Source organism: Lactuca sativa, chromosome 2 (assembly GCF_002870075.4).
Source record: "Lactuca sativa cultivar Salinas chromosome 2, Lsat_Salinas_v11, whole genome shotgun sequence".
NCBI classification, from domain to species: domain Eukaryota; kingdom Viridiplantae; phylum Streptophyta; class Magnoliopsida; order Asterales; family Asteraceae; genus Lactuca; species Lactuca sativa.
Window position 1 is genome coordinate 223,852,767 of NC_056624.2, and position 144,179 is coordinate 223,996,945.

The 144,179-nt window shown below is 34.6% G+C and overlaps 9 protein-coding genes, 2 long non-coding RNA genes, 1 other non-coding gene and 1 pseudogene across 14 annotated transcripts in view; 5 read left to right on the plus strand and 8 right to left on the minus strand.

Annotated features, from left to right (window-relative positions):
* Positions 1–15,553: 15,553 nt before the first annotated feature.
* On the minus strand, positions 15,554–16,507 carry LOC122196802 (uncharacterized). The gene is made up of 2 exons (XR_006188876.2): positions 15,889–16,507; positions 15,554–15,765 (listed from the first exon to the last, which is right to left on the minus strand). It is a non-coding gene; the product is annotated as an uncharacterized LOC122196802 (long non-coding RNA).
* Positions 16,508–22,920: 6,413 nt separating this feature from the next.
* Positions 22,921–25,224, plus strand: LOC111883766 (putative pentatricopeptide repeat-containing protein At1g12700, mitochondrial; annotated as a pseudogene).
* A 1,577-nt stretch (positions 25,225–26,801) lies between these two features.
* On the minus strand, positions 26,802–28,874 carry LOC111883757 (transcription elongation factor TFIIS). The gene is made up of 2 exons (XM_023880079.3): positions 28,657–28,874; positions 26,802–27,920 (listed from the first exon to the last, which is right to left on the minus strand). The coding sequence occupies exons 1-2, from the start codon at positions 28,822–28,824 to the stop codon at positions 27,009–27,011; spliced, it is 1,080 nt and encodes a 359-aa protein (XP_023735847.1). The 5' UTR covers positions 28,825–28,874; the 3' UTR covers positions 26,802–27,008.
* A 1,378-nt stretch (positions 28,875–30,252) lies between these two features.
* LOC111883739 (uncharacterized) lies at positions 30,253–37,453 on the minus strand. 2 transcript variants are annotated; one of them, XM_023880067.3, is made up of 16 exons: positions 37,219–37,453; positions 35,777–36,653; positions 35,434–35,702; positions 34,872–35,355; positions 34,321–34,783; positions 33,850–34,248; positions 33,325–33,774; positions 33,055–33,221; positions 32,766–32,982; positions 32,482–32,682; positions 32,295–32,411; positions 31,778–32,192; positions 31,487–31,680; positions 31,251–31,402; positions 30,878–31,154; positions 30,253–30,790 (listed from the first exon to the last, which is right to left on the minus strand). In XM_023880067.3, exons 2-16 carry the CDS (start codon positions 36,541–36,543, stop codon positions 30,503–30,505), a joined length of 4,860 nt encoding a protein of 1,619 aa, XP_023735835.1. In that variant the 5' UTR covers positions 36,544–36,653; positions 37,219–37,453; the 3' UTR covers positions 30,253–30,502. The 2 variants fall into 2 exon arrangements, with proteins under 2 accessions (XP_023735835.1, XP_023735838.1); XM_023880070.3 differs by having other exon boundaries at positions 35,777–36,667.
* Positions 37,454–38,618: 1,165 nt separating this feature from the next.
* On the minus strand, positions 38,619–38,969 carry LOC128132485 (uncharacterized). The gene has a single exon (XM_052769081.1). It carries the CDS (start codon positions 38,967–38,969, stop codon positions 38,619–38,621), a length of 351 nt encoding a protein of 116 aa, XP_052625041.1.
* A 9,379-nt stretch (positions 38,970–48,348) lies between these two features.
* Positions 48,349–50,313, plus strand: LOC111883720 (uncharacterized). Of its 2 annotated transcripts, none has more exons than XM_023880044.3 (5): positions 48,349–48,504; positions 49,369–49,542; positions 49,603–49,678; positions 49,813–49,939; positions 50,021–50,313. In XM_023880044.3, the coding sequence occupies exons 2-5, from the start codon at positions 49,423–49,425 to the stop codon at positions 50,205–50,207; spliced, it is 510 nt and encodes a 169-aa protein (XP_023735812.2). In that variant the 5' UTR covers positions 48,349–48,504; positions 49,369–49,422; the 3' UTR covers positions 50,208–50,313. The 2 variants fall into 2 exon arrangements, with proteins under 2 accessions (XP_023735812.2, XP_023735820.2); XM_023880052.3 differs by having other exon boundaries at positions 49,372–49,542.
* A 781-nt stretch (positions 50,314–51,094) lies between these two features.
* On the plus strand, positions 51,095–54,683 carry LOC111883712 (uncharacterized aarF domain-containing protein kinase At5g05200, chloroplastic). The gene is made up of 11 exons (XM_023880040.2): positions 51,095–51,309; positions 52,086–52,215; positions 52,363–52,505; positions 52,619–52,732; positions 52,839–53,027; positions 53,119–53,274; positions 53,355–53,620; positions 53,703–53,800; positions 53,890–54,068; positions 54,153–54,269; positions 54,391–54,683. The coding sequence occupies exons 1-11, from the start codon at positions 51,238–51,240 to the stop codon at positions 54,565–54,567; spliced, it is 1,641 nt and encodes a 546-aa protein (XP_023735808.1). The 5' UTR covers positions 51,095–51,237; the 3' UTR covers positions 54,568–54,683.
* A 4,083-nt stretch (positions 54,684–58,766) lies between these two features.
* Positions 58,767–60,393, minus strand: LOC128132249 (uncharacterized). The gene is made up of 2 exons (XR_008230467.1): positions 59,565–60,393; positions 58,767–59,094 (listed from the first exon to the last, which is right to left on the minus strand). It is a non-coding gene; the product is annotated as an uncharacterized LOC128132249 (long non-coding RNA).
* A 2,179-nt stretch (positions 60,394–62,572) lies between these two features.
* On the minus strand, positions 62,573–66,294 carry LOC111883702 (protein ENHANCED DISEASE RESISTANCE 4). The gene is made up of 3 exons (XM_023880029.3): positions 66,036–66,294; positions 64,930–65,081; positions 62,573–64,827 (listed from the first exon to the last, which is right to left on the minus strand). The coding sequence occupies exons 2-3, from the start codon at positions 65,036–65,038 to the stop codon at positions 62,723–62,725; spliced, it is 2,214 nt and encodes a 737-aa protein (XP_023735797.1). The 5' UTR covers positions 65,039–65,081; positions 66,036–66,294; the 3' UTR covers positions 62,573–62,722.
* A 4,492-nt stretch (positions 66,295–70,786) lies between these two features.
* Positions 70,787–71,534, plus strand: LOC128132486 (L10-interacting MYB domain-containing protein-like). Its single transcript, XM_052769082.1, has 2 exons — positions 70,787–71,083; positions 71,157–71,534. The coding sequence occupies exons 1-2, from the start codon at positions 70,787–70,789 to the stop codon at positions 71,532–71,534; spliced, it is 675 nt and encodes a 224-aa protein (XP_052625042.1).
* Positions 71,535–135,136: 63,602 nt separating this feature from the next.
* On the minus strand, positions 135,137–138,160 carry LOC111883684 (protein NETWORKED 4B). Its single transcript, XM_023880008.3, has 3 exons — positions 137,978–138,160; positions 136,960–137,068; positions 135,137–136,848 (listed from the first exon to the last, which is right to left on the minus strand). Exons 2-3 carry the CDS (start codon positions 137,048–137,050, stop codon positions 135,401–135,403), a joined length of 1,539 nt encoding a protein of 512 aa, XP_023735776.1. The 5' UTR covers positions 137,051–137,068; positions 137,978–138,160; the 3' UTR covers positions 135,137–135,400.
* Positions 138,161–139,506: 1,346 nt separating this feature from the next.
* On the plus strand, positions 139,507–139,580 carry TRNAI-AAU (transfer RNA isoleucine (anticodon AAU)). The gene has a single exon. It is a non-coding gene; the product is annotated as a tRNA-Ile (tRNA).
* Positions 139,581–142,833: 3,253 nt separating this feature from the next.
* Positions 142,834–144,179, minus strand: part of LOC111883692 (protein NETWORKED 4B) — a 2,463-nt gene continuing 1,117 nt past the window's right edge. The window contains exon 4 of the mRNA XM_023880019.3: positions 142,834–144,179. This exon is cut by the window's right edge and continues 261 nt beyond it. Within this exon, the coding sequence (XP_023735787.2) occupies positions 143,029–144,179 (1,151 nt within the window). The 3' untranslated portion in view covers positions 142,834–143,028.

Consider the following 144,179-nt stretch of genomic DNA (forward strand, 5'->3'; position numbering starts at 1 on the left):
TTTCAAAACCATGGTCGGGTCAATCCAGATACCAACCCTACCAATGCAACATGTCAAAATCAAAATTTTCCTAAATCTAAAGCCATACTTGAAAACTAAACAACACTACCCCAACATCCAAAACTTCCAATAATCGAGGACGTCTGCCAAAATCGAGCCTGCTATGAACAATAAAACCATTACCAACAATTGATGGTACCCATACCCAGAAACAAAATATACAACATATATAATTTGATGATAAGTTGATGGATCCATTGAACTTCAACTGATACAAATCGAAACTTTTGTAGAATCTCTGCTATTGAAGATGTACGAAATGACCAACGATCAAGAATGCATTGACAATGGATCCAATGATTCAATACACTACTAAACCAAAACCCATGCATAATTAAACACTCCAAACTCTTAAGTTGATTTACCAATCAATAATTGTGCAACCAAGACTATAGATATCAATCTATACAACAAGGCGACGAATCTCTTAACAACCAATACTCAACCTGAGCGACCCAAATGCCTCTTGATCTATCCATTTTCATTCTTGAAAGGAACCATTGGCCTCGATGAGCTCCTTGTCCAATAGCTTCCCACCGCGAAGAGAACTCATGTATTCTTGAGCATGTACATCTTCCAGCAACTTCCTCGGCATCCCTCATATTGACCAAATCTTGAAACAAAGTATTGCAAACCATAAATCCCTATGACACATTATTTTTAAACCATATAATCTAACATATCGACGATCCTCTAAGAAGAATACCTAGTTCTCCCCTACTTAGGGTTCAAACTACCACCATCTGACATTGCCACAAAACAATATTAAAATTGGCTCAACTAGATACATACCATCCCTGACACTTGGAATGTATAACACAACGCAAGATGATCTACTAGATGAAGACCAAGCAAAATCAAAGATATTCCGAATCTCATATGGAGACCTCAGAAACCTCCCAATCATAACCGCTTCTAACATATAGAATCCCTTGTAGATGCAAAAGCAATTATTATGACAATCTATTCATAGCTCTGATTATTTATCTAGAAACAAATGGACTACCACACACCTCGCCTATGAATCCCAAGTATACAATTCATCGCAATCATTAATCATAAATATATGAAGCAACATTCTCTTAGTCACGATACATCAGCGACAACAAAGTTGTCATTCCCAATTCACCTCCCTTAATCACCTCAAAAAATCAACTAGCACCTGACCTATCTACATTCAAAGAAATCAGCTAGACAGTCTTTGGCAAAGTGGTTCGCATGACCACATTTATGACACAAGATTTTAGGTTTGTCTGATTTTGTACTCTGAGAGGGTTCGGAAGTAGAACTTGTTTTAAGAAGGTTTGGTTTGTATGCAGGAGGATTCTCGGATGGTTTAAGTTCTGGGGTTGAAAATGTTTTAGGATTGTTCTGGTGAGGAGCATGGAAATGGATTGAAAGTAGTGTGGACTCCTGTTGAAGGATTGAAAGGACTTTTGTACTTCATTGAAAGTAGTGCGGACTCCTGTTGGAAACGGAGTTCAGAGTCCATAGCTTCGGAATCATCAATGGGATAGGTTTGTGTTGATAGGGAAGGTGTGGATGTTTGAACAAACGGAACAATGGGTTTGAAGGGATCTGAAGTGGATGAGTTCGAAATGTTTGATTCAAAAGAACTGAAAAGAGCAAGAGGACCTCCACAGAGTTCCCTTATTGTTTGAGCAACATTGGACTCATGGCCTTGAAGTTCATCAAAAAGTTGATAAAGCTTTAGTTTTTTTAAGGAGCCATTACTTTGGAGATAGGATTTTACATTTCCCCATCCTTTGCCCAAACTGTTTATGAACTTGAGCTTGTACTCTAAAGCATTTTGAACAATTCCATGAGCAGTCATGTTGTTGACAATGATTCGGTAACGGTTTGAGGCTGAGGCTACAGATTTACCTGGAGTGGTGGTGAAGGTATCAAACTCATTGACAACCGAGGTAAGTCGTTTGTCCTTCATATTTTCGGAACCTTCAATCAAGTCCTGAAGAGTTTCCTAAATCTCTTTGGCTGATTGCACAGTTTGATATGCTCAAAAAGTGATGGAGGAACACCAAACACCATTTCTGAGAAGGAAACTTGATCAGCATGTAGCTTTTCGATATCATCTGCGGTTAGAGGAGTTGGACGAGCTTCATCTTCTCGCATGAGCTATGCAGCTACATCTCTTACAATTGTTCTTATAGGAACATGAGGGCCTTCTTTGACGGATCTCCAGATTTATTCACCCTTATCTTTGGCTAGTAAAAACCTTTCCATTATAACTTTCTAATGATCATATTGGCACGTGTAGGGCCACCTACGCTACTTGCGATTTGCATTGAAATCATTTGCTGAGGATTAGAAGCAGCCATTAAAGTCAAGATATCTTCAAACTAAAGTGGTACATAGAAGAACTTTTATCCTTATCACAAAAATGGTTGAAATACCAAGGTAAATTCAAGCCAACTATAATCTGATCTTATGGATTCAAAGGACAACCACTAAAGCTCTGATACCAATTGTGAGAACAAGATCGATGCGCAGGGACAAGGTTTGAAAACTCAAACCTTGAGTGAATGTTTGAGATCAATGTTTGCTTGCTAATCGAAGTTCAAGTCAAGACTGGAAAGACCAGTCAAGTCTTAGATAATAAGTTCAAAAAATGATCAAGGCATTAATTTAAGAATAGGAATAAAAGATCAAGGTAAAGTTAATAAATGAAGAACAAGAAGAATATTTAAAATATGATAGAGTCAAAGCCAAAAGTGAGTGAAAAGATCCGTACTAAACTTGTATTGAATGCTCCTTTATATAGGAGAGAATGCTACAGTGAATTAACTAAGTAACTTACATAGGACCGGACAATAGAACTATTTCTGACATTCTGATTGTCTAATATAACAAAAGATTGAATCCTATGAAATGTTACATCAATACAAGGATAATAAATGACAAAAGAAAAAATATCATTCTTCCATATCAACATGCATTCCGGACGTTAAGATCACTCCGGAATGCGTTCCTCTTCCTCTTCAAAATACTCTACAGCTCCGGATAGGTTCCGGAGCAATCTTTCCTTCGGAACCAACACCCTTCGAAATATGTACTTAGTATTGATAGTGGTTCACTTTCAGGTTCCAACAATGGACTGGTTCAGCCCCAATGGGGTAGTGATTGATTGCAGGCATCAGTTGGTATGCATTAGAACCCCAAGTGTAGGAGAGTTAGTAGTTCAGGGGTAGAGTGCTCAATGTGGGTCAATACTATTTTCATCAGCTAGGGTCAGACGCTATCTTCAGCAAGGTTGTTCCAGATATGTTGCCTATGTTATGGATACTTGGGATAAGGGTAAGGCGACTGTGGATGATGTGTCGGTTGTTCGAGAATACCAGGATGTGTTTCCAAAGGACTTTCCTAGAGTGCCTCCAGAGAGACAGGTGAAGTTTAGGATTGACATGGTTCCTGGTGTGGCTCCGATAGCCAAATCACCATATCGGTTAGTTCCTAAAGAGATGTAGGAGTTGTCTACAATGCTTCAGCCGTGTTCATGGACCTCACAAATGTGAGTTTGTGGTGATGCCCTTTGTGCTTACCAATGCTCCATCCGTGTTCATGGATCTCATGAACCACGTATGCAGGCCGATGTTAGATCGGTCTGTGATTGTATTCATTGATGGCATCCTAGTCTATTACAAGACCCAGGAGCTGCATGAGGAGCACTTGAGGGAGGTATTGGAGACTTTAAGGAGAGAGAGAGAGAGAGAGAGAGAGAGAGAGAGACTTTATGTGAAGTTCTTCAAGTGTGAGTTCATGTTGCGCGAGGTGCGGTTTCTGGGGCACCTTATCAACCAAAGTGGTATTTTGGTCGATCCGGCCAAGGTCAAGGCAGTGATGGGATAGGAGGTTCCGAAATCTCCATCTGAGAATCAGAGTTTCCTTAGGTTGGCATGTTACTATTAGAGGTTTATTAAGGATTTCTCCAAGATAGTTGTTCCTCTGACTTGCTTAATGAAGAAGACATTCACTTTTCCTTGGAGGCCTAAGCAGCAGGCAACTTTTGATACCCTTAGACAGAGATTGTGTGAGGCGCCAATTTTTACCCTCCATAGGGTGTCGAGGATTTCGTGGTTTATTGTGATGTGACGATACGAGTTTGGGTACAGTTCTGATGCAAAGGGATCGCGTGATTGCTTACACTTCGAGGTAACTGAAGGCTCATGAGGCAAAGTATCTGACGCATGATTTAGAGCTAGGGGCAGTGGTTTTCGCCCTCAGGATTTGGTGACATTACCTCTTTGGGGTCCGTTGTACTATTTACATGGATCACAAGAGCTTGATGTATTTGATGGATCAGCCGAATCTGAACATGAGGTAGCACCGCTGGTTGGGTGTTGTGAAAGATTATGATTGTGAGATACTTTACCATTTGGGGAAGTCCAATATGGTGGCCGAAGCTCTTAGCCGCAAGGCGGTCATGGCGCCGATCAAGGATATTTGTTTGAGGATGCCAGTGATTACTCTACTCTTAGAGCAGATTCGAGAGGCTCAAGTTGAGGCTATGAACGAAGAGCACCGAAAGAGTGAGTGCATAGTGGTTCACCTCGATTCCTTCAATTCTAATAGTTGGGGTTTATTGACTCACCATCGGAGAGTGTGGGTTCCTTATTGGGGTGGTGCGCATTAGGTTCTGATAGAGGAGGCGCACAAATCGCGATTCTCCATTCATCCCGGGGCAACGAAGATGTATAGATATCTCTGTCCTAATTACTGATGGCCCAACATGAAGTGAGATTTACCTTGGTATGTGGAGAGGTTCTTGACTTGCAGGAAAGTTAAGGCCAAGCATCAGTGGCCTCATGGCAAGATGTAGCCTTTAGACATTCCTGTTTGGAAGTTGGAGGAGATCATCATTGATTTCATTGCGAAGTTTCCTCAGACTGCGTGCGGAGTGGATTCAATTTGGGTCATCGTGGATTGATTGACTAAGAGGGTGCATTTTATTCTGATTCAGGAGAGTATCTCTGAAGAAATGTTGGCCGACATATACATCATGGAGGTTTTGGCACAGTAGTTTTTGTGGTTTCATACAGGGATGTCTGGTTTAATTCCAGATTTTAGAAGAGGATTCATGAGGAGTTGGATACTCGCTTGCATTTCAGTACGGCCTTCCACCTGCAGACTGACGGTTAGAGAGAGTTGACTATCCAAACCTTGGAGGATATGATTCGGGCGTGTGTATTGGATTTTGGTGGGATTTAGGATACATATCTCCCTTTGATTGAGGTTTCATATAACAACAGTTATCACGCCAACATTGATCGACCTCCATTTGAGATGCTTTATGGGAGGAAATGCAGGAACCTGATATATTGGGGTGAGGTCGGTTAGCGAGTCATGGGGAGTACCGAAGTGGCACTCAAGACTACTGAGTTGATTCAATAAGTTTGGAGTAGACTCAAGACAGCTCAGAGTCGGCAGAAGAGCTATGCCGACAAGCATCGATTAGACCGAGAGTTCGAGGTTTGGGATATGGCTCTCTTGAAGGTGTCGCCTTGGAAATGTGTCATCTGATTCAGGAAGAGGGGCAAGTTGGGCGCAATGTAGATCAGACCTTTCAGGGTTTTGGCCCAGGTGGGCCAAGTTGCTTATTGCTTGGATCTTCCCGAGGAGCTTAGTCAGATCCATAGCACGTTCCACGTCTCTCAGTTACGAAAATGTTTAGTGGATCATTTTATGGTGGTTCCATTGGAGGATATTCAGGTGGATGATCGCCTGAATTATATAAAGATACCAATGGCGATTCTTGACAAAAAGACGAAAACCTTGAGAAACAAGGTCATTGAGTTGGTGAAAGTTCAGTAGCAGCACCACGAGGGGTCAGAATAGACATGGAAGCCAGAGGATAATATGAGGGAGCATTACCCAGAGTTATTTGGGGCAGCAGACTTCGAGGAAGAAGTGTGATTCAATTTGGGGAGAATTGTACCATTCAAGATTTGGTATGTTTCCCTTTTAACCCCTTAATGCAAAATTTCTATTATTTTGGTCCTAGCTAGTATGCCGAGAGTACTCTATGAGTATGCTCAGCATACTAGCTCATCTCCGGATCGCGGGTTCACCCTTGTACGCGGGGTGTACGTGAGCATACGCATGGCATACGTAATGCAGGGGCAAACCCTAATTTTTAGGGTTTGTGCCCTATTTAAGCAACTTATAACACCCTTAGGCCCTCTATTGATTAGTCCTATACCCTAAGATCGAAATCCTAGCCTCCCATAGTGTGTTCTTGAGCTTTGGAAGTAATTTTGTGTTGTTTTGTGTGCATTGAAGAAGGTGGTGTTTGGTGACCAAACTTTGGTTAGACTTAAGGTTGTAAATCCAGAATCTTCATAAAGTTTGCTAGCTCCAAAAGGTATAAAGTTCTTATCTTGGAACCTCTTTGAGTTAGATTGAGATTAGGGCTTGTTTTGAGCTTATTATGGTCTTTTGGGTTCTTTTTGGGAGTTTGAGTCACTCCATGAGATAGGATCTCGGATCTTAACCCCTATGACGTTCCTTGTGTAAAAAGGTGCCATCTTGATGAATCATATTGGTCCATGCATGAGTTAGAGTCCTTATTATGGGTCTTAATGGACAAAATCAGGTTTTGGGTCCCATTAGGACATGCAAGGTGATAAAGTTGCCAACCTTATATAATAATACCTTGAAATGAGGTAAATATAAGGTTTGGACGTTTGGAGCTTAAGTGGTTAAGACAAAATTGGACAAATAGGGCTCTGTCTGGTACACCGAGCGTAATCCTCGGTACGCTGCGCGTACTAGGTTAATTGTCCGTTTTCGACTCAACACTAGGAGTATGCTGAGCATACTCGGTGGAGCGGATTTTCTTACTTTGGGCCTTTTGGACTGGGATTAATTTGGGATTTTAGGGTTTGGGCCTTGTTGGGCCATTGGACTTCTTACCTTGGGCAATGGGTGGACTATGGGCCTTATTGGGATCGAGTCCATGATGATTTTGGGCCCAATTAGAAAGTTGGGCCATAATTGGCCTTGGGATGCCATTTAAGAATTTGGGCCTTTTGAGTAAATGGGTTGGGCCTTGGTTTTGGGCCAATTAAGAAAAGGATAAAATGGTCTTTTACTCTGGATGTTGGACAAGTAATTTAGATTCTTGATTTTGGGTCAAGTTCCAATTGTTTATTGGATATTATTGATGATGATCACGTGGGGATTTTTTGGATCAGCAGACCAAGATTTTATCTGAGAGATTCAACAGTTTGAGGTGAGTTTCCTCACTATTTTTAGCGGGTCGAAGGCACCAATACCTACCCATGGTTTATTATTATTAGGATGCTAGTTGTCTGTGTGACTCTACATGTATGTTTTATGATACGTTTACCGTGAGGGGCCTGATGATTATATTGTATACTATTTATCTTTGTGATCTTTTCATGTCTTTATACGTTTGTATGTATACCGAGCAGAGCCTAATGCCAAGCGGAGCCTGATGACTGACATATCTATTTCGAGCGGGGAACGATGCCGGGTGGGGCCTGATGATAGGCGATGCCTATTATATGTCTGATATGTATGGTATGTGACATTTTGGAGAACTCACTAAGCTTTGTGTTTACGGTTTTTAGTTTATGTTTAAGGTACTTCTGGTTCAAAGGGGAAGAGCATGAGACGATTGCAATGCACACACCACATTGTTCTGCATTTTATATTACTCTAGTGTACTTGGATGTTTATTGATACACTCTAATTCACTATGGTTTATATGATGTTGTTTTGGATAATGGTTTTATTCATTTAAAAATCAAAATTTTTATTCCTAATTTTTGGGACGTTACATATTGCATTGATTATTTGAAAAGGGTAAAAGTGTAACTCCTTAATTGAATAATTAATATTAATTTAAAAAGGGGAATATAGTAGCGAGGCGAAGGGTAGCAACCTAGTCATAGGAGTATACCCAATCTAGATTACTTGGGGGACCCGAGGGTTGAACGACACCTATAGGAAAAGAGCTTAAGCCAAAGCAGCTTGGCATCATTACCATATCGTGGTAATCATTCAATAGGAATTTTTAATTAGCTTTTGTTCATTTTTACGCTTTTATTTTTAATTTTGTTTCAGTAGCAGATGACCCGCAGATCAAACACACCATTGACACCACCACGTGAAGATCCAGAGTCAACTTTTCATAAAAAGAAGGAAAAAAAATGTACGAGGATCAAGCAACATTCTGAAAAACAAGAGCATATTCGAGAATTTTGAGAAGACTCCTAACAAAAAGGGAGCTAGTTACGAGCCCGAATAAAAAATAGACAAAAGTAGTGAACCCGAAAGCGAGCCAAAAGCATCATGACAAACATTGCTGACATGACGATGGAGGCATACAAGAAAAGAATATGAGAGGACACCAGTCCAGGACTTGTGCAACCCATAATTCCCGCTACTGCTACCTTCGAGCTTAAGGGACATATCCTTTCCGCACTAAAGGATATTCCATATTCCGAAAAAGACCATGAAGATGCATACAAGCACCTCGATTAAGTCAATGACATAACTTACTATTTCAATATTCCTAATGTACCTCAAGATACTGGATTCTTAAGAATGCTTCCCGTTACTATTAAAGGAGCAACAAAAGATTGATTGAAATCACTTTCACCAGGTTCAATCACAACTTTGGCACAAACGCATGAAGAATTCCTCCAACAATTTTTCCCACCATCTAAAGTTTCTAACCTTAAGAAGGCTTTGCTCAAACTTTGAGCAACAAGTAAGGGAGTCATTATACGAGGCTTGGGAGCGATACAAAGGGTTAATAATAAATTGTCCTCAAAATGATCTAAACGAGCAACAATAGGTCACGATCTTCTATGATAGGGTGAACTTCACGACAAGGCAACTCCTTGATTCTCAAGGACCTTTAACAAAGAAAAATCCTGTTGAAATTAAAGAACTAATTGAAAAATTAGCATTCATGGGAATATCACAACCCTCGTAATGATGGATCTAGGGGATCGAAAATGGTGCTTCAGAAGATATGGCGACGGTATTGGTGATGTTAAGTAGCATGGATAGAAGAATGACCAAGATGGACCAATCCATACACGTGATACATGTGGGTTGTGAAAATTGTAATGGTCCTCACTTGACGAAAGATTGCCATCTAGACAAAAATGGGAATAGGAAAGCTCAAGTGTTCTACCCAAGTGGAGACCGCTACAATGAAGATTGGAGGAAGTCGAAGAAGGAATGGTTGCCTTATGATGAGTATAAAAAAGAAAAAAGAAGAGAAGTATAGGAAAACAGGTCAGGGATTTTATCAAACGGAGCAACCACAACCCAAAAAAAAAAAGTAGACTTGAGTCAATGTTTCATAGATTTATGGAGGCTTCTGGAAAACATCATGATGTAGTTAATGATACCATGAGATATCATCAAGCATCCATTAAAAATATTGAAACCGCAACCACATGTCATGGCCATCACTACTGAAGAAGACATTATTTCTGAGTTCTTAGAGGCCTTGGAAGATGAGATAAAGCGGCCTGAATCACAGCCAAAGCGCATGAAAGTCAAAGAAAATAATGTTGCTGAATTACCGACCTCACGACGTGAGGATTCAATCCTCAAGACGTGGGCTCAGTCTGGGCAGAAAAAGTTTTTTGGAGCTTAAGTTTATCAACCTCCTTTACTATTTTCTTCTCGGGCCAAAGTTCACTCGTTGGAGCAAGAGCATATAAAATTTATGAAGCAAGTAAAGGGTATTTCTATCAATACTCCTTTTATTGAATCCTTGGAAAAATTCCCAAATATGCCAAATTTCTTTAAGACTTACTTAACACTCGCCAACAATTGGAAAAGATCTCCAACATAGTACTTAGTGAGCAAAGTTCCATGATTATTATGGAGGGGATACCAAGGAAGTTGGGAGATCCTGGATGCCTTACACTTCATGTGAATTCAGAAACAACATGAAGACATATAGTTTAGCCAATTCTAGAGTGAGTATAAATTGAATGCCATATTCATTTTATCAAAAATGCAACCTTCCAGAATTGAAGGCTACTAGAATGACGATTCATATGACCAACCATTCAGTGACTCATCCTCGAGGCATAGTTGATGAAATTTTGGTAAAAATTGGAATATTTATTTTCTCATTAGATTTTGTGGTGTTAGATATGAAGGAGGATAACGATGTACCAATCATCCTTGGACACCCTTTACTCAATACCGCATGAGCCTTGGTGGATATTCATGAGTCAAAGCTTACCTTACGAGTGAGAGATGATGAAATGACGTTTAGAGAGGAAGACAGATTGTGCTCAAAACGAAGTATTCTGTATGGATGAAGAAAACGAGCTTGAGGAGTTGGAGAAATTTATGGAAGAAGAAATTCAAATAATAGAACAAGTCAAGTGTACTAAGCCTAGAGCTTCAATTCCAATGGTTTTTGAGGTATTTGCTTTATAAAACTCCAAAGTCTCTAGTTGGCAAGGAAATTAAAGAAAGTTTGGTGTTAAGTGATGAAGATGAAGAAATTACACAAATAGTGAGCAACCAACTTTAGATAAGGAGGATGTCAAAACTAAGGAGCTACAAAAAGAAAAAGGGGAAACTGTAGTTGTTATGAAGAATAAAGGGGTGAAGCAAAAACACAAGGAAGGCGATTCTAAAACAAAAAAGGAGAATTCTTAGAAAGCATATCAAAGAAGGGTGAAAGCATACAAGAAAATATGGAGGGAATAGAAGGTGCTAATGGTGATCGTATCTCCAAACAATACACCATAGGAGAACACGGAGTCCGGCTCATGACTCCATCAAAAGATGCGCTTCTCCAGAGGCAAATCGGGCTCGGTTCGCGTTTTTCTTTTCGTTTTTTTTTAGTTTTTTCATTTTTATTAAGTTTTAGGATAAGTCATCATCGAAGTCATCTTAATTTTTAGTAATAAAAGTGTGGGGTTCAATTTTAAGAGTAGTAGAATTTTTTCTTTAATAAAAATGTAGTTTTTGGTCAAAAACCTCGACACCAAGACGTGAGATTAGGCCCACAATGTGGTAAAATAATTTTGCCTAATGATTTTTCAACCATTTTAAAACTCACAACGTGAGGTTTAACCCTCATGAGGTGAGGTCTAAAATCACCACCGGGGGGGGGGGGGGGGGGTTCAACATATCTGGAACGTTTTCTAGGCCTTCGGCCTGGCTGGTATGCCCCAGTGGTCTTCAGTCTATCCAGGACGCCCTGGGTCTGTTGGCCTTCAGCACAAAGCAGGACTGCATCAACCCAACCACACATAACATGTTGACATATACATTACACATAAACATATAACCAGGCAATAGATAAACATGCAAATCTTACAGATCACTAAGCATAACATCATCCTATCTACCAAGATACAGATCTAATAGATCACAACAATACTCAATCAAGCAATAATTAGGATAACAATCCAAAAGGGTCGGCATTGGTGCCTTCAACCCAACAAGTATAGTGAGGAACACTCACCTCTCAAGTAGTACAGAACCGATAAGGTCTGACTCTGAATCTTAACTCTCGACTCAAATACCTACAACCACCATCTGACCAGTTCCATCACCCAAAATACCCTTAAAAGTCAAACTTTGTCAACCATGGTCAAAGTCAAAGTCAACGGTCAAGGTCAACAGTCCATGTTGACCCAATACGTCATGTGCACTAATAAACACGTCGTGTTTCTATAACAATTAGATGGTCAAGAAAACCCCAGTCAACACGTCGTGTTGGCTTGCAAACACGCCTTATTTGCCTGAGCTTAATACATTCAGTTGTTCCTACGATTCCAGGGACTCCAAGACTCAGATCTAAACTCAAATGTTATCAAAAAGGATAAAGTTTCCAACTTTATCCTTTGTTCTACTCCAAGAGTTCAAAAACCCATCCTCAAAGCTTGAAGATTCAAGGGCTTAACTCATAAGCACAAAATCCTTGAGATCTGAAATCCAGCCTTTCCAGAAGAGATTCTAGCATCAAAATCAACCCAAAGGTTGGTGCTTTATAGACATGCATGTCCAATGCATGACTTGAACCCAAAATGGGTCAAAAGGGGGAAATATGACCTAAACTCCATGCATGGCATCAAAACTTGGCTGATGACCAGATCCAACCCACTACAAGGTCATCTTGACCTGGAGATTCATAAAGTTGCAAACTTTATGAGATCCATCCATTGCAACATCCAATAATAAGGAGAAAAGGGACAAAACTCAAGATCTAGCTACATAGAGGAATAAAAATCAGATCTTGGACACTTACAAAGGTCCAGAAGAGTGCCAAACTAAAGTTGACTCTAATCAGAACTAGTTTAATACCTGTCCGGTGGACGGTTGACCGGTTTAATAAAAAATAATTATTATTTTACTAATATTTAACTTTGTTCAATATCATCATTATATAATTTGTTATAATGCACTGACAATACAATGATAAATCTACCAAATAAATAACATATGGATGAAAAATGCATTAAAAGACAATTAAATAAAAAGAATAGCAATCGATTAACACATAATTAAATAAAATTAAGTTAAAAATAGAAAAAGTAAAATCTATTATTTAATTACTTTAAAGTCAATTATGTATATCATCATTGGTAGGCTCGTCACACAAGCGTGGAAGCCAACGACGCTCCTTTGGTGTTATTAAGGATCCGATACACAATTTATCAGAAGAATCAGCTTCAATATCATCAAAAGACGCCTAATTGTAAAAATACCAACACAACAATAAGAATCATGAGAAGTAAACTTTTTGTAACAGAATAGCTAACAATAACAATTGAAGAAAAAATATTTCCATATCGTAAGAAAAATAGAAAATTTTAAAAATATGATGTAACTTACTTAAATCTCTTCACCATCTTGTAAAGTAGAGATATAGATAGGCGTGTTACAAATATGATCTTCAATATTATCATTACCAAGCTAATTGTAAATAACGATCACATTAATAAGAAACATACCAAAAAAACATAATCTAACTTTATATAAGTTATATAAATTAACACATCCATTCTCACTTTCGTCTTCTTTTGCTTCTGCATCACTGACATCATATATACATTTTTGAAGACCATCATTTTCTTTAGTATCACAAGCATCCTATGTATATTAAGACAAATCAAGTTTAATACATATAAACTATAGCTTTTACAAAACTTACCACAATATGAAATAATAATTACCATTGTTGAGATTGTTGATGGTATCAAATCAATACATGGTCCCCATAACGCTTGGTCTGAGAGCTCGCATTCATACTTACGGTTGATGAGGGTTATTAACATTTTTTCTGACAACTTAAACAAAAATAGCGACCATCACGCATAGTAACCTTCTTACGACATGTTCCACATTGGACAAATATCTAATCATTAAACATATCTATATCGACGATGGTTCCCTCGATAGTATATTGTGTTCCCTTTACATAGAAAAAAAACAAAGTTGTTCTATATCATAGTTATATCATTTGTTCCCATGCATTGTAGAATGAAAAATATACCCAAATAAATAGCATATGAATGAAAATAAAGCATAAAAAGACCATAAAATAAAAACCATAACAATCGAGTAACATACAATGAAATGAAATTAAGTTAAAAATGAAAAGTGAAATCTAATGATTAATTACTTTAAAGTCAAGTAGGAATATCATTATTGGTAGACTAATTACACAATCGTAGAAGTCGACGCTTCTTTGGTGTTATTGAGGATGTGATACACGATTCTGTTGAAAAATCAATTTCTATATTATGGATTTTAAACAAATATTCATATTCATCTTCGACTATATAATCACCTTCATCATTTTTTAGAAAAACTGTACTATTATCAATCGTGGGAGTAATCTTAAAGGCGTTAGCAACCGCATGATTTATATGTTTGTTTTTGAATTTGTTGTTCTTTTTATGATTCAAATCGAAAACGCCATTGTATGTAAATTTCATTATGAATTTGCTTTTCTTATTATGATTCAAGTAAAACTTTGACATGCGGGAGGGATGTGCAAACCTGATCAAGAAGGAAAACAAATATGCATATGTATTCATACATATTTAAACCCAATATATCACCTGATTTCTGTGGTTACTCAAAAAATTTGATAAAATGTAGTAAATATGACTAAAATTTGTTACAAACTTTTCAAAGAGAAGACCAAACTACCCACCCTCTAGACACCCTAAAATAAAAAAAAATAACATAATAGCAATATACTTACATTAATTTTGCAATAATAGCAAGGTACTTGCTAACTTTTACAAAAAAAATTCAAAAATAAGTAAATCCCACTGTTGTTTTTGTTTTTCTGTCATAGGGACCAATTATGTAATTATTTTTCCGCCACATGGACCAATTATGTAATCTTTTTCTACCATTAGACCAAATATGTAATCTTTTTCTACCATTAGACCAAATATGTAACCTTTTTATGCATAAGGACCAATTTTGTAATATATTTCCTGCACATGAACCATTTATGTAATGTTATCGTGATGATGTAAAATAAAATTAAAAACATCAAAATAGAAAGTTTAAGATTCAAATAAGAATAATCGTCATTAATGAATGAATAAGACATTGGAAAATATGTGCTTGTTTTTTAGCCTCTTACTTGATTTTGACGAACAATGAGCTTCATCTCTCAACTATAAATCTTATATCAGGAAAAAAATAGAAAGTTAGTAATTGTATAATGACATTATTATCTTTAAAAAAAACAATTATCTGATAATATCTTATCATCTTCATCAAAGTTATTATGTTTTTAAAAATGATACATATAAATATTACAAAAGATTAACAAATATGATATTCCTTAAATGTAATATTATTAAGAATTATGTGATGTTATTCCCTATAAAAGTGGGCCTTGGTTTCAATACCATATTGGCTTCTGCTAACATTCTACAACTATGTAACCAACAGAATACAAATACAAACACATAAAAGAAGCTCAAGTAATTGTTTGATTTAATTAATGATTTCTCTCTTTGTTTAATATACCACATCATGTGATTTTTTTTTTGTGAATTCTTAATATTGCCGATTTACAAGAGCACAAAGTCCATAGATAATTCCTAGAATTCTTATATGTATTTTTTTTCAGATTTCAGAAAAAGATTCCAATTTTTGCTACAAACTAGTAAAAATATGCAAAAGTCAATTTTAGGTGTGACACAAATTCTGAGATTTTCTTTTTGTGTGTGTTTGTAGGCAACTTAGAAATAATTCTCTTAATCATCTAAAAAGTATCACTGTGAAATGCTTTTTATTCTTGTTGATTTCATATAATACCCCTTTTTAGAAAGGAAAATATGATATTAAGTGACAATAGGTTTATTATCCCGAAATTCTTGAAAACATTCAAGACTGGTCTCAGACGTATAGAGGGCCCTTCAAAGTTATAGTTGCAAAACTCCAGTCAAAAAAGTACATATTTTGGACGTATAGAGGGTCATTCAAAGAAACTAAAGAAGAAAGTGTGTTTCCTTTGACAATATAATACATTATTACAAAATTGAAACCAAAGAAAATACTTGGATCATCATTCGAAACATTTATATACATAGGCAAATTACAGAGGGAAATTGCCGCTGATCAACCATAGCCACAATTCCGCTTGGAAACCCTCTCATGCTTTGATACGAATTCGGCCTAAAAGACCTAAGCCCTAATCTGAAAAAAAAAATTTGATGATTTCCTTTTATGAATCTTCACTCGATTTCAAATGGATCGTAAAGAGGCTATTGTGAAAGATGAAGCAATAGAAAAAATTAATGAACCGATTAACAAAATTACCATGGAATAGCGAATTCAAAGTAGCGACCTCTTATATAGGCAGAGCAGTTACCACAACTACATGATGTTTAGGGATTATGGAGAAGTGGGGATTAAAGACGTAATGGGAGGAGGTTGAAGTCATAACCGAATCACTCTTTGAAGGAGACTGATTAACCGATTGAATGCTTGTTGAAGGAGACAACCAGCGATAGTTGAGATCGTGGGGTGACGACGAACTGCCATGGATCGCCAATAAAACGGAAGGTGAGCAGTTGAAGAAGAAGGGGGTTAGCCAAACGTGGGGAAGAAGAAGCGGAGGAAGCAAAGAAACTGTAAAAAAACTGTAAATATGGATTTTATGCGGCTTTATCAAAAGTTGAAGAGATCCAAGGGCTCAAAATGAGGGAGCGGTTATTTGTGACTCTTGCTTAGTAATAATAATAATTGAACAAAAATATAAGCTAGACAAAATGTTAAGTTCGTTGGGTTTTCTTAAACAGATAAAACATAATTAAGATTTTTTGAACAGTTTAAAATCTTCGTTGGACTTATAAGTTATTAAGAAATGCTAGACCATAATACTTGGTCACACAGCGTTCTACCCTCTCGATGTTCCTATTGGTCTATTGACATTTATCCAAACTATTAATTTATTCCATACAAAAAAAACCGTATAATTTAATTTTATGAACAACCTAAAACCACGTCCAAGTCAAAACAAATGTCGCTTTCTTTTTTCATTAAAAATGGTCATTGGGTATTAATTGGTCCTACAAACAAACTTATCTTTGACTGGATGGTTTTTTTGTTCCTGGAATTTGGACTAGTTGATGATTTAATCACCATCACAAATTCACAATCGTTACATTGTTGTTTGAAATTATTATAACTCACAAAATTTCTAGAACCAATAAAATTTTGATTATATCGTTATATTTTAAGTGATATTTTCACATAAATTGATGCATCCATTTAAAATATATGTTTTACTAATATGATAGCTGTAAAGTTAGTGTACTTCATTTGAATGGATCAAATTATTAAATAGAAAAATATCAAATTATCTTAACGTCATATAATTAAAATTTCAAGTTCGATAAATGATACATGCTTGTATTATTATTATTATTATTATTATTATTATTATTATTATTATTATTATTATTATCTTTTTGTTTGATGATATACTAAACAATATACCTTTCAATCAACATCTATCCTTCTTTAAGTTTGGTAACCTCGATTTATATATATATATATATATATATATATATATATATATATATATATATATATATATATATATATATATATATATATATATAAAATTAAGTATATAATTTTTTTAAAGTGTATCATATTTTGTTCCTTGGGTGCAATTAATTTTTTCAAACTTAATTAAATAGTTTTTTTTTTACATTTATTTGTTCCATGTTTAATAAATAAATATATTTTGTTGATGATTTTAGTGTTATCAATATATTTTGGTGTAATTATTATTAATATTAAAATAGACTGGGTTCTATTTACTCACCGAGACTGGAGGTGCGGGATGCACACTTGGAGTGATAAACACCTTGGGTACGAGGTTCCAAGGGGCAGCGTCCCTTGCGGGGGTCCAATGGGCAGAGCCCCTAACGGTGGTTTCGCTTCTATTATGTCTTATAACCACCCATCTAACGAACAATTTTCGCGCCAAAAATAGATGTAACCACCATTTAACCTCTTTTCCTTCCTGTATAAGAACAGATAAAATGTTCCAGAAAAGGGGTTGGATTTTCTCATACACGAATTTGATCATCAGATTCTCTCTATATCTTAAGAACACAAAATAACAAGGTTCTTTTTGTGTTTCAGATTTAGAAGTGATATGACTTCTAAATTGTCAATCTTGGATTATCTCAAATCTGATTTCATGATACACAGGCTAAGGGCAAAATCATGAATTTTGAAAAGTGATTGAAATCACGATACAAGTATTACCTATATATATATATATATATATATATATATATATATAGAGAGAGAGAGAGAGAGAGATGTAAGTTCAATTGAGAAAAAAATAAAAGGTTGAGAATAGGGGAATCATTCTCAACCAATTATTTTTATATATGTAAAACACATTTAGATTAAGTCATTAAGGATATGTTGTTCTTCATCAACACCATCTGTTATTCATTCATCTGGATCGTTCATCCGTTCTTCATCAACATCATATGTTCTTCATCAACATCATTTGTTCTTCATCAAAAAAACATCAACGTCACATGTTCTTCATAAAAAACATCAACACTTTATAAAAACATCAATTCTTCATCAAAAATCTTTGTTTATTCATCAAAATGTTGTGATTCATCATCAAAAACATTTATTAATACTATTAAGTATAAGTCGTGATTCAATCTTGTCCAGTTTCGTTGATGTAAAGCAAAATCGTTAAACATAATCGATATTTATTGATGTCACATCATTTAGCGATCACCTGTCATCGAAACTTCATCAATCGAAACTTCACCAATATCAAACAACAGATAGCAATCGAAAGTGCATCAACATAACCATATATTTGAAGAATTTTTTAAAAATCGCTTTTCAGGCTTGAAAAACTTTGTTTTTCATACATTTTTTCCCAATTTTTGATCTAAACCTACTGTTTATTGATCGATTTTGATAGGATTTGATTTGTGTTGTAATTATTGGCTTCAATTGTTAATTTTTTTTACCATAATTATGTAAGTTAGTTTATTTGCACGTCAACTCTTCGATGAAATGCATAACTTAAATATATCACGTAATATTCACAAGTGAATATGTCTTTACACGAGAATCAATGTATGTCTTTTAAAAACACAGAGCAACTATGTAATTCATACGTGAATAACATATAAAAATTATATTTACATGCGAATACATGTAATATTCATAAATGATAACGTATTTTTCGGAAAATAAAAATACGTCGTTTTGAGGTCCTAAGCAAGTTTGTAATTCATATGTGAATAACATATAAGAATTATTTCCACATGTGAACATATGTAATATTCACAAATGAATATATGTAATAATCAAATGTGAATACATATGTATTATTCACAAATGAATAAAACTGTCAATAAAACTAAGAACCATAAAATATATAAAATTAAAGATAAAAAAGTATTTGATAAGAATATATATGAGTAGAATTTACTCCAGAACCTTTGAGCCTCATATTTGGTCCTTTTTAGGTCATTAAGTCATAAAAATCGAATCTTGATGAGTATAGTCCTTACATGCATGAGTTGATGGTATTTTGATGAAGTTTGAGACTTAGGGCTTTGGTTTGGACCCCATTAAGCCATGCAAAGTCATAAAGTTAGGAACTTTATGACTTAAGACATCCCTTAGAGGTTAGATCTGTGTTTTGGACGTTTTAGTCTTAAGCATTAAGTCCTAAAAGTGGGAATTGGTCACCTAGGGAGTATGTTAGGCATACGTATGCATACGCTCAATGTAATGCATGGATTTCCCCGATTCCTCGTTGTGATGGGTTGTACGTTTGCTTCATCAAGCAGTACGTGGGGCGTACTTGTGAGATACCCTTATTGGGCCTTTTGGGTCTTAGGTCTTTTGGGTCAGATATGGGAAGGGTAAAATGGTCTTTTACCTATTGGAATGATAGAGTATGAATTGGACCTTGGATTATGGAAAATTACCTTAATTATTGATTTGATTAGGGATAATTTGGATGTGTTCAGTGTGAGGAGCCCGGTAGCAGCAACGCATACGATTTGGTTATCTCTAGATTGAGGTGAGTCTCCTCACTGTATCCGTGGGTCAAAAGCACCAATATCGGCCCACTATGATATGATATGCGCTTGTTGTCTTCGTGACTCTCGTTGTAAGCATGTATGCATGTTTGTTATATGTATGTGGTGTGAAATAGGCCTGAGGGTGAAATAGACCCATACGGTTGAAAAATATCGATGAGTTGAAATACACTCGGTGGTGAAATAGACCCGTACGGTTGAAAAATACCAATTGAGTTGAAATAGACTCAGGGGTGAAATAGACCCGGTACAGCTTTCATATGACATATATGTATGATATGTGGTATTTTGGGGAACACACTAAGTTATGTGCTTATAGTTTTATGGTTATGGTTTCAGGTACTTACAGTTCGAAAGGGAATGATCTGGCTTGATCGCAACGCATCCACCTATGTTTCCGCACTTTATGATTTTGGAATTGTACTCTGATAACTATTTTCACTTTGATATACTTTTGAATGGTTGATAAGAAAAAATGATTTTTATGGGTTTAATTAAAAATGAAATTTTTACCTTATGATTTTTGGGACGTTACAGCAGTCTCCCCTCCACCACCCCCAATGGCAACTCTAGCCTCCGACAAACTGACAATTTTTAAGTAGGGAAGCATATATTTTGTGCTCTAGACTTGCGAAAGGTAGTTTGTTACGATGCTTTTAAAAAAATTAAAAAAATAAAAAATAAAATAGTCAATCTCAAACAACCTACACACTCTTTCTCTTCTCTTATCTTGTTAAGCTGTCGGTGACCCATCATCGGTGCACACCCTTACCACCCACTATGGGGCGATGTTCAGCTCATGTTAAGAGCTTGGCGAGTGGGCTTGGTGCACCCACTCCGTGTAGTCTTACATGTAGTGGTGTTGATTATGACGGCATGTGCGGAATATGAAAAATCTAGTGAATCATCATGTAAAATCAAGAACACAATGAGTAAATAAATCTTTGTAAGCTCTTATTAGATCTAGAAAGATTATACAAATGGGTTTGTATACAATTTCTCTCTCTAGTCTAACACTCCAAAATGAACCAAATATGTGAAAGAATTGAGACCCAAATGCGAAATCAATTTTTATACACTCAAATGCGAAGTGAAGTTAGAAACTCAGATGCGAACACAAATTGATTTCACCCATATGCGAACTCAATGAAGATCTAGATGCGAACTCCACTGATTTCAAATGCGATCCCAAAAAAAATTCATATGTGAACCCATATGCGAACTCAATGTTGATTCACCCATATGCGAATTCATTTGAGATCATTAACCACAAATCAATATTCAATCAACTATCAAACCATGACCATCTGTAAACTGAGTTCGACCACTTGGCTAGTTGACAACCAAAATCAAAACTCCAAACATCGATTTCGCAATCGGTTCTTCAACTCAAGCTTTCAAAAACTCCCAAATCGATTTCCAATAAATCAAACTCAAAATCGAATTCGCAGTCTATACCAATCGACACAAGCTGAAATCGACCCTTCTTATATTGACTCCAAAATCGAGTTTTCTAAATCAGTTCTTCAATCTCGATCATTCCAACTTGTCATCCAAAAGCGAATCCCAAAATCAAACAAATCTCAAACAATCGAAACCATCGATTCATTGCAAATCATCGACTATCCAGACCATCAATTCAGATTTCTCCTTCAAGCCTTTACTTCGCATAATCGATTCCTAATCGATCCTCAATAGTGAACCAAATCATCTTGTTCTTTCGAAAATCTAGTAGCCCCAATCAAACTTGATGCTTCGAACATTTCACAACAAAACAATCGTTACTTCAACTGTATTCAATTCGACTTTGTGACATCAACACATCAAGGAATCGACTTCAATCCAAATGTCTAACATCAAGCAATTCATCACCAAAATCTTCAAACATTGACTCCAAATTCGTCATCAAGCCATTGACCTTGTCGATTCATCCCGATTGGTGTTCAACTATTCGATCCTTGACTCAATGCCTTCATACCAAACTTCTTCAAGAACACTGATATTGACTTTACAAAGTCAACTCAAATAGAATTTGAAATTCATCAGCCTTCGATTTTAATCTACTCTCCAGATAAGTATGAACTCTAAATCACCAGTCGATCCACTTAATCGAAGTGATATTCAATTCTCAGTGAAAGAAAAATGAAACCTCAGGAACTCGATCTAGCCAAGAACTGTACAACACTTTTATGCGTATTGTACATAACAAAGAATATCAAAATTGGGCTTGAAATTCCATCGGATGAACAGTAAAATAAATAAGTGTTTGGGCTCAATATGTTTGAATGAACAGTAATGAATCGAGATTTTTTTTTGGCTCAAAGTTATGAATCATATATCGATCATTGATTGGGCTTCAACAAATCATGAACATTAATATTGAGACTTTGGATCACGGAAGATGACCAGTAAATTTTATTTTGTTTTTTGTTTGAATTTGATCTTAACAAGAATAATTGGATCAACAATGAGGTTGAAACGGATTAGATCCAATGAGGCAAATCGATCAAAAATGAAAAACGTAAATCACAAATCGAAATCATGGATGTTTTGGAATCCATTTGAGAATTTGAGATACCTTTTTGACGAATCGAGATCCATTTTCAACGAACGAATCAAATTTGGAAGATCTTGGTTCTTTTGTCGAAATGAGAAAATCTCCAAATCGAACATTGTACCACTCACCATGCGAGATGTACAACTCGTTCTTCGTGTTCTCCGTGTTCTTCAATGATCCAAGAACATCTTCAAAAGAACCACCAACACATTTGGGTTTTGACTTCAAATTCAATGCAACCTTTGGAGATTGTTGCTTTGGAACCCAAATTTGCTTCACGGATTTTGGCTTCACAACATATGACGATTTTTGTGAGTAAACTTGCTTATTCTTCCGATTCATCTTCTTCTTCTTTTTCTTTCTCATCTTTTTGCATCTTGAAGACTTGATCTCATGAACAAACCCACTTTCCACAGCTTGAACTTTGTGAGTTTGAATCAAATCTTTTGGAGTTTGATACTTGTGATTTTCTTGGATCATCGGCTTCCGATAAGGAATCATTCCTTCAAACGAATCACAAGAACACAAAATATCATCGGTTTGAACTCTAATCATTCAATCACAATTGTTTTCATATTCTCGATAACAATTCCCTTCATTACAGAAATAGAATAAAAATGTGGATTTATTTTAATGGAAAAAAGCATTATTATTTCTTTTCACAAAAAGTATCAAACTCTTTTCTTATCATTTTCCGATAAAACACATGTAGTAAACTAGTAAAAGCATTTTAAAATTTATTTAAAGAAGTTTGATACACACTTTGCTGCTGAACAATTTATTTGTATTTGTTTCCTAAACCATAAGGACTCGGTGATGTCAAAATGATCTACACAAACAAATGGGTTCTTCGTTATCTTACTAAAGGTGACGGCTTTTTTCTATCCTCTTCTTCCTCATACCTCTCGATTCTTCCTCATCGTTCTCCGCATGATGGCGATACTGGATCAAGATACCTTTCGCATCAAAAGATTTTGTTTCTAAGAAATAATTCCACAGTTGCCCAAATCACTAAGCTCAACGACGCCCTCCATCTGTTTGATCAAATGCTTCACAGGCAACCTCGACCATCAATCTTCGAATTTACCAAGCTGATCACTGTTATTGCCAAGATGGAGCATTACTCAACTGCGCTTTCTCTTTTCAAGCAAATAAATTTAATGGGTATTCCGAGTGATCTATTTGCAATCAACATCTCTATCAACTGCCATTGCCACCTTAACCAAGTGAAGTATGGTTTTGCTTTACTAGCCACCATCGTAAAGCAAGGGCATCCACCCAATGTGACCACGTACAGCACTCTCATAAACGGGTTAGTTTTAACTGATCATGTTTTTGAAGCTGTTGAATTATTCAAGAAACTGCTCAGAGAGAAGCTTTGTGAACCTAATCAAGTTATGTATGGAACTGTTATCAACGGGCTTTGTAAAGTAGGCCACTGTAGCAGGGCTCTTGACTTGCTCAGGTTCATGGAAGCAAGCTCATGTAAACCCTACGTGGCACAATACAACACAATCATCGATAGCCTCTGCAAAGACAACATGATTGATGATGCACTCCAACTGCTTGCCAAAATGACTGAAAAAGGCATCCTCCCAAATATTTACACCTACACCTCCTTGATTCATAGTCTATGCAACTTTGGACGTGAGAACGAGGCTGCAAGAATGTTGAGAGATATGGAGGAACAAGGAATCTTTCCTGGGGTGCATATATTTACAATCTTGGTAAATACCTTTTGCAAGAACGGATCTATAAAAGATGCTGAAAATGTCGTGCAATCCATGGTTCAAAGAGGCGTGGATCCGAATGTAGTCACTTATAGTGCACTAATTGATGGATATTGTTTACGTGGTGAAGTAGAGGAAGCTCATAAAGTTCTTGATCGAATGGTGGAAAGAGATCTTGTACCTAATATTGTCACTTATGGAAGCTTGATAAACGGGTATTGCAAAAAGAAACAAATCAATGAGGCCATGAAACTTTTTCAAGAAATCCAAAACAAGGGTTTGATTCCTAATGTTGTTACTTACAATAGTATTCTACAAGGTTTGTTTCATACGGGTAATTGTAAAATGGGTAGGGAATTCTTTAATGAGATGCAAATGAAGGGCAAGACTCCTGATTTATGCACTTACAGAATCTTGTTCCATGGAATGTGCAAAAACTTTGAGTGTTCTGATGCATTGGATCTTTTTCGTTCTATGGGAAGATCAAGGTGTGAATTGATGAAAGATGTTGCTTTGTATAATATTTTGATTGATGGTTGTAGTAAATGTGGGAAATTGGATTTGGCGATGGATTTGTTTGATGAAATTTCTTTGAAAGGATTGAAGCCAAATGTTTGGAGTTATACGATCATGATACGTGTACATTGCCAAAAAGGGTTATTTGTTGAAGCGAAAGAAATGCTTATGAAAATGGAAGAGAATGGTTGTTTGCCAAATAGTGTAACGTATAATGTTATAGTTCAAGAGTTTTTGAAGCAAAATGAATGTAGAGAAACTGAGGTTCTTTTGGAGGAAATGGTTAACAAAGGTTTCTCCCCTGATGCTACTACTTTTTCCATGTTACTAAGCTTAATCCCGAAGGTGGGCCAAGGCTTGCTTCTATTCTGAAGCTCAAAGGCATTAAAAGGAGAGATGATAGAATGGCATTCTCTTGAACTTGATTTGCTAAATCACTAAATTTCAACTTAGTTTAGGGTTCTTGTTGTAATGTTTAATAGTTAGCATGTGCAAAGATTGTGTTATATGCTTTAGAATGATTTGGGTATGTGTCGTTACTCTGTTTTAATTACAGATTTATGTCAAAGACATGTTAGGATATTGATAGAGTTAACTATCTAGGGACGTTCAGTAGTTTACATATTATTCTAAATCTTAGAAGTAGGAATAGCTAGTGGTATTGGTTTTGTAAATAACGATAGAGACATATAATATGGTTCAAGCATTCCGAATCCATGAGTGTGTTGATGGTAATTGACCCTTCTATCTAACTCAATACGTCATGTACTCTAAATTCAGAGGTTATTGATTTTAAGGTGGCATATTATTATATTTAATCAATAAACGTCTTAAAGGTTGCTGGAGCTTATTGTCAATACAAATAATCATTGATGATTACATGTTACCACCTAAGTTTATAAAATAAAGATAAAGTAAAAATATCGATTATATATTATTCAAAGTTTCAATTATCGTTTAAGAAATTAAATTTAAAATCTTGTTTTTGAATTTATGACAATGGAAAATTTTGGTGAAGGGTGAGGAAACGGAAACGGAAACGGAAACGATCATTGTGTAGGACGTTGACAAAACGAGAGAACGGTTTTTGTAATTATCGACGGAGTTTATATTCGTCGTTATGGAAGTTTACATGGAATTTACTTCCCCGTTTCTTCCTTGTAATGGCGGCCGGTTTATCTGTACCTGGCTTTATCTATCACCTAACCACCTAACTCCTCCTCAAAAACGTGTCTAAAATCCCACATTGCCACGTATCCATACAATCCACGTGGCACTTGAACTGAAAGCCTTACTGGCCTATTATATAAACCCTCCCTTCAATAGCTTCAAGCATTACTTAACTACTCAGATGGAGGCTTGTGTTTGTATCTCCAGCCTGCATGCACCTCAACCCCCACAGCTACAAATCTCAAACTTATTTTCTCAACCAGGAAAACACCACCGGAGGTTGAACCTCCGGCAAGGTTTCCGGCGACAGAAGGGGCGTTTGGAGAGTGGTGGAGGAGATTGGAAGATGAGGCCAGCGAGCAAACGAAAGGAGGAGATGAGTGACGACAAATGGGATAGGGCTGTGGAGGAAAGCAAAGAAGATGACGATGTAAATGAAGAGGTTGAGTTAATGGAGATGGAAGCGATCATGGGGGAAGATGATGGAAAAGAACCAATGGATTATAAAAGAAGAGCAGGAATTTTCTACAAGAGCTCACAAATGTTTCAAGCAATCAAGGATAAACAACATCATCATTGTGCCTAAAAATGTAATGCATGGATCACCAAACTTTTATATATATATATATATATATATATATATATATATATATATATATATATATATATATATATATATATATATATATATATATATATATATATATATATCATTACATAATTGTATTTGTATGTCACTTCCTATCTGGAAACAGTGTTTTAAAACTTGAAATAAAATCTAGCGCATACCATGGCTCCGATTACTTAATAAAGAAATAGTATTGAATTTTTTATTTAGTAATGTTTTTTTTTTTTGATAGATGCAAGTCATGCAACCCTTCCACCGAGTAACTTCATCTATACACATCCACGTACACAGCATCATTATTAACCCCATGTTCTTTATCGAACCTCAAGGACTTTTATCGAACACCTTGCGTGCGTAATTGACAACTCCACTTAAGGCCCTACACTTCTTTGTAAGTCACAAAAAGAACTTACACATATGAAACAGTAAAAAAAAACATGTATAAACACAACAAACTGAAGAAGAGTTCGACTTAAAACAACATATTACAAGAACAGAAAACAGTAAGGGAAACCAAGAAAGAAAATAAAGTTTGTTTATGGAGGGAGGTACAAGGATACAAAGTACAAACTAAATGTCTGTATGGTAAAAACTAACACAACGGCCTCATATAACATAAAAGGCACGGTCGAACACCTACTACATCTTACAATAATCAAGAAAAAAAAAATCTTTCTAAAAAGAAAAAACTGAAACATTAAATCTTACCTGACAAATGGCTGATTCCATTAACAGAACTTCCAGTGATTATCGCAGTTTACACAGGTGACAAAAGTGGTCATGGGTTCATCAGCACTCCGAGTCTGCAACTGGTAATAAGTGCACTTCCGTTTCCCACATCTCCCACATCTGAACTGATCCGTAGTGGCTTTTGGTGGGGCCCCACGTTCACACTCCATTAAAGCTTTCTCTTTTATTTTCACATTCTCCATTTGTCTTTCAGTGCTCGCCATCTCTTCAGGTGTCAATTCAAGAATCCTTTCTGGTTTCACATGCCCAAGCAACACTTTCCTTCTGAAATCAGGGTTTTTAGGATCTTTAATATTGAACATGATCGATCTGTATTTGAACTTTTGTGCCCCATTTGATCTCCCCCATTTTTCAAACATTGCAGACTCCACTGACACAGCGACTCTGTGAGGATCTGAAGCTTCCACTTCATCTCTTAATTCATCTTCAACTTCACCAGAAACTTTGCATAATGCCTCTGAAAGAAGCTCACGGATTTTGTCTCTTACAGGATCCTTGCAGTAAACAAGGGAAGTTAGTTTTGGTGGGGCCATGACATTATTTGGTTTTGGTCGTTTGTTTTCTTCTTTGGTGACACTGACAGTGTGTTCTTGCTTTTCAACCTTGAGAATGTTGACTTTTTTGTCTTGTGTGCTGCTATGAACATGTTTCTCAATCTTGATACTTTCAGTCTTTGAGACGTTCTCGATCTTGATGGAGTTTGATTTCTGGATTTTCTTGTTGGAAGCCTCTGCTCCATTTTCAGATTTTATGATGTCTGAACTTCCGTTCTTCTTGTTCTTTAATGTTTCTTCAACGATTATGTTTTTCCATATCTCAACCATTTCAGCAGCTAACGACTGAATCTTCTTTCTGGGGTGTTTTGTTAGTTGGCGAAGCCGCTTCCCCACCTGAAATTAAAATATATATATATATTTACAAAAAAAAAAAAGTCTTCAGATTTTGTAAATTGAATTTGTTTAAATGCAATTTGTTTCATTACTACTGCATATGTTGAAAGCTTGAGACTTTGAATGTGAACTTCCCATATCAGCATAGCAATTTAAGAATACAGAAAAAAGCTGTATACCAGCAAGAACTCAGAATTCACAACAGTGTGCTTCCCTAATCAACATAAGCAAAGGAAGGTAGCTAATTTTCAAATTAGGTTACTAGAATTAACAATAACACAGTCTTCTATCTTCTTCCATAAAAGATAAATTAAAAACCTCCAAAACCAGTTTTCTTACGGTGCTTAAGCTTCTGAAGTTTGGGCTTCAGAGTGAAACCTAATTAACACGCCATATACTTTCTCCTGACTTGATTTTTTTTACTCGGTGTCTCGAAAATTGTACTTCTTCTCTTTGTTGCAGTTGAATATCTGCCTTATCTTTTCGTTGAATTAGAAATCCATAGCTTCTCAAGTGTTTTATGTTTTGAAAGTGTCAACAATTTTAAGAATGCCAATGGTCGGAAGTATGAAAAAGGATTCGAAATGTCAAAAACCTAGGTTTTCAAAAGCGAAATCCTAATTCGCCCCAAAAATTAGAAAACAACCACACATATTCACATTCATGATATACAATCTCGATTAACAGCACAAAACCAAAACAAATTTACTGTACTTGATGAGAAAACATAATTTACCTGCGTGGAAACGAGAACTTGATAGTTAACAGGGAATTTTTTAAGGGCTTTCAAGGCGTCTATACAACGATCTTCCTCCGGAGAAGAATCTGCACCAGCGCCGTCAACAGCCGCAGCGTCTGCCGCTTTCTTGGCCGCCTCGAATAGCTCTTTCAGCTCCGCCTCCATCGTCAAGAGATCGCTTCAAAATCAAAACAACAGAAGAGAAAAAGAGAGCAACAGAACCGTCCGTTTAAGAGTTTTGATGAAGCGGAAAAGGATACGGAGGAAATCTTGACCGTTCTTCTGCTCCTGGGAAAATTTAATCGTGCGGTACATGAGTAAGCGTTGAAGATTTTGTCCGGGTTTTGACGGCTTAACAGTAATTAGATTTTAGAGTAATTATTTTTTTAGAGAAAAAAAAATTAATTAAAATATTAATCAATTTCCAAAATTTAAACAAAAAGTTAAGTTTTTTCCTTCAAAACTAATTAATTTTACAGGTACAACTTAAGAAATAGTTGTCGGACATGAAAGAAATCCAAAACCACATGTTTTGGAATAGGATTGAATATGTAAATTGGCATGTTTTATCAATGAATTCGTATGCTTGACCGTTAGAAATGTCTAAAATATTTTTGAAAAAAAATTAACTCGTGAAATTATTGTTCACTTTTCATATTTTAAAAAAAAAATAATACTTCTATTTATGTTTTTTGTTAGGAATCCTTGTAGAAATTTTCACATCAAAATAGAAGTTTACGTTGATAAAACGAAGTTCTAAGTGAGGTTTGACCTGCGCAAATGTCCAAAACAATGAGGCATTGGGAAGGGAAAAAAAACATTAGTTAGACCTGCAAAATTATTGTTCTGCAAAATTTTCATATTTTCTATCAAAAATAATTTTATGCTAAAAACATTTTTTCGAAGTTTTTTTAAAGTAAGAATCTTCTAAGATCATTTTCACACCAAACTATTCAAAACAATTTAGAAATAGCATTAAACTAAATAAATGTTAAAAGGTAACACTTTTTTTACCAAAAAAAAATACCATTGAAACAGAAAAAACCTACTATTCCCAGTTACAATGGTCTTTTTAAAAACAAATATGAAAGTTTGTCACCTTCTGACAACATTTATTCAGTTTAATGGTATTTTAAACTATTAGTTTGTTACCCATTTATTTCATTATCCCCTAATAAAATTATAAAACATCTAAGTACACACCCGTGATAGTGGTGAAACAGAGGAGCGGATAAGCATATAGTAGCAATAACAGAACCACATTTACCAAAAGAGGCAGCTAACTTTGAACTTGAGCTTGAGCTTTGAAGACTATTAACTAATTATGAAATCCCCACAACATGAATGGGTGTAAAATAGCCCAATCACCAAACAGGAAACATTAGACATGGGGTTGAATCAAGAACAACAATGAAAATGAACTTACATATGTATTGCATAAAAATATGTTAAGTTGTGTCAGGTTATCATAGTTGAAATCAACGTATTACAACATATGATGGACAAATTTGGTAATAAGAAACAGTTTGAAGTACAATGTTGTAATTAGGAAAAAGAAAATGCAATATTATAATAAGGAAAAACTAGAAACCATATCACTAATACTATTTCTTGCATTTGCTCCTAAAAACAAACAAAATATGATGAATACATAAAGCAACCAACATGTCAGTTTTCCTGTTAAGTTGTTTTTATATTAAATAAATTAGAGAAAAAAATCTGAAAATGAAACTAAACTAAAACTCAATATGGAGTGTAGAGAGTTCATTTCAAACTATAGTAACTATCTAAGCTAATAAGTGATATTTACTGAGAGAGATAACTAGAGTATAGACCCGGCCACCTATGATGGGCCCCGCCCCGCTTCATCAACTTGTTTGGTCTGGTCCATGAGCCTCCTCTCGGCGGCTATAGCAGCGGCGACACCTGGCGGCAGATGCATTAAATCTGAATCTTTGTTGTCTTGGTTTTTCTGTTGTTGGATTGTTGATGGAGAAACTTTGAAAAGAGACTCAACATCTTTGAGTGTGAAAACAGGCTGATCTTGGTTCCTTTTGTTTCCGCTTATAAACGAACCACCATCTCTGCTTTTATTCAGTTTATATAAGCTTTCTTCCACTGTGTCCTTCACCTGTCATACAATATCATTTTATTAATCAGGACAGAACACAAAACAGATTGTACTGGGACTGGTTAAAAGGTGTGCATGCGTGCGTACTATGAAACGATGAACGAGTGTCTTTTTGGTCTGTCCGATGCGGTGGACCCTGCTGATGGCTTGTGCTTCTGCTGCGGGGTTGAGTAGCGGCTCTACAAGAATAACATGTTGTGCTTCCAAAAGATTAAGCCCATTCGCCCCATGCTGAATCAATAGCAGCATTACTTGAATGGAATTTCTTTCTCTCTGCTTCATTTTCATTTTCATTTTCTTATTCACACCATCTTTCACATCAACTTTCTCTCCTTTAAATTCACTGATAGCAACTTGTGATTTCCTGAAAAAGTCATTTCCCGCAGATAAAATCAGCACTCACAGGTATGGTATGGTATGGTATGGCATGGAGGTTGTACTGCGTATAAAATAAATGTACCTTCCTCCTTTCATTCTGATAAAACTAATATCATTAGCTGTAAAAGCATGTTCCAGTACATCAAGAACATCATTCCAACTTGAGAAAACAAGAATTTTGTCTGTTGGATTTGTGGAACCGATACACAGTATTCTCCTTGTGACTGCTAGAATCTACAAAAAAAAAAATAAGAATAAATAAATCATCAACAGTAACCTAAAAGCATTAAATAAAATGTATAATATACTACTATATACCTTGGTGCTATATGAACCGTTGACAGTCACAGAAGCTTCTGAGGTTTTAAAAGCAGTAACAGAAACATCAGGTGGTTTTTGCTCATCATCAACAAAAGCAACGTTCCCATATTCTGTGGGTTGTCTACATGTTGGACACATCATCCATTTCTTATCAGCCTGACTCATCCCCCTCTCACTCATTCCAATAAAACCTGCACATTTATCATTTAACAACATACTATTACTTTAATGCACAACACCCTTCCAACATGAAAAAGAATCAATCAACAAATTAAACACTATACTTACATTTACAACATGTAAGATGCCCACACTGAAAAACCATCTTCTGAGTGGTGATCTTATCTTGACAAACAGGACACATGTCATCGCCTAATCCCTCTTTCACCAAATTAGTATTAGAATTCATCATAACTTCATGAGATGGATCATCAACAGTTTGTTTTGACTGTACCAAACCCTTCAAATACCGAAGTTGCCCTTTCACACGCAATAACGAGGATAAAGCAACAAACTTTTCACTTGAATTTTCAACGTTTGCTGTTTCTAGCTCTTCCAGACTCAAAGCATCAATGGATTTATCATCCTCATTTTCTCTAAGGCGTAATCGTGATGTTGCCATTGATATCTCATCATGAGCATTAAGCACTTGAGCTTGAGCAAGTGCCAAGGATCTTGCATGACCATACTCCTTACGCATTCCCTTAAAATAGTAAATACAAAAAAGTACAAAATGTTGGGTAAATAAAGGTAGTCAGCCTTTTGTTATAAAGACAAACAAAAAATGGAATCCCTTATCCATTACCTCAAGAAGAGATAGATGCTTTCTGGCTGCTGACATGGCTTCTTTACCTAATTGAGCCTTCGAATAGCTCTTTATAACACCAAGAACAACTTCCAGCTCTGAAGGAGATTTAGAAACCTGTTCATACGAAAAAATAATACGTAATATGATTGATGATGTGCATGCATGTAGATATATGTATACTCACCATAACTTTCTCCCCAACATCCCTTTTCTTCCCTTCATCTTCATTACTTGATGGTGGTGGAGCTTTGTCAGGCTGTGACAAAGTCCAATAGAACCGATTTAAAGCCGACACTTTTTTCCTTAAATCAACCGCCTCGTCAGCAGATGAAATCACCCCTCCACCATGTCCTTTGTTAAATCGAAACAGCCTCGCCTCATATGCCTGCAATAAGCAAAAAGAGATCAAGTTGCCTTCTACTTCAATCAACAAAATGTACGTACAACTTTGAAAATAAGATTAAAAACCTGAAATAACTCATCTAGTTCACAGTGTACACATATGAGCCCCTCTCCATTGACCTGGCATTTTGGACAATATCTCACACGTTCTACATCCTCTATACTTGGATTCTCCATGCTCTGGTCAACTTCCAACAGTCTATCCAGCAAAGTCCTTCTAGAATCTTCCAATTTTTCCAGACCACTCTGGATATGATACTTGAGAGCAGTTATGCTCTGAAACCTGAATTATAAAATAAAATATTAAGGTCTATTAAATTAAACACGCAGAAAATGAACATAAACTATTACAAACCGGGATGCGAGTCTTGATGTTCTAGAAGTGTTAAGAGTCTCAGAGACAGCATCTCCTATCTTTCTGATGAAATCAGTTGAAGAATCTTTATTTTGCTCGATATATTGCAAGGCTTCAGCCCACCAAGCAGTATGTTGGTGTCTTCTATCTTTAAGTCCATTACTAACCTTGAAAAAGGTTTAAGAAGAAACACATGGCAGATTTATGAATGATTCAGACATTCTAAATGAACCCTTTTTTTTAAATAAAAAGTAAGGTTGGAGAAATTACCAAGTCATATGATTTCCTGAATTCCAGCTGAGCCATGGACAATCTTGAATTGAAAACAGACAAAAACTTTTGCTTTAAATTGTTGCATGTGATCTGCAAAGATTGGTAACTGGTACAACTGGATAGAGAAAATGGTCTATCCTCATCACATGTCTTGCACATGTTACCTTCACAACTTCCAGGATTCTGTTCACCTGAATTAAACTTTTGTATAGAGTTGGTGGTTAAAGGGAGTATCTCAGCAAGATTATAATGTATGTGAATGTTCAACAGAGGGTCAACTCTGAAATCTTCTGAATGCTCTTCTGCTAATTCAAGTGCTTCTTTATATAATGATATAGCTTGAGGAAAATCTTGTTTAATAATAGCAATCCCTGCAAGTCCATTCAATGCAACAACCAACTTCCTCAGGGCTTCCTCCCCTTCTACTTTAGTCTTACCTACAAGAACCTAGGGGAATGTAAAGCTGATTAGAAGATAAATAACACAATGAGAATTAAAAGAATTATAAAAAGAAAAACCAACCATTAGTATCTCCTCCATTGTCATGGGAGACTGCTGCAGTGAACGTACGCCTGAACTTCCCACTTGAGGATGACAACATGCTTGCCTTAGCTTCAAGAGGGAGTTCAAAAGTTTTGCAGCCTCCACATGTGTAAGGAAAGAATCCGATGAATCATTTCCTGAAGCTTCTTCTTCAGGAATACTACTTTTGAAACTTTGGATGACTTCCCTAGCATATGTGAGACAGGTCTCGTGTTGCCTCTGATAAAAGTGTTCTTCAATTGGTGTGAGGGATAGCCAAGTGAGACATTCTTCTTGTGGAGGAAGGTGCAACTCTTCAGCAACATGTGATTTTGAGGATCTCCACATTATTTGTTTAAAGAGATTGTGAGTATATTCTACAGCCCCTGCATCTCCCATCTGTGAATGTAAAAACAAGAACATGATTGCAAATCCCCCATATTAGGTAAATAACTGTAAGTTAGTTATTACCTCATAAGGATTCCTAATAACATCAACCCACCACTTGAAAACATCATAAGGAGTTGCTTTAAGAAACCTTAAGAGCCCAAATAAGTCATCCAGCTTTCTTTGTATTGGGGTTCCTGTAACACACCAACGATGCATACAAGGTAAGCGCATTGCCATTTCTGTTGCAGCAGCAGCATTACTCTCCACCATTTGAGCCTCATCCAAACAAATCCTCCACCAGAATATTCGAGTCAGAAAAGTTGGAATCACAGGGTACTTCTTCTGGTATCTCAAAAGTCGCCTATCCCCTATATTCCTTTCAGAATCATGAGATAAGTCTTGTTTCAGCACATCATATGTTGTTAACACAATGTCAGCATTAATCAGTTCATCAATTTTCGTAACAGATGTGGTATTATTATAAAGTGAACTTGGTTTTACTCCTTCATACACAACAACTTTTAGTGAACCTGGACTTGTATGACTGCAAAAAGAAATAAACAAACCATTTAGCATGCATATATACAATAAAGCTGAATGATCAATAAATGGCAATAGTAGTTGTAGTTTACCGAGTTATTTCAGCATGCCACTGTGGCAATATTGGAGCTGGACATACTACAAGAGTTGCACCAGTAGGAACAGGGGAACCGGTTGCTTGACTCAGTTCTAAGCAAAATGGACAAATGTGGGCCCCATCACAGATAACGACTTTGGAGCCTTTATAACTTTTGCGTTTTCTTGAATCACCGTTCAGACTTTCTGAATCTTTTATTGGTTCTGAATTTGTTTCTTTATATTGATAGCCTACACAATCTGCATGTTGCCAAGCATCACAGACATCACATTGTACCCATAAACCTTTATACTTTGAGCTTTCACTTACAGCCCCACATACACATTCAACACGTTCTTTCTTCATTCTTTTGATGTTAGATTTCTGCTCTCCAGCAACTTGTATTGTCTTGTTTCTTATATCATCAGCATCTATGTCCGATTTTCTATGTGCAAATATACAAGCAAGCAGCTCAATGGTTTTTCCTAGACCCATTTCATCTGTTGTTGTGTTGTCATAGAAACATATCAGTAAAAACATCAACAAAAAAAAATATATGAAAGATTAGAAAGACTAACCTGCAAGAATACCACCAACAACATAAGATGAACAGTTCTCAAGATTCATTGAAACACTTCCGTTAAATGAATTGTAATATATTTTAAAGCAGGAATCAACTAAATCCACAGGGACACATAGGGGTGAAACAGATTGACTTTGTTGACTTTCTCTCAGATGTCTGAAAGTTCCTTTCTCTCGTTCAACCATCCAGAAAGCTGCACGCCTTTGATATGGTCTAAGCTCAGGGAGCAAGTCAGGCAAGTCATCCATTAGCATCGGGTTATCCCTGCAATTTTATTATTAAAATAAATAAACATATAAACCATAATCATCTACAGTATCAACACTATGCACACTCACTTTGAGGGTTTTATTGCTTCATAAAAACCAGATACATCAAACCTGGATCCTTTCGTATTTTCATTTAGTTGTAGGCCAATCTCCATGTCTTCAGGTACCTTATATCCATATCTAGCCTCTGAGGTAGTTACTTCAGGGCGTAGCCAAGCCATGACATTCATCATACTCTTCTTCCATATCTGCCTTGTAGTCCCAAAAAATGACTCAGAACCCTCAAATGTACACTTTTGTATCTCTACTCTTAATCTAATAGATGACAAATTCCCTGAAAAAGTCAACCCTGTAGTAGGCCTCAAAGTCAAAAACTTCATACTAACCAAGTGAACAAGCCCTGAAACACCTTCACTAGGCCCATCAAAATTTCCTGTTACCATCACATGTGCTTCCATGTCCACTCGCTTCTCAATGAATTCCAGATAGATATCAGAAGTAGATAAGACAGGGATATGCAATGGTTTTATTACACCGTTCAACCGAAACCTAAAGTTATACTTTTCTTCATTGATAAAATTTTGATCCTCGTATTTTCTATCATAACACTCTTCACTTACATTCAAATTTGTCAGAATCACTTCTGAGATGTCATAATGCTCTTTCGACACCCAGTTATCTCTATCGACTTCAATGTAAAACGGATTGTTGTTACCAGAATGCTCGGTTTTTAAAGCAGGGGATGTGTCTGGATTGCAAAAATCCTCTTTAGAAACACCATTGTTGCCAACAGTAGCCTGTGCCCTACGAGGCTGTGTTTGCTTTCTTCTACCCATCACACCAGACACATTACTTGCAAACTGGCATTTGATTGAGGAGAAAGTTATGGATTTCTCATGGAAGAAAGGTAGACGCTTTCTCTAGGGTTCATCTCCCAACTTTGAATCTGAATTAAATAAACTACAAACGTAAGTAAGTAACAAGTTTGATATCCAAATACTCTGAATAGGTTCCCATTCAGCACAAAAGAAATAGATAAAACTCACAACAACTTAATTAAAGCCAGCAGGTGAAGCTTTGTACTACATTATGAAGCTCATAATAACTTCATATTCAATTTTTTACAACCTAGCCCGTATGATGGTTCAATTCAAAAAGAAATAGCTACATTGAGTTTTCTTGTCAAACTCAAAGAAGGTACTATACTGCTATAGGAATACAAAACTTAAATAAATTTGGTACTAACCATGAAATTCAATATAATTGGTATGCTTCGCTGAATAATACAAATTAACGAACTTTAAAGTGGAACACTAACAAGTCTGACATCCAAATGTAAAATAGAACTTAATATCCCTGTAGCATTTTGATTAAACTTGTCACGGAAAGTTCAAGCAACTTCGTGATCAACTTCTAACAGCTTAACTCCTACTGTCCTACATGACTTGTCAACATCTATTCAAATTAGTGAGAAAGAAAAAAGATACGTAGAATATGTTTTGAATCCAAACCTGGAGAGTTGGCACAAAATTGAGGAATCAATAAAGCTCTCAAAGGACACTTCTGATAAGATGGAAGAATTTGCTCCGTCAATTCTATAGGTTTACGTGGGCGGTGCAACCGCGACGGAGAGCCACTACGAACGAAGACGGGTGAACTGAGAACTGATACCGGGTTACCCGATTATGTGCTGATCGTTTTCTCTTGGAAATTATGTATTCAATTGGATCCTGTGTTTTTGAAAGGTCAATCTAGTCTCCGTTTAACAAAATCAAAGAACATTATAATAGATTAGTAATAAATATTTTTTTTTTATGTAAAGCTTTAAAATAATTTTAAAATAAGAAAGTAAGAATATTCATTACAATTTCATATAATATTTTTAATATTTAATATTTTATATATATAAATGATTTTAATTTTAAAAAATGAAACAAACTAAATATTTATTTTAAAAATATCACAAAATGACAAGTGTCAAAACTCATTAGAGATTGACACGTAGCAAATTATTTTTATTTATTAAGAAAGATTTTTTTTAGAAATAAGGAAATTTCATTTCCAATGGTAAATATTATCATCTTATTATTTCATTAATACTGATGATCTCTAATTAAAGTGTCTTTTTAATTGTTAAACTTTTTATGGATTTTTTTATTAATTTAATTATTTTATTCTTATCTATCTAAAATGTTATATAAAACTCACTTGTTTAACTAATGATTTTTAAAACTTTGTTCCTAAATTAATAGTAAACTTGTATGATTTTTGTTAACTTTATCTTTCATTTTTAGTCGTTTTGATATTTTTGGTCATTTCAATCAAATTTTTTATGTTTTTTAGGAATCTTTTAATATTCAAAGTTTGGCCACAAAACTTTAAGAAATTGATAAATTTGATCATTTTTCTAAAAACTTGTTAATTCCAACCCTTTTAATTATTTAACCGTTTTGACACTTTTAGTCCTTACAGTCAAAATTTTTACATTTTATCATAAAAAACGGCCCGAGACGAAGCCCAGGTTTTTCCGCTAGTTAAATATAAACATACATAATTTTTTTGTAATAAAATCATTAAATTTTGAATTTATTTTCAAAATATTATTATTATTAGAGGAAAAAAGACAACTAATGATAATATCATTTAATATTTTCTAAGATTTAATAAAAAAATAACAGATTTACCAAAATAGTCATGATTATTAGGCTGCAAAAATTTATAAATCGGATTATGAAACAACCCCAATGATTTTCACATTTTTTTTTTGAATCGGCGGGGAATTTTATTAAAGTCACAGCCTAACGAGGCAAAGGCAGGGCAAAAACATAAACAACACAGCTACAAAAATGTCAAAAGGATTACAAACCCAAACATATCAATTACAATTATTAAACTTCCCCATATGTTTAACCTAATCAAACACCAAAGCAAGAATATTATCCACCACCTTAGGAGCATTAGCACAAGTAGATCTAAACACATTTTCGTTCCTCGCTTTCCAAATACACCATAGGAATCCATAAACAATCACCAGAAAAATTCTCTTTTTCTTTGGGCAATGACCCCAATTAGCCGCAAACTCCACTAACAACGAGACGTTATTGAACGATCGAAAGGGAATACCGCACCAATGGCACAACCATTTCCAAATATCTTCGGCAAAAGAGCAACCCGTGAATAAATGATCAGTGTCATCAACCCCTGAGGAACATAGATGACAGGAGTTAGTCCCGACACGAACACCTCTTTTAGACAACGCCATCACCGTCGGAATCCGATCAATGCAAGCCCTCCAAACGAAGCAAATGACTTTTAAGGGGGGGAATGTGAAACCAGACAGTGGGATTCACCATAGGCGAGGTTATCTTGGAATCAATAAGACATCGAAGCTCACGCACATGAAACACCCCATCTCCGGAAAGCAAAGAAATCCACCGGTCCAAACCATGAGACATGACCACATTAGATATAAGCCTGCTAAGGGAATTTATATCCGCCAGTTCCTGATCACTTGAAGGATTCCTCTTCCAAGCCCATTTGAACTCATTTGGGAGAATACGCTCCGAAACGAAACATGACTTTTTCTTGTCAAGGATCGAAAGGCTAGGAAATCGAGAGTCAAATGAGCCACCCCCTCCCAATCTTCAAGCCAAAATAACGTATTAGATCCAGCCATAATCTTAACTCCAAAAACAGAATTAAAATTAATCCCTTCACTCTCCAGGATGTTCACCACCTGCGATATCTCCGACCATACGCCAGTGAGGGACTTCTTAGCAAGGTGATGAATCGGTTTCCTGCTCAAGTTATGAATACCACAGACCACCTGTCTCCATAGTGCATTCGGTTGATTCTTGAATCTCCAAAGCCATTTGGTAAGAAACGATAGATTCAAGGATCGAAGAGACCCAATACTAAGTCCACCTTTTTCTTTTGGCCCAAGAGCGCAACTCCAAGACACCCAACAAATCTTATGTTTGTTGTCGCTGCCTCCCCAAAGAAATTGACGCCTAATTTTTTCCAACTTTTCAATAATAGAGATAGGGGCTTTGAAAATAGAGAAAAAAATATAAAGGAAGGCTACCAAGAACGGATTTAACCAAAGAAAGTCGACCGCCAAATGAAAGGATCTTAGCTTTCCATGAGTTAAGCCGATTTTGCACCCGATCAATAACCGGATACCAATTTCGTTTTAATTTCATATTCGCTCCTACTGTGACACCCAAAAAACTGAAAGGGAAGGAAGCCGCATCACAACTTAAAATCCGAGCACAAGAGATAATTTCCCCATTCGTAACTCCTATACCATAAACTTTGGACTTATGAAAGTTGACCTTTAGCCCCGAAGCCGCATGAAAACATCTCAAGATTCTAGCAATATTGCAAAAATTCGTACTAGACCAATCGCCCACAAAAATCGCGTCGTCTGCATAAAATAAATGAGAAATAGAAGGACCATCTTTGGGGATTTTAATGCCACAAAACAACGATTTCTGGCAAGCCGACTTCACCGCCACGTTGAGACCCTCCATTGCAATTATAAACAAGAAAGGCGACAGAGGATCACCTTGCCTAACGCCTTTGGATAACGGAAACTCCTTTGTAGCAGACCCGTTAAGGAGAACGGAAGCCCTTGCGGAGGAAAGACATCCCTTGACCCACTTCAGCCATATCGATCTGAACCCCATTTGCACCATAACGGACTCCAAATACCCCCAATTGATAGAATCAAAAGCCTTGTCGAAGTCAACCTTAAGAAGAAAAGTCTTGTGTTTGACTTTTTTCGCCCATGTACAGATCTCGTTTATGATCATCGGCCCATCTAAAATATTTCGTCCCTCGATGAAAGCAGTTTGAACCTTGTCAACCACCTTACCAATCACTTTTTTTTTTATTCTGGAAGCGAGAATTTTAGCCACAATTTTATATAAGCTGTCGATGAGGCTGATGGGGCGGAAATCAACGAGGGAGAGAGGATCCTTCACTTTAGGAAGGAGGGAAATGAAAGAGGAGTTACAGCCACGAGAAAAGCAACCGAAAGACTCGAAATGTTTCACGAAGCGCATGATGTCGTCTTGCATGAGAGACCAAAACCGTTTAAAAAATTTTAACGTGAATCCGTCAGGTCCGGGCGCCTTCTCGCTCCCACAATTCCAAATAGCATCCTTGACTTCCGTGAGATCGATAGGCGCATCAAGCGCACACCTATCTTCCTCAGAAAGCATATTGAAATTCCCGTTGATTAGTGCAGGGCGATCACGACAAGTTTCTTTGAACTTATTACTAAAGAAGTCCATCGTATCTCGCTTAATAGAATCAATGTCAGTCATCCAAATTCCATTGACCATTAGCCCATGAATGTTTTTCCTCCTGTTTTTGTTTTTAAGAGACGCGTGGAAAAAGGAACTATTCTCGTCTCCCTCTCGCACCCACTTTATCTTAGCTTTCTGCATTAAATCAATCTTAGCCATCTTTTCCAACTCCAAAATGCGCTGCTTGCATGATCTTCTTTCCTTCAATTCAAATTCATTTAAGCATCTAGATTCCGCTTGAAGCTCAAGATCATTAACCTTGTATTTAAGTTCACGTAACACCTTATTTTCTTTTTCGAACTCCACCCTCCTCCAACCACGAATGGCCTCTTTAACCCATTTCAATTTGTTAGCTAAGTATCTATCAGGCACGCCTTCACCCGAGAAACTATTCCACGCCTAAACAACAACATTGTCGAAACCATCTCTAAAACACCATGAATTAAAGAACCTAAAAGGTGGAGGGCCGAAGCATAAAAGCGAGGTGTGAAGAATGATCGGGGAATGATCAGAAAATTCCCTAGGAAAGGCGGTAACAGCAGCAGAGGGAAAGGCAGCCAAGAAGTTAGGGCAAACGAGGAATCTGTCTAGCTTGCTGAGCTTGCACCCATCTTCACAAAAATAAGTAAACCTCCTTCCTCCCATGTTTAAATCAATAAGACCTACTTTAGATATGAACCCGTTAAAAGCTCTAGCAATGTTGGGGCAAAAGACCGAGTTAAGTCGTTCATCAGGTCTTCGGACAGCATTAAAATCACCGAAATTAACCCAATTACCGGGTCTCGAAGCCATCAAATTAAGAATATTATCCCACAACACAATCTTATCATCAGGGGCTTGAGGGGCATAAATATTAACAAAAATTGTTTCACCGACCACTCCTCTCCAATATCCAACAACAGCCATAAAGAACATGGATTTAATGATATCAATTTCTTGGAAAAATTCTTTATCCCATAAGCAAAGTAGACCACCCGATTTGCCGACAGATTTAGCAAAATCGAAGCCAAAATCTTCCTTTTTCCACCAATTGCACATGCCAGAAGGAAGAGACTCCAATCTCGTCTCTTGAATTCCACAAAAAGTAATCCTATTTTCTTTCCTTAGTCTAGAGAGTCATTCAATTTTATGAGAATCGCTCATCCCTCTGATATTTAAAGACAAAATATTCATGGTTTACCAATTTTAACTCCTCCACCTCCATTGAGAGCTTCAAGAACAGCCCCGTTCCCGATCTCAGCTTGAAAACCCACTTGCCTACCGATTTCAATGGTACGACCTAACTCAGCGGACGAAGCAGACGAACTGTGAGATGGAGAATTCTCCGAACGGCCTTACATAAAGGAACCTTGAGAATTTGAAGCATTTTTATTCAAATCAAATAACGGAATGTCCTGAGGTACGGATCGAGAGAGAGATTCAACGCAAGAACTTCCTTTTCCCTTCTTCTTCGTGCGCCTTCTTTTTACTGCTGAATCACCAGGCTCGAATTCAGGACTACTATTAAGCCTATTACTGACAGACACCCCTGCTGGCCCACAAGGAGTTGGCCCAATAAGAGTTGGGCAGCCCAATCGAGCAAAAGCATGATTACCGTTAGCGTCTGCTGCAATAGAATCATCTCCCACATTAATTATTTTATCTGCTTCCAAGATTCTAGGGGACCTTTCACCTTCCCCAAAAAATAATTGCGGCTCTTGAATTTCTTTTCTCTCCCCGCCGACTACCGGCGTCGCATCCATTGCCGGAATATCACCCTGATCGGCGAGAACATCTCCCCCGATTTCTCCTTCTTCAAACTCCTCGTTCACATATGTGTCAGAAATTCCATCATCATCTTCATCATCTTCTGACACTTGCGGAGACTCTAGTTGAAACGGCTTGAAAGGAGTCCAGTCATCATCGACTTCAAACACTCCAACTGAAAGTTTTGAACCGCAAAACATGACACCGACTTCATCATTGATCCTTTTCCGGGAAGCAGTGAGAATACACAATTTACTCGCCGACGTGTCGCTGCTGTTCCAAAAATCACAATTATTAACAAGGACCTTACCATACGTGCCTGCAATGCTAGAGAAATTAGACTCATCCCATGCTAACATAGGAACACCGGTAATCTTAATCCAAGCGATCCTTTCAAAACGTGTGAGCTTCCAGCAAAATAAATCAACCCTGGTGAACCATTTCATCCAAATGCTCTTATTAGCCTTGAAAATCTCCGCAGCTCTATCCGATTTAAATTTGATAACAACCTGCATACCCCCATTATATTTACAATCCACCACATCATAACCTTCCAAAGCAAACAGCGACGGAAAGTTGCAAAGAGTATCAAAATCCTTGGCCTCCCCAAGCAAAGTGCTTTTGTCTGTCCACTCACTTATTTCTTTAATGCTGGAAAGAGTAATATCCATTGGATGGAGAGAAGGCTGGCGTACCGATTTCCCCATTAGAACATCGGAGAAGGACCTAGAATCCATAGATTTCCAAGGAGCAGGCTTAAAGGAGGAGACATTTGGATTCTTATCGGTAACCTTAGGAGTTGAACGAGGGTGCTTGGCAAGGTTTGCCACCAGCGTCCTGCCCCTACAAACCACCTTGTTTAATCCACGTTCAATGGAGCCTGCATCTTGCACCTTGGCATAACGAATAAACGCAAAGAAAGAGCCGGAAGCATCCCTTCTCCCGGCAATAAAGATGTCGGCAAGTAAACCCAACTTTGAACAAGTTCCCCACAGATCTTTTTTGATTGCATCACCTGGAAGATTTTTCACGTAAAAGGATGTTACAGAAGAATCGACAGAAGGAGCAAAAACAGTCGTCTTCCGCTGCCTCCTGACCTCTTGCCAGCCCCCGTTATTCTTCATTGTAATTATGGTGTTAGTTCTCCTTATAACAAAATCTCATCCTCCTCTCTCATTTCAAATTTTTTTAGGATTAAATTATAATTCTTCAATGATTTTCACATTTGAATAGACCATTTCATAACATACTCAATGTTGACTTTTTTTCTTGCCAAAAAAGTATCAAACTCATTAACTTTAGGAAAAAAAATATAAGTTTAAATATATTCCTAAAATTCATGGTTAAAATTAATGAGTATATTGTTAGAAAAAAATAACCAAATGAGTTCACAAACCTTTTTAACAACTAATATAACTTTTTTGTGATACAAATGAAAATATGACTATGCTAGATTTATAATACGAGTACTAGCTTAATTAACCATTTTGAAGTCTTATCAATGACATCATTTAGCTATCTAAGTTTTAATGTGTCTTAATTTTATTTCCATTTCCCCTTTCGACATGCTACTCCATATTTACCTGTTTATATAAAGGATTGGACTAAGTTCCTAATCATCATCATTTTGTCATTTAAATCGAATCGTGATAATTAAGTCATTAAAAAAGAAAAAAATATACCAACTTTTTTAACACTTATCGTAAAATATTAATAATTTCTTTTACTTATTTACAAAATAGTTATAATTTTTTTTACTTATTTACAAAATAGTTATACACTTTCATATATTTTCATAATTGTTTTAAAACATATTTCTAAATGTTTTAAACTTTATTTACAATTGTTTTTAATTTGTTTAGACTTTCACAAAAACGTTTTTTGTACTTTATTACAAGCCTTTTTAAATTTCTGTTAAAACATTTTTATAACCTTTGTTTTTAATACTTTTGAAAGTTGTTTATATTATTAACAAAAAGCTATATGAACTTGTTCTATAGTTTTTGAATACGTTTTAAACTTGATTTATAACCTTTTAAAACTCTTTTATATTTTCATATATAGATTTCATATAGATTTTTTAAACAAAAGTATTTCTAAATATTTTATACTTTTTTCTATACTTTTTTACACTTCACACAACTTTTTTTGCAAGTTTGGCATAAACCATTTTTAAACTTCTTTTCAGCTTTTTAGAAATGTTTCATAATTTTTTTATAACATTTTAAAGAACTTTTAAAACATGTTTATACTTTCTATAAATGTTATAAAATACTTTCGAAACTTTTTTATATTTTTCTTATTCTTTCTAAAAGGTTGTAAAAAATCTAGACAAATGTTTGTAAAAAATATTTAGAAAGAGTTGTGTGGAAGCTGTAAAAAAAGTTGCATGAAAGTATATAAAAAAAAGTTCTAACTTAACTTGGTTTTAATTAAAATTCTTAAGGTTGATAGTAGAAAAAAATTGAAATTAGTTTAATTAGAGTTCTTAAGATTGATACTTGATAGTGTTGAACAAAGGCTAACATTTTTACTAAGACTTTAAATGGAAAACAAACATAAATCGTTGAGTGAACATTTGTATTTGATTGATCATTTTCAATGTTAGGATTGTGGGAGGGTATTAAAAGTTGTAAATAATTTTTACCAACTTTGGTCGATCCTAATTTGAAATACTCTTAATGAGAGAAGCTTTATTCTAACTTGATTTGGTTGCATGAAGAGGCTGATTAAGTGGCTTAAAGCTAAATGGAAAAGTTGGAGTAAAATTGTTAAAGGAAAGTTAAAGATGTGACTTGCTTAAAAGATGAAGGATTAAAGTGCAAATGATAAAAATGATAAAGTTGAAGATGTAATCGGAAACTTGAAGGCGTATATATACCGGTTTCTTCTTCATTCATCCCATCATCTGTATTCTTAGCTTCCGCCTCATTCCATATTAGGGTTCATGTAAATCGTTTTCTAACTATGTTTTTTATAATCAAACGACAAAGATTATATTCCCAGTGAAAATCTCTTGTTCATTTTATTGTTACCTTTATCCTCCTTAATAAATGAAGATCTTTTTGTCATAGGTCAATCTTCCATAAGTTTTGACACTTGTCATGTTGTTGTATTTTTTAAATAAATATTATCCATTTGTCAATTTTTGGTTTGTTTCAATTTTTAAAATTAAAATCATATACTTATATATATAAAGTATTAAATATCATATATATATATATATATATACATATATATATATATATATATATATATATATATATATATATATATATATATATATAATTGCAGTAAATACATTTCTTCATTTTTTATTTTAAAGTTACATTAAAAAATATTTTTTATTTACACTTTAATGTTTAATCTTTTTTTAAATTAACCCGTGTAATACACGGGTTTCACGCCTAGTTTATATTATCAAGATATGATTAAGTTTCGGTAGTACGTTAGATTATTAGTGTTTCTATAAATTTAAATTTAGATTAATAAATGATAATATTCATTAAATTTTAATAGTCAATTAAGTCAACACTTATATATAATACCAAAAGACAAAATTACATAAATGGTCCTCACGGTTGATAAAATCGACCAATTATGGTCCTTATGACGAATTCTTTACACAGATGGTCCATGTGGTTTCAAAATCTTGCAAAGACGGTCCTTTTGACTAACGGCATTAACTTTTTCAGTTAAGTCCTATGTGAAATGACATATTTGTCCTTCATGCATAAGGACGCTTTATGTAATATGTTTCTACCACAGGGACCATTTATGTAATTTTCTCTATTATTTATTATTTTTTATTTATTTTAATTATATATTTAAGGATTTAGATTTGTTTAAATTTATTGTTTAATATATATATATATATATATATATATATATATATATATATATACATGCTAACATTTTTTAACTTTTTGCTCAAATTATTTTTTCTAATCTTTTTGACATTTTCTTCAAATAAATTTATTAATGTTTTTTATGTTGACGTTTTATTCGAATATTATTTATTTATTTATTTATTTTTTGACGTTATGTTTGAATACATTTTTCAACATATAGTATGTTTATATTTGTTAAAAGATTTCACGACTATTGTAATTATAATTCGTAACTTAATTCACTTTTAATTATGTTTTCATTTTTTTTCTTTTATCAGGTTATATAATTATTATTTTTTAATTCAAATATTTAACTATATAAGGTTATATAATTATTATTTTTGTAAGATAATTTATTAACATTTTTTATAAAAAAAAGTGTAAAATGTTTGTTAAACGTGAATATGATTAATATAGATTAGGTAGACATAGGCTACGCTGAGACCGCCTCAAAATGTTGCCAAGAACGTCTAGGTCATTTCACATTGGATTTAAATGTAATTATTTCGAGGTTTTTTTTTTTTTTTTTTTTTTTTTTTTTGTTTTTAGCAGTGTTATAAAAAATCACAATTAGGTCCCGATTAATCTCAGTTTAATCCCTAAGTGCTACCTGACCGATTAGAGGCCCTTGCGTTGTGATTTTTTACAACACTGCTAAAAACAAAAAAAAAAATTCACTCAAAACAATTACATTTAAATCCAATGTGAAATGACTTGGTCGTTCTCGGCAACGTTGTGAGGCGGTCGCAGCTTAACCTATATCTACCTAATCTATATTAATCATATTCACGTTTAACAAACATTTTACACTTTTTTGTAAAAAAATGTTAATAAATTAGTTTACAAAAATAATAATTATACAACCTTATATAGTTAAATATTTGAATTAAAAAATAATAATTATATAACCTGATAAAAGAAAAAAAATGAAAACATAATTAAAAGTGAATTAAGTTACGAATTATAATTACAATAGCCGTGAAATCCTTTAACAAATATAAACATACTATATGTTGAAAAATGTATTCGAACATAATGTCAAAAAAATAGATAAATAATACTCGAATAAAACGTCAACATAAAAAACATTAATAAATTTACTTGAAGAAAATGTCAAAAAGATTAGAAAAAATAATTTGAGCAAAACGTTAAAAAATGTTAGCATGTATATATATATATATATATATATATATATATATATATATTAAACAATAAATTTAAACAAATCTAAATCCTTAAATATATAATTAAAATAAATAAAAAAATAATAAATAATAGAGAAAATTACATAAATGGTCCCTGTGGTAGAAACATATTACATAAAGCGTCCTTATGCATGAAGGGCAAATATGTCAATTTACATAGGACTCAACTGAAAAAGTTAACGCCGTTAGTCAAAAGGACTGTCTTTGCAAGATTTTGAAACCACATGGACCATCTGTGTAAAGAATTCGTCATAAGGACCATAATTGGTCGATTTTGTCAACCATGAGGACCATTTATGTAATTTTGTCATACCAAAATAAGGTCGTTTTATGAGTAACTTTTATAATCAAGATAAAAAAAAATACATTATTACAATTTAGTGAAATAAAATTTTAAAAATAAAATAAAACAAATAGATGATATTGTATCAACCCTAAAAACGTCCAAAAAGGAGAAAATAAAATAATGTGACTCATCGAGAAAAAAAGGAAAAAGAAACCCGGATAAATTACCCAACCCATCTTCGAACCCTACCAACAACTGCGACTGTTTCTTGTTGCACTGCGTTTTCACTACATACCTCGATTCACGGCTTATTGTTGCTGCTTGTTGGTCAAATTTGTCACCAAAATTCCAAATTAAGGTACGGAATTGTTTCTTGCTATGCATTTAAGTTTGATTCTTGCTGTTATGAAATCGATTTTTTGTTGGATTTCCCCTGTTCTTGCTGTACAAAATCCAGCAACGTATGTTCCCTTTGCTTATCTCGGCAACCGAGTTTGGAACCCAAAATTGGATCAGTTAGTAGCTTCTCATGGTATTGTGTAGTTGCAGCATAGTTTGATCCTTATCATATTTTGCTGATTGAGTTCATTTGCCTGCTTTCCGTACCTCAAAGTTTCGACGTGGTACTTAATTACTTACTGAGGGCTGAGACCCTTGACACATGCAATAGATAAGAACATCAGAACATGTCTTTGAAGTGGCCTGAATTCGTTTGACTCAAACTGCTTCCTCTTCTAGCTCGCTGTGCACTTTCTTTCAATTCTCCTGCATCTCCTAAAGTCTAAACTTGTATGTTTTTAATTAAACCTTTTTGTAGTTATCACCTTCACTCTTTTGCTTGTTTGCTTGTTGGTATCTGGTAGTTAAGACTCAAGTTGCTTGAATTCCCATCCATTTTGTTTGTATTGGCTTTAATATCCTTTCTATGAAGCTTATGTTGGTGATCTGCTCTAATATCTTGAAGCAAACTCTTTGATATGGATGCTGTATTTTATCTGACATAACTAACAGATAAAATACAAAGAAAACTGAATATATCGAAAAAATAGAAATTTGAAAGTGAAAACTGGGACTAGTATCTTATTCATATGCTTTGGCTGAACCTTGAATCTTTAAAGTGTACATATATATGTAATTGGATGGATCTAATCTGTTAATTTGTGTGATTGTAGGTGTAATGTAATGTGTTCATTTAATCGTTTTAATGTGTTGATTTTTCTAGTAGATTTTACACACAGAGCTCCATAATCATCTGCAAGTGTGATTAAAGTGAAAAATGGCTGCAAAAGGTGGAAGGAAGAATCTGAAGAGGGCTGTTAATGATGAGACCTTAAGTCTTCAACCAGGACAAAACATTATGCAAGTTGTTTCACTTCGAGGCTCCAATCTAATTGAGGTTATTCATCACTTGTTCTTGGTTAAATTAAATGCATGACTGATTGATTTAAGTATACAGATAATTGATGCCAAAGGAGACAAAGCTTTGGCGATTTTTCCAGCTAAATTTCAGAAAAGCATGTGGATAAAACGAGGTGTGACTTAATCTTTCTAAGTTTAGCATTGTACTTTGAAAAATCTACCCAATCATAGCAGTGAAAGTATAGTGCTATTTGTTGCATTTAACCCCCATAGAAATGGTCAATTTGATGATGAATAAATGTTGCAGGTAGTTTTGTGGTGGTTGATGATAGTGGAAGAGAAGAGGCTGTTGAGTCTGGAAGAAAAGTGGCTTGTGTTGTTCTTCAAGTCCTTTTTCATGAACAAGTTAGAGTGTTACAAAAGTCTCCAGAATGGTTAGTTTGTTTATTACTCCTAACTTATGACTTATGATGAGAATTAATTATCAATAAAAATTCTTCATTTGAATTATGCAGGCCAGAAATATTTAAAACAGTGATAGTGGACACCTCTAATGGAAAGTCTGAGAAAAGCACACAGGAAAATGAGGAGTTGGAGTCTAGTGAAGATGATGGGATGCCCCCATTGGAAGCCAACACAAACAGAAGACCTGCAGAATTGCGCTCAGATACAGAGTCTGATTCTGAGATAGAAGATTCTTAAGCTGTGTAATTATTATGCTACTATCATGTTTGTTGTTTTCTTCTTTATTGATTATTACAGTTTTGATCTCTTTTCTTAACTACCAAAATAGAATGATTTTGAGGAACGCTTCTCTTTGCATGCTGTTTTCTTCGTTTTGCAGCATGGTGTTGGGTTATGGGAGGGTCACCAAAGTTAAACATAGCATTTTACAGTTTTAACACTACAAATTCTTCTATTTATAATGAACATTTTGCATAACCTAAAGTATAGTTCAACTTACGGAATAGATTAAAGGTGGAAGCACTTTGACCTTTTATGGTTAATTTTGATTTAATTAAGAAAAAAGATGACAAGCATCCTACACATAAAAAAATCTACGTGTCATCACTTCAACACCAGGAATATGCCAAAAAAAAAACCCTACTATTTGGATTCAGTTGACAAGTTGTTAACAGTTTATGGGTTGCTACAAAAAAGAAAAGTTGGTTTAATCCTGAATGATCAAAGATTATTAGAATTCATCAGTTACGGAGATAATATCACATTGTTCAGAATTTTGCAAGATTAATTGCTCGTGCAACATGGCATTTCACGAGCATCTTTGATCGATGTTATGTTGTTAGTTGATTTATGTTCTCAACAAACACGCATGAATTCAATGCTTTATTTGATTCATCAAATTTGAGCATCCAAATCAAATTTAAATATCTGGTTGGATCATAGACATCTGGTTAATGAATGGGTGAGACATTTGAAGTTTTGAACCATTTATGTAGCGAGGACTCGAACCGGTTTATTTAGAAAAATAAATAAAAAATGTTAGTTTCAGTTTTACACCTAAGCCAGTAAGATTATGCCACGCGGTCAAATGGTTTTCGCAAGCTGCTTACCAAAATATTTGCCCCATTTCCATTTCGAGACATGGATCATATTTCAGTTAAGGCGAGGTGACGTAGCAATCACTTTGCAAGGGAGAGGTTATTGGCAATTGGAATTCACACAATCGCCTACTGGAAATTGATAAACCATATCGAGGGCTACAGAATCCATGGCGTCTGTTTCTGTGTTCAGAGGCTTTCTCCATGGCCGTACCGTTCCTCTTTTCCCGCACCAGTCCCAGGTTTTAAGCGTATATTAAGTTGATTGTATTCGCAATTGTGTGATTAAATAGTTGAGTTGAGTGGTGTGTTTGGGGTAGCTTAACTCTAATTAGAATTTCTTTCCACCGCTTTTCAAACCGATTCCATTACATGCGCAACTTGGGGCAACTGAGCTTTAGTTTTCACTCGGTCGAGTTCCTCACTTCATTAGAAATTATTTTCACGAATTTTCACATCGATTTGTGCTCAATTCCTAATTACAATCATTGCAAGCATATCGTGTTCCGAAAAATATTGGAAACCATAACCTTTTGACGAATTGAATCTCCATCAATCATATTACACACTCTTACTAATTGATTGCTCAGCTATACCTACTCTAAACTTAATAAAGATCTATTCGCTTAACTGAGAGTAAAACATGCTCTTTTCACCAATAGGATCCTACTGATTTAACAGTTAGGTTTTGTTTGTGACAGCCTATGCCTTTTTAATGCATTTGTGAGGCAAAGATATAACAAGTTTTAAAGATGTTCAGATGTGATTTACGTAGTTATATATTTGCTTGTTTTAACCATGTCATAGGTATTTACTACTGAGAAGAAATTAATATGTTTTTTTTTGTCTTTTGGATCAGTTTGAATATCTAAACTTACTTGCATGCAGTGGGAAGTTTAGGTTGATCTTATGAGAAAGAATAAAATGACATTTGAAGATTGAAATTAAGTGTGTGTGTGTGTGAATGCAACACTTCTCTAGTTTGTAGATTAATAATATATTTGCCTTTCACTCCCAGTTACCTGTTACAAGCATATTGATTGGCTCAAAGAAGCTTGAGTATCGATCTAATGGGTTGAGACTCTATGCAAGATATTCAGAGTCACAATCAGCACGAACACAAGATCTTTTTACTTCTCGACTTCAAGGTATTTCAGTTTTGGTTCTTCTTATATCTTACACAAATACACTTCTAGCTTCTTAATTAGTGCTAGCAACTTCCATCATTTTATATGATGCTATACTGAAATAATCAGCAAAGTAAAAGTAAAAAATTCACCTTTTTCCCCTTGCAGAAAGTATGGAGAAGTTGCCAAAACTTGTGGAGGATATTGTCCAGACATCTATCAATACAGGTCCTCGTGGAGCTGTAAGACTAGCCCAAGGTATTCAAGCAGTCATAGGTGTTGGCAGTGAGTGGGTAGCAGAATTATCACAGGCATATACACTTTTCAACTTCTCATTTTCACTGTAAATCATATATAATAATATAACTGTTCTATATTTGTAAACCCTGTTCTCTAATGACATGGTGGAATGATTTAATTGCAGTCAAGAAATTCACCTAGTGGAATACCATCACAACTTCAACTTGGATTGCTATCACCTCTTTACCTTCGCAAGTTGTTTGAACGCTTAGGGGCTACCTATATCAAATTAGGTCAGGTATGTGTCTTTTTGTTAATTCTCATGTATATAAAGAGAAATGAGTCATTGTTGATAAGCTTTTTTGGTGAATGAATCCTCATGTATATATTTTTGTAATTTGTAGTTCATAGCATCAGCTCCCACATTGTTTCCGGAAGAATACGTGCAAGAATTCCAGTATTGTTTTGATAGAGCTCCAGTTGTTCCTTTTGAAGAGATTAAGAGCATTCTACGTGAAGAACTAGCAGTGCCTATAGACAGTATCTATGACTACATTGATCCTACACCACTTGCCTCAGCCTCAATAGCACAGGTTTGATGATATCATTTTCTTTGAAAATAAAAGCTGCACTATTGTTTATGTAACATTTTGAAAAAAAAAAACAACAACAACAATCTTTTAGGTACATGCAGCAAGGCTTAAAGGGTCACAAGCGGATGTAGTAATAAAAGTGTTGAAACCTGGAATTGAAGATGTATTAGTTGCAGACCTCAACTTCATTTATGTTGTTGCTCGCATTGTAGAGTTCTTGAATCCTGATTTCAGCCGTGCATCACTGGTATATGATCTGTAAAATTTACAAATTTTGTTTTTATAGGATTTATTTATTTATTGTAATGTTTGCATTTTGTAAAGTAGGTTGCTATCGTGAATGACATAAGAGCATCGATGCTTGAAGAAGTTGACTTCAAGAAAGAGGCAGCAAATATAGAGTCCTTCAGAAGCTACCTAGAATCAATGGGGCTTACTAGGCAGGCCACAGCTCCTAGAGTGTATCCAGAATGCAGTACAAAACGAGTTCTAACAATGGAGAGACTTTATGGGGTCCCACTCACTGATTTGGACTCCATAAGTTCTCTTGTTTCAAGTCCTGAAACCAGTCTTATAACTGCCCTTAACGTATGGTCTGTCTGAGTTCAGTTACCCTACTTGATGTCGTTTGAAATGCAGATGATCATATTTTTTACAATGATAAGTTCTGTGCAGGTTTGGTAGTTTGTTGGGATGTGAAAGTTTCCATGCAGATGTACATGCGGGTAACTTATGGTTATTACGTGATGGTCGTATTGGTTTTCTTGATTTTGGTAGGTACTCGTTGTTAAAAGACCAAAACACCCCCAAGCCATATACATGTACTAATGATAGGCAAAATGTATGGGTGGGTGGGTTGCAGGAATTGTGGGACGAATATCACCAAAAACATGGGGTGCAATGGAAGTGTTTTTGGGTTCAATTGCAACTGAAGAATATGAATCAATGGCATCTGCCTTGATTGAAATGGGTGCTACAAACACGGATGTGGACTCTAGGGCATTTGCTACAGATTTGAAGAAGATCTTTTCTTCGATACAGGTACGTTTTTAACCCTGGTTAAATCATATCAAACTAGCTTTTGACAATTTAATAAAATTAAGGGACAACTATTTTAAAATTCAGGATTTGGATACAGAAATTGTAGTTGCAACAGCAACCCGAACAAACACAAATGCAACTGCTATATCGGCCAACTTAGTTGTTGATGAGAGGCAGATGAATGCACTGTTTCTTGATGTGGTAAGCATAAATAAATAACTTTTTGTTTGTGGGTTATAATATATATATATATATATATATATATATATATATATATATATATATATATATATTGATGTGAATTGTGAATATATCTATATAGGTACGGGTTAGTGAGTCATACGGGTTAAGATTCCCTCGGGAGTTTGCACTTTTAATGAAACAGCTTCTGTATTTTGATCGCTACACTCGGTTATTAGCTCCCAACATGAACATGCTTCAGGATCAAAGGATCTCAATTGCCTCAAATCAAACAACAACCAATCGCAACATCTACTAAATGTTACTTGTTCCTTCTATTTCTGTATATATAGCAATAGTACTCAATTACATACATACATATACATTGAGCAGCATTAAGTAATGAAATATAAATGTAACCTTACCTTGGGTAAATCTAGATCCCGAACCAATATAGCAAACCTCAGTGTGTATCAACTTATAAATTCTTGTGATTTTTTAGTAAATACCCGATACATTTTTTGGGTCTTGTGACCGAAGATCCCATGCACAAAGACCAAGGGACTCTTTGCATGGCTAGCCTAAAACCATCATTGCCCGACTTCAAACCCTAAGGCCACATTTGTCATGTTGACAGGAAATTACATAGCATGTACTGTGATTCACGCTGGATTGAGACTTGAGACTGTGATTAATGTTAATGGTACAAAAGTTTAAAAAAAAGTTGTCATGTCCAAAAACGTGGAAGAAGTTGGGAGGTAATTGCGCTCACCATCATCGAAATATCATTAGAAAGTTTGTGTAATCTCATATAGTCTAATTATGTTCCATGTAACAAACACAACCTAAAGGCAATCAAATTCTTTCTCATTTAACAAACTCAAATTGGTGTATAAATACAAAAAGTGAAAAAGGCAAACCAGCGGTTCTCCAATGTTCATTGCATTTAGGTGTATAAAAAGCGTCGGAAGATACTGAGACGGTTTAAGTTCATTATGTACCGGTTTGGTTAAGGTTCTTAATCGTTTCTTTGGTATGATGGTATGAAATTACCAAAGAATGGAATGGACAAGTAATAGAATGAAGAGGGTCATGGAACGAGTAATTACATTTTGTTGTCATGTTTAGTTGATTCGAAAGAATGAATCGAGTCATTCAAACATACTTGTTATCAATAAATATAAGGGTTTTTGGCACTGTACCACAACATAGTTTGGTGAATTTATACATTTAGTCACTCGAGTATTTTTTTTTTGTGCTTAATTGGTTCTTAACGTTAGACAACACAAACTAATTAAGGGGTTAGGGAAATTGTATTCGGTTTACGGGTGACATGCTGACGTGGCTTGGCATACGTGGGTGGAGTTTTTGGCACTGTAGCACAACAAAGTTTGACGAATTTACATATTTAGTCACTCAAGTAATTCCTATATCAGGTCATATAATGGTGTAATTGATAGGTAAAATTCACCTTTAATGGTCTATTAAGCACAAAAAAACTTGAGTGACTAAATGTATAAAATGGTCAAACTTTGTTGTGTTACAATGTCAAAAACCCTAAATATAAAACTATATAAAATAAAAATGATAAATAAAAAAATTATTTTATAATAATAAACTTCAACTAAATAAAGATACATTGTTAAATAAACTAATATACAAGCATGATTCATTGTGGTCAAAATAATTGTTATAAGTTTTTTTAAATACAAAAAAAACAAAATATTTATGATCTAAGAAAATTACAAAATAAAAAGAACTAATACCATAAAATCTTAAAATATAATTATAATAAAAAATATTTATTTATTAAAAATAAAAAACTATTTAGCTAAAGTTTTAAAAAGATTAATATTATTAAAGATTATATGAATAAAAGTCTTTTATGACTATAATACATATAATTTCATTCCTTGAAGTGAAAAAAAAATCCATATGAAATGAAAAAACTCACATCAATTCATGAGTAGGAATCATATTTCTAAGACTACATGAGGAAAGTTTAATCCATTAATTGGTGTCATTAAAACATGAATTTTTTGTCATTCCGGTGTTATATAATAGAAAAAAAAAAAATTCGTCCTAACCCACCAGCCCAATAAATGGGCTCATTTTAGTTTAAAAAATATATATTTAAAGAATGTTTTGGGTATGCAAAATAACAACCAAGTTTGATTTTGGTTTTAAGAATTACTAAATTTTACCGAAAACTCCTTTTTAATAAAATATTAACCCAAGAACTAAAATCAAAAGCTATCTTTTAGAAAATATATAAATCATGAACAGAATAGCCAACTTTTGCTTTTAGATTTTTAGGTTTAAGAGCTCAAGTTGAGTTTGTTGAGTTTTGTGTACACCTGGTTTAGCCTATTAGATCCTTCGTTTTATTAGACCAGATGATATACTTACCACTTACCATTCATATTTTGTTTGGCATGTCAGTTTTCCATTCATATATATTTCACTTACCAAAAATCAAGAAATTATCACTTTTTACTATCTTTTATTTTTATTCTAAAAAATATATATATTATACAAGTATTATACTTGTTTTATAAGGAATTAAAAACAATGAATTTTAATATATATTTTTATAATTTTTTAGTATTTATATAATTTAATAAATATTAAAAAAACTGAAAAAAAAAACTCTTTTAAGTTGTTGTCCAATCAGGAGAGGAGAGAGAACACAGGGAGGATACCCCTCACCCTTAAACCACATAGCCTAAACTGCACCCAAAGTGTGGTGTTCCTGGGTGCGGTTTCCGTTTCCATTCACTCTTTCTGCACCCACTCCGTTCGGCCTTAGATGTGACATTGTGGCAAAACTAACACTGAGCGTATTCGGCACGGAACGTTTGAAAGCGTTTGAGAGCTTCTAGCTTCTAACGTTTGACAAAACGCTCCATTTTGAACAAAAAACATTGTTTGACAATACAAGCTTCTATCGTTTGGTTTAAACAAAATGCTACAAATTCAAATGCTACTTCACATAACATTTAACAAAATGATATAAACTACAAATATCTGTTACCCACTAGTTTTGCCGAACATGCTCATAATACTCTAACCCAAAACAAATTAAACAAGTTTGTGTAAGAAACCTAAACCTGTTTAATTCGATAAGTTAAGAAGATACAATACGAAAATCAAAATGGTCAAAGTTAGGATTGATAATTTCAACTGGAAAATATTACATATTATTCGTTAGATAAATTGGCTAGACACAAAAATAAAATAAAATATACAATAAAAAACTTAAGTTTAATTCTTTTGTAATATATAAACCTTACACAACCATAAAATAAAATATACAATAAAAATTTTAAGTTTAACTAGATAAGAAACTAGATAAGAAGCCCCGCTTCGCGGAGGTTGGATTCGACGCTAATATTAAAGAAAACCGATGGAAGACATTATGTAGTAAAGTAGAAGCAAACTGAGATATATTCTCTTTTTAAAACACATATGTTGGGTACAAAACTACTTAAACCAAATTTAGTCAAAGGCAACACCAATCCAACTGCTTCCGCTCGAATAAGCTCTTGCGGCTTTGAGATCCCTTAAGTGATGATTTTGTAAAAATTTACAAATAGAAAAATTATAAATGGGTTTCAAATACTTATTATTTTTTAGGACTGACCAAAATGCCCTTTGCTAAAAATAATACATAATGATAACAAAGTTTTGATTAAATTGTATATACTTAACCTCTCCCACAAGATCATCTTCAGAACGATCCGAGAAATTAAAAATGAAGGTTATGCCCCTGAAATGTTTTGAATAAAAATCATTGGCATCAATAAGCAATTTTATGAATTAAATATTGATACCAAATATAATGGTAACTAAACTGAAATCAGGCAAAATGGCAAGCAGTTTTGTTAATTCAAGTTGAAAGTTGGATAAATAAGATAACAAACTTTCAAATTGATAAACAGAAAAAAAAAAACAGCAGATTTGAGAAATTAAAATGACAGTTATGCCCCTTTAATGTGTTGAATAAAAATCATTGGCATCAATAAGCAATTTTCTGAATTAAAACTGATAGTTGGATAAATAAGATAACAAACTTTCAAATTGATAAACAGAAAAAAAAAAAAAACCAGCAGATTTGAGAAATTAAAATGACGGTTATGCCCCTTTAATGTGTTGAATAAAAATCATTGGCATCAATGAAGTTACAGGTTAGAATTTCCGCTAAAAATACATAACATTCAATCAGATTAACAATGCTTGAATAAATCCGAATTGAAAGAGAAGCACAATTACACCATAAATAGTTTTATAGCAATGCACTATAAACATGCAAAAGAGGTGAGAAAATTTAAGCATACCTAATTGCAGAATGTAAGCCAACTTCGCTGTGATTTTTCTTGTGCTCCTGCTGCTCTTCATTATATGTGAGTGAAAGGATGAAGGGAATTGTGAAGTAATCAAAATATTTAACGAAGCTATATATATATATATATATATATATATATATATATATATATATATATATATATATAACCTTAATATCAACAATTTAACTGTTAACATATAAAAGGTTCATAGATTTTCTTATGACATTATTTCAGCTTTGTTTTTGCGTTCAAAGCGTAGGATTCCAGTCACATTGTGGATTTATGCATGAAGATTTCTCCACAAATTGTATTCAAGGGTAATTTGGTGATTTGCCCCTGCCTTGGATACCATACAGTAACAGGTTATGTACATCCTGGTACAATTATAAACATTAAATGATCCAAGACTAAGCAGCAACCTGCAAATAAGCTATAAATTCTGATGAAGTAACTGATTTTCCATCATGTGCTTTAGATGAAACCCATTCGAATGCTTTCTCCTGCAACGTCAAAAAAATCTTTGGTTTTATTTCATAGACCTTAAATTTCATGATTCTGTAACAAATCTTGATGTTATTTAGCAAAAGAAAAGTGGGATTTAGAATTTCAAGTGTTCAAGATAAAGATCTACTGTGACACAAAAGGATCAAGAAAGAAATGAACCAACTTGAAAGAAATTATGCTAAAATTGTAAAGACTTTGATAACATGGGAGCCTGGAAATTTAGCAAGTTTGATTCAAATAGTCATAAACATGAACTAAATTTTCAAGCAGCTGATGGGTATTCTGCAATCGATGTACTCTGGAAAAATTCATCTAATGAAAAGTAGCATATCAAAATAAAAATATGCGAGACGAATTATCCCCAACTTAGACAAATAACCATATCAGATCCCACGAATTTGAAGTAAACAATAGGTAATTGCATCAATCTAAGTAAAAAACAACAGGAGTTGAAATTAGGGTTTACCGATTCTCACAAGTGAATGTCTTCGACCATACCCAATACCACCCCTAGCACTCGATATCAAGCACCGGTGACCACCTCCATAAATGTCCAATATTCAGCCCTGTTCACGTACGCAAAGGCCAAGAAACCCCACCACCATAGCCGATACCCTCAAAGTAAAAGAAAAATTACCTTCAAGTCGTTCCGAATCAGCCACGAAGAAAGAGTTATATTCGGCGACCGGTAGGGAGAGGAGAGGATGGGATAAAAGCCCTAAGTTCAGATAACAGATAAAGATGGAAGCAAAACCAGGCACGATGAACAACACGTGGACAGAGAATAGAATATTTTCCACAAACGTCGACGCCGGTCGTGCGTACGACACCGCCGTTTTCAACCTCCGTGGCTCATCGACACGTCTTAATATCCCTGATTCAATCGGAGACGACGGTGATCTACAGGACCTCTCCTCCGATTCGATTAGAAAGAAGGCCACAGAGGCCGGAGGTACGGTCGAAGACGTATGTGTAGGTGGTGGAGAAGACATCTGATAAGAGAGGCGGTGGGGGAAGCATGAGGAACAAAAATGAAAGCGGTGGAAGGAACTGGTGGTGTAATAAAGAACGAAGCAAGCCGTTTGGGATGGTGGGCGGTGACCATGGCTGAGGCAGTAACAACGAAGAACCAAAAAGAAGTGGACAACGAACCAAAAGAAAGAGAGAAGAAGAACACGTGGACAATAAACGAAGGGAAAAAAGACACGTAGATGCAAGTAGCATTCTACATTAACAAAAAGGCTTACTAGATAAAATACACGAATGAGAAACAAACAGAATTACAGGAGGCTAGGGGTGAGCATTTGGACCGGCCCGGACCGAACCGGACCGGACCGGCTCTTGGACCGGACCGGTTATGGAGAATTTTGTGGACCATGGACCGAACCGGATGAGTCGTGTCCATGTCCGGGTCCAGGTCCGGGTTTTTTGGTTTTTGGACCCGTTTAGACAGATACAACTTTAATTGCATAGCGTATAATAAGTAATCTACATTGATCTATAATATTATAACTTGTAAAATTAATATGTTTCCGTTTCATGCCTAACTAATCTACATTGATGTATAATATTATAACTTGCAATTTGCAAAAATTAATTTTCCAAATAAAAGCAACTAACATATAAATCAAGTTCACCAACAAAAGTTAAACAATTTTAAGACAAACATACAAAAGTATTACCGTAAGAACAAAAATCATAGTTTAAACTTTAAAATCAATCAAACTAACAAATTTCATAACTCATAATCTAATCTTCCATTGGCCTCTTCCCCATATCATTGTCATCCATATGTAACATATTTAAAGCTTGTGCAATCTCTACATAAACACAAATGAAAATGTTGTTAGTATTTAATAAAAAAGTAATAATTGTATAAAAAAAGAATAAAGATTGTAATTTTTTTACCCAAAGCTATATCATCATCGTTCAAGATGTCACCAACGTTGTCAACTATCGGATTTGTAAACTTTATCACCCAATCATGGGTGCATAACAAAGCTTCAACTATCAATGTCGATAAACTAGTTTGATACTCACTTACAACTCTATCACAGGTGCTAAATGCGGACTCGAAATTATAGTATAAAATAATACTAAAAAGCTGAAATATTTCAGCTTTGATAGCTCTACTTTGAAGGATTGTAACTCAATGAATATAATACCAAAATAAACAAAATTATAGTCTAAATTCATCTACAAATTGTAAACTAAATGTTGGAAAAAACCGTAGGTCAATCCGACTTAAAACGAATGAGTTATGGGTGTTTAAAAAACGTCACAGATTATAAAATCTTGCTAAAAAGCTGAATTTTTTCAACTTTGATAGCTCTACTTTAAAGGATTGTAGCTCAGTGAATATAATACCAAAATAAACAAAATTATAGTCTAAACTCATCTACAAACTGTAAACTAAATGTTGGAAAAAATCGGAGGTCAATCCGACTTAAAACGAATGAGTTATGGGTGTTTAAAAAACGTCACAACTTACAAAATGTTGCTGAAAAGCTGAATTTTTTCAGCTTTGATAGCTCTACTTTGAAGGATTGTAACACGGTGAATATAATACCAAAATAAACAAAATTATAGTCTAAATTCATCTACAAACTGTAAACTAAATGTTGGAAAAAACCGCAGGTCAATCCGACTTAAAATGAATGAGTTATGTGCGTTTAAAAAATGTCACAAAAATCTTAATCATGTCCAACCGGTTCTAAACCCGGTAAAAATCGGACCGGACCGTCAAGAAATCTTAGAACCGAGAACCAGCCCGGGGGTCCAAAAAAACGGTCCGGTCCGGTCCGGTCCACCGGTCCAAATGCTCACCCCTACAGGAGGTTAAACAACAATTTCATAAGGAACGAATGAAATAGATAACATAAAAATTGGAAGGGCCATATATGCAGATACAGGAGGCAGAATACTGTAGCTAAGGAGCAATAATTTTAATATATATATATATATATATATATATATATATATATATATATATATATATATATATATATATATATATATATATAGTATAATATAATTATTTTGTAATCTCATCCTCCCAGATACATGACTTCTCTCTCATACTCTCTAGTCCCGCCCACGATCATTCTCTTTCTCATGCCTTCACTTCTCTTCTTCCAAACTCCTACTTTTCCACTTTGTTTACTATGAATTTCTCTCTTCCACCTCTTTTAAGTTTTTCATTTTTTCCCCTTTTCTCTCTTCCACCTCTTTTAAGTTTTTCATTTTTTCCCCTTTTCATATTCTCAACTCCTCCTTTTACAATTTGTCAAATGATTTAACGTGACATGATACAACACATGACATAATACAACATAATGTATAAGGTACAAACCCTAACATGCTAACGAAGATAAACATGCAGGGTTCAGATCGTGTGAGCTCGACACGTTTAGTGTTTTTAACTCGACACAACAACTTTGTGAGGTCTAGTTTTGCTTTGCTTGTTCAGCTTCGGAAACAAAAATATACCCAATCTTATAAAATAAATAATAATCAAACAATACTGACAAAAAAATACCAACAAAACCATATAACACAAATATATATGCAAAAGCTGTACACTATAAATTTATAACCGACTCCTTTCAAAACTTCCCTCTTGAATCAACCTCGTATCACCTTGCTCGGAGAAGCATAACCCATGAGCCAATGCAGTGGGGAACCATTGTTCCCGGGCTCAACCTCCTCGATTTCTGATATCACCTTTCTCCGGCCTGAAGCCCTTGAAGAAGAAGAAGGTCCGGATGGGCCCGCCTTTCTTCTCTCCTCAAAAAACTCCCGAGAACCATTTCTATCCGTTTCCGTAGAATAACTCTTCTGAAACGATATATCCGAACACGAAACCGGGCCCGGGCCCAGTCCCGCTCTCACATCACCATAGTCTTCCACCTCACTGCTCGGAGGAGCAGCCATCATTTCTTCAGGATAATATCTATGGACATGAGTCCCATCAGAAACCGTGAAGTTGAGCACATTCTCACAAGCACCACACCTCAAACTATGGCATCTTTTCTTGAAAACAAGAAAGCTTTGAGGCAGCTGTAGAACCTCTGAGCACCGGTAACAAGCAATCCATGGTGACCCACCGGAAATCGGCCGGACGTATCGTTTTTTTGGAGACTTTTTGTACGTCGGTTTTGGTTTTGGGACGTCAATTCTGTGGCGGTGGATGTCATCGGGTTCCGGTGTAGTAAAATCAGACTCTGAACTGTAGCACGTGCTGGGCACGTAATGAGGCCCATTACAGCAAACATGTTGATGTTGATGTTGATGTGGCCTAGGAATTTGTTGTGCTGAGAAATGACGGTGCTCTTGTGGTTGTGGATAACAATGGTGGCACGTGCCGGATCCGGACCCACCATCTCTTCTTCTATTTACTTCGCCGGAAAACGCGTATCTTCTGGGATGATTCAAACCATGATCGTAGTAGTACGAAGAAGGTAGCTGTGCAGATTGCGAGACGTTTGTTCTTTCGAGTTGATCTTGTAGTTCTCGCACCATTTTCAACAGCTCTAGTCTCTCCATTTTCGGGTTTCCAGTAATGGCATTCACATTCACAGGTGGACGATGTCTTGAAGGGATGGCATTTCCGTAAAATGGTTGAGATTGCATCGACCGGTGCTCGTCTTTACCTCGTCGGGATCTAACTGAAGGGTGGAACTCACGGCGATGGTGCTTTTGATGATACTCGTTTACTGAATCAACATGTTTCTTTGTTGGAATTTGATTATCGGTCCCATCAAAAGAAGATACGCTTCCCTCGTACTCGTAGCTTGTCCCACCAAATCTTTCATTTTCGAAAGTTTCTTCTGAGCTTATGCGATTGAATAATCTCCGGCGATGACACAAATCTGCACTTCCGTCTTCCGATGGTATATCGTCTTCATCCATATACACCACTTTCTTCTGTCTTGTATCGAGCAATTTTTCTGCAATCAAGCTCTTGAAACTCGACTTCGACCCCCGATTAGAATCCCTATCGATCTTCCTATCAGCAATTGGTTTTCGTGATGGCTTTTGGATCTCGTTAACCTCCGAAAATGAACATTTTTCGGGACTCTTAGTCAGTTCCCTGCTGCTATCTTCGAATTCTACCTCATTTTCACAGTTTTCCGAGACCCTGTTATTAATCAGTTGTCCATCTTTATCTATTCCGTCATGAACTACAGCTTCCGGCGATCTTGATCTTGACCGACTCTTAATTTCATCAAAGTCATGATCGTGTACCTGATCTTGATTTTTTCTGTTGTGAGCTGTGGCTTCGGGTGATGACTCGGGATCCCCATGACCGGAGAGCTCGGTAGAGCTACGAGGATCATTACGATCACTGTTTGGATCTGGTTCGTGGATTGAACTAACAAGAGATTGTTGATTTGAGCTGCTGCAGGCTTCATCATCATTCGAAACTTGCTTCATTTTCTGTTTGCCAGAGGAATAATCTTTGACACCATTCGATGCTACTGCATCAACCGTATAATTTTCTGCTTTTTTAGCTGTTGCATCTTGATTATCTTGACCCAGAAGCTCACTCGAAATATGAACATCATTATGATCACTGGTTTTTCGATTTGGTTCATTGATAGAATGGTTTGTACTGCTGCTGGGTTTTTGATCATCGGAAACCTGCTCCATTTTCAGTTTACCGGAGGAAGATTCCTCTTCCAGCTTTCGTGGTGCTGTATCCACAGTATCATTTTTCCGCTTCTTTGCTGCATGATAACATCATATTTTAAACAAAAAAAAAACAAAGAAAACATTCGAAAGCAAATTAAAGAAACTAAAAAAAATACAAGTTTAGATATCCTACGAACCTTGAAGAACTGCACCACAGCCTCCACATTGATAGACAGGAACATCCGGCGACTCCGGCAGAAGTTTCCGGCATTTTGGGCAACGGACCAACCGGAGTGGAGTGTTCATCTTGCTGCTCGTATTTATTAAATGCCTGTGATTCTTAGAAACCCTGAAATTATTTGAACAAAAAATTTATGAATATGAATCGAAAAACTGATATTAAATGGTTTGACTTTATATCATAAATATATTTTAGGCGAAAAAACTAAGAAAATCTATCAAATAAATGCGAATCCTTGTAAATCAAAGGACCATGGAGAATTGGAGATAAATAAAGAATTACCAATTAATAATCATGTTTTTATACGAAATTATAGCTAGTTCGATAATTATGAACTAGAGTCTGGTTTGAACAAGACAAATATGGCGTAGAAATTGCAAGAAGTACAAAAAGTCAAACATCGAACTTAATTTGCTATATAAAACACACTGGAAAACTTTTTTTTTTTTTTTTTTTTTAATATAGAAATGAGAAATTGAAAATATCATTAACACTTAAAACCTGAGATTACTAAAACAACTGGGTATGCTTAAAAAAGAAAGAAAGAAAGTGGAATCGAAGACTTTCATTGACCCCCAAAAAAGGTGAAATTTCTTAAAAAAAAATTATGGAACTCAATCATAAGAATAAGAACCCATTTCTGGAAATTAGGATCGGATATTCTTTACCGTTTTTGCCAAAAGATACAAAGCCCTATAAATCAAGAACTCCCTATTATTAGTAATATTGAAAAGCAAAAAACATGATCTTTATGATCTTTTGCGTGGGTTTGGGGGAAAAATTGGCAGAAAAAACCGAGCAGAGAACAAAAATATTGAAACATGGAATCAAATCAAAAACTGGTTATCATTAAATTAGTACAGAAAACACAAAGGAGTTGATTTTTGTACTTGTTTTACGCATAGAACATTGCAAGAAATTGGTGTTTCCTGATACAAAAATAAAAAATTGAGGGATTCTTGATTGGTCAAAGATCTGAGCTTTGAAATACAGGATCAAATCAAGAACCCACACAAGGAAATCGAAATTCTGATTGAATTTGATATTGGAGAGGATAAGAACCTGAGAGATTGTTGATAAATGCTGTTGTTACATGAATTCCATGTGAAATCTGTATAGATCTGCCTAGAAAGTGAAATAATTTGGTGGGTAATGAAGAAAGAAGAAAAAGGAAAAACTCTTGTAATTAAAGCTCCTGAGAAGTCTTGCGTTGGACTTATGAATTTTATGTGTCTCCGTCTTTCTCTCTCTAGACTCAGAATGATGAGAGTGGTAGAGAGAGAGAGAGAGAGAGAGAGAGAGAGAGAGAGAGAGAGAGAGAGAGAGAGAATGAGAAATAGAAGATGAAGTCGGCGGTGAGATCATTTAAAGCCATTTATCCCATCACCAACTATTGTTTTAGATTGTATATTAATTAGTTAAATAGTTTTAATAAAAATGACCTAAATAGACGAGATATATATGAAAATATAAGAGACATTAACATATATAAAGATTTATAAAACCGCATTAGAAGATAAACTAACACTAAAATGTGTGAAATAGTAGTTGATTTTTTAATAATATAAACTAACACTAAAGGTTACGAATACAACTAAACTAATAGAGATTTATTAAAAAAATGTTTTATTTTTGTAAAACAATGTAAAAGGTGTTACATCTTTTTAAAAACAATATAAAAGTTGTTACATCTCTAGGTGGTTAAGAAAGAATTACATATTTACTCCTTATTTTTATTTATTATACTCACGTTCTCAATTGTTTGGTTTTGTTTTGCTTTTGATCCTGAATATTTTAAAAAAATTATTTTGTTCTTTTAAAATTTGTAGTAAATATTAGATATTTAATAATAAACAGCATAGTGATATTTAAGACATATTAACTTGCATTACTCGTAATTGATGCAAAATAACATACATTGGTAACGGTAACATATATCATCGATAATTGACACAAAATAAATCCAATAAAAAAACTCTTGAAAATATGATACTCCTTCCATCCCAAATTAATAGTCTATTTTTGACTTTTGAAGTTTTTTTTCTTCGATTTTGGCCTTAAATATTTTTATTTGTGTTATATATTACTTAATAAAACTTATAACAATGAAAAAACATTTAAAATACAATCTGTTCATATATTTTTCATCAAGTATTATCTATCAAACATAAAAATATTTAAGATTAAAGTTTAAGAAAAAAAACTTTAAAAATAAAAAATAAACTATCAATTTAGGACGGAAGTAATATATATTAGTGAAAAAAAAAACCCTATAGATTTCATCCATCCATTACTCCAGCTACAAACAAATAAGTATTTGATTTCTAGCCAATCTCATCAAATCCAAGAAAAAAACTTTCTAAAGTATTTAAAAAAAACAAAGAACAATCATTATCATCAACAACAACTGTTATTGACTAACTCCAAATATTGTCACCATATTTGTTATCAACCATCATCTTAGACCATCTCCGATCCATCTTCATTTTTTTCTCTTATAAATGGAGTAAATAGTGTTTCATCTCCAACTCTACTCCATTTTATCCAAAAAATATATTTCTAGAATATTCCATTTTTATAACTTATATATATATTGTCAAATACACCACTCTACTAATTAAACTCTATATTTATGATTAATTAATATAAATTAGTATATAACATGATATTATAAATATTAATATTGCATTTAAATTATAATTAGTAGATAAAATAAACTAGAAATGTATAAAATAAAAATGAGAGGGACTAAAATTAACAACCAAACTTCACCGTCATGTAAAAAAACCTACATAAAAAATGGAGAGAGAGAGAGAGAGAGAGAGAGAGAGGAACACTAACTCAACATCAAAGGCTCTGAAGAAGTGTATCTATATCTGGAACAAAAGTTTTGGATTTCCAAGATCGATTACTGCATACCGAAAACAAGATTGATAGCTGAAAATCAGAGATCAAAAACGATATCGATGGCTAAAACCAAAGATCGGGAAACACGACTTTTTGTCGAAACTTTTCGTGAGAGAAGGCAACGATTCCAATGGAGGGACTTGGTTGAGTGATGTGGTTTAATGCGACGATTTAGGAAAAGGAATAGGTGGAGGGAAGTGATGCATGAAGAGGGGAGACTGAAAAAAGTTTTGAACCTCACGATGGCGGTCTGACAACGTCTGGTGGTTTCGACAGGGGTCGCGGTGGTGTTACATATTAAAGTTGTAATGTGACGAGAAAATATAAAGAGATACATATCTAAGGTTTTTAGAAATGATAGCAAGTGTAGGGTGGTGGAAGGTTTATATTATTTGTCTAATACAAATTATAAACAAATTACAAACGTTAAATATGTATGGTATGGTCTTTTCATATATGTAATGGTCGGAAAATATGTAAAAATCATTCTTAGAAGGATTGTATAAGTGTAAAAATAATTATGAATTAAACATGTAATTCTAAAAAAATTCTAATGACGATTTCAATAATTATCTAAATAATATTCTCGATTAATTCTATTTTACATTTTATCAACATTTCTTGAAGATTGTGATTTTTCTTTTGAAATGTTTAAAAATATCATATATTTATGTTGTATTATTTAGGCTACCGTGAATATAAAAAGAGTCAACGGGTTGACGTTGATTCCATGTGGCTGTGGTCACACAAAACCAATAAAGACATGCCACGTGACTTGCTAATATCCACATATAACACGAACCTTTGTTGTGGACCTCGCGTAAACTGCCCTGGGCGGCGTAAAAATCGTTCCATTGTTTTTTGTTTTCACATTTTTCACAATTCATAGACATCCTTATAACATATAAAATCCATGTCTGGTAATATTTGTTTCATCAATCACATTGAATGATATTTTGAGATATGTGTGAATTGAACACATGAAAGGGATAGTTTGATCAATTACACCGTAAAGGCGTAAATGACGATATGCGTCAATACGATAGTGTTTTTTCACCGTGTCTAGTAATAAAAATATCAATATTTAATCACGACCATGTATATCCTAAATTCCTGACACGTTTTATTTATTTTGTATAGCGTAGGAACACTTTTTGTAAATTTATATGTTATACCGTGGAATAATAGAGCTTAAATTCTAACAAAGATTTTTCGCTATCCAACATGATATCAAGTGTCTATGATGTTCACGTCATCACGGTCTATAATTTTTTTCTTTGTCGCATCTTTTTCTAGTCATGATCACCTACCATCGACGGCAAACAATTGTGTTCATCTTTGACGACTCTCCATCAATGCGGTAGGTAATCGTACTCCCGTGCTTCCAAATATGTTATGGTCACTGTTATGATTCCACATCGGCTGAAAGTACTATATGTTGGTGGCTTATAAGTCTAAGTGTCCCCTCCTCCTACAAGCTGGCTTTTGGGAGTGAGTTTTACACTTGGGCTTATGGCATGATACGGGCCTAGTATGAGATGGGTTCGTATCAATTGGTATCAGAGCCGTCCCCATCTTTCGGGGTGCCAACACTTGGAGTGGTGGCTTGGACCTGAAAAGAGGGGTGTCAACCGTGACCAACAATGACTCGGAGTGGTGGCTTGGACCAAAAGGGGGGGCCAACCGTGACCAACGAGGACGTTGGCTCTTCAAAGTGTGGGGTATTGTTATGATCCCACATCGGCTGAAAGTACTATATGTTGGTGGCTTATAAGTCTTATAAGTCTAAGGGGCCGTTTGTTATCATCTTACTGGGACCGAGTCAGCGATTTGGGCTGACTCGGTCAAACGAAATACGTTTGGGGAAATAGCTTTCTCAATCAGACATATCTGACTCATAAGGATCTCGCTCAGACCATAAGACATAGCTGACTCGAAAAATTACCTCCATGCCCTCTCGTTTCTTTCTCCTTATCGTGACCTAATACAGAGACAGCAAGGAATTAGGCCGCCATCGAGTCTCTCCGATCGAGCTCCGACGGGATCGAGTCTCTCCATCATCGCTGTCCCTCCCTAGTCCGACTACCGGCCGGCCAACGACCTTCCCTCCGATCGAGCTCCGACGGGATCGACGTCAAAACAGGTTCTATGTTTTCCTGTGAAAATTATTTTTCCTTCTCCTTTGTATATGATTTGTGAAATAAGAAATCACAAATTGGTTTTCAAATCAAAATTTATTCTTGGTCTAATGTTATGAAATCAGAAATTCATCTTGTAATGTTATGAAATTTGAAATTATGTGTTTAAATGCTATGAAATTAGAATCATTCTTTGCTCTAATTTATGAAATCTGAAAATTGGTTATGTAAGCTGTGAAATCATGCATGTATTGGCAATATTGTGATTGTTTCTTTTTGTTATTAGGCTGTGAAATCTTAAAGACATGATGACAATGTTGGTTTGGAAAAAAATCTGAAATTTTTTCTTGTGTATAGGCTGTGAAATCATGTGTCTATTGGCAATGCTGTGATTTTTTTTATAAGCTATGAAGTCTTGTAAACATGTTGTGATTTTTCTTGTGTGTATAGGCTGTGAAATCTTTTAAACATCATGTGTGAAATGGCAATGCGGTGATTTTTTTTTTGTTTATAAGTTGTGAAATCATGCTGTGAAATCTTTTTTTGTTTATAAGCTGTGATTTTTTTTTTTTTTTTTTATGATGGCAATGTTGGTTTAGAACAAAATCTGAAATCTTTTCTTATGTATAAGCTGTGAAATCATGTGTATATTGGCAATGATGTGAATCTTTTTTTGTGTATAGGCTTTGTTGACAATGTTGTGAATTTTTTTTTGTTTATAAGCTATGATGTTGATTCATTGGTAGAAAATTATTTTAATGTTTTAGGATGTTGGTTTGGAACGAAAGTGAGGACAAAACTTTTCTTGATGCATGTATCCATGAAATAAACACTAATGGTCGTGAGGGTTCTGGGCTTAAGGCTAGTTCATGGAAGACAGTACGCGAAAAACTGATAAACGAACACGGTAAAGAGGTTGATCAAAAGCAAATGAGAAACCACTTTGACTACTACAAATCAAAGTATGTTGCTTGGGTGAAACTGAAAAACAAAACCGGCAATATATATGATCCTATAAAAAATAAATTTAATCTGACCGATGAACAATGGAAGGAAGAAGGGAAGGTAATATTTTTATAACAAATACTATTATGATTATTTTTATAAAAAAACTAATAATTATAAAAATTGTAAACAGTTGAACAAGTACGTGTTGTCATTGAAAAGTAGACCCCTACTGTTTCCAGATCTTTGCACCCAACTATTTGAAGGGTCGACCTCAACCGGCTTTCAAAGTTGGGGGCCATCTTCTACACTCCCTCGTCCTGTAGAAGATTTTAGTGCCCATGATTTTGATGAAGATGTTCCAATGGAAACCTCAACACAACATGTAGGTGCAAGTGAAGAATCTTCGGGGCGTTCAAAAAATACAGAAGTTGGTGGGAAAAAAAGAGATGCAAGGGCATTAGAAGTTGAAGAGGAGATTGTCAAGCTTGCAAGGTCGTCAGTGGAAAAAATGAAAGAATTGAAAAAAGTGAAATGGATAAGGATGTTGATGCGTGTATGGAGAAATTAAACAAAATGGAATGGGGAGAAGAAGATGAAAGACACAAGACCGCTCTTTTGCTATTTGGTGAAAGTGCTGATGTTCGAAAAGTTTGGTTACGACTTTCGCATACTAGTTGTGAGTCGTGGGTGATGACTGCGGGTAGGAAGTATGGTTACCTTTGATCGGTGCGAGTAGAAAAGTTTGGTTACTAGTTTTTTGGTTACTTTGGATCCTATGTTTGATGACTTTTTTGGATGATGTTTTCTAGTTTTTTTGGTTACTTTGGATCCTATGTTTGATGACTTTCGCATCTTATGTTATATGACTTTTGTTAGTTTGGATGATATGTTATTGGATATTGAATATGACTTTTGTTATTTACTAGTTTTATGTTATATGATGTTTGTTATATGACTTTGGTGCATGATTTTTTTTTTACTTTAACATGTTACCTAATTGTTTATATCAGGTCAAGTATGGTTTCTGATGGTGAAGTTGTAGCTTTTCTTCTACTTGTGTTTTATTGGTTGAGGTCAAACCGGCGCAGACTAATCAGAATTCATAGAATTAGAGAAAACGATTCAAGCGGGTATGCGTATATGCAAGATTTGATGTACGGAGACCCTACACAATGTTTCGATATGATGCGTCTTACACAAGAGGCATTTGCACTATTATGCAACCATTTTACCGAAAAAAAATTGGTTGCAAGCTAGTAGGACAATAAGCATTGAAGAGAAGATCGCTATCTTCTTACATGTTATAGGACATAATGAACGTTTTCGCGCGGTTAAGGGAAGATTTCATCACTCCACACAAACGATTCATCAATGTTTTCATGAGGTCCTAACAGCAATGATGTGTTTTGCAAAAGAAATTATAGTACCAACAACTCCTAATCCAACAAGACATAATTAGGAACGGCATAGACGGTTAAAAAATATTTTTTTCCGGAGCAATAGGTGCATTAGATGGAACTCTTGTGCATGCGGTTGTACCCGTTGATCAACAAACTCGTTATAGAGGAAGAGGAAAAGGATAATGTTTTCAAAATGTAATAGGAATTTGTGATTTTAATATGATATTCACCTTTGTTTGGGCTGGATGGGGGGTATAACACATGATTCAAGAGTTTTGAAAGAAGTTGCATTCAATTCGACTTCTGGATTTCCATTTCCTCCACCAGGTTTGTAATCTTTATATAATTTTTATTATCTATCTTCTTTATATAATATGTGTCATTATATAATATGTCACATTCGTTTGTAGATAAATATTACCTTTGTGATGCCGCATATACAAACACTCGTGGGTTTATGGCTCCATACCGCAATACTAGGTATTGGTTAGCCGATTTTCGAAGAGGCAGACCTTTAACTAGAGAAGAAAGGTTCAATCATGCTCATGCACAACTTAGAAATGTTATTGAGCGTGCTTATGGTGTATTGAAGGCGAGATTCCCAATCTTAAAACAAATGGCTCCTTATCCTTTTACAGTGCAAAGAGACATAGTCATTGCTTGTGTTGCGGTCCATAATTTTATAAGGAAATACAATATAGAAGATGAATTGTTTAGAAATTTTGAGGATGACACTATGGTTACTCCTGACGTCCAAGGTGGGGGAATTGATAGAGAAAACATACAAGACATGGAATGGGGTCCAGAAGCCGTTGAATATATGCGTGCTTTGCGTGATCAGATTGCAAATCGACTACTTTCACCTACTTTACATTAAATTATTATGTTATTTTAAATTTCATTATGTTTTTATTTGGATATTAAATGATTTATGTTTAATTTACATTTTGTATGACATTTTTTATTTGTGTGTAATTTACATTTTGTATGACAATATGTATGTTTTTATAATTATTCGGCAACTTAATACATCACTATATATAACAGAAGGGTAAAATGGTCATTTTTCATCACTCAACACATTCATTCAGATGTACAATCAAACAACAAGATTTTTTACTCAGTCAAGATTTCTTACCCAGACAGACCTTTCCCAGTCAGCACTTTCTCGGTCAGCAACTATCAAACGGGACCTAAGTGTCCCCTCCTCCTACAAGCTGGCTTTTGGGAGTGAGTTCTACACTTGGGCTTATGGCATGATACGGGCCTAGTATGGGATGGATTCGTATCAGTCACCACCACCATTTGTTTCTCCATTTTGTTGAAGATTTCTTCTGTTATCTGTTGCTTAGTCAATTCACAGGTTTATGTAGTCTAATCACTACAATCCTTCTATCCAAGGTAAGCATTACTGGCCTATGTTTCAAGTTTTATACTCTTATTATTATAATGAAAATCGTTAACAACTTTTTGTTAGGATGATTACAATTAATGGGGAGAGGGTTGCTACTCCCGATAGAGTTAAGCAAGAGTTTGTGTCCCTATGTGCAACTCATTTCAACAAAATTGTGTGGAAATGTGATTGTGATAAAAGCTTCAAATCCTGATGGTTTTACTTTTTTTTTAAGAAAAATTATTAGAATCTGATTAAAGATGACTTTTAGTGTTAAAAAATTTTATAAGAGCAATTGTGACATCCTCAAATTTACGGTCATTTTAAAATTTTTATTTATGTTTATTTAAATCAGAGTTCATTTGTAACTATGGAATGAGTCCATACAAGTATTTTCGAAGAAATGTTTTTCATTGATTAAAAATCATGAGATATCATAACTGATACAAAACTAGGCCTTGCACCATCTTTTATTCTATAACTTATATTTTCTCGAATCCCTCATCAGGTCCGAACATCAATATCTTTGTATTGTTTCCTATGATATAAAGAAACTGAGTGGGCCAGGTTTGAAAAACCTTGTGAGTACATAGGGTTTTCAACTTACAATAATATAATTAATATGTTTAATTACCAAACAATTAACTCAATTACCCCTCCTCATTTTATTATTTGTTCTTCCTTAAGGATCTATCCTAAGGGTCATCTTAGTTATCGCTGCTGACAGTACTATTACAGGGATTTCTCCGCAATACATGTCAGTAGGTTCCTTTCTATTTTCATTCCTAATGGTTTATCCTAAGGAATAGGCATGAAGTCTATCGCTGCGAGTGTTTATCTAATAGACACAAAGTCCATCGCTGTCAGTGTTTATCTGATAGACATGAAGTCCATCGCTACCAGTGTTTAATAGGCACTAAGTCCATAGTTGCCAGTGTTTATCTAATAAACACTAAGTTCATAGCTATCAGTGTTCTATGGGATTTTCATTAATTAGTCTCGTAGTTGTCACATATACTTTGCTAAGTGACTACATCGTTGGTACACTGGTACCATTCCTAAAGTCATGCCATCCTATCTTTCATCGTACTATGACATCTTTCAATACCTTTCATTAACCAATGTATAATATTTATAAAAATACATATACAATATAAATCATATAAACTTATCTTTATAACATTTCATCTAACACATCACATCTTTATACATAAAAACATATAGCAATTAATTAATTAGATATTTTATATCTATGTGTCAGATGAAAGTAACTATGCACTCACCTGACTTAGGTGAATAACTGACGATTTTGGCAGAGCTTCGCCTTGGTATTTTATCTTTTCTTCTGACGTGACCTGATATAATCATTACAAAGTCTTAGTCTAATTATTCTTTAATGATAATAGTAGTCTAGATTCCTCACTAATCCCAATGAATACCAAGAGTTCTATCAAATAAGGATCAGTTAGGCAGGACAGTTAGGAGGTAGGATTATTTCGGCATATAACTTTTCTAAAATCCAACAACCAAGCCAACGTGACCATTCTAGACACCACTCCCGTAAGTAGATCAACCAGTATAATGATACAGAATTATTGATAATTCTTATTTATAGGTTCATAATAACGACTTATGACTATAAATATAAGTTACACCGAAAGGCCTAGAGTGTAGCTTAACTTACAAAGATTTCCTACACAAAAGTCCGTAAATTGCACTAGTAGAGCTTCTACTAGATATCTACTACTTGCCGAGCACTCAAGAAACCTCAGAGCTTCGCCAAAATGTCCTAAGTACTAAGAAATTTTTGATAAAAATGGAGAGAAATCAGGAGAAATTGATTTGTATTTGTGTGGGGGAAGAATTGTTGGATTAATGTCTAAGCCCGTAACTATATTTGGTATGTACTTGACCCAGTTGTGCATGGTCCTTTTGGGTTGTATTCACCAAAGCAACTTGATAGGATGATTTATGGAGAAAAAGGATTAATTATGATTTATGAATATATTATATGAATAATATATTAAAGGAGAAATCATATTGTTTAATTAATATTAGTCAATAATTAATTAAGAATTAGTTTTGTGACTAAAAGACATTAATTAAACTTAGGGGACTGTAATTGTAATTATAAGATAGTTGCAATTGGGCTATGGATCACCTTGGAATATAGGTTGGACGAATTATATGAGAAGCCCATAAGGAATTCATCCAAGGGATGTTCTAAAAGGAGTCTGTGGGCTGCTTAGGGCTTAAGCAATCATATTAGGGTTTCCTAGTTGCAAACCCTAATAGCCTAACTATAAATAAGGACCCCTAAGCCCCAAAAACGTGGTCAACTGATTCCTTAGAGTTTCTAGACGTTTTGGGTGCCTCTCCTCTTCTCCCTCTTCATCCTTATTGCTTATGGTGTTTGTGACTCCATTAGAGGTGCAACACTTGAGGCACTAAGCTTTCTGAAGCCAATTACAAGAAGGAATAGATTGTTATTGCTACATTACAATCAAATGTAATATATAAACCCTAATTTCGTTCATAGTATGCTAGATCTAGGGTTTGAGAGCTTTGGATGATTATTGCATGTACAATTAGATAAACCTAGATCCAAAGTTTAGGGTTTTGCATGTGCACCATAGGATTGATGTAGTACTCATAACCCAACAGTGGTATCAGAGCCTAGGATGGTTTATTCTAATGTATTTGATGCAAAGTTTTTTCGTTCATAGCAGAAAATTTTCGTTTTTTTTTCGAATTATACCAGATTCACGTCGTGAACATACTGTTCACCTCGTGAACCCAGTCTGACAGCATGATTTTGAAAATTTTGCCTTAATTTGCTTTGGATAATTACCATAAATTTCTTTATTCAAATAAAAATCATATTTTTTTGTTATGGTAATTGATATCCTAATCAAATTAAGGGATAATTGTCAAAATTAAGATAATTATTTGTTTTATTAGATAAAGATTTATTATTTGTTATTTTGATTTGAATTATCTTGTGAAAAAATTAAATTAGGTCAAATTTAGATAATTCAAATTATTTGATTAATTTAATTATTTGTAATTTGATCTAGATAGTTTTGAAAAAGTTCAAAACTTGCCTTCAAGTTTTAGAATATAAATTTTAATTAAAATGTTTAATTTTAAAATGTTAAATTCTAAAACCCTAATTTTAAAAAGTTCAAATTGCACCCTTATGGTTTTATTAAATTAATTAAGTGTATCATTAAAAGAAAGTTAATAAATCCATAATGATATGGTTCACATTTAATTAAATTAAAAATGTAATTTGTTAAATTAGACCACATAGTATTTTAAAAGTGTAAAATACACCTTTATACTATATATAACATTAAAAGTCTAATATTATATATGTATAACTTAAACTGTTATTCTTACCGTTAGTAGGACTCATTCACAAAGTCGGTCTATAAGGGGGGTATAAGGTTATGGCCTATAAAATGGCCGTTTAATGGGTGTCCACTCTCACCCACTGCTTCCTTGATTGGTGGAGGGTCGTTAGCTGAATGGGTAGGATAGGGCAAACCCTCTCCTCATTAAAAGTATAATGAATGTTAAAGTAATTAAATGTTTTTACAAAATTCTCAATCTTAGTTACTTTAGGCAAAAGTGAATTTGATGTAATTCCATGAAATTACACTTTGTACCCTTGCTAAGACGTTAGTGGAGCGTATGCGGTTAACCGACACACTAAATTACGTGCTATGTGTGCATATTATCTGCATACTTGTTATCTATGTTGGGTGAACGTTGTTATAAATGTTTTCAATGATTTAAACTGTATATGTATTTTATATCTACGAAAATGTTGGGGGTAAAACATGGGTAGATGTAATAGGTGATGTGTGATAAAATGATGAGAGACCTCGATGTTGAATGCCAAGTACGATGCACATCCTTTGGACAAACATTTCCTGGCTTTCATCAGGGAGATGATTCCAGAATTCACTCTGCGTTTGTCCCCGTACACCATAAGTGATTCCTTTCCGGGTGGGTTCACCCTTACTATCTTCTTTAGGTCGATGACGATGTTCCTAATACGATTACTAACATGTACGAATTTGCCATTGACAACTTCTACAATCAACGCATTATCTAGTTTTTCTACAGGCAATGCTAATTTCCCACCAAATTTATGCGACACAAAGGAGTAGTTGGCTCTGGAATCAAATAGTATATTTGCAGGCAAACCATTTACAAGAAAGGTACCTGAAGCGACATCTGCTGCCTCCTTTGCAGCCTCGAGCGTCATCTGGAAGGCTCTCGCCTTCGGCTTCGGTGGTATGTTGGGTCTTCCTGCCTCCTTCTTCTTCGGGCAATCCTTCAAAATGTGCCCTTCTTCATCACACCCATAACAGGCCTTCTGGATGAGGGTGTATTCATTGGAATAGTGCCCAAGCTTTCCACATTTGAAACAAGTAACCCCTCCGTCACACTTCCCAGAGTGCTTCTTCTTGCACTTGTCACACCACTTTGCTTCTGATCCTCCTCCTCTCGAACCAGACTTCGAGAATCTACTCTTCTTGTTGGACTTCGAGGATCCATCGAACTTCCGTTTCTCACCAACCTCAGCCCTTTCCAGACCTCTTTCCTTTTGTTGGGTCTCCACGTTCTTAGCTGCTCGAACAGCTGATTTCAGAGTGGTTTCCATCTTGACTGTTGGGCTAAAGTCAGGCGGCAGTCCGTTTGCGAATTCCTCAATTTTGGAAAGTTCGGTTGGCACTAGGTATGGAAACAACTTCATCTTTTCCGTAAATGCAACAGCATAGTCATCGATGCTCATTCTCCCCTTCTTCAAATTTTGGAACTCATTGTTCAGATCTATCAGGTCTATCTTTGAACAGTACTGTGCCTTCAGTTGTTCCAAGAACTCATCCCATGACATTTTCAGAGCTTCTCCTCGGGGCATTGTATCTGCCAATAGCTTCCACCAGCTCAATACTCCAGTTTTCAAATGTCTCACAGCGAAGACAGTCTTCTGCTTCTTGCTACAGTCGCAGCTCTCAAACACCATTTCCATCTCGTAGATCCAATCCATAATCTCAACAGGCTTTGGGCATCCTGAGAGACTTGGTGGTTTCGCACCCAAGAAATTTTTGTACATCCGCCCATCCTTGTTGTTTCTCCCTTCTGGGCAATCCCTTTGCTCACCTTGATTCCCTACTTGACTCACTTGGTGGCTATAGTTCCCTTCCTCAGATGGCTCGGGAACTGGCTCCGTCGATTCAACATGTATGGTAGGTTCGTCCCTATTTTCGTGGAGCATCCGTCTCATTTCTTCCCTTTGTTCAGCTAGCATAGCCTGAATCATGGCTTGAACTCCAACCATGGTGACTGGCTCAGGTGCAACTTCTTCAACAACAGGTATTTGTTGAACCACTGGGGGTTGGTTCCTATCTCCATTTGCATTTACGTTTCCGCTACGGGTCCTTGCCATCTTGATCTATACACCGAATAAGGTGAATTTAGATCTTTATTTAGGATAGACGTTTAAATTGTCCTTATCACTCCGAAACGTTTACATGCTAGTTCTAATATCGTAGTCATACATTTAGAATCCTAAACACATAAGGTTTCCAGATCCGGTCGGCAACAGACCATAGATCCGAACAAAATAACAGCATATCATGCACAAAGCATTTATCACATAAAAGCATTTTAGGCACAATTCCTAAAATAAGCTAGTGCTCACACCTCACAATCATCGCTTAGCATTCTAAGTTTAAGTCTAGAAATCCTACAAATTCCTAGTTCGCTTAAACTAATGCTCTGATACCAACTGTGACATCCCTAAAATCACGACCAGAAAAGACCGGTTTGTTTATACTTTATTTCAAAATCAGAGTAATCTTTTAATAAAAGAATTGCGGAATTTGTCCCAAAACAATATTATGATAAAGATTTATCAAAAGCATTTCCTTAGAAATGTATTTCATTAAAAGACTTGGGATGTCATGTTCGATACAGTACATAAGTATAAACAATATAGTATAAGCCTTACTACATTATTTCATATCTACAGGCCTATATCCGTAATCCCTCGTCCAACATCATATCTATGCTCAAGTGCCACTACCTATAATACATAAAACCGAGTGGGTCAGGCTTGGGAGCCTGGTGAGCACATAGGGTTTTCAACCCACAATAAATAAGTTTATTAATTTCATCAATCAACAATAACCCGATTACCCGTTCCCGTTATCCTCACTTTACGTCCCTAAACACCTATCATAAGGGACCTAGCCTAAGGATCATCATCGGGATGGACACCACTACTAAGGGGGTTCCTTAGCAATAAATGTCCTAAAGGCAACCATGTGGGGGATGGAGTACACCGGTGAACACATCGTTTACAAACACCTACAGGTTGTGAGCCTGCTAGGTCCACTGGACTGTCTAGAAGAGTCCATGGTCGTCATCCGTACTCCGCTAGATGACAGAATCAACAACATCAACGTCGAGGCCTCTCATCATTTTATCACACATCACCTATTACATCTACCCATGTTTTACCCCAACATTTTCGTAGATATAAAATACATATACAGTTTAAATCATTGAAAACATGTATAACAATGTTCATCAAGCATAGATAGCAAGTATTCAGATAATATGCACACATAGCACGTAATTTATATAAAATACTTCATATCTATGTGTAAGCTGAAAGTAACTATGCACTCACTTGAAAGGTGGTGACTCAGCACTCAGACAGCGCTTCGATACTCTCAAAACGATTTTCCTTCGATAAAACCTAGTACCAATACCACTAGGGTTTAGTCTAACGATAACCGCGACAAATTAATTAGTCCGAGTATTATTAAGTGTTAATAATACTCGATATAACTCATAATAATAGCCCAAATAATTATTTTAAGGACCTAATAACATTCCTATAATTATTTGAAAGCTATATTAAAAATTGCGTAAGCGTAGCACACTTACAGCGAATTTTATCGAAAACCGGAACTTAATTGGAGCAGCGGTTCGAAACCGAAAAACTCCTTTTTCTCGGGACTCCGGGAGCCTCGGGGCTTCCCTAAGGTGCTAGGGGTTTTATCTAGGGTTTAGGGGGGGTTGGGATACTTAGAGAGAGAAAGTAGTGAGAGAAAGAGTTGATTTTTGGTGTGAAAAACCGGCTGCTTTCGGACCCCTTTTATAGGCGCGAAGCCTCGGTCTACGTTGGGCGTAGATCGGATAAGGTTGTCAGCTCGCACCAGCTGGCTCGCACTCGGACTCGGAAAGGATAAGAGCGAAGGTACGCTGGGCGTACAAACTTCGGACGCGGGGCGTAAGCGAGGGGTGGCTTGTCGCAATTCGAAGCGACTTCTGAGACCATCATCGGACGGTTGTGGTGTTGCCACGTCATCGAATTTGCAACAGACTTCGCAATTTCGAGTTACAACTTCAAAAATTCGTAACTTTCGCGTACGACCTCCGTTTTCGACGTTCTTTAAATCCACGCGAAGGTGGGAACGTACTCTACAACTTTCGTTTAGACTCCGTCGGCTAATTTTGGCTCGATTTTAAATTTTATATTATTAACAGGCCGGGACAGGATTGGTCCGTTAAATCCTCATAACTTCTTCATCCGACATCCGTTTTCGCCCATCTTTTTCTTGTTATGCTACTTTTAACGAGACCTTCGATTCTCGTTTAGGTCGTGTTGGCTAAAAACCGCTCGATCTAATGTTCGAATTTCGGATTGTACACTTCTAACTCGAAACTTCGAAAAATCATAACTTCTTCATACAAAGTCAGATTTGGGCGTTCTTTTTATCGATGTTCTTAGTTTAACATATTTTACGACTTTCTTTTAGATCGCTAAGGCTAAATCTTGCTCTATCGTAAATTCACTATTTACGCTTTCCGGTATCGTGCCGGTTCTGTCGCGAAACTTCGACGGGTCATAACTTTTTCGTTATAACTCGGATTTCAGCGTTCTTTATATGTACGGAAACCTTGAGACATATTCTAAAACTTTATGTAGAGATATCGGGATTATCTCACACTTTAATTTTGACGCTCATTTTTATTCTTTATTAATTATACATTTATAATTAAATAATAAACACATAAACACACATAATTCACATAATACTCAAATATTTCATCTTTATTACTTTAAAAAGAGTTATAAGAGTTGACCTAGACTATTACATTGAAAAAAATGCTTAGCCCTGAAACCCGGACGTTACAGGTTCCATGGGTTGCTTGGTCAATAAGCTGTCTATTAGGGTTTAGACTGGAACCCTAGCATCCAGCAGTATAAATAGGGACCCCTAGCTCCCAAATTCGACCACTTGCTTCCAAGGAAACCCTAAGGCCGATTTTAGTATCCTCCCACCTCTCTCATATAGTTGCCTTCTTGCTTGTGGTGTTTGTAAGCCATTAGAGGAGTTACATTTGTGACTCTAAGCTCAAAAGAAGAAGAGAAGAAGATCTAAGCCAATATTTGAAGAGGTAAACATCTAGATCTGATTCTATGTGTTGTTTTTGTTATTTGTATGCTAGATTATGGTTTGTAAGTCTTGGACTCAAAGCATGTTCAATAGAGAAACCTAGATCCAAGCATTAGGGTTTGTATGAGCAGATAGGGATGTTTCTTATGCATAAAACCCATCAGTGGTATCAGAGCCTTGATTGGTTTCAATTGTATGTGATGCTTAACTGTTTTGTTTGCTAAAAATCGAGTTTTTTGCCTCTGCCCGACAGAACTTGGCGAGTCCAGGTCTGACTCGGCGAGTTTGTGCGTCAGACAGAGGGTATTTCGGGATTTAGCTGCTGCTTTGACTTTGATTTGATGCTTAAATTGTTTTATGAAGTTAAAATCCGAATTTTATCTTAATTAAATGATTATCCTTGCCAAAACAATAGATAATTTCAAATCTTTTAAATATTAGTTGTTTATATGATAAATATTGATTATTTAAAGTTATTTGGTAATTATCTAATGACTAAAATAAGATTAGGTCAAATATAGATAGTTATGAAATTAATTGTTTAATTTGAATTATTTGTTATTTGATCCCTTGTGTTTTGAAAAGTTCAAAACTTGCCCTCAAGTTTTGAAATTTGAATTTTGTGATTAAAAGTTTAATTTTGAATAATTTAAATTTCAAAACCTTAGAATTTTACAAGTTTAAAATTCAACCCTATACTATTATATATTATTACAAGCTTAATTAATTAATACATATATATATATATATATATATATATATATATATATATATATATATATATATATATATATATATATAACTTAAAATGCTAGTCTTACCGTTAGTAGACCTCATTCACAAAGCCAGTCTATAAGGTGGGTATAAGGTTGCTGCCTATAAAATGGCGCTTAATGGGTGTACACTCACACCTACCGCTTGCTTGACTGGTGGAGGGTCGTTAGCCGAACGGGTAGGAGAGGGCAACCCTCTCCTCATTAAAAGTATAATGTAAGATACAAAGTAACTACATGTTTTTACAAATTCCCAATATTAGTTACTTTAGGGAAAAATGTGAAAATGATGCTAATCCATGGAATTACACTTCGTACCCTTGTCAAATGTTGGTGGAGCGCATGTGGTTAACCGGCACATCAATTTGGGGATGACATTGGTAGCGAAGGGTGACTCGATGTTTGTCATAGATCAATGGAGCATGTGTGGTTTACCGGCACATTGATTAGGTGATAGAGACATTGAGTGCACCATGTTGATTCGCATGGTTATTCACAATTTGTTTGCGATCCTCGGTATCCCAGTCGCAAATTTGAAATGCATATCGAGATTTAAACATGCCATTGAAAAGTTCAATGAATCTCAAAGATCTAGGAGTTTTTAATACATTTAAAACCTAAATTGCCTTTTCGTTTTTCATGGTGAGAATTAGTGAATCGTCATTCACTTACCTACAAATTATTTACTTTTAGAGTACGACATCCCTTTCTAAGTTGTAAATAATGTTGTTGGATCCTAGCCCTAATTTCTCATTTGGGTGTTTAATTAGGGATTCATTTCTAATCAAACTTTGTTCCTTCCTTTTTCAGATGTCTGCAAACAACAACAACAACAACAACGCTTCCGGGTCATTCTCGTTGATGAACATGTGTCAGAAAGTGACATTTGATGGTTCAAACTTCTACGAGTGGATGAGGTATATTCGAATGATCACACGCTACGAGGACAAAGAATATGTCCTCGATGAAAAGCTTGAAAAGATCATCCCGGATGTTGCTACTCCTGAAGAACTGGCCGCCTTTGAGGCCCACGAGCATGATGCCACGAAAGTTCACTGCATCATGCTGGCCACCATGAACCTCGAACTCCAAAATTCCTATGAGGACAGGTATCCGTATGAAATGCATCGGGATTTGTTGGACAGGTATCACCAGAGCATGAGGTAAGAGAGTTATGAGATCATTACTAACATGATCACCGCTAAGATGGGGAGTGGAGAATCCCTAACCTCTTATTTGTAGAAAATGTAGAGGTATGTTGATCGTCTTCTCAAAGTTAATGTTAAGTTTGATGAGGATTTAGCTATCGACATAATCCTCCACTCCTTGCCCTCCTGCTACAACCAGTTTAGGATGACCTACCACATGAACAAAGAGTAGGTCTCCTTGAGCAAGCTCCAAGGACTCTTGAGGACTGCTGAGAGCAACCTCAAAGACAAATCTGTTGCACCGTCCCCTGCTGTGGCCGCTCTTGTGATGGCGATAGGTCAAGGAAAGGGTAAAAAGAGGAAGGCTCCATGTAAGAGCCACCATAAGGGGAAGCCCCGAGATGGTTCGTCCTCAAGTGGGACCAAAGCTGGCCCTGCTAAACCTTCTTCCGATCCCAAAGAAACAGAGTGCTTCTATTACCACCAAAAGGGCCACTGGAAGCGAAGCTTCCCACAATATTTGCAATACATAAGAGACGGGAAGATTAAGCCCACCTTTGTAGGTATGTATTCTATTAAATCTAATAACTCATCATTTGCTACTTCATGGGTTCTTGATACAGGGTGTGGTTACCACATTTGTTCTGATATGCAGGGCCTAAAAAGAAGTAGGGAGGTGGAACATGGAAAGATGAACATGATTATGGGAAACAAAAGTTCGTCGCCTGTGACCAAAGTCGGTGTTTATTCTTTGGCGTTGAGTAATGGGTTCGGGATAGATTTAGACAATTTTTGTTATTCGCCAGATATGGAAAGAAACATTATTTCATTTCATGGGTTGTTTAGACAAGGTTTCAGATATTCTTTTGATAATAGTAATGGTTCTATTAACGTTTATTTGAATGGTGTCTTTTATTTCAATGCATTACCTTGTAATGGGATTTATGAATCTGTGATGATTGTTGATAATTTAGGAAATAATGTTTTGAATATTGATTCGTCTACTAGTCTAGACAAAGCATGTTTGTGGCATTGTCGTCTTGGTCATGTCAACAAGAAACGCATAGCCCAACTCCAAAAGGATGGAGTGTTGGAGTCATTCGACCTTAGGGACGATGATACGTGTGAATCTTGTTTACTTGGGAAGATGACCAAGTCACCCTTTACTGGCACTTGTGAAAGGGGTGAGGGTTTATTGGATCTCATACACACTGATGTGTGTGGCCCTTTAGATCCACCACAAGGGATGCTTGCCGCTTCTACGTGACTTTTACAAACGATTATAGTAGATATGGATATATCTACCTAATCAAGAAAAAGTCGGAAACCTTTGAAAAGTTCAAAGAGTTTAAGAATGAAGTAGAGAATCAGCTAGGCAGGAAAATCAAGATGCTTCAGTCAGACCGAGGAGGAGAGTACCTAAGTCTTGAGTTTCACGACTATCTAAAAGAATACGGAATTGTTTTGCAATTGACACCTCCGAGGACGCCACAATTGAATGGTGTGGCTGAGAGATGTAATCGGACCTTGTTGGACATGGTTCGTTCTATGATGAGTCGGAATTCGTTACCAATAGCTTTCTGGGGGTATGCCTTAGAGACTACCGCCATATACTTAACTTAGTTCCCACCAAGAAGGTTTCCAAGAATCCTCACGAGATGTGGACAGGGAAGGCTCCCTCGTTGGCACATATTAAGGTTTGGGGTTGCGAGGCTTTCGTAAGACGAGAGACTCACGACAAGCTAGAACCTCATAGTGAGAAGTGTAATTTCATCGGCTATCCGGAGAAGTCTTTTGGCTACCTTTTCTATAGACCGAGTGATAATGTTGTCTTCGTTGCTAGAAGATGAGTTTTCTGAGAAAGGGAATTGATAAGCCAAGAAGACAGTGGGAGGCAAATTGAACTTGAAGAGATTCAAGATCAAAGCGATGAAGGAACCTCTGACACTGGCACTTAACTTGATGAGGAAACTCCTGTTGAACCTGTTGACGAGTCCTTACCTCTTCAACGTTCCACTAGAGCTAGTGTTCCACCCTAGTTTTATGGTTTTCATATTACTACTGAAGGGGATACATTTATTAGTGATAATACACTAGTAAATTTGGATGAACCTAGCAGCTATAAGGAAGCCATGGCAGGCCCGGAGTCTGCGAAATGGAAAGAGGCGATGGACAGTGAGATTCAGTCCATGTACGACAACCAAGTTTGGAATTTGGTTGATAATGTACCAGGTCGTAAGACATTCGAGTGCAAGTGGATCTTCAAGAAGAAAACGGACATGGATGGGAAAGTGCATACTTATAAAGCGCGATTGGTTGCGAAGGGCTTTACTCAAACTCCCGGAGTTGACTATGATGAGACCTTCTCACCAGTTGCGAAGATAAAGTCTATTAGGGTAATGCTTGCAATAGTTGCGTTTTATGATTATGAAATATGGCACATGGACGTGAAAACCACTTTCCTTAATGGAAAGTTGGCTAAGGATGTTTACATGAATCAGCCAGAGGGTTTTGTTGATGCGAAGCATCCAAATAGAGTATGAAAGCTTGAGAAATCCATTTATGGATTGAAACAAGCGTCTCGCAGATGGAATCTTTGTTTTGATGAGAAGGTTAAAGAGTTTGGCTTTCTGCGAAGCGAAGATGAATCTTGTGTGTATGTCAAAGCCAGTGGGAGTATAGTGAGCTTCCTCGTATTTTATGTCGACGACATACTGCTCATAGGAAACGATGTCCCAATCTTGCAGGAGGTCAAGTCCTGGCTTGGGAAATGTTTCGCTGTGAAGGACCTTGGAGAAGCTGCTTATACTCTGGGAATAAGAATAGTAAGAAATAGGGAAAAGAGACTGATAGGACTCAGTCAGGATACATACTTAGATAAGGTACTAAAGCGTTTTAGTATGGAAAATTCCAAGAAAAGGGAGTTGCCAATCCAAAGCAATACCAAGCTGAGTAAGACTCAGAGCCCGAGTACAGAGGGAGAGACAGTTGATATGAGTCGAGTACCTTACGCTTCCGTAGTAGGCTCTATCAAGTACGCTATGATTTGTACTCGCCCTGATGTGGCCTTCGCTTTGAGCATGGTTAGCAGATATCAAGGGAACCCTGGTAAAGCTCATTGGATTGTAGTTAAGAATATTCTTAAGTACCTTCGGAGGACCAAGGAATGGTTTCTAGTCCTCAGTGGGAGTGATGACTTAAGGGTACGAGGGTACAGTGACGCTAGTTTTCAGACAGATCGGGATAATTTCCGATCGCAGTCGGGCTGGGTCTTTACCCTAAATGGAGGAGCAGTGACTTGGAAAAGTTCCAAGCAGGAGACCGTAGCTGATTCAACGTGCGAATCAGAGTATATTGCAGCGAGCGAAGCATCAAAGGAGGCTATATGGTTGAAGAACTTCATTGGAGACCTTGGAGCTGTGCCATCCATAAAGGAGCCGATGGAAATTTTCTGTGATAATGAAGGAGCGGTTGCCTTGACCAAGGAACCAAGAGATCATGGTAGATCTCGACATATCGACAGGAAATACCATTTTATCAGACATCGGGTAGAAGAGGGACTCCTCGTTGTGAAGAGGGTATCATCAGAAGAAAACCCAGCAGATCCCCTTACGAAGGGACTGAGTAGGGTCAAACACTTGCAGCACGCTAGGAGCATTGGGCTAAAGGATGATATAAGTTTGGATTAGATTGGAAACGTGTAATAGATAGTTTGTACTTGACATTTGATGAATAAATAAAATTATGTTATTTATGAGTAAAGCTACTATCTTGTGTTGGTTATTTATCTATTGTTTCCATTTTTGCATGGTTTGACTTCCTGAATGATAGGATTATTCAAAAAGTCCACAGTCGATCATATTTTGGAAGTAGATATGAATGCAGATTGTCATGAATTGTTTGTAGATTGTCTAAAAGGTTTTAGACATAGCAAAGGTTTGCTGCAAAATTCATGAGTGCTTATGAATATGATTTGAGCATTGGAATAAACCCGAGTTTGCTGTATCACTTCGTGGTGTTTTACCTTAAGTAATCGCAAAGTGATAACATCATATAGTCTTAAAACTTAGAGATATGGTTGTTGTTTGCTGGTTGGTTATGCATTGATAATGTGTAACCGCATCAGTAACTTGATGTTATAAAATGCATTATTGTGTGTGAGTCGAAGTTGATCTGTTCCTTTTATTCTATGAGAATAAAAGTGATATCTTGGCCACTTGATGATTTGGTTTGACTTATGTGTCGGGCCCGGTCAGAATGAAGTTGATGTGTTCAACTAAATTCTATGTCAAAAAAATCGGAAACCAAGCAACAAGTGTTGGACAATAAGCATTGTCAGCATGATATCCAGAACATAGGATTATATGATCCCTTATCTGAAGGACAAGTTGATCAGAGTTGACAGCGAAGTATAAGAGCTACGATTGCTAATCGGGTTCTGAAGTCATATGTGAGATATAGTTACTAGACTTATCCAAGTAGGAGACTGTTGGAATAGTGTCTAAGCCCATAACTATATTTGGTATGTACTTGACCCGGTTGTGCATGATCTGATTCTATGTGTTGTTTTTGTTATTTTTATGCTAGATTAGGGTTTGTAAGTCTTGGAATCAAAGCATGTTCAATAGAGAAACCTAGATCCAAGCATTAGGGTTTGTATGAGCACATAGAAATGTTTCTTATGCATAAAACCCATCAATTCTGTGTGCTGTTCCAAAAGAGTCAATTTGCTTTTATTTCCAAGAGAAGGGGCATTGGAGACGAAGCTGTCCAGTCTACCTGAGAGATCTAAGAGATGGGAGAGTCAAGACATTTGGATCTACTTCAGGTAAAATCCACTATCTAACTCCATTAAGTTCCTATTCATTGATTCTTAATACATAATGTGATAAGATTACATTTGAATGTTTTGCAGGATCAGAGAAAAGAGAGGAAGCTTGATGGAAGAGCACGATGAGTCTGATCACGAAGATATGGATCACGATCGCATGGATTCGAAGATCCGATTTTGAGCTTAGAAAGTTATGATAGATTTGTTAGGAATATTTAATTACATAGTTTTTCAGTTGATTTTGCATTGTAAGGACATGTTTTCCGCTGCTTTTATGATTTAAATAAATTTTTGATTTGTCTTATATATATATATATATATATATATATATATATATATATATATCCTTGCAATGAAATCGTTGTGAAAAATTGATGTTTGTGTATTTCTATAAATGGATGTGATTCTTAGTTATGTTATTTATTGTAGTGTCAAAATTTTCTAAGTAAGGAAAGATTTCCATCACCCAAGCTTCAACTGGACAGAAACTTGGAATCATACAACTTGTATTGTGCGATGTATGGAAATCTTGGTACTTAGGAAATTAAGACTAATTCCTTGATTACACAATGTTGTGAACTAGTCAAGTCCACCACGGATAACAATAAGACTATTCGCCATAATTTACTAAAAGTCTAGTAAATGTGGTTATACTTACAAGATTAAGTGTAATTCTGAATCATTGAAAAGTTTCAATGAATGGTAGAACGAATAAGTAGAATCAATGAAGGCATAAAGATAAAAAGTTTCTCCAATCTAAGAAGAAGGGAGAGTACTTTTGTATCTTGTTTTATGATCGTCTTGGTAATCGTAATAACCATATTACAATTCATCCTCTAAGGATACCTTAGTGCATTGGTTTGGCTAAGAAGAGGAATGGAGAATTGTTGAAATGGTTAAGTAAAAAAGATGTATCGTACTTCGTTCCAAAATCAAGTCTTAGAGTCATACTCCAAGATTGTGACTTGAGCGAGATAATCTTAAGTAGGAATGTTCTTACACTTGCACATTTTGGTAAGTTGTGATGTCTTGAATAAGACAAAGGCCAACTAGTACCAAATTGCGCATAGTTTTGTCTTGACATAGATACACACTAACTCTTGGATGTTTGTTTTGTCAAGAAATGTTTCTTGATAAGAGAATCTAATATGTCAAGAGGTCAGTGGGAGTATAAAGATCTTGAAAAGTTTCAAGAACAAATCAAGAAGTAAACCTATTAAACACTAGCATACAACTTGAGGATTGCAACATATCGTGTTGACGTATTCTTGTTTCTTTGCCAATCCAGTTAAGTTACTTATGCATATGAGTTCTATGAGTTCTCAATTGAATGCATAAGGGCAAACACCTTGTTCAATGAAAGTACATTGACTGGCATAGGTGAGCTGCTAAATAACATGGAAACAATGATGGGACCCTTGATGGCAAAGAATCAAGTATGAACAAGTTCTTTCCATAAGAGTTTGGATTTGTCACAAACATTATCTTATGATTATGATTATGCTTATGAAAAATTTGCATGGATAGGAACACACGCACCATAAAATCTAAGTGCCATAAGGTTTCTCTCCTTAATGAAAATGATTGTGAGGAAAGGCTTTCACTAAGAGAGATTTTAAGGAGATAGTGATTATGTAAATTGCATTCTCAAATTCGATTATGATTATGGCATCCCTCTTTATAGTTCGAATTGTGAGATTTGGCAATTAGTCTGAACATTTGGGACTTAGTAATATAAGTTCTGAATTAGTTTAGACACACATGTGAGCTGTCTAAGGAAAGGTGTGTGAGTTTCAGAAGCTTAGATAAAAGGCTTATCGAAGCACATCGTATTGGAAATATGAACTTTGGAAGTCAATAAGTATTGCCTTCTGGAAGTCCAATTGTTTTCTGAATATGTGTCAAAGCTAGTAGGAGCATAAATGTTATGATGGAATGGATATAATCATCATGTTAGCGGGAGCATGATTATTATTTTAAAGTATTGCAAGTTCTCAATACTAATTATAGAAAAACAAAAGTTTCACTTTGCAAAGTTGCAGTGGTTGAAAAGTTGTTTTTCTATAATTAAGGGAGAGAATGTTATACTTCGTTTCCAATCTAAAAGCTTAGATCGAGAAATTTTAATTGAATTTAGTCAAAGTAATATTTATTAATTGCATTCTCAAAGTTAGATTATGATTACGACATCCCTCTTCATAGTTCGAATTTTGAAAATACGGCAAATAGAAATATTATGGCAAGAAACTGGTAAAGTATCACGTTTTCACTGCGAATCGTATCCCATATGCTTCGGGTATAGGATCGATTGCATATGCTGTAATATTCGACCATTCTAAAATATTCCAGATGCCTAGGGCATTTAGAGGGAAAAACGGAATAGAACCGGATTTGACTAAAATAATTAAACAACTATTAAGAACAATCTAAGGTTCGCCAATGATTGGTTGTTTGTGGACAGTTGGAAGTATAGTCATAGATGGACCATATTGACATTATGAATAGATAAGGTTCTATTTAATGAGTTGTCATATGGCAAATATGGAAATGTTTCCTTATTGGGAGTTGGACGTTGAGAATCTATGTCTAGATTAGAAACTTCTATGCAAGAAGAATGTTCAAAGGAGTATACTTTGAATATGAGACTTCACATCTATGGAATTGTCTTGTAACAATCTCCAATAGAGCACTTTGTAATTTCAATGGCAAAGTCTTGGTGACTTTGGCACTGTGATATTACGAAAGGACCGTTGCATAAAATGTTAGAATCTAAAATATTCTAGTAGTGGAGGGAATTTTGTATTCTTACACTAATGGATTAGGAATTGTGAAATGAGTATCATTGGAAATGTGTTCATTTGATCTATTTCACAAAGTAAGGACCATAGGTAAACATAATATGACATCCCCAATTTCATAGCCAGAAAAGACCGATTTGTTTATGCTTTGTTTTTAAAATCAGAGTAATCTTTTAAAGAAAACTGTTGCGGAATTTGTTCCCAAAACTAAATATGATAAGAATTTATCAAAGCATTTATTTAATGAAATGTATTTTCAATATATAACAAAATCTCGGGATGTCATGTTCAATACAGACCAAAAGCATAAACAGAACAAATAGACCTTACAACAGTTATTCATAACTATTGACCTATAATCCAAAATTTGTCGTTATGTCTGCCAACTTATGCTCTCGTGCCATAACCTGTAGTACAAAGAAAACTGAGTGGGTCAGGCTTGGGAGCCTGGTGAGCATATAGGGTTTTCAACCCACAATGTTATATATATATATATATATATATATATATATATATATATATATATATATAGAACTTATAAACATATATAATTTCACCATATAAAAGCAACTCTTATCCTACCCCATCGATCCTCACAACGACACGATCTAAACTCTCGTATCTAAAATTTTCCTCTTTACCTGATCCCTACTCATGGATCTAAAATTAATCTCTTCACCTGATCCATACTCACGGATCTAAAACCAATCTCTTCACCTGATCCATACTCACGGATCTAAAACTAACCTCCTGATCTGATCCATACTCCCGGATCTAAAATTGTGCCCAATCCATACTCCCGGATTAGGGACAATTAACTATACCTTAATCCTGATCTGATCCATACTCCCGGATCTATAACTGTGTCCAATCCATACTCCCGGATCTATAACTATGCCCAATCCATACTCCCGGACTAGGGAAAATTAACTATACCTTAATCCTGATTTGATACATACTCCCGGATCAATAATTGTGCCCAATCCATACTCTCGGAATAGGGACAATTAACTTAGTCTTAATCTATACTTCAGACTAATAACAAGTTTATCTCTTTACCTGATCCATATTCTCGGATCTAAAACTAACCTCTTGATCTCATTATCCAACTCATCTTTTATCACACACCAACTATCTCATCTACCCATGTTCTACCCAACATATTTGTAGATATAAAATACATATACAGTTTAACTCATTTAAAACTATATAAAACATCCATCCACACTCATCTTAAATAAACAACAATATATAAACACATAGCACGTATTTCATAGCAAATACTTCATATTTATGTGTTAGAAGAGAGTGACTACACACTCACCCAAAACATATACTTAATACATTCAAACAATACTTGTATTAAAGTTGTGTTTATGAAAGGGACTATACACTCACTTGATAAGAGGATGATCAGACAGCACCTCGTCTATTAAAATAATATTCTTCGCTGAAACCGGGATGTTTTCTCCAAAACCGAGCTTCACGCGGGCAGAGTTTCGGCTCGAAAACTCTTTTTCTCGGGATCTTCGGGGCTTCGGTACTTGCTTCGGGACTCAATATTAATACCGGGGCTTCGGGACATTTCTTGCACATAAAATGATGCAAAAACGAGAGAGAAGGAAAGAAAATGAGCAAAGAACTCGGCTACCCTCGACTTCTATTTATAGGGGCTGAAACCCCGAGTTACGCTGGGCGTAACCCCAAATTACGTTGGGCGTAATCCTCCATCGACATGTACGCTGGGCGTAACATCTAGGTACATTGGGCGTACCGGGTGAATAGGGTCAGATGAGTCACATGTTTGGTATTATCCGATTTTATAATTAAATAAATATATTTTAATTATTTAAAAACTTAACAAATTCATATCTTCCTCATATAAACTCCGTTTTCAACGTTCTTTATATCCACGCATAGGTGAGACTATGCTCTACAACTTTCGTTTAGACTTCGTCGGTTGATTTCGACTTTATTTTTATTATATTATTTTTAGTAGGCCAGGACAGAAAAACTCCGTTATAAATTTATAACTTCTTCCTCCGATGTCCGTTCCTGTCTGTCTTTTTACCGTTCCACTACTATTAACGAGATCTTCGATTATAGTTTAGATTTTTTTGGCTAGAAATCACTCGATCTCAAAATCAAACTTCGGGCTGCATACTGCTAAGCTGAAACTTAGAAAAATCATAACTTCCTCGTACGAAGTCAGATTTAGACATTCTTGTTATGCACGCTCTCGGTTTAATGAACTCTACAACTTTCGTTTAGATCACTAAGGCTAAATATCGCTCTATCGTAAATTCACTATTTACGTCGTATTGTGTCGTGCTGGTCCTGTCGCGAAACTTCGACAAGTCATAACTTCATCGTTATAACTCGGATTTCGGCGTTCTTTATATGTACGGAATCCTTGTAACATATAATACAACTTAGTTAAGATTATTTATTCTAAATAATCTTCTATCAAAAAGTCTTTTTTGACGCTCATCGTCTCTAAATGGACTAGCCCTGATCTACGGGCGTTACACATAATGTGCATGCTAAGAGCATGGGGCAATTGTTGTTATAATTCAAGTAAGAAGTTGATTACCTGAAACAATAAATAATGAGTAATCAATATGGTGATTAAATAAAAGGTGTTTTATTTATACTCAAAAGATTGGGGCCATATAGGATTAATATTATTCTTGTGTTTCATTTTGCATGTTTTGACTTCCCGAATAATAAGATTATTCAAACTCTCCACATTCGCTCATACTTTGGAAGTAGGTATGAAAGAAGACTCATGAATCTGTCTGTAGATTGACTAAAACGTTTAGTCATAGCACAAGTTTGCTACAAAGTGTTGGATTAGTGTCTAAGTCCATAACTATTTTGGTATGTACTTGACCCGATGGTGCATGGTCCTTTTGGGTTGCCTTCACCAAAGCAACTTGATTGGAGAAATAAATAGAGAGAGAGGTTATTATGATTTATTAATATGTTATAAGAATAATATATTAAAGGAGAAATCATATTTGTTTAATTAATATTGGTCAATAATTAATTAAGAATTAATTTTGTGATCAAGTGTAATTAATTAAACTAGAGGGGCTGAATTGTAATTATGTGATAGTTACAAAATAAGGTAAGGATTATCTTAAATATAGGGTGAACGAATTTAAGGAGATAATGCCTTAGAATTCGACTAGGATAAGGGTTTCTAAGACTTATCTTATGGTTGCTTGGTGGGCAAGCAACTAGATAAGGATAAGGACTAAAACCCTAATCTTTACACCTATATAAACCCCATAAGGCTCATGAATTCGTCTAACCCTTCCCAAGAAGTCCTAAGGACGAATTCCTACCTCTCTCCTCTCTCTTTATACCTTCTCCATTTGCTCTTGGTGTTTGTAAGCCATTAGAGGAGTGACACTTGTGACTCTAAGCCTTCCAAAGTCAATTCAAGGAGGAAATGGGATTGTTATTGCTACATAACAATCAAGGTAATATCATAAACCTAATTATATGTTAATATTGATTTCCATATGCTAGAATTAGGGTTTATAGTCTTGGATTCAAAGCATGTACAATAGAGAAACCTGGATCCAAGCATTAGGGTTTGTATGAGCACATAGGATGTCTTATGACCAAAACCCATCAATGGTATCAGAGCCTAGACTGGTTTCAATTGTATTGATGCATTAGATGTTGAAAAAATTCGATTTTTTGGATTCTGGAGGCTGGACTCGCCGAGTCCATGGCTGAACTCGCCGAGTCCAAGCCTGACTCGACGAGTCAACTCGTCAGATGGGGATATCTTCGCGATTTCTTGCTGTTTTTGCTTATGGATAGTTACCTTATCATGTTAGATCAATATAAATCCAATTTTATGATATATTTGACTATATTTTTGATCTAATTGAAGATATTTATCAATTAATAAGATAATTGTTTCCTTATGTGATAATTGATTAATTATTTTGAGTAAATTGATAAATTGTTTTGCAAGAAATCATTAAATAAATCAAATATGGATAATTATGTGATTAATTGTTAATTTAGATTATTTGATCCTTGTTGTTATGAAATGTTTCATATTTTTTCCCCTTAGGTTTTATAGTTTAAATTTGAACCCAAAGGTTTTGTTGTTTTGAAATTTAAATAGTTGAAACCCTAATGTTTTGAAAAAGGTTTCAAAACTTGCCCTCAAGTTTTGGAATTTAAATTTTGAGTAAATGGTTTAATTTTGATGTATATTTAAATTCTAAACCCTAATGTGTTGAAATGTTTCAAAACTTGCCCTCAAGTTTTGGAATTTAAAAGTTGATTAAAAGTTTAATTAGGAATGTTAAATTCTAAAACTCTAGTATAGTTTTGAAAAAGTTCAAATCACACCCTTATGGTTTATTAATTAATTAAGGTGTATAATTAAAAGAGGTTTAATAAATCCATAAAAGTTTAGGTCTACAATTTAATTGAATTAAAAGTATAATTGTTAAATTAGACCACCTAATATTTTAAAAGTATAAAATACACCATATACTATATATATAACATTAAATGTCTAACATTATATATATGTATGAGTAAAAGTCAGTCTTACCGTTAGTAGGCCTCATTCACGAAGCTGGTCTATAAGGGGTGTTTAAGGAAATTGCCTATAAAATGGCAATTGAATGGGTATCCACTCTTACCCACCGCACTCTTGACTAGTGGAGGGTCGTTAGCCGAACGGGTAGGATAGGACGAAACCTTCCATTATAAGTATAATGAAGTAAAAAAGTAACTAAATGTTTTCATAAAATTCCCAATCTTAGTTACTTAGGCAAAAGTGAATTGATGCAATTCCATGAAATTACACTTTGTGCCCTTGCAAAGACGTTAGTGGAGCGTGTGTGGTTAACCGGCACACTAAATGGTTCTAAGCAAAGGTAGCAAAGGGTGACTCAATGTTTGTCATAGTTCTGTGGAGCGTGTGTGGTTTACCGGCACATCGAATAGGTGACCGTAACATATGAGGGCACCATGTAAGTTTGCATGGTTATTCACACCCGCTTTGTGATCCTCGGCATCCCAGTCACAGACAAGAGGGGCATATCGAGATTTAAACATGCCATTGAAATGTTCAATGAATCTCAAAGGATCTAGGAGTTTTCATAGATTTAAAACATAAATTTCTTTTTCGTTTTTCATGATGGAAATTAGTGAATCGTCATTCACTTACCTTCAAATATTCTGCAACTAGATTACGACATCCCTTTTCTAGGTTGTAGCGTATTGTGTTGGGTCCTAGCCTTGGAATTTCATTTGGGTGATCTACCAAGGACTCCATCTATCAACTAACTTGAATTTCGTTTTCTCCCATTTTGTAGATGTCAAAGTTCGACAACTATGGTCTTCCTGAATTCCGTGGAACAAGCATTCCACATAAAGATGATATTCCACGATTCGATCGAGGAACAAGAAATCATGCTTCACTTCCTCCTCCTCCTCCAATTATTCTCCCTAACCCACAAGATTGTAAAATTGAAAGGTTCAATGTCACTCAAGCCCTTTTGGCAAGTAAACATAAAGAAGGAAAGTCCGTGTGTGCACACGTCCTAGGGATGAAGTCACACATTGATAGGTTAAGAATGTTGGGATCCGTTGTCTGTGAGGAAATGTCTGTTGATTGAGTTCTTCAGTCACTTCCTGACTCATATAGTGAGTTCGTAAGAGAGTACTATATGATGAACCGCGACGTGACCCTTATAGATCTCACCTATATGCTTATTGCTGCCGAATCAGCAATGGTTTGGCGCAATAGAAAAGCAAAGTTGATTGGTGAATCTGCCTTCGAGACCTCTATGGATATAGACAATGGCAACGAAAGACATGTTATGATCGAAAAGTTTGATCATAAGAGAAATGCAATGTCTGAAGTAGTTCCATGTGCTGTTCCAAAAGAGTCAATTTGTTTTTATTGCCAAGAGAAGGGGCATTAGAGACAAAGCTGCCCTATTTACCTAAGAGATCTAAGAGATAGGAGAGTCAAAACGTATGGCTTTGCTTTAGGTAAAATGCATTGACTAACTCTTTTAAGCTTCTATTCTAGATTCTTAATACATAATGTGATAAGATTACAATTGATGTTTTGTAGGATCGAAAAAAAAGGAAGCTTAAGGGAAGAAGTGAGCAGAATCTAACCGTGAAGGAATGGATTTCGATCGCATTTCTTGAAGATTAGATTCTTGAGCTACTACTTAGAGTTAGAATTAGATTGCTAAGAAAAATGTATTAGCATAAGTTTTTCAATGAGTTGCATTGTAAGGACAAATTTTTCCGCAATAAAATGAATTTTGATTTTAAATTTTATTTATTTATCCTTACAATGGCGTGTATGAAAAATTGATGTTAAAATGTTTCTATTATTAGCAATAATGGATTTGGTTCTTATTATGTTATTTATGGAAAGTCGAGAATTTACCAAATAGGGAGAGTTTCTCATTGCCCAAGTTTCAATTGGACAGAAATTTGGAATCATGCAACTTGGTTGCACGATGAATGAGAAATTTCATATTTGGAAATTAGACTAATTCGTTGACAAGGTGTCAAGTGAAGGACTAGGAGATCGAGTACACAAAGTTGTGTGCTGATCAAGTTCACCATAAGAGTAACAAAGATATTCGTCATGATTTACTAAAAGCTTAGTAAATATGATTATACTTACAAGATTAAGTGTAATTCTGAATTGATTAAAGGGTTTAGATCAATAGCAGAACGAAAAGAAGAATCAAGTAGGCAGAAAGATAAAAGTTTCTCCATTCTAAGAAGAAGGGAGAGTAGCTTTTATGCTTTATGATAGGTCTTAATGATTAAGAACCATATCTCAATTGATCCTCTAAGTGAAGTCTTAGTACAATTGTATGTTTAAGAAGAGGAATCAAGGATTGAAGAAATGGTTAAATCAAAAGGTCAATCGTACTTCGTTCCAATAACAAGTCTTAGAGTTAAGATTGTGACATTGAGTGGATAAGTATCAAGAAGGTTTATAACATTCATTAAATGTGGTAAGTTGTGATGTCTTGGATAAGACAAAGACCAACTAGGACCAATTTATGAAGTGTTTTGATAAAAGCTACACTAACTCTTGAATATTTGTTTGTCAAGAAATGGTTATTGACAAGAGAATCTTATATGTCAAGGAGTCAGTGGGAGTCTTAATGGTCTTGAAAGGTTTCAAGAACAAATCAAATAAACCTTATCGATCATCACTAGGACACGAGTTGAGGTTTACAACCTATCGTGAAGACATTATTTTGTTTCTGTGCTATTTCAATTGAGTTAATTATGCATGTGAGTTCTATGAGTTCTCATTTTGAACGCATAAAAGGCAAAGCACCTTAATCAATGAAAGGTACATTGATAGGAAAGGGTGAGCTGCTTAACTACTTGGAAGACGTGGTGGGCAGCTGTGCTACCATAAGGCAAGAAATCAAGATTAAGAAAGTTCGGTCCATATGAGTTTGAATTTTTCGTAAACTTTAGTTTTAGCAAATTCACATGGATAGGAACACATACACCGTTTAAATCTAAGTGTCATAAGATTTCCTCCTTCATGAAAATGATTGTGAGGAAATGCTTTCACTAAGAAAGATTTTAAGAAGATAGTGTTGGATTAATGTCTGAGTCCATAACTATAATTGGTAAGACTTGACCCGACCCAGCATGGTCCATTTGGGTTGCATGGCATCATGCACTTGGATAGACTTTAATGAGAGAAATAAGACACTTATGGTTATTAATATATTATAAGTTCTAGTATATTAATAATAAGAATAATGAGATTATTTAATTAGTATTGATCAAGAATTAATCTAGGATTAATTAAGTGATCAAAAGAAGACTAATTAAATATATGGGTTGATTGTGTAAGTCATCCATACTTGTATAGTGGGCTAATGCTCCATGGATAATCAAGTTGGGCTAAAACCCATAGGATGGTCCATGGATGCTCCATGGTGTATTTGAACCCATGGATCCAAGGAAATGGAAAGCCATGACAATTAAGGGTTTACCCTAATTGTAACACTATATAAAGATCACATTCTTGGGAAAAATCGGCCACTAGTGTGTGAAGTAAAAGGGCTAGCCGATTTCATGAAGTGTAGAATTCTCTCAAGTTATTCTAAGTGTATTTGGTGTTGTGTGATTCCATTTGAGGCTTCCACACTATTGGGGCTAGGCACTCAAGCTTCATGAAGACTTTCTACATCAAAGAGGTATGTATTCTATCTTGTTACACTCATTGTTTTGTATGCTAGATTAGGATAATACCTTGGATGTTCTTATTTGCATGTATAATAGAGAAAACATAGATCCAAGGTATTTAGGGTTGCATGTACACTTAGTAGTGTTAGAATGCTCAAAACCCAACAGTGGTATCAGAGCCTAGACTTGTTTTCTTGTTATACTTGCAAAAGGGGCTGAAAAAAACGAGTTTTGATGCTGTCTGACCAGAAGACTCGCCTAGTCCATGAATGGACTCGCCGAGTCCAAGGCAAAAAGCATCCAACTCGCCGAGTTGGTTTGTGCACTCGATGAGTTGGACCCCCAGACAACATAAACTCGACTTTTTTGGCTGGAATTGGACTAGGAACATTACCCAAAGATGTTTTTGAACTTATAAACTTGTTTTTGATGTGGTAATGTTCATGCTAATCCAATTTTAAAGATAATTGCCAATAGATTCATGTTTTGTATTAGTTTAAAGTGTTACTCTAATTACATGGAAAAGTTTGATTTGAGTTATCTTGTTTATATGAGTTGCTTAGATTAATAGAAAAGTTGAGTGAAATAGTTGTTTTCAATCCAAATTAATCTAAGAGTTGATTCTAAAATGTGTTTTTGTAACTTGTCCTCAAGTTATATGAAAAGTCACATTTAAGTTTCATAAAACTCATAAAAGTTGGCAATGGTTACAAAAGATGAAGAGTCTTGTCCTTAAGTTATGGAGGTTCAAGAGTCACTTCATTAATAAATAAATAAATAAAGTGTAACCTTAATTAATTCCATAAATTACAAAATAAAGAAAAAGTTACATTCTTTAATAATTTAAAGTCTTCCATAACTTGTCCTCAAGTTATGGAACTTGAAGAGTTTTTGGATTAAAACTACTTTAAACACATAAGTTATCGAATTAATTAGTTTTGAATAGTTTCAAAACTTGCCCTCAAGTTTTGGAATTTGTAAAGTTTTCTCTTATGAATACTTTAATTCCAAGTTAGCCCTTAGAATTTTAAAAGTTAAAATTCAACCCTTATACTTTATAATATTATAAGTTAATAATATATATATGTATAAGAGTAAAGTCAGTCTTACCGCTAGTACGCCTCATTCATGAAGCCGGTCTATAAGGTGGGTATAAGGTTGTTGCGTATAAAATGGCAACTTAATGGGTGTCCACTCTCACCCACCGCTTGCTTGACCGGTGGAGGGTCGTTAGCCGAACGGGTTTGACGGGACTATAATTTTCCCTTCATTAAAAGTATTAATGATAAATACTAAGTAGCTAAACTCTTAATAATACCCAATCTTAGTTACTTAGGAAAAATGTGAATAAGGTGCTAATCCATGAAATTACACTTTGCACTTTGTTTAAGTCGGTTAGTGGAACGTGTGTGGTTAACCGGCACACTAACTCGTATTTAACAAGGTAGGCAAAGGGTAACTTAATGTTTATCATAGTATCGATGGAGCGTGTGTGGTTAACCGGCACATCGATTAAGGGGTAAATACTTAAGGGTACCAAGTAATTTGCATGGTTACTTCACACCTTGTTTTGTGATCCTCGACATCCCAGTCACAAAACCTGAAGGGCACACTCGAGATTGAAACATGCCATTGAACAGTTCAATGAATCTCAAAGATCTAGGAGTTTCAAAACCAATTAAAACCTAATAATACATTTCGTTTATCTTGGTGGAAATTGGTGAATCGTCATTCACCTACCTTCAAATATTTTATAGCTTGGATTACGGCATACCTCTTCTAAGTTATAAAATAGTTTGTTGGGTCCTAGCCTTAATATTTCATATTGGGTGTCATATTAAGGACTTTAGATCAACTATCTTGAATATCTCCCAAAAGATGTCTGGTTTAGACATATATGGTCTTCCCAAATCTCTTGAAACAAGATTTCCTAAATGAAGATGATGTCCCTTGGAAATCATACTTCTTTCACCTCCTCCAATTATTCTCCCTATCCCACAAGTTCTTGAAAAGTTTAAGGTCACTCAAGCCCTATTGGCAAGGCAAGGTCTAGGTGTGATCACATCTTGGAGATGTAGTCACATATTGACAAGCCGGGAGAGTTGGGTGTCAAAGTCTTGAGAAAGTTGGTGGTTCAATCACTTTCTAAGTCACATAGTGAGTTCCTTTGGGACACCTATGAAACAGACTATGACAAGACCCTTAATGATCTTATCTATTTGTTAAGATCAACTTCCTTGAAATTTGATTGACATTGACAATAGTGACACAGGAAATCCAGAAAAATATTCTCTTCCCAATGGAAAGGGATCGGCCATAGTCAACTCGGTTGACCAAATGGTAAAGAGAAAAGCTAAGTCTGTGATAGTCCCGTGTACCATTATCAAAGGGTCCATATGTTTATATTGCCAAAGGAAGGGAAATTGGTTACGAATCTGCCAAATTTACCTAAGGATGTTAAAGTCAATAAGTTTGACTCTACTTCAGGTAAAGTCCACTATCTAACTCTGCTAAGTTTCTAATCTGAGATTCTTGATACATGATGTGACTGGGTCACATGTTGATGTTTTAAGAATCAAAGAAAAGTAAAGAAACTTAAAGAAAGAATATGCTGAATCTGATCGCGTAGATGGATTTCTATCGCGGAGCTTGAAGATCGGATTCTTGAGCTACTTCTTAGGAGTTATGAGATATTGCTTAGGAATAGATAACAACAAGTTTTCATATGGATTGTAAGGATAAGTTTTTCCGCAAAGTTTTAAAATAAAAGAAAATTTTTAGATTTTATTTATTTTAAAATATCCTTACAATGGCATTTGAGAAAAAATTGTTGCTTATATGATTCCAATAATAGCAAGAGTGGAAATATGAAATTGATTCTTTCATTTGTGGTAATGTCTAAATTTACCAAATAAGGAAAGACTCTCATCACCCAAGTTTCAATTGGACCGGAACTTGGAATCATACAAGTTGTATAGCATGATGAATGAGATCTTTCAAGTATTGGAAAAATTAAGACTAATTACTCGGTCACATGGATGTGTGAGTCAAGTAAAGGACTAAGGGATCGAGTACACATTCTTGTGCACTGATTAAGTCCACCACAAAAGATTGATAAGTCTATTCGTCATGATTTTCTTAAGTTCAGTAAATATGGTTATACTTACAGACTAAAGTATAATTCTGAGACATTGGAAAAGTTTCAACGTAAGGCAAAGCAAATAAGAAGAATCAAATTAGGCAGAAGAATAAAAGTTTCTCAAATCTGAAAAGATGGGAGAGTACTTTAGTATCAGTGCATTCTTATGACTAAGAAGAGGAACTTGAATTGTGAAATGGTTAAATCAAGAAGATGAGTCATATTTCGTTCCAATACAAGTCTTAGAGTCATACTCCAAGATTGTAATTTGAGTGATATGTCTTAAAGAAGGTTTAAAACACTTGTCAAATGTAAGAGTAAAAGTTTTGTACTCTTGTACATTTGAAATTGGTAAGTTGTGATGTTTTGGATAAAACAAAGACCAACTTAGGCCAATTGTGTGAAGTGTTTGTCTTGATAAGAATCCACACTATCTCTTGGATATTTGACAAGGGAGTCTTATATGTCAAGAGGACAGTAGGAGTCTTAAAGGTCTTGAAAGTCTCAAGAACTAATCAAGAATAAAACCTGAAGTTCTTCACTAGCACACGACTTGAGGTTTACAACCTATCGTGTTGACATATTCTGTGCCCATTCCAGTTAAAGTTGGCTTTGCATATGAGTTCTTAGAGTTCTCAATTGGTTGCACAACAACTTGGAAGCAATGGTAGGCCCTTGAGCTGCCAGGTGGCAAGAAATTAAGATTGAGTTCAATCCATATGGTTTTGGATTTGTCATTATCTTTGTCTTGTGATTATGGTTTTGACAAATTCATATGGGTAGGAACTCATACACCATATAAATCTAAGTGTCATAAGGTTTCTCTCCGATTCATGAAAATGATGGTGAGGAAACACTTTCACTAAGTAGATTTTAGCTAGGTAGCAATTGTGATATTTGTATTCTAAAAGTCGTTAGTGGAGCGTGTGTGGTTTACCAGCACACTAACCTGGACTTGTGAGAAGTGGCGAAAAGGTCTAACCATTATGATTACGGCATCCCTCTTCATAATTGTTTAGACACACAAGTGTGCTATCTAAGGGAAGGTGTATGATTTTGATAAAGTCTTATCAAAACAATCTAGTATCAGAAATCTGAACTTTGGTAAGAAAGTCAGCTGATTTCTGAGTACATGTCAAAGCTAGTGGGAGCATAAGTGTTATGCTAATAATCATCATGTTAGTGGGAGCATGAATAATTATGATAAGTATTGCAAGTTAGCAATGTTAATTATAGAAAACAAAAGGTTTCAATTGGGAAAAGTTGTTTTGCTATAATTAAGGGAGAGGAAATTATACTTCATCTCAAATCTATAAGCTTAGATCGTGAGGTTTTAATCATTTAGTCAAGAATATATATATATGAATTTCATGTTGGAATGGCTCAACATAAGGAAATTTTGTATATGAGTCCATTATTTGCGTTCTAAAATTCGATTATGATTACGACATCCCTTTTCATAATCTGAATTATGAGAACTTGGCAAATAGAAATGGAAATGTTATAGCAAAAGACTGGTTTAGTCTTTATGTGAGACATCATGAATCGTGTCCCATATGCTTCGGATATAGGATCGATTACATGTGCTATATTCATCCTTTCTAAAATTTTCAAATGCCTGGGGCATTAAGAAGTGAAAAGGTTTAGAACTGGATATGACTAAAAGGATTAAACAATTGTCGAGGACAATCTAAGGTTTTCCAAAGGTTGGTTGCTCAAGGACAGTTGGAAGTATAGTGATAATTCTGGAAGGACCATATTGACATAATCTGTAAGGAGGCAACTCTTGTTCAGAAGGGATAAGTCAAAATGGAATCTGGAAATGTTTCAAAGTTAGAATTTTCAATCTGTTTAAGATTAGGAAACTTAATGCAAGAAGGATGATTCCAAGGAGCTGATCTCCTTTGGAATGCTCTGTAATGTTTGTTTTCAAGTCTTTCTGACTTTGTGCATAATCATTACAAGAAGATCAATGCATATAAGTTTAGAATCTAACAGATTTCAGTAAATGGCATGAATTTGGAATTCTTGCATTTGCAGTAAGGATTTGGGAGTGTGAAAAAGAGAATCATTGAAGTTATGTTCAATTGATCTAGTTCACAAAGTAAAGATCATAGACAAACATAGTATGCATACTTGGTGTATGGCATGACTAGAGTTTAGAAAACATAGTGTACATGCTAGGAGCATGGGACAACTATTGTTTTAAATTCAAGAATAAAGTTGATAGTTGAAACGGTATACAATGAATAATGTGTAATCATATGGTGATAAATAAAAGGTGTTTTATTTATGTTCATAGGTTTTGATACCATATTGGATTCAATTATTATTGTGTTTCATTTTGCATGTTTTGACTTCCCGAATAAACTAGGTTATTCTTCCGGAATGACTAAGTTATTCAAACCATCCACAGTCGGTCATATGTTGGAAGTAGATATGAATTAAGACTGTCATGGGTTGGCTTGTAGAGGTCTAAGGTGTTGGACAAAGGGATACAACACTCATGAGTGCTCATAAGTTCTGAGTATTGGATTCAACCCGCGCTCATTGGAATCACTTCATGGATTTTATCATGAGTGATCATGAGACGATAATATCTTATATTCTTCAAACCTAGAGATATGAGTTGTTACTATGAGTTGATAGTACATTGATTGCACGAAAATGCATTTGGTAACTCGGTGCTATAAAACGTGCCTTTGTGTATGATTCAACAAGTAGTAGAACAAGCCATATGAGTCGAAGTTTATCCATTCCTTTTACCTTCGGGATAAAAGCGATATCTGTGGGCCCTTCGATGATTTGATGATGACAAATGGAAGTGCTCGGCCGGGCCAGGACTGATTTGATTTGTTCAATTAGTCAGTCGTCATAAATCGGAAATCGGGAAACAACAAATGGACAGAGATAATGATTATAATCCATGTCTCAGTCCATATGATATCTAGAATGGAGGAATATATGATCCCTTATCTAATGGACAAGTCACTGACAAAGGTCAGAGTTCATCTACAAGGTCAGAGTTCGACAGAAGCTTTTGAGAGCTACGATTGCCAGTTGGTTCCTGAAGTCATACGCAATATTAGTTTTAGACTTATCCAAGTGGGAGACTGTTGGATTAATGTTTAAGTCCATAACTATAATTGGTAAGACTTGACCCGACCCGGCATGGTCCATTTGGGTTGCATGGCATCATGCACTTGGATAGACTTTAATGAGAGAAATAAGACACTTATGGTTATTAATATATTATAAGTTCTAGTATATTAATAATAAGAATAATGAGATTATTTAATTAGTATTGATCAAGAATTAATCTAGGATTAATTAAGTGATCAAAAGAAGACTAATTAAATATATAGGTTGATTGTGTAAATCATCCATACTTGTATAGTGGGCTAATGCTCCATGGATAATCAAGTTGGGCTAAAACCCATAGGATGGTCCATGGATGCTCCATGGTGTATTTGAACCCATGGATCCAAGGAAATGGAAAGCCATGACAATTAAGGGTTTACCCTAATTGTAACACTATATAAAGATCACATTCTTGGGAAAAATCGGCCACTAGTGTGTGAAGTAAAAGGGCTAGCCGATTTCATGAAGTGTAGAATTATCTCAAGTTATTCTAAGTGTATTTGGTGTTGTGTGATTCCATTTGAGGCTTCCACACTATTGGGGCTAGGCACTCAAGCTTCATGAAGACTTTCTACATCAAAGAGGTATGTATTCTATCTTGTTACACTCATTGTTTTGTATGCTAGATTAGGATAATACCTTGGATGTTCTTATTTGCATGTATAATAGAGAAAACATAGATCCAAGGTATTTAGGGTTGCATGTACACTTAGTAGTGTTAGAATGCTCAAAACCTAACAGATAGTGATTGTAAAATTGCATTCTCGAATTCGATTATGGTTACGGTATCCTTTCCATAATTTGAATTGTGAGGTTTGACAATTAGTCTTAAGTGTTTAGACACACATATGAACTATCGAAGGAAAAGGTGTATAAGTTCAAGAAGCATTGATAAAGGATTATCAAAGCACTAAGTATTAGAAACATGAACTTAAGAAATTCAATAAGTATTGTTTTCTGGAAGTTAAGATGTTTATGAATACATGTCGAAGCTAGTGGGAGCATAAGTGTTATGTTTTATAATAATCATCATGATAGTGGGAGCATAAAAGTTATGATTGTATGATTATTAAGGAAAGTATTGCAAGGTTAGCAATATTAATTATAGAAAACAAGAGTCATACTTTGCAAAGTTGTAAGAGTTGAAAGGTTGTTTTGCTATAATTAAGGGAGAGAATATTATGCTTCATTTCAAATCTAAAGGATTAGGTTGAGAAATGTTAATAAACTTAGTCAAAGGTACATAGTGTGTTCTTAAAATTTCGATTATGATTACAGCATCCCTCTTCACAATTCGAATTTTGAGAACATAGCAAATAAAACATTATGCATCGTGTCCCATACGCTTCGGGTATAGGATCGATTGAAAATGCTTTAATGTTTGACCATTCTAAAATTTTCCAAATGTCGAGCGCATTTAGAGGGAAAAGGAACTAGAATTGGTTTTGACTAAAACAATTAAACAACTATCAAAGGACAACCCAAAGTTCAACGAGGATTGGTCGCTTGTGAGTAGTTGGAAGTATAGTATTGGAAAATATGGAAATGTTTCCATATTGGATGGACCGTATCGACATCATTACGAATAGATAAGATTCTATTAAGAATGAGTTGTCATATGGAACATATGGAAGTGTGTCCATATTGGGAATTGAATATTGAGAAATCTATGACTAGATTAGAAACTTCTATGCAAAAGGATGTTCAAAGAATGTACTTTGAGTGAGAGACATCACGTCTATGGAATTGTCTTGTAACAATCTCCGATAGAGGACTTTGTAATATCATTGGCAATAGTCTTTGTGACTTTGGTGCAGTGACATTACGAAAGGATAGTTGCATAGAATGTTAGAATCTAGCATATTCTATAAGTAGCAAGAATTTGATATTCTTTGACTTATGAAAAACGGATTTGGAGTTGTGAAATGAGAATGATTGGAAATGTGTTCAATGTGATCTATTTCACAAAGTAAGAACCATAGGTAAACATTGTGTGCATGCTAGGAGCATGGGACAAGTGTTGTAATTCAAGTAAGAAGTTGATTACCCGAAACGACAAATAATGAGTAATCAATATGGTGATAAATAAAAGGTGTTTTATTTATGCTCAAAGGTTTGAGACCATATGGGATTAGTATTATTCTTGTGTTTCACATTTGCATGTTTTGACTTCCAGAATAATTGGGTTTATTAAGAATAATCGAATTATTCAAACGGGCCACAGTCGTTCATATGTTGGAAGTAGATATGAATGAAGACTGTCGTGAATTGGTGTGTGGATTGTCTAGAAAAGTATTAGACATAAGCAAATGTTTGCTACAACGTTCATGAGTGCTTATGAATATGAATTTGAGCATTGGATTAAACCCACGCTCACTTGGATCACTCCATGGATTGTATCACGAGTGATTGGTGAGACGATAACATCTTATATTCTTGAAACCGAGATGTGTGAGTTGTATCTTGCGAATCGGTTGCATGATGATAATATGTAAACGCATTAGTAACTTGGTGTTATAAAACATATTGTTGTGTGTGATTTGGTTAGTGAGTGCAAGCAAGCATTGTATCAAAGTTTATCCATTCCTTTTATCCAAAGTAGGATAAAAACGATATCTTTGGGCCCCTCGATGGTTTAGTGATGACAAACGTAAATGCTCGGCCGGGCTAGGGCTAATTTGATTTGTTCAATTAGTCAAGTGTCATAAATCAAGAATCGAGATATAGTACAAAGAGAATGATTTGAAATCATATCTCATATGATATCTAGAATGGAGGAATATATGATCCCTTATCTAAGGACACGCGTATCTGATATGATCAGAGTTGACAGCGGCTTTGGAAAGCTACGATTGCAGATCAGGATCTGAAGTCATACGCAGAATAGTTATTAGACTTATCCAAGTGGGAGACTGTTGGATTAGTGTCTAAGTCCATAACTATTTTGGTATGTACTTGACTCGATGGTGCATGGTCCTTTTGGGTTGCCTTCAGCAAAGCAACTTGATTGGAGAAATAAATAGAGAGAGAGAGGTTATTGTGATTTATTAATATGTTATAAGAATAATATATTAAAGGAGAAATCATATTTGTTTAATTAATATTGGTCAATAATTAATTAAGAATTAATTTTGTGATCAAGTGTAATTAATTAAACTAAAGGGGCTGAATTGTAATTATGTGATAGTTACAAAATAAGGTAAGGATTATCTTAAATATAGGATGAACGAATTTAAGGAGATAATGCCTTAGATTTCGACTAGGATAAGGGTTTCTAAGACTTATCTTATGGTTGCTTGGTGGGCAAGCAACTAGATAAGGATAAGGACTAAAACCCTAATCTTTACACCTATATAAACCCCATAAGGCTCATGAATTCGTCTAACCCTTCCCAAGAAGTCCTAAGGACGAATTCCTACCTCTCTCCTCTCTCTTTATACCTTCTCCATTTGCTCTTGGTGGTTGTAAGCCATTAGAGGAGTGACACTTGTGACTCGAAGCCTTCCAAAGTCAATTCAAGGAGGAAATGGGATTGTTATTGCTACATAACAATCAAGGTAATATCATAAACCTAATTATATGTTAATATTGATTTCCATATGCTAGAATTAGGGTTTATAGTCTTGGATTCAAAGCATGTACAATAGAGAAACCTAGATCCAAGCATTAGGGTTTGTATGAGCACATAGGATGTCTTATGACCAAAACCCATCACAAAGTTCATGAGTGTTGCTATAAGATTAGAGTATTGGATTAAACCCACGCTTACTTGGACCGCTTCATGGATTTTATCACGAGTAATAGGTGAGACGATAATATCTTATATTCTTGAAACTGGGATGTGTGAGTTGTATCTTATGAGTCGGTTACACATTGATAATATGTAAACGCACCAGTAACTAGGTGTTATAAAACATATTGTTGTGTGTGATTCGGTGAGTGAGTACAAGCAAGCATTGAGTTGAAGTTTATCCGTTCCTTTTACCCAAAATGGGATAAAAGCGATATATGTGGGCTCCTCGATGATTTAGTGATGACAACCTAAGCGCTTGGCCAAGTCGGGACTAAGTTGATGTGTTCAATTGTAGTCTGTTGTCAGTCGTCATAAATCGGAAATCGGGAAACAACACATAGACTGAGAGAATGATTTCAATCCATGTCTCACATCTATACGATATTTAGAATGGAGGAATATATGATCCCTTATCTAAAGGACACGCTTCTTATAAGATCAAAGTTGACAACGGCTTTTGAAAGCTACGATTGATAATCGAATTGTACTTACATTATAGTTACTAGACTTATCCAAGTGGGAGACTGTTGGATTAGTGTCTAAGCCCGTAACTATATTTGGTATGTACTTGACCCGGTTGTGCATGGTCTGTTGTGCATGGTCCTTTTGGGCTGCCTTCACCAAAGCAACTTGATAAGATGATTTATGGAGAAATAGGATTAATTATGATTTATTAATATATTATATGAATAATATATTAAAGGAGAAATCATATTGTTTAATTAATATTAGTCAAGAATTAATTAAGAATTAGTTTTGTGACTAAAAGACATTAATTAAACTTAGGGGACTGGAATTGTAATTATAAGATAGTTGCAACTGGGCTATGGATCACCTTGGAATATAGGTTGGACGAATTCTATGGGAAGCCCATAAGGAATTCGTCCAAGGGATGTTCTAAAAGGAGTCCATGGGTTGCTTAGGGCTTAAGCAGTCAGATTAGGGTTTCCTAGTTGCAAACCCTAATAGCCTAACTATAAATAAGGACCCCTAAGCCCCAAAAACGTGGCCAACTGATTCCTTAGAGTTTCTAGATGTTTTGGGTGCCTCTCCTCTTCTCCCTCTTCATCTGTGACATCCTCATTTTCATGGCCAGAAAGACCGGTTTGTTTATGTTTTGTTTTCATATCAGAGTTATCTTTTAAAGAAAACAGTTGTGGAATTTGTCCCAAAAACAACATATGATAACCATTTATCAAAACATTTCTCAAAGAGAATGTAGTTTTATTAAATAATAAAACCTCGGGATGTCATGTTCCGATACAGACCAAAAGCATACAAAATATAAAATAGACCTTACAACAGTTATTTATAACTACTGATCTATAATCCAAAATCTCTTATCAAGTCCACCAACTTATACTCTTGTGCCATTACCTGTAATGCAAAGAAAACTGAGTGGGGTAGGCTTGGGAGCCTGGTGAGCATATAGGGTTTTCAACCCACAATAATACATTTATTATTCAATCATCAAACAACAAAACCCAAATACCCATCCCCATATCTCCTTTATTTCTTAAGGGTTTACCCTAAGAACCAATTATCCTTCATTCATTCATTCCTAAGGATTGACCTAAGGAATTGACACAAAGTCCATTGCTGCTAAAGTTTATCTATTAGATACTAAATCCATAGCTATCAGGCGCTAACTCTATAGTCAACAAGGTTTACTCAACAAGCACGAAGTCACATCGTCACCAAGGTATATCAAATAGGCACGAAGTCGCATCGTCACCAAAGATTACTCAATAGGCACGAAATCACATCGTCACCAAGGCTTACTCAATAGGCACGAAGTCACATCGTCACCAAGGTTTACTCAACATGCACTACGTCTCATAGTCATCAGGGTTTATACAATTGGCACTACGTCTCATATTCACCAAATATTTCATCTACCCATGTTCTACCCAACATATTTGTAGATATAAAATACATATATGGTTTAGATCATTAAAAACCTATATAAAACATCCATTTCACACCTATCTCAAATAAACAAACAATATATAACACATAGCACGTATTTCATAGCAAATACTTCATATTTATGTGTTAGAAGAAAGTAACTACACACTCTATTGATCAGAAGATGATCGGACAACACTACGGCTTGTAGAAGTAGTAATCTTCGGTGAAACCGGGAGATCTTCACAAAAACCGGGGCTTCTCGCGGGCAGAGTTTTTGCTCGGAAATTTTACTTCTCGGGATCTTCGGGGCTTCGGGACTTGTTTCGGGGCTCGGGAATGATACCGGGGCTTCAGGGTATTTCTTGCACAAAAATCGAGGCAAAACGGGAGAGAGAGAAGAGAAAATGAGCAAAGGAATCGGCTGCCCTCGCATTCTATTTATAGGGTGCTGAAACTCAATTTACGTTGGGTGTAATTTCGGAGTACGTTGGGCGTACTAAGCTCTACGCTGGGCGTACGCTTCGGATCAGGCCGGAGTCGTCATCGCTTATCAACTCATGCACTCGAGTATTGGGTCAGGTCGACGTGGCCCATTTCAGTTCATGCATATGGGTACGCTGTGCGTACTCCATTACGCTTCGCGTACACCGACATACCAAACTTCAAAATTGCGTAACTTTCGCATACGAGCTTTGTTTTCAACGTTCTTTATATTCACACGTAGGTGAGACTAAGCTCTAGAACTTTCATTTAGACTCCATCGCCTAATTTTGACTTTATATTTATTATTATATTTTTAACAGGCCGGTACAAGAAATGTCCGTTAAAAATTCATAACTTCTTCATCCGACGTCCGTTTTCGTTTTTACCGTTGAACTACTATCAACGAGATCTTCGATTCTCGTTTAGATTGTTTCGACTAGAAATCACTCGATCTCGAATTCGAGTTTCGGGCTGCATACTGCTAAGCTGAAACTTAGAAAAATCATAACTTCCTCATACGAAGTCAGATTTGGGCATTCTTTTTATGCACGCTCTCGGTTTAACGAAATCTACAACATTCATTTAGATCACTAAGGCTAAATATCGCTCTATCGTAAATTCACTTTTTAAGTCATTCAGCGTCGTGCCGGTTCTGTCGCGAAACTTCGACATGTCATAACTTCTTCGTTATAACTCGGATTTCGGCGTTCTTTATATGTACATAATCCTTGTAACATATACTACAGCTTAGTTAAGATTACTCCTTCTAAATAATCTTCCCTAAAAAAGTTATTTTTGACGCTTATCGTCTCTAAATTGACTAGCCCTGATCTACGGGCGTTACATCATCCTTATTGTTTGTGGTGTTTGTGACTCCATTAGAGGTGAAACACTTGAGACACAAAGCTTTATGAAGCCAACTACAAGTAGTAAATTGTTATTGCTACATAACAGTCAAAGGTAATATCTAAAACTTAATTTTATTCATAGTATGCTAGATCTAGGGTTTGAGAGCTTTGGATAATTATTGTATGTACAATTAGATAAACCTAGATCCAAAGTTTAGGGTTTTGCATGTGGACCATAGGACTAATGTAGTGCTCATAACCCAACAAGAATGAGCTCTCAATGGCTATTTATAGGTTGTCCAGGGAATCTATGCGTCGCGTAAGGCATGGTGCGGGCCACACACTGTGGCCTTGTTGGCTCCTATGGGTTTCTACCACGTGTTGCCGCCTTGTTTGTCTGAACGTGTCATCTTCCTATAGTACCACATGTCATCATCTCCTTCATCCATGTCGACATGTCTTGGAAGAAAGGGCCTACCCTGACATGGCCACGTGGTGCTCTCTTGTGGTGCCACGCCATCATGCGCGTCGCACACTTTGCGCACACGATTTTCCATATTTTCAAAATGACATAACTTCTTCATATGAGCTTAATTTTCAACGTTCCTAATATCCCCATAAAGCTATCAACGATATCTACAACTTTACTTTAGACTTCAACAACTAGTTCTCACTCTATCAAAAATTTATACTTTTGATATGCTTAGGCTTTTAAAGATCGTTGCAAAAAGCATAACTCCTACATACAAATTTCATTCTTGATGATCTCTATATAGACAGACTCCTATTGACAATATCTTCAACTCTTGTTTAGATTGTTTAAGCTAACAATCAGTTGATCTAAAAGTCGATATCAGTGTGCACACAACTACGTTGAAATTTAGAAAAAATCATAACTTCCTGTAATGAAGTTAGATTTTGACGTTCTCTATATGCACGCTCTTGGTTTAACGATTATTACGACTTTCGTTTAAATTACTAAGTCTAAAAAGTAAGTTATCAAAAATTCACTTTTTACAATACACAAAGTCGAGCCGGATTAATCGCGAAATTTCGAAGAAGCATAACTTCTTCATACGAGGTTGGATTTCAGCATTCTTTATATGTACAGAATCATTGTCACATATACAATGACTTTGGTTAAGATTATTTATCCTAAATAATCTTATATTAAAAGTCAATTTAAACGTTTATTATCTCTAAATTGACTAGCTCGAATATTTGGGCGTTACAACATTTTTCGAAGAGGTTGCAATCCTATTTTCATTGCCTTGATCCCATCATAAAACTATTAGCTAGTAGATTAATTTTGTTTATTGATAGGCTAGTCATTAGGGAACAATTATCTTTTATTAGAGGTCGATAGATTTTAGATGGCTCGATGATTCTGATCGGGCTTGTTACTTAGCCTAAAGCTCATGATAAGAAGGTACTACTTTTCGAAGTTGATTTTAAAAAGACATGATTTTGTCTATTTATATTTTTTTAATGATATGCTCATGAAAATAGGGTTTGGTCCTAAGTTGAGAGGTTGGATCCAAGGATGTCTCAACTCCTCTATGGAATCGGTTATGATCAATGGTTCTTCCATCGATGTGCTCCATTTTAGGAGGGGGGTCGGGAAGGTGACCCTTTTTCAATGTTTCTCTTTATTATTGTGATGGAAGCCATGTTGTCATGCATGAGGCAGTTTCCAAAGTTGTTTGGTAATCACATTTTTTTTCCTGTGGATTATGAGATGTTTACAGGTTAGTGGTCTACCAAGAACATCCAAATATTTTCATGATTCTCCATTGCTTCTTCTTGCTTTTGGCTAATTTATTTAAAAGCAAATTTTTGCAACTTTGAGCCGGTCTATATAAAAGCAAAACTTTAGGACTTTGAGCGAGCTTTTTTGTTTTGAAAGAGATGACATGTCGTATAGGGTGTGTCCCACTTAAAACATCTTTTACTTATCTTCGGTGCATGGTAGATGGTAACATATGTAAATCTGATGCATGGAAAGATGTGATGAGAAAATTACCACAAAGCTATCGATTTGGAAATCCAAAATCTTTCTTTTGGGAGTCGTTTAATTTTCATCAAATTTGTTCTAAGCTCAGTTGGTACTTATTATATGACAATGTTCAAATCCCATGATTGTATTCTTAATCAAATTAAGCCTCTATGGAAAAATTTCATTATTTGTCGTAGCTTGGAGTAGACCAGACAATTCGATACACAACATGGCTGATATGACACGTCTTTTTTCTTGTACGGGTTTGAGAAATTCGTATTTCGTGTTGACACGAATTCCAAATTTGCGTTTCATGCCTTATACACCGTATAAGATATAAATAAAATTTATGTGATACATGACCTGCTACGACACATGTAAACACGTTTAGACATTGTATAAAATGAAAATTTTAAATTTATTTCTCTATAAAAACTGGTTTTCTTTCTTTTTAAATAAAAACTAAATTATTAAAGACTAGTTTTGCAATGATCATATGTAAACTATAATACTCATCAAAATGATGTTATTTGTGTAATATACATGTTTATTAAATAATGCAAATGTACCAATGGTGCATTAGTGGACATAGGACGTCCACAGAACATGGCGTGGCACAAGACATTTTGTCAAGAGTAAATTACACGAATGGTCCCTATGGTTTGGGGTAATTTGCACGTTTGGTTCCTAACTTATTTTTTTAACTCGGAAGGTCCCTACTGTTTGTTTTTGTTACACGCTTGGTCCCTATAGCTTGTTTTTGTTACGTGCTTGGTCCTTATCTTACCTAAAAATATTATTATTTAAATAGGGAAAAATGGTGAGGTAGGTAAAGTAAGGTGAATGGGTGGGGTTGGGGGTGTGTTTATTTAAATAAATTAAAAAATCAAGGGAAAAATAGTCTTTTTAAGTAAGACAGGGACCAAACGCGTAACAAAAACAAACAGTAGGGACCTTTCGAATTAAAAAATTAAGTTAGGGACCAAACATACAAATTACCCTAAACCATAGGGACCATTCGTGTAATTTACTCTTTTGTCAATTCAATGGATAGCTGTATCGTGATGGACACAAATATTGTCATAATATTTGTATCTAATATATTCATTTTTATTCTTGAACAAATTATTGAAATGGTCGCTATCATTAGTAAAAATATCACATTTGGTCTTTATATTTTGTTTTGTATTCGGACTATCTCTACAGTTAATTTCGTTGTGTTTTTGATTTCTCTTAAACATAAAAGGATTATAATGTCCTTTATATTTTCTTTTCATTTTTTTTATTATTTTGTTATTATTTATTAATTAAAAAAATGTATTAATATACATAGGTCCCACCATCAACACCACCTCTCGATGCCAACCATCACCTACCACCATCTGAAAACTACTAGCCATCGGAAACCACAATCAATGACTGCCAACCACCACCGGATCCACTATCTACCTCCGGCATTTGCATCCTCTATTAAACCACCACAATTGACGTCTTACAGAACCACCGTTCAACCTCCACCTTTTATCTTAGGTCACCATATACCAAAATCAAAAGAAATTGAACCAAAATAAAAAAAAAAAAAAACCCCAACATAATCACACCCAAAATCTATATACAAAACCCGAAATCAAAATCTGTATACAAAACCTAAAATCAAAATATGTTCCTGAAATCGTTCCTAAAAATCATTCCAGAAATCAAACACAGAGTCTATTTTTATCGATCTTTTGGTTCTGTGGATTTCAAGAAATCTCCCGTCTGTTGATTTTATCGTTTCGGTGTCCATGTGTAGATACGTAGGTGACGGAGGTAGAATGGTGGTTTCAAAAATGACTACGGATCTTGTTTGATTTCATTTTTCCTCTTTCTTGTTGTACAGAAGCATTAGAGTGCAGATTTGGCGACACCACCATTGCCATTTATATTTTACCAGCCATGTCTGTAGATTTCAGCACTACTAAAAATAAAAACATCTACAGAATGTAGACAAAACACTAACTACCTTCAACCCAAAAAACAAAATTGTAACCCAAATCAAAACATGAAATGGCAACCAATATCAAATGAGAAAAAAAAACATTTTTTTGGATTTGCGACTTTTTTGAAACTCTTACACCGGCTGGATCTGGTTCGAATCTTCGTAGGAAAATAGATTCGGTTCAGGGCAATGAACAAGCATGAGGGACAAAGATGGAGACGAGGAAGATTAGAGATGTTGCCTAGCAATGGAGAAGACATAATGGAGATCGGCTATTGGTTTGGGCGAGAAGGAATCAGAAAGAAGAGACGAGGAGGGAAGGATTACGGTTGATGAAGCACTTGTTGCCAATGGTGGTTGATGATGCCGACGACCGAAACATTAAAGAAAAAAACAAGAATAAGGGATATAGAAAATGAAGGGATAGTAAACACCAAAAACGAAACAAAAACAAACTATAGAGATGATCCAAGTGTAAAATTCAAAAATTACCGTTCGTTTTTGTTTATCCTCAATTTGCATCCTCAATTTGCATCCTAACATCGAAACTTCAGCTGTATTCTTTTAATATTATTGTTATTAAAACTGTTTTTAGATATGAATGGCTTAATGATAAATATTTATAAAAAATATTACTATCAATCTATTATATCCATTACTCTTCATTAATTATTGAAACAAATTTTTGCTTGAGAATTGAAGGAAAGCAATGGGCAATTAAGCCGGTGGTCCAAGTGAAGTGCGACGAGTCATTAACCGTAAAAGGAGGACGACCGTAATCCGGAGTAAATGCAAGCTGCCACCGGTCACCGCCCAAGAACACGCATGCCAATTGATGACCTGGCGGTTAACAACACTTCGCCAGTGACGTAATGCCATGTGGCACAGTTGATGACAGCCTGCTTTTGTTATGCTGATGTCATCCATGCTTCTAGAAAACGTGATACCCAAGACAAAAAACAAAGTCAAAAGCTTCCCTTGCTTACATTTTTATTACTATTTTTCCTTTCTATAAAAATTAGGAATATAATTTTCTAGAACGTTCAAAAATGGGATTATGGATTATATCACGTGCGATGCATCACAAATCCTGCAAATAATTACAACGGTGTAGTCATTTTCGGAATCAAACAATAATATTAAGGATATCATGTATGAAAAAAAAACATTTATAACAATACCGAGAAAATAGACATAGTTTTTGAATTTGAGATAGATAATATATTATTTTTGATATATGTTAAATTGCTACAAATTTATATCAACACTAGACAAATTTCCGCCTATTATGATGCAAGAATAAATTTATATTATAAAAAAATACCAATAAAAATATGTTGTCAAAAACTACTAAGTTATTTTTACAAACTATAAAATAAAAATTCTAACAATAATATAAAATATTATTATCATTTTAACTATTATTGTTGTTAATTAATATTAAAAACTTCTATTATTCAAATATTACTTCTATGTAATTAACATATATAAAGATAAATTTATTATTATAATAAATATTAAAAATTGCTTAATACTACATATTGATTAATTAAAAGTATCACGTTTCATTTAACCAAAGTTCAACTAAATATTCATTTATATCAAAACGAAATCATAAAGGTTCATAATCTGTATCATTTGTACAACCAAATAAAATAAAAAGATCATTAAAATAAATAAGTTACTTTCATTAACTATGTAATACTAATTAATATATATATATATATATATATATATATATATATATATATATATATATATATATATATATAATATTATCGTTATTTTAACTATTATCATTGTTGATAACATTTTTTAGTTTGAAGTTGAAAACTTGTATCATCGTAATAATACTCAAATGCAGTTAACATACAAAGAAAAATTTTATTATCATAACAAATATTATTATAACGTTCGAAAAATACCGAGTAAATTTTCATTTTAAATAAGTCAAAACTATTAAAAAAACAATCAGAGTAAAAGTATTCTTAAAACATTAGAATAAATCATAAACAATCAATGCGGAACAAATCTACATGGGATACAATGCGATCATGTCAGACTCTTCCTTTTGAAACTAGATGTACCCAAAAACATTGTAAACATAAACCGTAAGCACAAAGCTTAGTGAGTTCCTCTAAAATACATCAAACAACACAGCATATCAGGTTACTAGAGAGATACTTTTGTTTCGACTTCAGCTTCAACCACCGTCGGTGGGAGGAGTAAAGTTGAAGGGAGGTCATGAACAACTAAGTCTGGAGAAGTGTAGAGGCAAGATTCGATGATTCTGGGCGTCATTCTATTGATTCCAACAGCGGTCCGGTCAGGCCCGATCCAAGGGCAGGGCGAGCTGGGCTAAAGCCCATGGCAGCAATGTGGCAGGGGGCATCATAATATGTACAGTTCTCATGGGTATATTTTAATTAGGGCCCAATAATTGGTCCAGATCGCATGTCCCCTACTCGAGTCCAGCACGCGACATAAGCCAAGAAGCGACAATTCATTTCCAGCGGCTGAAAAAAAAAAACTACCTTTTATTTAACTTGCAACTGTTGTGGCACACCTAATAGGGTTTCGAGAGTCGGGAATAACTGGAAAAAACGAGGAGACAACGGCGGTATATCAACAATACACGAAGATAACAATGGTAATTGATTTCTGATTTCTTATTTCCATCGAAGATGTTAGTCGCTTAAACCCTAAACTACAATTCTGATTTCATTTGGAGAACCGAGTTGCTTGATTTTTGATAATTGGATTTTTAATTTCAATAGAATTAAATTCTTAATCTTTTCTCGGTTTCTGATTCTTCTGATTTTTTTATTTCAGTATATTCAAATTTTTTGAAGCTTTTTATGATATTACAGTGATTCTTCTTCTTTCACGATGCAAGTTTGAGTTTTCAGATGACTAATAGATTTCATTTTTTCATTTACAGAGGGAGATTGTGCAATGCTGAAGAATCTGGTGGCCTGAATCAACCCACAGCAACGTACATGGTATTTGAACATTTTATTGAAACTGCAAAGATTTTGTTTGAGATATAGTTTCTTTCTATCTGAGTATACATTAGTTTTATTTCCAATTTTGAAAATGTTATCTTTTAGTTACTTTATATATTTGCTCGTTAGATATAGAATGATTATTTTAAAAAATAACACATTTGTCTATTAGCATATGTTTTAATTATGCTTAAAAGGCAATATATTTCTTTAAAAGCTCAAAGTTAATGAAGAATTTGAACATCTATAACTTGAAATGAGTAAAAAAACCTATAGCAACTCCCATTTCTAATACCCATGCCTTTTTTGTTTGTTAAATAATTGAAGGTGTGGATCCACAAAGTCTTGTTTTTTCTTAATTAAAAGAAGAAAATGATACCAAGTTTTTAATATATTTTTGAAAACATCGGTGCACCATATAGTTTATCACGAATAGGGAGGTGGATTGGGATTTTTAGCATGAAGAAGGTCGATGGTGGCGGTGATTTGTTCATTTGATTGAATTTGATTTTGACTATCTAAAATTTAAATTGGGTTTTGATTGGTTATATGTTTTATTCTAAGTTTTGATTTTTTTAATAGAGAAGAATGTGATGAAAAAGAATGAGGGAAAATTCATCATTTTTATATCAACTAGATTATGACCCGCGTTAAACGCGGGCAATGATTAAATACATATCACATTAATAGGTGGCTTTGTCTTAGGTTGAATTTTAGTAAAAAAAAAATGTTAGTTAGATTCATTGTTAGAGTTTTTGATCCAAACTTAGTAGATAAAAATATTTAGTATTTATATTAGAGCAATTTGGTTTTTTAATACAATAATTTTTGACATAAATAATCTATGTGATCTTTGTTTTATCACAACATAATGCGACTTATTGATTAAAACATGTTGTGTAGTTGATTTATGAATTAAGTGTGTTCGGCGTACCAACCCTCATGGAGGCTGATATGGCTCTTCTCATATCGGCCATGTAAAACCAAAAACAACAATAAGTTGTTACATGTACCAGCAACATTAAATTTTGCAAAGAAATTCGATAAACATTACAAATAAAGTGAGTTGTCATAACCATAAACATCAAATTCATACATCGTAACTTGGTCGATTTCAAAGTATTTTTCCTTATAAAAATTAAAATATGATTTTTTAGGCTGCACTCAATCACATATACATATCTTCCGATCATATAAATTATTACAAAAAAATGTTATTAACAAAAATATAATATTAGTTTCATAATTTGCTAAAGGTTAACACTAATAAATAATAATAAACTTTCACAAATCTTACATTTTGGTCGATACATCCAACTTACAAATGAAATTCGGTTTAGATGTTTGATTCAAGAAGTGCATCCATTTATAATGCTTACCAGTTTTGATTGTTTCCACTTGAATGTGAACATTAATATTCTTGTAGAGAAATGGAACTTCAAATGAGCTCTACATAGCCAAATCAGCAAACATGACAACACAAAAAGAAGCCTAACTTGGCATATAACCAAATTTCCAACAAATTTCAAAATTTTAAGGTTTTGTTGAACAATTTTTTCAATTTATCATAATTTTATTTTTTTACAACCTTATATGAGTAATCAGGAATTTAAATCAAGTGAAAGAAGTAATTATTCATTTAAATCCAGTAAAAAAATTACAATATTGTGAAATTGCATATAATTTACATGTTTGCTTATTGTCTTGGAGGTACCCGACCACTTGGATATGTATTATTATTTGATTAACTAGTGCATAAATTACATCATAGAATATGAAATTTAACGATTTTTCAAATTCATTTACACTTGATTTAACAATAGAAAATAGACAAATTTATAATCATGAAATTATGCTTAATTCAACAAATTTGTTATTAAAATTAATAGAAAACTAAGTTTCTTGAAGAAACATTGATGGACAACGTGTTTGACCAAACATTGGTCAAGATGACATAAACAATTTGATCTAAGGGTGGAAAATGTATAAGTGAAATACAATCAAAAATATTTATTGCTTTAGATGATGAAATAAAGATTCTCTTTTAAACATAGAATTCAATCTTCTATTTTGTATATGTAAATGTCATACACATTGGTTCGTAAGATATATGGAAGATATGGTGGATAACCTATTGACTCATGTTCAAATCATCGCACTACTAAGCCTTTGTGGCCATAGAGTTTCGCGTGCAGTGACTCCGTGTCATGAGGCATAACCTCATGTTCGCAGCGGGGGATTAGTCGGTGCGTGAAAGCTGGCCCGAAAACCCTCGTTAGGGAAGTTCCATTTCCAAAAAAATGTAAAAGTCTTAGTCTTTGCCTCTCTCTAGCGTCATTGTAATGAGTTTTATTATTTAAATCTGTAAAATTGTGGATATCATTAATATCTAAAAAATAATAATATTTCAATGATAAATGTTTACTAATAAATTTTTCAATAAATTCACAAGATATTGTAAATTATTGTTTTGGAACGGTTAAAAGATTTATAAAAGTTTATAATTTCATAAAAAGTTGTAGTTTGCTAATATTTATATTGAAGTTGTAATGAATAACATTATAACAATGTTGACAAATTCACATTCAAAAGGAATAATAAGGTAAAAAATGATTAAGATTCTAAATTCATATGAGTTTAAACCCAAAAGGCAAATAGATGAATAATTCAACATTTCATAAAACCCAAAAGGTATTTAAATGATCAAAATTCTAAACCAAAAAACAAATAGTATTAAACAAAGCAATCAAAAAACAAACCTAAAAACCCAATGGTATGTAGACATAATATGAAATCAATTGTACTCAAATCACTCAACTACTCATATAAAATCACAAAAATCATATATTATTTTTCTTTATTTGGAATTAACAGTTTTGGTTTGCATTCTCCATAAGTACAATCTGCGATTTATGTTAATGATCGTTTGGTTGAGGACATTGTCTCCATATTATCAACATTGTAAACACATTCCAAGTTGTGTTTTAATACTTCATGTCTAGACATTTTTTTAAAGGATGTCCACTTAGTTAGTGGACTTGTTACAATACTTTTATCAAGATTCGAAGTCGGTGTGACGTTATCACCAGTAAATAAAACTGCATCCTAAATATAGAAAATAAATTCATATGTCAATCTAAAAGTTAATAATATTTTAAAGTATTTAAAATATTAGATTTAGTTATATTATATTTAAAACCTTTAAATTTAATGTGTCTTGACATCCGAATTTTGCCGATAAAACGTTAAACAAATCAGATTACGATGCCTATAATTGTAGTACATAGACATATGTTAGTTAATCAACTAAAATCTAAAAAAACGAATCTAATAAGTGTAGTGTTTGTAGTATGTTTTGTAAAAGAATGTTATCTGTTCGATGTTAATTTTTTTTCCAATTCAAAAGTGATTTTATTATCAACATTGAAGTTTGAGATTGCATAACCATCAACATTGTTCTTCAAATTATAATGAGAAATTTGAATTTTGAACAACAACTTTTTATCCAAAAGTAATTTCAAATCAGACGAATAAATCTTCATATTACCCTCATAAAAATGGAAAAACTAACGGTTATAGAAATAGACAGACAAAAATTAAAAATTAGTTTTATGTAAATGAAGTTAATACCGATAACCTCATTAAACTTTTGAAGCAACTCTAGTGTGTTTTTTTTTCAGAAGTTTATTTGCGTCACGATCAAATAACGTAAATGACACCACGCCGGTAAAGTCTTGTAATATAATGGTGATTTTGAAACTAAAACCATTGATAGAAACAAATTCAATAATATAAAATTTGAAAATTTAATCGAAGATTATAATAATATGTATAAAAGAGTTATTGAAAACCTTGCAACAACAGATACGTCTTTGTTCATGCAAGTTGAAGTGTAACAATAAAAAAAACTTCTTTATCCTGCTTTTGATCCGTTCCACTAGCTTTGTTCATTTTATATAGGATATACTGGAAGATAAATTATGAATAATATTGATTTTAATTTTTACTCTTAAATATTTTGTTGATTTAATGGGATTATATTAGATTTTATTGGTTAATAACTTAATTATTGATATTCTTGTTTAATGAGTTTTTAAAAATAAAATAAAATATAAACGAGTTTGAATTTGGAAATCAAAAGCAATAAATAAGGGAGTTAAATTAGGAACAATATTAATTAGAGAAACTGATATCATGTATATAAATAGAATGATATGTTTCAATTGATAAAATAATTACTGAATTTAAAGATGCTATAATTATTATAGATTCTATAATTAAATGTAATTTTGTTTGAATTTTATTTGGGGAAGATGATGTCAGCAGTTTGATCTAATGGTGGAAAATATAGGATTAAAACACGATCAGTGGTCCTGATTGTTTCATCGGTAAATTAAAGGTTCTCTTTTAATAATATTTAAAGATTGTAGTATTAAAAACGAGATTAATGTTGTGTTAATGATGCCCTTTATATATATATATATATATATATATATATATATATATATATATATATATATATATATATATATATATATATATATTGGTCAATCGTTTAGTACAACTAAGTTAAAAGGGCATTATTTTGGTATCTCGCCTTGGGCATTAAAACCCATTGGACCGGTCCTGGTTACGATGTCTCCGACGGTGGTCCGATGGTTGGTCCCAACTTCAATGGAGGTCGAAAGAAAGGAAAGAGGGACATCCAATTTCATATTGGCAGGGGTGGAATGGGGGTGGGATTGGGGATTTAATTTAATTTATCTAATTATTATAAATAATAATTTTAACTTAAAAAAATTTAAGACTTGAAATTAGTGGCTTATATTTGTTTTCAATTGTTATCAACATAATAAATGTTTTCATTTGAATATATATATATATATATATATATATATATATATATATATATATATATATATATATATATATATATATATATATATATATATATATATATATGTTTGAATTTTGATAAGTCAAGCATTGGACAAATGTATTCATCGGACATGCACTTGTATAGACAACCAATCCACTACATAAGTTGGACTTAGAATATTCGCAGCAAATGAGATAAGGTTTTTGGTTTTTCTGTTCTATTAATTTGTTGAATTTAAATGGGAAAAAAATCATGATTGAATAAATTATAAATTTGTTTTCACTTACCTTAGTAACATTCGTATTTGGTAAACTATATGTATTAAATTTGTTAATTTGTGTTTCTTGTTGAGTGCCATGGCTATATAATATACATAAATGATAAAATTTTCAACAATGGTGTGGTGGTTTAGGTATAAAGCAACAATAATCTTTAGCTTGCTTTTAAGGATCAATCAAATGATTTGAACCCAAAAATGAAACACTTGAATGTGAACACTAGTTTCCATTTCAAGCAAAAATAATATTCTTGCATGGCGTAGCGCCGTAGCCACCTAGGTAGGAACTACATTTGAAAACAAAACTATAGGGAATTTTTGAATATATTTATATTTTTTAGGATTATTCATCAAAATACCAATATCTAGGCCGTTGATTTTTAGGGCTATGTGTAAAAAATGAGAATGGTCCCTAAATATATATTTTTTTTCTATATATACGCAAAATTTGTTCATACTATGATAATTCGATAAATGTTATAAAAACAATCAAAACAAAAGAACGATAACATGATCTATAATCTTACATATTTACATTAATTGTAAGGTTCTCATAGGATTATTGAAAGCAAAATTGGTCTCAAACTCTTCATGATCAATATTCTCCAACGTGTCATTCTGAATAGCTATCATTGTAACATTGTCAATCCATTAAGTATTTTTTTTTTGTTATTTTATAGACTATAAGTAAGACTTTAACAATATTATTTTGATTTTTATCAACACCTACATTATCTGCATCATATCATATCATCATATCATATTATATTATAAATGAAGCATTTTTCCTTTCACCACATTCATTTGAAACTTCCATGCAATTTTCCTTTCACTACATTCATTTGAAACTCCCATGACTTTTCAATTTCTTTCTAATAATGATTATAAGTTGGTTAATAAGATTAATTAAATATCAAACCTAAAATGTAATCATATATAAACTAAATTTCATTATTAAAAGAATATATTTACTTCTACTTATAAAGTTATGTTATTTTAACTTTTAACATATTATACTTAAATTATTAGTTTTAATATATTGTTGGATGTAAACCATTATCATTTTAAAGCTACAACTTTTGAACAATTTGTATAAGATACTTAAATTGTTAATTTAAATATAACATTACATGATCAACTTAAATATGAATTTCAGTTTAACTTAAACAACTCAAATAATATTTTGTAAATAGTTAAAAGTGATAAATTGCAGTGTCTTTTTGATAATTATTATAAGTTGGTTAATAAGGTTAAATAAATATCAAACCTAAAGTGTAATCATAAATAATCTAAATTTCAATATTAAAATAATATATTTACTTCTACTTATAAAGTTATGTATCTAAATTTTAACATATTATACTTAATTTATTAGATTTGATATGTAGTTTTATATAAATCATTATCAGTTTAAAGCTACAACTTTTGAACAGTCTGGACAAAATACTTAAATTGTTAATTTAGATATAACATTACGGTGTCAACTTAAATATAAATTTCAGTTCCACTTAAAAAACCCAATGAATATTTTGTGAATTGTTAAAAGTAATAAATTGTAGTGCTGAATGTAAAAACTAAATTATAATCTCAATTTAACTAAAATATTTCCTAAAGATATTTTTATAATAGTTAAAAGTTTTCAAATAAATAGATTAAAATAACTTATAATAACAATATTTAAAAAGTAACTCTATATAAATGATTATATTGTTACCTTTAAAATCAAAAAACAGTGTTTGATGTTTTAAATAATTATAATGATAGAAATTAAAACGTTAAACAAATAAATTTAAAAAAAGTTAATTAAAAATAACAACAACTATAAATTACATTAAACCATATATTATATTTAATTTTATTCATGAGTAACTTGCGGGTAGAAGTCATTCAAGCGGTTGAGATTATGCAATTATAATAGATGTATATATTATCATGTAATTCAAAATAATCAATATATTAGATCAATTTAATATACGTATTATTCTATAAAATTTAACAATAACGTTATTGGTATATTTAAAAAAACATATATTTATAAAGATTTCAACTATATAGGTGTTTCTGCGCAACGCGCAGACATTCGCCTAGTTAATATCATAATCGTTTTGATTCTAAAAGATCTTTAAGGCTTTTCTGGATAAACATATCAAGAGCCCCACTCTGAGACCTTATATCTTCATCTTTTATTATTATTATTATTATTATTATTATTATTATTATTATTATTATTATTACGTTTTTCACTACCTAATAGATGTTTAGGAGGTATAAATTTTGAAATTTATATATTATATAACATTAACAAAAATATGAAAGTCATAATTACAGAAACTAAGGGGAATTAGAAATCGCTCAAAATAGATCTCACATTTAATAATGCAATAATGTGAAGTTAGAAACTCAGTCATTCATAATATATGTGTTAGTGTGTTATATTTGTTAATCAATGACAACAATCGTAATATAAAAACGAGAGGCTGTCAAATTTATAAATTAGGAATAGTGAAATACTTTGTTTAGTTTCAGTTGACAATAAAAAATCAGAGTGGGAGTGCAACAAAAAACCATGAGAGGTGGAATGTAATGGAATAAAAAAAATCAAGAAATAAGAAACGTCATTTGAGTTTTGCAGTTGTTGCAATTTTGAAAGCTTGAAATTGAAACAACACGTAAGCCCGTGCTTGCCATAAATCTACATTAGTCTATTATTAGCCCAAATGCAATTTTTAATTTTTAGACAAAATTTCAAAATGTGATTTCCTGCAATTTTTAATTGTAGTGTGAGTTATTGGAATTGGAACAAAAGATGGGCTTTTTGTCTTTTTATTACTAAAGAGTAAATTGAATTATATGTAAAATTGAACCCCTCCACGACATGGATTATGTGCGGTTGCCCACCTTGCACATTCTAAAAGACACCCATGTTTTAACAAGTAACACACATAACTATCAAATTTAAAATTTTGCCTTTTTTTTAACTAGCATAAATTACACGAATGTTCGTTGTGGTTTGGGGTAATCTACGTGCTTCGTCCCTAACAATGTTTTTTTAACTCAGAAGGTCCCTATAATATGTTTGTATTGCGCCTTTAGTCCCTTATCAACTTAAATTGAGTATATTACCCTTAATGATATTTTTTATACTATTTTTTTTGAACTGACAGATTTAAATATATAAACAAGTCATAAACTAACACCAAATTTCACTTATGTCCACAACGGAATTTGAACTCTCGACCTCAAAGAGAGAGGTCACCATCTGATACCGTTGGGCTAGAAGCCCTTTGTGGGTCCCACACAACATCCTATCCCTTCCATTGTCTTCTCTCTCCCGTGAAGCCCAAACCCACATATATCTTTACTCTCTTCGATAGACGACAACCCTCAATTACTGTCACCCACATACCGCCAGCGATGCTACAACCTGGAAGAAGGTCACCGGTGAGACCGTCTCCTCATTGCCTTGACATTGTTAACCCAAATGTTCTTCCCTCTTTATTGGACCAACAACATTCATGAAACTCCCCCTCTACTGTAACGTCTGTGTTTCGAGGCTAAGCATTGATACGATGATGTAATGGTTAGGTCAACAAATGTAACTTATTTTGAAGAAATAAAGATGAATTACTTGAATATTATGTGGATTATGTGATTTTATTTGCATTATACTTATTTATAAGATATAATAAATTAAGAATGAACATAAGCACCAAAAATAAAATTATAGATAAACCCGATATCTAAGAAGAAATTTTTAGTGGTCGTTACAAGCATTCTGTACATATAAAGAATGTCGAAATCTGAGTTATAACGAAGAAGTTATGACATGTCGAAGTTTCGTGATAAAACCGACACGGCGCTGTGTGACGTAAAAACTGAGTTTGCGATAAAGAGCTTTTTAGCCTTAGCAATATGCATTATACCGAGATCATGCATAAAAAGAACGTCTAAATCTGACTTCGTATGAGGAAGTTATGGATTTTCTAAGATTTGGCATAATAGTGTGCAGCCCGGAGTTCAAATTTTAGATCGATTGATTTTTAGCAGACACAAACTAAATGAAAATTGAAGATCTCATTAATAGTAGTTCAACGATAAAAAGACAGACAAAAACGGGGTCTGTATGTAGAAGTTATGAGTTTTACACGGTCATTAAACAGTGTAATCTTCTCATACTATTAAATTTAAAATCGGTCAAGAATTAGCTGATAGAGTCAAAAGGAGAGTTGTAGATCTTGTCAATACCTACGCGTGGATATAAAGAACATCGAAAATGGGGCTCGTATGCAAAAGGTATGGGGTTTAGAAGTCGGAAGGGTGTTGTAGTGAAGTGGGTGATGTGGCACAATCTGAGCCTTTGCTTTCTCCCCACCAGATGATGAAACGTGGCACCAACTCGACGAGTTGGACTAGAAACTCGATGAGTTAGGGGCTAGAAACTCGATGAGTTGAGCCGGAAACTCGACGTGTTCATCACTTTTTCAGCCTATAAATACCACCCGAGAGTTCCTTTATTTTTCACACCTTAAACCCATTCTTCTTTTCTCTACTCACTCTCTAAACCTCCCAAAACACCCCAAAAGCCTAAGGAACTTCCCTAGAACTTGAAGAAAGCCCCAGAGTGCCCAGAGGCTCCGAGAAAAAGAGTTTTTCGGTTCAGAAACTTTGCCCCCGCAGAGTCCGGTTTTCAAGCAAACCACCCCGTTTCGTCAAAGCGAAGCTTTGTCCAAGTTGGAATCACCACCTCATCAGGCGAGTGCATAGTTACTTTCATCTTACACATAGATATGAAATATTTTATATAAATTATGTGATATGTGTGCATATTATCTGTTTATCTTGAGATCTATGATGGAAGAAAGATTTAAACCTTTCTTTTTTCTTCATATTTGAACTGTATATGTATTTTCTTTTTAGATCTAAACCTTTTACTTCAGATATGAACTATATATGTATTTTCTTTTCAGATCTAAACCTTTTCTTCATATTTGAACTCTATATGTCTTTTCTTTTCAGATCTAAATCTTTTCTTCAGATCTAAGTTGTATATGTATTTTTTATCTATAAATATGTTGGGTAGAACATGGGTAGATGAAATAGTTGGTGTGTGATGAAAGATGAGTTGGAGGATGAGATGAAATGTGATATAGATCATGAGATGAGGGTGAGAGGTGAAAAATGAGAGAAACCTTTACCCAAGCGTTGGCCCCGTCATCTAGCAGAATATGGATGACAACCACAAACTATTCTAGACGGTCCGGTGGAATACTAGCAGACTCGCAACCTGTAGGTGTTGTGAAAGATATGTTCACCCGGTGTACTCTAAAAACCCATTGACATGTATTGCGGGTGGACTCCCGAAAATAATATGGTCGATAAATGAGATAAACCCTGGCAGTTATGGACTTAGCGCATGTTGGATGAACCCTGGCAGCTATGGACTTACTGTCTGTTATATAAACCCTTGCAACGATAGACTTCGTACTTATTCCTTAGGAATAAATAATGAGGGATAGACGATTCATAGAGGTGATATTTAAGAATAAAGAAGATAATTGGGATGGGTAAATGGGTTAATTGTTTGATGATGAAACATAATAAATATATTATTGTGTGTTGAAAACCCTATGTACTCACCAGGTTTCCCAACCTGACCCACCTAGTTTATTTGTAACATCGATAGATTAAAGAGATGTAGATCACTAGTGTAAATGAATGGAAGTTCTGTTTATGCCTATGCATTTGTATTGACGATGATATCCCACTGTTTTAAAATGAATAAAATACATTTCTTCAGAAATGTTTTGATAACATATTTATCATGTTCTTCGGGGAACAAATTCCGCAACGTTTTTCTTTAAAATGATACTCTGATTTTCAAAATAAAGCATAAATAAATCGGTTTTTACGGCCGTGAAAATAGGGATGTTGTTGGAATAGTGTTTAAGCTCGTAACTATATTTGGTATTTACTTGACCCGATTGTGCATGGTCCTTTTGGGTTGCCTTCTCCAAAGCAACTTGACAAGGTAATTTAAGGAGAGAGAGAGAGAGAGAATATTATGGTTTATTAATATCTTATAAGAATAATATATTAAAGGAGAAATCATATTTATTTAATTAGTATTCGTCATAAATTAATTAGGAATTAATTTGGTGACTAAAAGAGATTAATTAAATAAAGGGGTATAAACTGTCAAATGCATGATAGTTGAGTTTTGGGCTGGAGAACCTAATGGACTAAGGGGGGAACGAAATTATGATGGGGATCCATCATATTTTTGTCCAAAGGCCCTAATCTAGAAGGTTCTATGGGTTGCTTGGTGATTAAGCTGTCCATTAGGGTTTAGGCTGAAACCCTAGCAGTCAGCAGTATAAATAGGACCCCTAGGTTATGGAAATCAGCTACCCTTGATTCTAAGAGAACCCTAGGCCGATTTCAGTGCCTCTCTCATATTGCCTTCTTGTTTGTGGGGTTTGTGAACCATTAGAGGAGTTACATTTGTGACTCTAAGCTCAAGATCAAGAAGATTACAAGGATTCAAGCTACTTGGAAGAGGTAAAACACTTAGATCTGTTTTCTTAATGATAATTTCGAATTATATATGATAGATCTAGTTTTGTAAGTTTTGGAATCAAAGCATGTACAATAGAGAAACCTAGATCCAAGCATTAGGGTTTGTATGAGCAAATAGGAATGTTTCTTATGCATAAAACCCATTAAATGTCACATCTACTACCAATGGCGTTCATCGGCCCCCTCTATCACCCTGCCTCCCCCATCTCCGAAACCGTCACCCTCATCCTCTGTTCCAAACTTTAACTGTCTCTTTTCTCATCTACCACCAGTAACCTAAACACACGTGAAAACCCCATCGAAATAATCAATTTTCGTGTTTCAGGCTTCTAAATTGAGGGGCATGTAGCTCGTCGGTGAATAGGGAAAGGGTGGATTGGGGAATCCCTCTTCTCTATTCCATCCCTTTATTTGCTTTAGGTTTGATTTCACCTTGGTTCTTGAATAAATCAGTTTTCTTGCCAGATTGAACTCATTGAAGTTGCAGGTTTGTCACTAGATACTCCTTCTCCCCTTGTCGTTCCTATCGTAGCCACCATCTTTTTAGGATTCGGAGCTATCGACGATTTCGACCCTACTTGGCTTAACTTCTGGATGTACAATTCAGATCTGTTGGCGTTCAGGTAACAATCGTGGAATACATCATAGATGGGTTCGATTGGTATGGTGGTAACCGCGAGGGGATTCTTTTTTAGATGTAATTGGTACAAGTTAATTACCCAGGTAGATGTTGTTCCACCATTGTTAATATGGCCAAATGTAGATGTTGTTCGATGGAAATGTGTTTACAAACATGGATTTCAATTTTTCTCTGGTGAATAAATTCTTGGGTGATAAGAAAGACTAAATTCTTGTAATTGGTTGTGGTATCGAAGGAGAAGAAAATTATATAGTTAAGGTATGGGTGGAATAGGAATGAGGTGGTGAGACCTAAGTGATTAGGGACCAAATGTGCAGATTACCTCAAATCATAGGGAACATTTGTGTAATTTACCCTTTTAATTAGGTATGAATTTTCAAACTCATTTTTTCTAATTAAACTAAAAACACGTTCAAAAATGTATTTTTCTGCAAAGAATAGTTCAAAATCCTGAAATATATATGGATTTACAACCTAAATTTCTATATAAAAAATATTTCAAAATTTTAGTTTTTTTCAGGAAAAAACAGTTTTTGAACTTATTTTTTCTTTTGAGAAAAAATGAGTTAAAAGCTATATCTAGTTTAAAACTTACAAAATTTCGAACTTAATGATATTTGCGTTACTTATTAAAAAAATAGTCATTTCCTAATATCTCTTAAGAAAAGATATATAGATATTTAATACGCTATCAAAATCTCCTCTATCAGTTGACCACGTGACTTTCCAGTTGACCTCTTGGGTTAATTCAAATGAAATATTATACACCTATACGAACTGTTTGACATGATTTGGGTAGTTACAGCACGTCACAGGAAGTTTTCAATGAATTTAAAATGAAATCATGAAAGCATGTCTACGAAGCTTCCCTTGAATCTTATATTGATTGTTTGTCCTGTCCATGACTTTTTTTAAGATCTACGGATCTTGGGTTTCTGTTTCATTCTTGTTAATTAAGATAAGATAAAGTTTTATATCAAATAATGTTTCATTCTTGTTGATTAAGATAAGTAAATTTTTTATATCAAATAATGCTTACCGGGTCTTCTTGCTAGAAAAAAAAAAAAAAAAAAAAAAAAAAAACGAAAGAATAAAGATGTTGACCAAGAGGAACAGAAACTATGGCAACCCTTCTAGATAGGTCACAGCAATTAACTGACATGTCGATAAGAAAGGGTATCATTTATTATTATTATTATTATTTTGAATTTTTGAGCCCACTTGGTTGATATTTGATAATTGCTCTGTTGTTGGAAAACAAACAAGAATAAAATAGGAGCGGATGCATGCACTGAAAGAAAGCAAGCAAGCAAAGAATAAGAACCAGGTCTACCATGACCATTTCAAATAATCGTTGACTTGATATGTAAGACCAGGACAAAGTCAAATACCCCCTACCCCAATGCGGAAACAAATATTTAAAATATTATAACTCATCCCTACGTAACCAAATTATTTGGCTTTTGCCAAATCCAAGGTCACTATCATTGCCACAACTCTAACTTGTGTTACACAATACATGTATGTATTAGATAATACAAGATTAGACTAGATTAGATTGAACTGAAAGACTATAGACAAACTAGGGGTATGTATGGGCGGTTTGGTTTGATTATTGGTCAAAATCGAACCATAATCATTACAAACGGTTAATGTATTTCGGTAGCCATTGGATATCGTTTATTAACAGTTTTGGTTAACGGTTAAATCGGTTGCGGCTACCAGTTATTGTTGGTTAACCAAGATTGGAATTTTTAGAAAAATAAAAACCACAAAATTACAAAAGTAGATCAATGACAAGTTCAAACATAAAACGAAATTAAAAATCATGTGTCTTTTACACTTTCACTACTAAAAATGTAATCATCAAATGGGCATTCAGCCTTATACTAAGAGTTATCAAAATTTATGAATTAGCATGACAATTGATATAATACTACAACCAAAGAAACAACTTTAACAGTAAATTGTTTAGAAACTCTATTAGGTATTTCTCTTTGATTAATTTTTAATTTTTCTTGTGGTAGTCATGGATAATGATCAAATGGGGAATTAGAAATATTAAGTTATTAATCTATATTTACTATTCCAAATTTCTAGAATATATGTAATTATTTTTTAAATATCGATTCGGTTAATGTTGGGGCAGTTTCTCTATAAAACCAAAACTAAACCACTATATTTCGGTTAATATAAAATGGAAACCAATCAATCTGTTTAAAAATGGTTAAGTTATTTCGAATAGTGTGGTTTCGGTTTGTTTTTTTTGTTATTATGTTTACCCCTAAGACAGACTTTACAATATGATTTTCCATAGGAGAATGCAATCTCACAAAAGTCCGTTGGGAAAATTCAATATATGACAAAGGTTTGAGACAAAAATTTTAAAAGATGCACATTTTGTGAAATTATTACCAAAAAAAAAATCATGATAAAAGTATACATAAAAAAGAGTTGAGTCTTTAACTTATTATTCTGGCATAGGCTTCACAATGTCCATCGTGGACATTTTTTTACCATTACTAGCAAAAGAAAGAACTAAAGTTCTGAAACTGAATGCTATGGCAGGATATATTTATCTTCTGACACATGAAATGAATTGCTTCAAAATTCAGAAGAAGAAAAAAAAAGTAGTAACAACATCATGTAAATCGGAGTAGGTTTGTACTTCTTGTTGAAGAAGCTTTCACAGATTTGGTGAAGTTCAAGAAGTCAAAACAACACGCCTCCTGTTGCCAACAAATGCTTGACGAAGCTCTTTGTATCCAGACATGTAATGTTCCAATGAGAACGACAGCTGTCTTATCACTTCCCTTTTCTCTTCAGCTCTATCCGACATCACTTCCCTCTGCCTTTCCACCTCTCTTTCCAACTCCACCATTTTCAGTTCTACTTCCTTTGTAAACTTCTGTGCAGTATCAAATGACGAAACTACCCTCGCATGCTCGCCTTGTAGCCAACTCAAACGGGTCTCCAGTTCTTGGATTAAATTGTCCCGAGAACACATTTCAGCTCGAAGATTATCAAGCTGAGCTTTCACTTCATCTCTCTCTGACATTACAGCATCATGCTTGTGATTCAGTTCATCAATCAACTCACATTTTTCCATTACTTCTGTTTTTGATCTTTTGAGATCGGTTTTCCAGTTGTCTTCTTTGGCAGAATGACAACTTTTCAGTAGTGAAATTTCGGATATTGACTGATTGATTTTGGTGTTTAGTTCTGTGATTTGATCATCTCGTACTGATATATCAGCTACACATAAGTTTATTTCTTCATTCAGTTCAACAATTTTGGTTTTCTGTGACTTAATCTGGATCTGTAACAAAGCCATTTCTTCCTGAGTTGTTCCAAGTTCAATAATTTTGGTAGACAGCTCACCTTTCACCTCTGAAATTTCATCATTTGCTGCCTCTAACTCTTCTCCCAAAGTTTCAATCTTGAGATTAGACTCGAAAATCATAAGTTTCAGGTCAGACACTTGCTCCTGTAGCTCAACCACCTTGGCTTTCTCAGCTTCAAGATGGGCATTTTGTGAATCTATATCTGATTCGTTCTCATGGATGTCATGCTTCAACTTTGTGTTTTCGTCTACTAAAGTTTGAAGCTTTGTGTTCAAATTTAATAGCTCTTCTTCCAAAACTGAAATCTTTTTAAGTAACACATCAGGGTCTTGGGTTTTTGTTTCTTTTACCTTGGATGCATCATCATTGGCTGGTGAAATTAGAAGCTTGTTGATGGACATGGAAGATTCTGATTCGGAATCTGATGATAAGGAGAAGGAAGACTCTGAGGCTTCTCTTCTAGTATTATAAGAACCACAGCCACCGGAGCTCAGAAGTACATCAAAACCGATTGGTGTCATAAACTTATGTGCACTCTTTTGATCAGGGGTAAACATCTGAGTAACTTGAGGAGAGCTTGAATCAGATGAATCAACAGACTGGTTTTTGAAAAGTGATGAAAGGTTCTTGTTGACTTCTCCAATGAAATGAACATGTTGATCAGCCAACACCCCATGCATGCGTGACAACTCGGTTACCATTGTTGTCAATTTGGACTTCTTGCAATCAAAGGTTTCGTCTGTGGTTTCAGATAAACTTTCATCTTGTTCGATTAGGTTCAGGATTTCTTTGACGCACTGATTGAACCCTAGTTTTTCCAGAAATTTGAAGCTCAGTTAGTGTATGTAACATTCTGAAAAGATTCATTATGAAACAAGTTCATGAAAAGATGGTTAAGCCTCTTTCTTGAGGATCTTACCTTCTACATTTTCTGTAACGCGTATAGAATTTTCTGGCATAATCTGACTATCCTGCCATTGTGACTGTGATTTTGATTCGACTCCCTCCATACCAAGAGACAGAGTGCCCTGCAATATTAGAATAGTAAAGCATAACATTAAGTTAGCTTCGAACACTAATAAAGCAACTTGAGTTATATGTATCCAAAGAAAGATAAATAGCCAACAAGGCAACAACCCATCAATATGATGATATAATTAAGGGTTTATAAATATCAGGTTCAATTAGCCAAAACATTTTAAAAAATGACTTGTTTACTTATACATGGTCAATCTGCACTTAAAGTTGCAGTCTGTGCAGATCAGCAAAAAAGCTGTGATTGTTTGTCATCTAAATGCAGCAATCACCGGAAATAAAGAAAAAAAGAGTCTTATTTATTTATACATCGTCGATCTGTACTTAGATTAACAGTCTCTGCAGATTAGCATAAAAAACTATGATCGTTTGTCATCTAGATGCAACAAATCACCGGAAATGAGAAACGAAAAAGAAAATCGAAAGTGGATGTGTTCAACTTGGGACAAGTATCCCCAAGTCTTACGCCCCAAAAGAAAGCAATTTGTATATTTAACATGCATTGATCTGTAAGTTTTGCAGTGTATTCGATTTCTAATCCCAGCAGTTTATTATCACTGAATTCACGCGACTTTCTTTCTATGACACAACTCAAAGGCAGTCATCGAAATCACTACAATCCAGTAAATACATCGGTATAAATCTCAGATCTCAAACAACTCTCCACATAAGAGCACGCCAATGAAGCAAAACACATGGATTAGCTTCAATTCAATCAGATGTAACACAGTCACACAGATTGTGCAAAACATGATCATAAATGACAACGAAAATAACAACAATTAACTGGACCACCTGAGATCAGTATTAATCACAATCAACATCCAATCCTTTACAACAAATCGAAGAAACATGGATGAAACCAAAATTAATAAGGAAAGTAGCTTACGGATTTGACTAACCTTTCACAGAAGCTGAAATTGATTCGAGACTCGAGAGAATTGGTTTACAACTGCAATGATCACTGATTTAGAAAATCAAAGCTCGTTATGTCTGTCTCTCAGAGAGAGAGAGAATGTATGTAGAGTGTAGACAAGTAGAAACGGGTCAAAAGGCACTCCGAACACGAAGAAAAATCCGGATTTTAGGGACCGGATGTTACCCGCCCTTTCCCGTTTAAATATGTAGTGACTGAAATAGCCTTTGGTTTTTCAAAAGGTAAGGTGATTGGGGAAGAGCCTTGAAGGGTGTTTCAGGTATTTTCAGTCAATAAGGTTTTGAATTATTGGAGACAGCTAAGTGACAGCAATAATTGTTAGGCCCACATGTGATTCGGGGCGCTCAATGCTGTGTATTTCAAAATTTTGGAGATTGTAAAGCGGGAATAATTTTGTAAATATTATAATTGATTATTTTTCCTATTTTGTTAATGTTATAACCATTTAACCATGAGCCATATATACAAAATACTTTCTATATAAATAAATTAATAAATCATAATCAATGTCATTACAAGCATTAAAATGATTACTATAACAAAAAAGTTTAAAATTAAAGTTTAATATAAGAATTTATATATAATTTATTTCGAATGAAAGATAATGTACTCTTGTTATAAAACAAGGATAACGCTTTTTACATAGAAATTCATTTAAGCATAGTTTTTTTTTTATCTTTGCAATTTTTTTTTGTCTTTTGTAATATTGTGGAATAAACTCTAGACCATATACTCTCTTCTTGCGAGTTTCCCTCCAAGATTTGGGCATAGGCATAGATGGTGCGATATTGGTTGGATTAGGATCAAAGGCAACTATTGGGCTTGGACTATGGTGTGATATTGGGCATAGATGTGGTGTGATAATATGTAAACGATGCAGAACAATATGGACGAGAAGAAGACAGAAGGATGCTCCTTTATATTGGTAACGAGGGATAATCTTCAGTTTATTTAAACGTCAAGATACAAGTATTTATACAAGATATATACAAATATATGGGCCTAATCTACACATACACAAAAAGGGCCAACCAATTACATACATGAACTAGGCATATCTACATACACTAACATCCCCTATCGTTTTTTGACTTATGCACCAACCATGGTTCTATTCAAAGGGCTAATTATAACCATTCCAAACACCTCATAATCCTGCACCAACCATGGTTCTATTCAACAGGCTAATTCTAACCTCGCCCTTTTTCACCTTTTCGGCTATCCATTTGTGTGGATGGTGGAAAGTTTCAAAGTGGACTCTTGTGCCATTTTTTAAACTTGGGTTAATTAATAATTGTAAAAATAAAATGTGATACTTTTTAATATGAAAACGGGCTCTGACACATATCAACAGGGGTAAACACCCCCATGCAGTATAACTTAAATCCGCTAATGCTTCATTAATTTAGAATTCACCAATGTCTATGATCGGAAAACTTGTTTCGGTTCATAAAAATATTTTATTTACTTGTGGTTAACATAGTTGACACAATTGGCCCATTAGCTCAGTTGGTTAGAGCGTCGTGCTAATAACGCGAAGGTCGCAGGTTCGAAACCTGCATGGGCCATTTTTTGAACCTTACTTTTCGGTCATTATTGAGCCGGCCAATTCAAACAAATAGTTTATTGAAGACAATTCAAATTATTTTGGTATTACAATAGCAATCTAATTTTATGAGAAATTTGTTTAGAAAGTTATATGGGTATACAACTTAACTTGTAATATTGCCGATTTGTTTGACCAATTCAATATTTAATGTTCTTACTATATCATTTATTTATAAATTGATTAAAACTAACAAGTAACCTCTCTAACTTTATATATTCATCTTTGTTTATAGATATCGCTTCATTTTTTTATACTAAATTGATTAAAACTAACAAGTAACCTCTCTAACTTTATATATTCATCTTTGTCTATAGATATCGCTTCATTTTTTTATACTGAAACATGCGGTAGTGAATTAATATTTTTTTTTTTTACATTTATCTTATTTATATTGATGCCATACCAATCGTTTACACTTTATGTTGTATACGTTTATCAAGTTCCAGAATTATGTTACCGTAGAGTCATGATCTATAGATATCGCTTCATTTTTTTATATTGAAACACGCGGTAGTGAATTAACATTTTTTTTTACATTTATCTTATTTATATTGATGCCATAACAATCGTTTACACTTTATGTTGTATACGTTTATCAAGTTCAGAAATTATGTTACAGTAGAGTCATGATACATAGATATAATGGGTTAACGTATAATGCTTATAAAAGAAATAAGAACTTTATGTTATTTTGATTGGGTTTCCGATTATTTATATGAACAAACAAGATTGTTAATCCGATAGTTGGAATTGCATAAGGGAAGTTAAAAAAAAATTATAAAACTACATAAATTGTTTAGGCTCAATACATAAATTCGTTGCACTTTCCTCATCGACAACTTTATACAAACGTTCGACTGAAAGGGGCTTGTAGATTGAACTTTTTTTTCTTGTTGTTTATACTATGTCTTCGATAGTACGGTTTACTATTTATTTATACTATGTCTCGTTCATATTTGTGGGTCTTTCACTTGTAAGCAGGTGCCAAATTCCTTGTTAGTTCAACGATACCAATGTCATAGCTAAAATTGTTCCTAGGAGTGGCTCGACCATTTCGAGGGCTTTAAGCGAGCAAAAAATATGGGGCCATTTGAATAATGGAAAACTAGAAAAGTAGTGAAACACATACTGCTTGGTGTTGTGAATTTGAACAATAGAGAATCTAGATAGAAGAATAAAAGATAAATGTGATGTTTCAGTTTCCAAAATCGCACTGATGTGTCGCATGAGTTTCGTCTTCAAAAATCAAGATTGCTCACTGTGATGTAGCCTATTGGACAATTAGTAATGGGTAATTTATATTTGAGATATATTAATATTGAGTTAAGTTCGAAGAATAAGAAGCCTTATAGAATTGGGGACCCTAAGTCATAGCTTGAAAAATATAAGGTTGAGCCGTCCCTGATTGTTCCTCATGGTAGACTACTCGATTGACATTTGAGGAGTCATTTATTTGGTAGGTTGTTACTTACGATCAATAAATAATGCCTTACACAACTAGGTAAAATCCTCCATATACACATGTGTCCTTTTACAAGATTAGATGCTTTCATTATACACACTTTGACACTGAATACTTTGAGTGCATAAACTTATCACAATGTAGAAAACTAGAAAATTGGGTAAGATCACCGATGCATAATTATGTATTATTTCCACAACTAAGCAAAATCCTCCTACTTGAGTGCTTTGGGAAAAGGTATACTTCGACTAAGAGAGTAGAGACTCTATATAACTATGTCAAGATTTACTTTGTGTTGTATGTTTTTGATAGTTCACTCATATTCTTGATTCAAGAACAACCATGATATTTGATTCTTTTATCAAACATGTGGTGTGTGTTTGTAACTCTTTCAATTCGATGCATAATTAACAATAGATGAACCTAATTTGTGAACCAAACATTGAAAAATGATAGATCATTTGACTCTTATTGAAAATTTGATTTACAATCCTTAGATTTGATTTATATGATGTAGTTTTGTGTTTCTTTAACACCTTGTTTTTTGATCAACTAGACCTCGTTAAATCCAATTAGTTGTCACAAAACTTCCAATAAATAACTTGTCTATCACATTTAAATTCGAACGGGAATCTTCCACTTTAACTCTTATACAATAATGCTAAATAAATATGCACAATGTGTGTAATCGTGTTTGTGGAAGGAATTAGAGCATGATATTAGATATAAAATTGCCAGGGGTATGGGTTGGTCTCTCTTATTGATTTGTGTATGTATACATGCATAAATACTTAAGGTAAAAAAAAAAAACCCCTAGGACCAACTCGAAAAAACATTATCATTATTAGTATGTATTTTTTTTTTTTTTTGGAAACAACAAACGAATTAAATGGAAGCTTACTCGCAATATTTCAGCTAGCATCCCGGGTTTGAGATCTTTTACATGGCACCTTCAACCTTGTCAATTGATAGTGAAAGAACAAAATCCTGATATATGCTAATTAGGTAGAAAAATAGAGATCGAAACAAATAATTCGTACGATCCAAAAAAAAAAAGAGTTTGAAGTATTAAATAACTTATATCCATAAAATATTTGGTGGAACATAGATAATAAATAAAATTGAGTTAATATTTTAAGGTACATAATTACCATGATTAGTCTTTGAGAGACTTTTTATTTTTATCACATAAAAATCTAACTAACTTTTATTTAACAAAAAAAAAAAAAAAAAAAAAAAAAAAAAAAGTAGATTAACTTTTTCAAATTTTATTTTATTTAAAAATAACTAGTTTATTTTTATCTATTTTAGTTCTTAAATGTTTTGTAGAACCTTCTTCTTTGATTTGTTGTTTTTATGTACATATTTCTTGACAGATGCTTTGCAATGATATAACTTTCAATAAAAATATAATTTTTAAATATTTTTATCTTTAACAGATTAACTTACCTAATAATAATATATTATAAATGTATAAAATGATAAATAAAACACATCTCCAAATTTATAAAGCATAAAAAGATTTTCAAAAGTAAACATCTTTAGAAAATTTATATTGGTCTTTCAAATGACTTTCAAACTCTACTTGCAAGTGACATGTTTGAAAAAAAAATGTTGGGCTAAGGTATGTCATCACTTGTCTTGCAATATTTTCAAGTTGAATTGCAATGTTTCATGGATCCATATGTTCAAACCCATTTTTGAAACCGACTTAGAGGACAATTGCAAAAACTGATAATCACAATTGAAATATCAATGATATTATTATACTCGTTGGTATGGTCTTACAAAAAAAACTACTCCAAGTGAATCTCAATATGGTCAAAGTCAAACCAGCCTTTGACTTCATTTACAACTAACCCCCCTATACTTTGTATTTAGGTCATCCATTGTCCCAAAACAAGATATTAATCTGAATCTTGGTATTCGGCAAGAAGTCTTCAAGTCAAACAAAACGCCGGTTGAGGGAAACGAAGTCTTGATGAAGTTGTTTGTATGCAGACATGTAATGATCCACGGCGAAGGACAGCTGCCTTATCGCTTCCCTTTTCTCCTCCGACACCACTTCCACCTCTTTTTCCAATTCCACCACTTTCACTTTCAGTTCATCTGTACATGAAATTACAGCAGCATCATGCTCCCGATTCAAATCATCAACTAACTCACACTTTTCTCTAACTTCCGTTTCCAACCTTGTGATATCAGTTTTCAATTTATCCTCTTCGGCTGCATGAACAGTTCTCATTTGATTAATCTTGGTACTCAATTCTATGATTTCATCATCTCGCTTTGATATATCAGCTGTGAATCTGATAGCTTTCTCATGCAGTTCATCATTCCGGACTTGCTTTGAATCTAATTGCTGCTGTAACGAGGTTATAGTTTGACCAAGTGATAAAAACTGAGTTTGGTCAATATCTTTTCTAGCCAGCTCTTGTTTTAGCTTTGAAATTTCATTGTCTGTTGTCAATACTTGCGTTCTGTAGACCTCTATCACTTTCCCCATTGTTTCAATCCTACGAGTTGACTCAGCCACCTTAGCTTTCTCAACTTCAAGAAGGGCGTTTTTGTCTTCTAATAAACTCTGGGCCTTCTTGCTCGAAGTAGACAGCTCTTCTTCAAGAACTGAAATATTTTTCAGTAACTCCTCAGTGTCATGAACCTTGGTTTCAAGAAGGGCATTTTCGTCTTCTAAACTCTGGACCTTCTTGTTCCAAGTAGACAGCTCTTCTTCAAGAAGTGAAATCCTTTTCATTACCTCCTCAGTGTCATGAACCTTGGTTTCAAGAAGGGCGTTTTCGTCTTTTAAGCTCTGGACTTTCTTGTTCGAATTAGACAGTTCTTCTTCAAGAACTGAAATATTTTTCAGTAATTCTTCAGCGTCATCAACTTTGGTTTCTTTTACCTTTAATGCATCGTCATTGACTGGTGAAACTAGACGCTTGTTGATACACATGATAGATTCTGATGCGGAAGCGGAATTGGATGATTTTAAGATGGAAGATTCTGAGCATTCGCTTCTAGAAATTTGAAAACCACCTCCACTTGAGAAAGTAAATTCAAAATCGGCAGGTGTTTTGAATTCATGTTTTTTAC

Bases quoted from the DNA above. Each gene is read 5' to 3' on its own strand.
- LOC111883757 (XM_023880079.3), bottom strand. From the start codon at position 28,824: ATGGAGGCGGAGCTGAAAGAGCTATTCGAGGCGGCCAAGAAAGCGGCA. The intron at 27,921-28,656 runs GTAAATTATGTT...TTTTAATTTCAG, and splicing joins AAGTTCTCGTTTCCACGCAG to GTGGGGAAGCGGCTTCGCCA.
- LOC111883739 (XM_023880067.3), bottom strand. From the start codon at position 36,543: ATGGGTAGAAGAAAGCAAACACAGCCTCGTAGGGCACAGGCTACTGTT. The intron at 35,703-35,776 runs GTGAGTGTGCAT...ATAAAATTGCAG, and splicing joins GAAGCAATAAAACCCTCAAA to GGATAACCCGATGCTAATGG. The intron at 34,249-34,320 runs GTAATAACTAAC...TTACATTCACAG, and splicing joins TTATTAGGAATCCTTATGAG to ATGGGAGATGCAGGGGCTGT.
- LOC128132485 (XM_052769081.1), bottom strand. From the start codon at position 38,969: ATGGCGTTGTCTAAAAGAGGTGTTCGTGTCGGGACTAACTCCTGTCAT.
- LOC111883720 (XM_023880044.3), top strand. From the start codon at position 49,423: ATGGCTGCAAAAGGTGGAAGGAAGAATCTGAAGAGGGCTGTTAATGAT. The intron at 49,543-49,602 runs GTTATTCATCAC...TTAAGTATACAG, and splicing joins GAGGCTCCAATCTAATTGAG to ATAATTGATGCCAAAGGAGA. The intron at 49,940-50,020 runs GTTAGTTTGTTT...TGAATTATGCAG, and splicing joins TTACAAAAGTCTCCAGAATG to GCCAGAAATATTTAAAACAG.
- LOC111883712 (XM_023880040.2), top strand. From the start codon at position 51,238: ATGGCGTCTGTTTCTGTGTTCAGAGGCTTTCTCCATGGCCGTACCGTT. The intron at 52,733-52,838 runs GTATGTGTCTTT...TGTAATTTGTAG, and splicing joins CCTATATCAAATTAGGTCAG to TTCATAGCATCAGCTCCCAC. The intron at 53,275-53,354 runs GTATATGATCTG...TTTGTAAAGTAG, and splicing joins ATTTCAGCCGTGCATCACTG to GTTGCTATCGTGAATGACAT.
- LOC111883702 (XM_023880029.3), bottom strand. From the start codon at position 65,038: ATGAACACTCCACTCCGGTTGGTCCGTTGCCCAAAATGCCGGAAACTT. The intron at 64,828-64,929 runs GTTCGTAGGATA...GTTATCATGCAG, and splicing joins CTGTGGTGCAGTTCTTCAAG to CAAAGAAGCGGAAAAATGAT.
- LOC128132486 (XM_052769082.1), top strand. From the start codon at position 70,787: ATGTTGGTTTGGAACGAAAGTGAGGACAAAACTTTTCTTGATGCATGT. The intron at 71,084-71,156 runs GTAATATTTTTA...AATTGTAAACAG, and splicing joins AATGGAAGGAAGAAGGGAAG to TTGAACAAGTACGTGTTGTC.
- LOC111883684 (XM_023880008.3), bottom strand. From the start codon at position 137,050: ATGGAGGGAGTCGAATCAAAATCACAGTCACAATGGCAGGATAGTCAG. The intron at 136,849-136,959 runs GTAAGATCCTCA...TGGAAAAACTAG, and splicing joins CGTTACAGAAAATGTAGAAG to GGTTCAATCAGTGCGTCAAA.